A 144,179-nucleotide genomic window follows, 5' to 3' on the forward strand; every position below is an offset into this window, starting at 1 on the left:
ATGCCTTTGGAACTGTGTGAATAAATGTGTTGAGAAGGAGTAGATCATTTCTACGTAATTTTTGCAGACAGAACTGCAATCCAATTCTGGGTCTTCAGTCAAACCATCTGCAGAGATAAACATCAGAAGCAAATTTGTATTTATGGGGAAATTGTCCTTTGCCCTCATCCCAACATCAAATTTTAAAACTTTCCAAGCTGTATTACATGTAGAATTGGGTTTTACTGCTTTGAAGTGTGTGTGTCAGTGAGTAGGAATAGGGCTGATAAATGTAGCTCTTTTCTTTCATCCATTGGTGACCCAATTTTCCACAAAGTCATTTTGCATGTAGAGGAAAAGAATAATGATGGGCAGAATAAAATAGTGTCATGAAAACGTGTTAAAAAAAAAAGGATAACATTTCAGAGAGATTTGAGACTGAGCAATGACTTATCAAAAAGATGTCAAGTACTCTCTCAATTTTAAGTATTGATACTTACGTTATCAGTTTTATAAGATCTCTTGTGTATTGATAGGTCTAGGTGCAAGGCCGAGTGGCCATTTACTCTCGTTTATGGTCCCAGCCCAGCTGGGAACTTCCAAAGAGTGGTGATAAAAAGTGGCATGGAAATCTCTCCATACTCCAGCAACAATGGAGAAGCAGAACTTACCCAACTCTTCCAAACTCCACCCTGCAGTCTTCAGCAAGACATTCCCCACTCTCACTTTCTGCATAGACTTGGTGTCCTTCATGCTGGTGCCAAATTGGACACAAGGGGGCACCGAAGTGCCACAGATTTGGCCCTAGGACCTTTCCACATGTACAACTCCCAACAGCAGCAAAGGCCAGGAAAGCCTGGCCCTCGGGAGGGAGCAGAGCATCTTCTTCCCAAGAAGTTGGCAAACTCATCACCATGGTGGGATGGCTCACTCAGACGTCAGCCACAGCTTGTGTTTACCCAGGCCCCATCATGGTGCCCGTGTCACAGCACTGTACAATGGTGGCTGAAGTACCCTATTCAGTCCCCTCCCCTCCTCCCTTCACAGCCTCTCCTCACTTCTTTCTTCCCTCCTTCCTATTTTCTTTAACCAATTCAAATTGCATCGTACTGTTTTAGAGAAATTGCGACAAAAATCTATTCTAGAAGAGTCTCCCAATATGAAAAAAAATGATAATAGGCTTCCCAACAATGCGTGTCAAGGATTGGCATGCTGACTGCATTCTTAACAAAGAAATTATTATTTTTCAATCCATCTGTTTGCCAAGGAGATAGGCGCTTGTTGATTTCTTCCCTGAGCTTTGTCCCAGTTCCTTACCTGAACAGTAAAGAACTGGCAGGGATCTTGCCACAACCCAAAGAGCCGCGGGGTAATTCGTGGGGGCAACAATAAAGTTATGCGCTAGTTTCTCTCATTGAAAAGGAGATGGAGAATTTGACTATTGATTTCAATTTTTCTCTGTCTGGGCAGGAGAGCTTGAATTTTATTAAATGCAGTCAATTTGCGGTGAAATATTCTTTTTATTTTTCAGGATAGATTGCTGATTTACTTTAGAATGGTGGGAAAATAAGTCTGTACCTGCTGAGTGCTGAAGAGAAGCGCTTATTTGCTTTATCGATTTGGTCCATTTTTGTGAGATGTTTTCTATGTATTTTTTATTTAGCTACAAAACCTGCCTATAAAAGGTCCTGGCTCTTGTGCTGTTCAGACTCCTGTGGAGCCATTCCCCCAAAAGAGAAGTTTAGGGTTTACAAATATATATATATATATATATATATATTTTGGTCAGAGGAGCATTTGTTCACTCTTGCATGAAGAGGCACACGTATAACCCCAGTGCTCTTCTATTACAGTCTGAGAGTACGAATGAAAGAAAGTTGTAGTCTCCCAAGTAGGACCTGCAGCTCACTGTCACATGAGAAATGTGAGTATCATGGGTACTGTGACTTAATGCAAAAGATGTTAGCCTTGAAAAATAATCCTCTGGCCTGGACTGCTTTATTTGGTGTCAGAGAATTAAAAATATCTTCTTTGAAAACAAAATTATGGTAATACTTCCTTGATGGAGAAAAACTTTTATTTATTGAAAGATGTGACTTTAAAGACCATTAAGTCTCAAAGGCCATGCTTGATCCGTGACGCCGAACGGGGATTGTACGTGCTCTCAGTAAAATGCATGTGTGCCTATGTATGGAAACCAGAATATCCTTTAGAATGAAGATGATAAATCATTTTCTCGGAGTTGCGATGATAGCTGACATAACATTTGGATTGTTTATTTTATAGCATGGTTTTTAGAGAAAGGGCATTGGATATTTTGTAACAATGATCTGTTTGGGTACCAGAGACTAATCACTTCACATTATAGGGGATGTTGGAATGAAATCATGTTACTGTTGGATTTTTTTCCAGGTGGTATATCATTCCACTGGAGATAACCATTCCCAATCTATGGGGAACATAAGAGTGGGAGTTTTCGATATAGCCTGGAAAGAAAATGCAAATTTTGTTACACTTTAACTCGTGGATAATATCACTCCAGTTCTGAGAAAACAGACTCAAGATCATAGCACTTTTGACTTCCTAGCGAATCAGGTAGGACTGACAAGTTCGAAAGAGCTCTTCACAGTAGGATAGGGACCCACGTGGGAACCTCGGTGTTTTAGCTGTGTAGCAAACTGGTATTAATGGAATGCCGGTGTGTGTGTGTGTGTGTGTCTGTCTGTCTGTCTGTGTGTGCTGTGTGTGTGTCTGTCTGTGTGTGTGTGTCTGTGTGTATGCGTGTCTATGTGTGTGTGTGTGTGTGTGTGTGTGTGTGTCCTTACACGGCAGGATTACAAAGCACACATACCTCTGCCCCTGTCTCTTTTACAAGAAAGCTGGTATACTGTAAGTTAGTTCATATTCATAGGAGGTCAGTTCATTTTCTTCAGCCTTTAGTCATGCCTAGAAGACAGCTAAAGAGCAGATCTAAACCATTTCTTCTCCAGTGTAGGCCTAAAGGTAGTGATGCTGGCCTTTGAGAATGCATTGGAATATTAGCAGAAGTAGGATTTCTGGGTCAGTGATGGAAGTTAAAGAGGTCCTTTTGTTTTGAGCAGGGGTGTGTGGGGAGGACTTTTCCTTTGAATAAGGATGGAAGCTAAAATATTTTTCTAGGACCCTTTCCAAATTTAATAATCTTGGCACACAAATTTCAGTTTTCACATCTTTCAGCCATCATCTTTTCCACACCCATACCTGGGTACCCCGTTGGCTCATAATTCTGTTTTCTTGGGGCAAGGGCTTTCCACAGGCTTTGGCTGCAGTTGTCCCTGGGATGTCTCCAGGCGGTGAAGATGAAGGCAGCCTGGGGACATTTGCTCATCACTACCAAAAGGCAGCACTTGTAAGTGAGGCTTGCAGCAGGGTAGGAAGCCGTGACAGCAGCACACACGCCGTAAGCCTTCAGGAAAGCTTTGTCAATTTGTCCATTTTTGAATTGTTTTACAAAAGGAAAGAAGGAAGAAATATAAAGCTGTGATAACCCTAAGTTCCCGGAGCAATGCTTTTCCACCTCCATCACTTGTAGTTCATCATGAAGAACAATTTGTCTGTCTCCAGGATGGCTCCTGCTTATATTCACATGCACTTGGGTGCTTCCTTTGAGGGAGCCCCTTCACTATGAACTTAAAAATAATTGAATTTCCCATTTGTGCTGTGTTTTGGAAAATCATATGTTTTAATCAAACTTTAACAGTATTAATTTTTCCTCACTTAATTTTCCCCGATACAGCTTATGGTCAGTTTTATTATCAGGTCATGCTTATTTCTGATTTTATGTTTGTTTGTTTGTTTTTTGTGTGTGTCCCCTTTCTCTTCCAAATACATTTCACGAAGAAGTGAAAAGGTATCAGTGAAATGATTTTTTAAAAGTGATTATATGGCCTTGTAAGTTTTTCTTTCAGCATAAATCATGCTTAGATATGAAAAGTCCCACCCAGAGCTTGTGCTACTCAAAGTACTTGGACTCACTTTTTGTCTTTTATTATAAAAGCTTTTTCATTTATTTTTCAGGAGGATTCTGTTTGATGGAAGAATATTGAACCTCCTTTCCCCAATATGCAAATTTAAGTGGGAGATAAATGAGTTCATGAACTTTCAACTCTCATTCAGATGTCTTGACATTTTGTTGGCTTAGTATGTGTGTGTGTGAGTGTGTGTGTGTGTGTGTGTGTGTGTGAGAGAGAGAGAGTGTATGTGTGTATGTGTGTGTGAGTGTGTGTTTGTGTATACGTCTGCAAGTGTGTTTGCATGTATTTGTGTGTATGTCTGTGAGTGTGTGTGTATGTGTTTGTGGTTATTTGTGTGAGTGTGTGTGTGTGTGTGTGTGTGTGTGTGTGTGTGTGTGTGTTGTGTGTTGTCTCAGCCAGAGAGATCCTCAGTTAACCTCCCAGGCAGAGGCTCACAGCAACAGGGATGAATACAGAGCTGTCACAGGCAATGGCCTGTACTCCAATCCTGGAAGCCCCAGACAAAAGCCTGCATTTTTTCATCTCACAGTAGGCCTCTGACTTTACTCTATGCTCTATGGAAAAGAGGTTCTGCATGAATCATTTCAAGAAACACCTCTCCACATCCCCTTCACAACACGGTTGTGTGGTATTCCTGGGAACGTTCCTGCCCGTGACAGTGGCTGCCATTTGGTGGGGGCGGTATGGGGAAAGCGATCCTTGGCAAAGGAGTTAGTGTAGCAAAAGTGACTTGGGACTGTGGCGTAAAGTTGTTATTAAAATTCATTCCTTATATGGTAAGCCATGTCTAATTTCAGAAATTGATATTTATCAGTCAGACTCAGCAATGTCTTTCTGTCGCTGTCACGCAGGCACCGTCTCCTTTAAAGACATTTCTTTCTTGAAGGTGGGAATAGCACGTGAGTGTGTGAGTGAGTGACACACTCCAAATCCCATCTGCTGGTCTACCTTTCAAACACCCCAGCGTACTCCTTGTTTCCCATTTTTTACTGTTCAGGCCCTCCACAGAACATTATTGCCCCAGCAGACCTTTCATCCAAGGACTGTTGCTCACAGCCCAAGAGCTGTCATCGATTTCCACTCGGTGGCTGCATCATTTGATGTCCATAAAAACACATTAAAACTATTTCCTTGAGCAAAAATAATCAGCTCTCTGCTGTACATATCATTTGTGTACTCAAATTGTAAAATGTAAATTGATATATAAGAAAATGGCCCATTAACTTTTTCATTAATGACAATACTACATTCTGTGTACCAGCAATGGGAGGATCTTGCCTTCACGTTAGCAACCTGAAGGGTAAATGGGTCTCCCCCCCACCCCGTCTTCCTTTTTAATTTCATAAAAATGATGGATGTCAACAAGCAGAGCTTCTCTTCACGATCTTATTTGTCTTAAAATATAGAACCTTTGATTCATTACAAAGATGAAACCACCCTGGTACACAGGACTGCTCCTATTTTTTAAAGAAGGAGGAAAAATAATTATTTACTATTGGAGTATGCCCTGCGGACAAGTCTGCAGTGTGCCTAATATGTAATTGTTTTCAAATGTTTATCATATTCTCAGTAGTTAATTGCATGCTTCCATAGTGTATTGAAAAGATGAACAAAATCAGAAACTATTTTTAAAATGGATATATTGTAGTTGTATCGCTGTCATGACACACAAATTCTCAGTTCTAAAATGCTGGATAGAACTTTGTATTGTGAGGTGTGAACACTTTTACTAAATTTCATTTGCATTTGTTACAGTTGCTTTCCCATGAGAATTTAATGCACACTGCTTATACCAGTGAAGGCGGAATTGCTCACCTGTGCCCATTTAGGTATTACTAGTAGCCCCGTTCTTGCAGGGTACCGGACGTGACTCCTACGGTGCCTACAAGGTTAGCTGTCAGGCTGTGGCATTTGATTAAAACACAGATTAATAATTTGTCAATCACCGATATACCATGCAGTAAGAGATAAAGGACATCTGATATTAACTGAGAAATAAAATCTGCCTTCAGTAAATTGCATAGAAAAATCACACAGTACATTTAAATTACCATTTGCTTAGCAACATGCCCTTGTAGCCATTCCAGTGGGGCTATAAAATGATCGATTTACTTTAATTTTCTACTGAATCCTAAAAAAATAAAAAAATAAAAAAAATAATAGCTATCAGTAACCTATCCCTTTCTCATAGCATGCTGATTCACTCTGTGTATTAAATTTACTGGCAAGAAGCAAGACGTTAACAAAAAGTAACAGATAATGTGAACATTTCATGCATAATCTGTAATATGAGATATGTATTAATAGGGAAATTATGATGCATTCAATTATTCTGAAATGCCTTCCAGAGATGTTTTGATTTGGCTGCGCTCGGATAGTAGCAGCGCAGCAGGGAGCATCTCAAGTGATGAATAACCTAATCTCCTAATCTCAAAATGGGCACTATTCACAGCCAGCCCGGGAGAGGCTAGTGGGAGAGACCACACTCTGCAGGCACAGCAACAACTGAGATGAATCTAGCAAAATAAATAAATAAATAAATAAATAAATAAATAAATAACGATTTTCACAACAACAGCAACAGCCACCACCACCACCACAACCACTACAAAAATAACAACAACCAGCCAGCAGCCCGTCCTGCCGCCTTGCCACCTCGCCTTTTCAGAATTAAGAAACAAAATGCACATTTCTAATGAGCGCTCTCTTTCGTGTTCCCCTGTGGCTCTAGGAGTCTATATTCTGAGTGGCAGCTCTCCACTCTCCACTGCAAAACTTAGGAGACAAAAGGCTATAAAAAACGGTGGCACCCACATGAGTGCGGTTAGGACTTGCCTGTTTATAATACATTATGCATGCACAAGAACCCTTACTAATTTACCGCGTTTCATGCACACCTGGGATGATCTTTCCCACTATTACATTTGTTCCTTTTTCCCCCCCCTCTTAATTTCTGAAGAAAGCCCATCACAAGAAATTGTTCATTTTCTGTCGTAAGCCCCAGGTTCTATAAGGCTTCCTGGGTGTAATTAAGCTGCTGCTACGTTTAGTTCTTGGTGTGGGGGAACGAAGTCTGACTCCTTACAGAGGTCAAGCGGGATTTATTTTATTGTGTCCAGAGTCGGAGCGACAGAGGAGGTGGCATGGCAGTGGCTGGACATTCCATTGCTGTTTCTGTGCCCTGCCCGCCCCGACCCCCCAGTGTCACAGCTAGGTTGTATATTATTTTTTTACTCTCTGATTTACTTCTTTCTTGGGATCATCGCCACAAAACTATTAGGTAATACCCTGCTGCAAGGAAAATAAGTCCTGAGGAAAATATGCTATGCATGTATGCCTTCCCCCACCCTCAAATTACGTGATTGCAGCAGCCTCACTTTTTGATTAATGCAATTTTGCATAAGGTAATATTACACGAGTGTATTACTTTTCAGTAATTATTCAGTGGAGTTAATATGGCAGACTTCTTGAAGAAAAATTAGAACCATGGAGTCTCATTTCTCTAAATCCCCAGCACTGTTCAGTAGGGTAACAATAATAATTATGTATAAATAAATAAATTTCTTTTATCAATGTTCACTTGGGCTGGAAACAACGGGCAGCTTCATGCCCATCCACAGCACTAACGGATGTACTTTTTAATTAGCAATGTTCCGAGGGGCAGGCATGGTTTCGTGTGCAGTTCTGTTATACTGCAGTTTGGGAGACTGACACACACACGGTGCTTTTTACAACAAGGATCTTTGTAGTTTTTTGTGAAATTACGCGTGCACGTTGGCATTGCCTTTCCCCGGTGCCTTCGGGTTTGAGCCTAAGACCAAGGAGCAGAGGTGGTAGACCCCTCTTCCTAACGCAGCTTCTTTCCTTCCTTCAGGTCTGGTTTCATGAGAGCATCATTTCAACCCGGCCAGACGCTGTTCTGTTAAACTAGCCCTTGCCCCGTGGTCCCACGCCTGCTATTACATTCCCTCGCCGTGATCCGCCCTTCACAGTGCATTTTTCTCGCTAATCATGGTTTAGCAAACAAGGAAGGAGAGGCCCCGTTTTATGAAACTTTCCGATGAATGATGTTCAGTTTATTTCCGTCTTTAGTGTACTAGAATGTACAATTGCTCTGAAGATAAATAAAAGATTCAGCCGAGTGCCACTGGAGAGCAGCGCTGCATGTCTCTGGCATGGCTTGAGACTTATCTGATTTGGATTTGTATACCTCACGGGGAATGGCAAAATATTGGAACAGACGGCTTGATATTTCCGAAGAATATAGTGGGCTTTATTAGCGCCAGTTTCACTCCCTGACTGACGGCTTTTTCAGATTTTTTATCTTATTAATCCGTGCTACTGTATGCAAATGTTATTCCTCTCTGCATAAGGGAGGCGACCAGCGATTTGTAATAAATGCTTATGAGTGCCTGAGGCCGCACTTAAACTTTAAAACATCTATTATTAAGTTGCAAAAAAACACTGTAATGGCCAATAGTGACCTCATAGGAATTTTAAACTGTGGTCTGCTCTTCTGCATTAAAAACAAAAAAATTGCCTCAAGTTAGAATTATGAGCAATGCTATTTTAACAGCTGCATTTTGATTATTAAAGTGTGTTTTACAACTGAATTACAGTGCTTTTATGGACTCTAGGTATAAGATTTAAAAAGGTCATTAAACATAGTCGGGTTTTGTCACAGTGGGTGTCATTGTATACAATGGACACTACACAGTCTATTTTATGTCACCACACTTAGGGTTTCAAATAGGACGCAGGAACGTCTGAGTTTGTTTAACCATGTACATGACTACAGACCTCTCAAAGACTGTGACAGTTTGCAGTTGGAGATGACTACTTTCATTATTATTTTATTAATTTGACAGGAAGCCCTACAGATTTTCAGTGTATCACTGATCCATTTGTCCCAGAAATAATTAAAATGCCAGCCTGGAGCAACAGACAGCAGATACACTTCTGGCAAATTAATGTTCAAAAATACATTGCTTGTACTGTAGCCAACTCTTTAGTCCTGTGACACTTCTTAACGTTTTCTCCTTTTGATCACGTGTGGGTTCGTTGACAGTAGATATTGACCTCATGTGTAGATTTTCCAAATGCAGGACCTTTAACCTCTTTGGTCCATGATGTCATGTATTGGCTACTGTATGCAAAAGTTACATCTCTGGATGCAGAAATGCAGGGTGGAGCGGCAGAGATTTCCCAGGACTGCCACAGGCAGCTCAGCAAGGCAGTAAACTTAAACTTCAGTTTGCCAGGGCCCTCCCTGCCTGGTAAGCTGCTTCCCTGTCAATCTTTAATTTTCTTTTCATTAATTTGGCATCGTTGTATGCCTGAGCTGAGCTGCAGTCTATGCTATGGGTGACACTGGTTTGTGGGTGCCTGACTGTTGCTGAGGACATGATAAAGAGTACAGAATCCTCCAAATATTTGACAAAATGTCACAAAGGATTGTATTTGCATGTAGTAGTCTGGGTAGGGACATAATTATCAGTGTGCAGTGCGTTGCAGGCTCTGCGTATCTGGCTCAGACAGTCCAGTGCTTCTGCGTAGCTTTGAATATTGTATATGTACTTTGAACATATTTGTGACGAGCAAAGCTGTCACTCTGTTGAAAAATGTAGCTGCAGAAGTGACAATACCAGTTTATTTTTTTTAAAAGAGGACATCTCCTAAATAATTATTATCATGCTAATAACATTTGTATTCTTTTGTGTATAATTAAGATCTGCCTGTCTAAGCATGAAATAGGGTTGAAATCGTGAATGAATGTGCTGTCCTTAACCTATTTAGTAAATCAGTTTTAATTTGGCTTTCTTTAGGTAGAATCATAACAATAGACTGTTGTATACAAAAATCCACAATTTCTGGCTGTAAGCAGTCTCAGAAATATTTAATATCTAGTAAAGCCTTCCATGAAATTAAAGGAGCCCCTCTTGTGAACACCGTGTTGAATAAAAAAAAATAATTCAACAATTATAGATGTCTCTTATTTCATTAACTCTTTGTCTCTCAGCATGACAGATGCTGCAGCTGTTTCTATTCTGACCTCTTTAGCTTTGGATGTGTTTTTTTTTTCTTTTATGTAATAAAAATTAGTTTGAGATTCATATTCCACCTACTTCCAAGAGAATTTGAGGAAGAAAACAGGCTAAAGCACGGTGGAAAAGCAAGCCATTTCTGGTTAAAGCATAACATGTTATGTAATTTAATGATCACATACTGGTGTGGAATACACCGTGTTGTTTTGTTCCCTTAAAAATAGTAATATCTGTTATTGGTGTTGGTTTTTTTTTTCTTCCTTCTGTAATTTCGTGGTTAATACCTAGGCAGGCAATTATGCTAAAAGAAATTACCCTTGTCATTTGGCAAGAGGGATTCTTTATTTTCAAGGTACTTAGGCTTCTTATACCTAGCCCATCCCCTCCCCACCCTGACTGTAAGCATTTCCATGCTGTGATTTATAAGGTGATTGGAAAACACCTCCGTTTATCAATTATGAGGGAGCACCGGCTGCTCAGGAACCCATCAAGCGGCATCCTTGGCAAAGGATCCTCTGTTTGGGGGAGGGGGGGAAGGTTGGGAGGAGGGAGGAGAAAATTGGCAACAGGAGGGAAATGGGAGGGCAAAGTCTTCCTTGATGTGTCTGCTTTTGTTTTCCCACCGAGGCCCACTTGCCTATTTTCCCACAGCTTTTCCTGGTGTTGTGCACGCAGGCGGGGGCCCCTGCCATTTGATTTTTTTTTTTTTTCCCCATCCATATTTTTGGTGCTCACACTGTTTTTTCTATGAATCTGTATTTGTTTTTCAGGTGTCAGCAAATAGGTTCTGGGTATCTCTGCATTGTGTGCACTGTGCTGGGGGCCTGGCATTGTGCAACCCCCTGGGAGGCAAAGAAAGCAAGCCAACGTAGGGCCCCTTCTCATCTACTGCCACGAGCAAAGCAAATCCACCTGAGTATCAATTAAAAATAAATAGAAAAAAAATATAATAAATGTCAAGTAAATGAAACCATGCTCATGAAATTATGGCCTCTCTGGTGTCTGGCATGCTGTAATCTACTTAATAAATGATGTTCTATAATAATTAATTGTTGTTGATGATAATGATGATGATGATGATGATGATGGCGGTGATGACGATGATGATGCTGATAGTGATGAAGCACAGGTGTCAACCCGGACTTTAGCAGTGCTCGGAGACAGTTTAGTCTGGAATTCGTCCCTGTACCCTGTAGGAAATGCACAGCACTTGAGTAGGTTTCCTGCTGTCTACCTTTGCAGCCACCTGGTAGGGCTTCCTCTAGAGCTGTCAAACTTCCTGTTCTCCTTAACTTAGGTTCTTTCTCTGCTTCGTGTTTAATTCATGGCCTGATTTGCTGTTTACTGTTGCTTTCCTGCTCCCCCCTGGCTGGACTGTCAGCATCACATGGACAGGGCTTTGTGATTTCCTTTCTGATAAGTCCCAGGCTCATCAAGAGCACGGCGCTGAGGTTAACCACTGGTTAATACATATATTTGGCTTGATGGTCCATGGTGCGTCTGAGTTGCCGGCCACGTCTTCATCTCCTATTTCCTGACGTGTATGCCCCATTAGGATAGGGGGATTATGGGAGACAGTTGGTGGTCCGCAGAAGCTTCTGGAGACACGTGGAAAATAGTGTTTGGGCCACTTTTGTCTGCATAATGCAGGTCTCTGAGATACCATCAGCCCTGAGAAGCCCCTCGGGCACCAATCAGTGGCCAGGAGAAGAGGCTTCAGATAGGTCACACGAAGCAGGGTTTGAGCCCCTCACTGGGTTGCACTCCAGGCAGACTTTCTGCCCATCCACATTTCAGTGTGCCGAGGTCTGGAAGTTTCCATATTATACTGGTTGTGAGGAATTTGATGACATGCTGTTTGAACCCTGCACAATGCTGGACAAACAGTAAGTGCTACCCAGTGAATTAGTGCTTCTAACTCCTGTAACTGGTTTATGACTGCTGTTATTTATCTTGAAAATGATGTGTTATGATGTGTAAAACATCTTCAAAATTGGTGATCTGCTAGACACCGAGTTCTTGCCTCTGTCTTCCTTTATCTACCTAGTCATTTCCATAATTTATGTCTCCTTGTTCCCTCTAGCATGTAATTCTTTAAAAATGGTATTTTATCATTGTTGGTGTGTGTGTGTGTGTGTGTGTGTGTGTGTGATGTACAGGTGTCCATACGAAACAGTGAGCATATGGAGTCAGCGTTCTCCTTCTACCTTCATCTGGGTTCTGGGGCTCGAACTCAGGTCCTCAGACTTGCGCAGCTACTACTGTACTCACAAGTTCAATACTCGCTGGTATCCAAAGTATCATTAAAATGTATTTGGAAAAGAGAAAACTTAGATAACCAGTTTAGGAAATATGCAGAGGCTTAAAAACAAAATTTATTTTAAAATTAAAAATATTTTCTACGCTATTCATGACTACCAACAGAAAAGTAAGATAAAAGCTTCTCGTGAGTTGGATGAAGGCTAATAGAAGCAGGGAGAGGAGACGCTGCTCAAAACCATTTGTTCTCCTTCCATTTAAAACTCTATGCACTTGAATAAGTGGCTGGGTGTTTCAAAATATAATCTGATTTCCCTGTCATGTGCAATTCTTTATTTATTTATTTTAAACTATATTTATATCTTCGTACACCTGCATAGATATACAATGAGTATCTCCAAGTTGAGGGTAACTATTCAGGGTAAAAATCCTATCATAGAAGGGTAATATTTTGAGAAGAGTAGGTGATGTGGTAAAGTTATATTTAACATATAAAATTGTAATAAAAATGAAGATGTTATAAAATTAAATAGATAAGGTATAACAGAATTTAAGTATAGGAATTAAGGTTCATATAAATATCTAATTAAAAATATTTAATTTTATGGATAATTAATATAAAAATAGATAATAATACAAAAATTTGTCTCAAATAATTTAATTTAATTATCTACTTTTTACAACACATGAACATTTATGATCAATTAAAAAGTTAAGTTTTTTTAAAAAAATGAGCCTATAAGAGCTTTCTTTATGGACTTTATGTTACCATTTATAGACAATAGTATAGGAAAGGCCATTTTAGTATTAAAAGCAAAGAGGACATCGAGAGAAAAATTAAGTGGATTTGACAGTATGATAATTGAATTTTGGGTTATTCCAAGCGCTTACAGCAAACCCTTACCACAGATGTGCTAAAGGAAAGGGCTCAGAGTCACAATGCTTATTTAACATGAATGAGGTCCTAGGTTCAACTACAGCCCTTCAAAAAGACTGAATTCCAGAGAAATATTTCCAACATTGATCAAAGATAAAATGCTGTTTCTGAACCATGCCTATTTAAAAGAATGGAAGTATTAGGTTCTCCTGTAGGGCCTGCTGCAGGCAGCCACAGAGTCTTTGGCTCAGTTAATGACACCAAGACTTTAAACCAAATCAGAAAATGTTTGGCCACCCCTTAACGTTCATGCCACTATTGCTGCAGAGGTCATCTCTCAACCCCTATCACGGAAGCTGGTGTTTGCAGTAGATTGCGGTTAATACAGAAGCCCACATCAGGCCAACATGATGACAGCGAGAGATTGCAGGGTGCTCAGCTCTTGACGGGTCATCTGCAGAGTGCTCCCTTCCACTGAAGTTCTGAGATCAGAGTCGGAGAGACAGCTGAAAGATCAATAGGCAGCCGGGGGTAGTCGATGTCTGTGGCAAAATATTATCTGCTAGACATGACAATGTAATTCCACACTTGACCTCATGGTAGCTGTGACTGTGTGAACCAAACATACAACAACAAGCTGACAAAATGCTGACACTGATGGAGAAGGCCATCAAACTCCATCTCAGGAGCTATTGGCGACTGACGGCGGCTGGAGTAGGAGAGGCTTTCCTTAAGAAATGTAGCCCTGAGGAGCTCCATGTGGGTGGCCCTAACCCACACACATTCATGCATCACTGAATGGATGAAAGACAGAGAGAGAGAGAGACAGAGACAGAGAAACAGAGACAGACACACAGAGACAGAGACAGACAGAGGCAGAGATAAAGAAAGAAAGACAGAGAGAGGTGGCTGGAAAGAGGGGGGAGCACACACGTGAAGTTGGAAGAGAAAGCAGGTGAGAGATACGGGAGAAATTGAAAAGAATGAATGGGAGGCAGATTTTATCTAAAGGCATGAGATACAGGCATGAGTTGTGAATAAAATATAGAAAGAGATAAAGCACTAACAACAACAACACAGAGTTCTCAAGGAATGTTGAGGAAAACGAATTTCTAGTAGGATCATGTATGTGGCCATTAACAAAATGAGCTTCCTTTTCCTCCTTAGATACCCCTGAAAAAGTACCACAACAAGAGAAAAACGCAAGCGCTACGCCACTTGTCTGGTATAGGCAGAGCACACATTACGGATTGTTTTCAGGGGCTTCCAAAGGAAAGCGACAACTGGATTTCGTGTCACAGGCTCTGTGACTCCTCAACAGGACTCTGCTTCTTGTTTCAGAGACACGTGTGGAGAGTCTAAGTTCCTCATATGCAAATAACAATAAAAAATGATGGTGTGTAGGGAGGTGTCAGAAAGTGGAGAAGCTCAGGGCTTCAGGACAGCCAGGGCCACTGGCAGCGTGTGTGCTTGGAAGCTTCCTGCAGGAAGGAGCTGGTTCTACCTGAGGAGCGCTCCCTGTGCACACTGGCTGCCCAGGGACACACCTGGCTCCTCCTCACTAGACAGCTTTCCAGAAAACCTCAAGTCACACAAATGCAAACAGACAAAACAGACAAGGTGTCTCTACAGAGTCACCATTTTGAAAGGAGGAAAAGACTACCTTTCCCGGCAGACCCTTCACCACATGAAAATGGTAGGACCCATGGAAATTACAAGTAAATACGAGAGATGCCCCTGGCTTGTCTGTCTTTAGTTTTACTTTTTAAAGCCAGCCAAAGTGAAGAAATGTAGGAATTCGGGAAAGGATAGTGTGGCGGAAAGACTGGAAAGTGAGTGGAAAGAACTCCGCGCACTGTGAAAGGAACACAGCAGGACAAGGCAGGCGCACGCTGGGCACACAAGGCATAGGTGTGTACCAGGAGGCCCCTGCCAGCCGCACTGAGGGCACAAGCTCCAGGAGGAGGGGCATATGCTTATATGTATTCCTTATGGAAGAAAACCTGGTAGTAATGCAGTGATTAATTAAGGATACCATTTGATGAAATTTGCTTCAAAGGAAACAAATAAATCTATGCATTGAATACCCACACACACAGACACACACATCCCAGAAACATTGGCCCATTTTAGGTGATACCAAACACATTCTCACAACACTACAGGCCTAAGGCAGAAAGGCAAAAAGTCACTGACATATTTATAATGGATTAAAAATCAGGTTGGTTCCAGACTGTTCCACGGCAATCCTCAGTTCCCAAGGATGACACAAATAAATCTAAAGAACACTTAGGCAAATATGAATGAAGGATCAAGACAATAAGACAGCTAGTTCAAACACCCCAAGCGAAGTGTGTTTCTTTCAATAAGCATTTCTACAGAAAATAACTAGAAAACAAACATTAACAAAATAAGAAACAACTTGGGAATGCCTAGCAAGTGAGCTCCCATGTTCCTACTGGCTCTGTGACTGGAGCTAGTGGAGGGTTTTGGCTGGCTTTAAAAAGTAAAACTAAAGACAGACGAGCCAGCGGCATCTCTCGTATTTACTTGTGATTTCCACGCTTCCTACCATTTTCACACGGTGAAGGGTCTGCCGGGAATGGTAGTCTTTTCCTCCTTTTAAAATGGTGAATCTGGAGAGACACCTTGTCTGTTTGCATTTGTGTGACTTGGGGTTTTCTGGAAAGCTGTCTAGTGAGGAGGAGCCAGGTGTGTCCCTGGGCAGCCAGTGTGCGCAGGGAGCGCTCCTCAGGTAGGACCAGCTCCTTCCTGCAGGAAGCTTCCAAGTACACGCGCTGCCAGTGGCCCTGGTACAGGCTCTCAAACCTCACTGTACACCCAAGTTACACTCTGAAAAATTGGGAATGGGTGAGGGTTGAGAATTTTAGTCTGTCTTGTCCCTTCCTTGCCAAATATGTCATTGTAAAAATAATATACAAATAATTTTGTGATTTTAAAAAAATCAAATAGAAATGAAAAGGAGTATGATGTTTGCGAATTGATTAATATAACCTGGTGATAAATTAATTTTTAAAAGCATAATTACTTGATATTCCAAAAATAAATATAAAAAAACACAGCTGGGAATATAGCAGAGGGAAAGAACGCTTGCTTACCATGTATCATGTTCTGGATTTGACTCTCAGCTAGCATGTGTGTGTGTATGTGTGTGTGTGTGCATGTGCATGCATGTTTGCATGTGCATGCATGTGTGCATGTGTGGTGTGTGTGTGCATGTGCATGCATGTGTGCATGTGCGGTGTGTGTGCATGTGCATGCATGTGTGCATGTGTGGTGTGTGTGTGCATGCTTGTGTGCATGTGCAGTGTGTGTGCATGCATGTGTGCATGTGCGGTGTGTGTGTATGTGTGTGTGCACGCGCACATGCATGTGTTCATGCATGCATACATGCATGTGTGAATGATCAGTATATTCCTGAAGACAGCCTTAGTATCCCACCTCAGCTGTCATCTACTCCTTATTTTTGTAAATAAGGTCTCTCACAGACTTGGGACTCACCAATCAGGGTAGATGACTGACCGGTGAACCCCAAAAGTCTACTTGTCTCTGTGTCCCCAGCATTGGAGATTGCAATCTATTGCTATCACTTCTGACTTTTTATGAGTTTTTTTTTTTTGAGTTCAAATTCGTGCTTTTGTGATTGCAAGGCAAGCACTTTACCAACTGAGCTAAAGCTCCATAAATTTAATGGTGTATTTTTTTATTGCCCAAAATACAAAGTTATCAGATAAATACTCTCAAATTAGAGTCCAGGAGATATTACATAATGGTATAGCTATAGTCATTAAATCTTATTCTTACATGTATAGAACTGGAAATGTATAAAAGATCTTACGGCCCCAAAAACTGAACAATAACTGAAGCAAAATATAAAATAATATGACATAAATAGTAAGTATATTCCCCAAGGCAATGATGTGAACGAAGCTTCTAACCTGCACCCAAGGACCACATGCAACACAGGTAGTTATGTATATCGCCCGGCACATTTGCAGACCACACCAGAATTCTGCACTGGACTCCCTAGGAAGTCATCAGAAATTTAGGATTAAATACTACGTATTCGAATTCTTATCAGGGAGTACACACCACTCTGTGCAGCGGAGTCTGAGCTCACCAGTCCCAGCATTTGGAACTAGAGACTTAGTAGATGTTTGCTGGTCGTGCTGTCCTGTGCGTTAGGAGATGTTTACCAGCAGCCCAGGATTATTCTCTCTGGATGCTAGTAGCAGAGCCTTGCCCTTTTTGCTTAGGACAAACCAAAGTGTTCCTAGACGTTGCCAAATATTACCAGGTGGTAAGTAAGACAAAAGAGCCTGTCGTATAAGGACGTGGCAAGGACGTGGCATCCAAGTGCAAGCCGAGGGCAAGGAAAGCATCTAAGACAAGAAAAACCTTTGTAGCACTGAACGGTGAAATCCACGCTGAAGATATAATTGTTGTAATTTTGTAAGCACTAGTACCAAAGCATCAACGTGTAAAATTATGATATGCAAAGAAAAACAGAAGCAACAATTATTCACCTCTTAGAGTCTATGATTATGTGAGGGGTAAAGTGTAAAACATACAGTTCTAATTCATAAAAATAGAAATATTATTTTCTAATAACCATGAACTCCTAACCTGTTTGCTACTTTAAGCAACCAAAGGAAACACATCCGCACAGACATTAAAAACAGCAAAACGCACATTCTCTTTATCACAAAGCAAGAAAACTAAATTTATGGGAAAGTAGAAAATAACATTTGCTAGCTCCTAGGGGGAAAAACATCTTAACTTGAGAGTTAAAGAGGAAATGTAAACCAAAATTTCAGAGTACATTTGAGAAAGTAGTAGACTTCTTATTAGCCAATGAGGGAAAGCTGAAACAATGTCCAGAACAAACCAGAGCCTTGCCTTCTGATGTGGACAAACTACCTGATGCCAAGAAGGGACAACAAAATAAAATCAATGAGAAAAATAAAAGCCAACTAGTTAGAAAAACTACTCGAGTGAACCAGAAGGGTAGGTTAGCAGCTTCCAAAATGAGAAGAAGAAAAAAATGACAGAGACAGTTTGCTGCCTGAACAGTCACCCAGAACTCTATAACGTTGGAGCATCTTCTTCAGCTTTCTGGCCCAATATATCTGACAGACATATTTCTTAAGTTTCATTCCTTCTCAAATCTGTGATGAGGTTGAAGACCAGATAGTTTAGTCTTACAATTAACTCTAGCTGTTTAGGGTCTAAGATGCTTTTAGGTCTAGATAGATGCTTTAAGTTGACAGAGATAAGATATGATAGATATTGATTCTCACTCAGAATTTTAGACCACCAAGATAGGAAAGATGTTTTCTACAAGGTTGCCAGATACAATTAGCCAAAACACCATGAATGTAGCATTCATATAATGCCTGATTGTTTCATCATTATTCTCGCTGTATGTAATTTTTTATTTATGTGTAATAATATAAATGCATAAGCTAAAATAAAGTAAAAATTTTAGAAGTAAAGAAAAGAAAAGAAAAAAGAAAAAATGTTTAATGAATAAGAAAAACTCTTTAAGAAACAAAAATTTCAGCAGTTAAGCCTCTACCTAAAATTTTCAAGATTTAAAAAAAAATACAGCATAAAAATAAGAATAGTAAAACAAAAAATTGACAAAAGTAAAATATCAAGGTCTTCCAGACTGCTGGATAACGTGCAAAACTGTTTTAAAGAAATACAGGTAAATACTTTATTGTACTTGACTCTAAAAGGATCATAAAATGTCTTTAAGAAGTATCCTGTAGAACAAATCAAAACCAGACCGGTTATCTGCGTGTCCCGCCTTCTACCACAGTAAAACTAGTTCTGGTAGCTCTGTGAGGGATTGCCTCCAAACTTACTGAACCATCAAATATGCCAGGGTTGCTTGAACTAAAACGTAGACTAGGTAAAAAGGAAAATTCCAAATATTTAAACTAAACCGCAATACCGACTGTAAAACAGCAGCAATAGCAAGCGCCAACATGACCTGAGAAGGAAGTAAATGTGTTTGCAGATCTTAGCTTCAGACACGCAGATGCCCAGGCCACAGATTTATAGATTGTTTTATTTTTAATTTTTTAAAGACAAACTCTCATTATATTGCCTAAGGTCACTTCAAACCCATGGCAATCCTCCTGCCTCAGTCCAGCAAGGACAGAGATTTCAGGCATGCGCCATCATCCTATTACCCCAGTGTCTGACATCAGCAGGTATATGTTGCAAGTGAGTTGCCATTTATCTTATTATGGTTTTTTTCCGGTTCCCTATTAGAGATAAAAAGCAGCCCAATTGGGTAATTACTGTTCTACACCAAGATCCCATTGGTTCATTCAAAACTTAAATAGTATCAGGATCTGGCTCCAATATTATATTCAAAGACGATCATGTCAACGAAATGTTTCAACATAATGGTAGGTAATACAAAGAGAAGAAAAATACATAAGTATCTCGTACATACTTAAAATGCATGTTCTGCAATTTAATATGCATTTTAAATTGTATAGTATTCAGTAAAAGCATTCAGTCACTACACACCACAAAACCTAATAGATTTATGACTATCACCTTTTCTATTAGAGGCAAGCGAGGGACGCTCACTCCCGGAGTTTGCTGTGAGTAGGTGAACTAGCCAGTACAACAGAGCAACGGGAAATGATACTGCAGAAACCGGAAGTTTGCAGTACATCTAACATAATAAAACCACGTATTTTAACCAAGAAAATACATAAAGATTATTACAATAGAATTGCAATTTAGGGAATGAAATTAATGCACAGATGCACAAATATTTTACATCAACAAATAACAAGTTAAAAGGAATGTTGGAGTACACACTTGTTTTAGCATAATAAAAGAGAAAATTTATAGATAGTTTACAACAATTATAAAATGTAAAAAAACATTTTATATGCATTTGAAGACCTCAAAAATGATGAACAAATGGAAAGGCTTAGCACAGTTTTGGATAGAAAGACTCAACATCATTAACATGCTAATCCTAGTTTATTTATAAATTCAACATGATCCAGATAAAAATACCACATCTTTACCCATCACCACTAGACAAGTGGGTTGTATAATTCACATGAAAATGAACAAGAATAGCCAGGAAATTTCTAAAAAAGAAGACCAATAAGTATGAGTGAGGTAGATATGATTATAGAAAAATGCATATGGTGTGTCATAATTTGAAAATATGTTAACATATATTGTGTGTCTGTATGTGTTCATGTGTGTTGGTGTGTCCGTGTGTGTGTGTGTGTGTATCTGTGTGTGCGTCCCACCCATGTGTGTGTGTCAGTGTGCCCTGTATATGTGGTTGTTGTCCTCTGCCTGTTTAAATAACTGGAAAAGATGCCAACATATGAGGACTTTTGTAACCCATCTAATCTTTGGTAGAATCAAAGAGGATCTTTCATGAATTATGTTTTTACAGATTTTGAAGTTTGAGTCATGCAATGAAATTAACATATTTCAGGATACATGAACAAACAAAATAAAAGCCTAGTTATAGGAAAGCGTGCAAAGTTTATAGCTTGAAAACTCGGATATCATTAACAAAGTATGAATTAAGGCAGGAACAATTGTTAACCTTACAGAGTCTTAGGATATATATGTAGGCGTGACTAAAAGTCCTTTATAAGCTTTATTTAAGCTTCAAATAGAAAACTGTTGTATTACCACATTATTTAAGAGCCCTTAGTTATTTGTTCCTCTTTAGCTCCAAAAATCCAAAAATTATCACTGCTCTTTCTATTTTCAGGAGTGAGGCAATAAATGATTTAGAAGAAAGTTAGTGTTTATTACCACTTTACACAGTTATATTTTGCCACTTTTATAGATACATCAAAATATTTCCATTAAGCTCCTTCATTTTGTATCATTTTTTTTTTAAAAAAGGTTTAATGTCTTTCTACTGGTTCATTATGTAAGTTGTCCATTTACTGCTGAAGCTTTTAGGAAAGATTATTTGCATGTGACCCATTTTCCTATTTCCAACTCATCAGGGAGCTGTCAATTCACTGGCAACCTCTGTTGCCCTGATAGGTATAGAGCATGGCTGTCAGTAAACATACAGATCTGGATGGCACCTTGGGTAGGTTCAGTGGCATCTACTCACGTACTTACAGCATGTACATTTTAGTGTTGGTGCTATCCAATCAAATCCAAACCCTTGCACGTGGTTCAACTAGCTTCCTACCAGTAAGCTACATCCCGATCTGAATGTGCACATTTTAAGAAACTCATCCGACTTTATAAAAGCAATATCTCAGGAGAAAATGTTGAGAATTGCTTAGCTGAGACTGTTGGAAAATTCAAAGTAAAAGATAGATTAAAAATCTGTGAGATCCTATTGAACAGATATTGAGATGATTTATGTAGAAAGGAGCTATTCTAACCAGTTTATATTTTCATGACTTCAGGGATAAAATTAATTATATCATCAAATTCATAAGGTTGCATAGTAGGTCACTATCAGTCAAATTTAGGGATACTGCCTAGCACTTAGTAAGTGTTCAACACATGGAAGCTGCAGCTCTATAGTAGTAAAATCCTACTTCATTCAGGCACTTTTCGAAACTCCTATGATGCTAGAAATGCACAAGATAGCGATGTAGTGATTTAGAAGGTTAACTATTTCATTAATTAATAATTTTGATGTATATAAAAAGCAGCAGCAGAAGGGTATATGAACAAAAGTGAATAAACAAATGGAAAGATAATGGGCATCTCTGTGGTAGTTATAAATCAGCAGTGAGGGTGCTGATAAAACAAGGATGAGAAGAGGATGTGAACTGCAAAGACTGAAGTTGTCCTGTGGTGCAGGAGAAGCAGAACCCGCTCCATAAAACCAGAGGACACACCAGCATCCTAGTGTGCAGGTCTGTGGAGGCCTGGGAGTAACTCTTTATACCTTTCCCCTTTGACCCTTGAATGTGCACAATACCATCTCGTGATGCCAAGCAGCAATAGTTCTGTGATCGTTTTATATAAAAGCCATCATGTCTAGCTCTATCTCATAATGATTTCCCTCCATTAAAAGGCGAAAGACAAAAGGATTATAACAATTTGTGCAAAGTATAAAAGATAAAGTGAATATCTTCCCCCTGACTTAGAAGGATTAGCTCGGGAACATTTTGATTGGACTCACTTGACTGCACTTGCTACAAATTCCAATTTTAAGACACAGAGGACAGAGGTGAATGATGAGAATGCAATATGACATCTGGAGTGTCTTCAGGAAAGTGAGTACCAGAACCATAGCTGGGGTTAGTGTCTGCCTCCACTACTACATCATACTTGTGTGTGTGTGTGTGTGTGTGTGTGTGTGTGTGTGTGTTTGCATGCTCGTGCACACTACAAGAGAATATATGGAAAATACATTCCTAAATCATATAGAGACAGTGTTACAAGATTACTTGCATATGATCTTTTGTTTTATTATGTCAAACCAGCAGAGTCCTTATTACTTGACATGTATCTTTGGACTCATCCCCTGTGCATCCCCTTTCTGTCTGATGGAGAGGATGGGACACTTTAGGAAGATCATGGAACACAAATATACACACAAAACCAGCAACCTGAGTTAATTCAGTCAGTTTTATAAGTCCGGTAAGTATTCTAAAATACATCATTGGGTATGCTATACTCCGAATCTACCACCAGATCTTCTTTAGTTTGGCATTAATAGAAATGATAAGTCCCAGCAAAATGGAAACTCTGCTTAATCTGGTTACGGCAGCTGACTGTTCCATAATATCCTGAAGGCAGCCTTGTCTACACCTATTTTTTTTAATTAGTTAATTTGTTCAGATTACAACTCAATTGTTTTCCTCTCACTTATATCCTCCCATTCCTCCCTCCCTCCCTCTTTCACCCTATTCCCCTCCCCTAGGTCTGTGACCAAAGGGGACCTCCTCCCCCATCATATGGTCACAGCCTATCAGGTCTCATCTTGGTAGCCTACCTATTCTTTCTCTGAGTCCTACCAGGCCTCCGCAATAAGGGGAAGTGGTCAAATATGGGAAACCAGAACTCATGTCAGAGTCAGTCCCCACTCTCCACACAACTGTGCATAATGTCTTGTCCCTTGGCTAGATCTGAGCAGGGGTTCAATATATACTGCATGCATTGTTCTTGGTTGGTGCAGTAGTTTGAACAGATCCCCCTGGGTCCAGAACATCCTCCTGTCATGATGTTCTTCTTGTAGGTTTCTAGGACCCTCGAGGTCCTTCTGTTTCCCTAATCTCCCATACTTCTCTCACATGAGGTCCTAATAGGAGGTCCCCACATCTATCCCAATCTCCTAGTAAGTGAAGACTTTCAGGGGATATCCCTGTTGGGCTAGTGTCCAATTATAAGTAAGTATACACCATGTGAATTTTTCTGAGTCTAGGTTAACTCACTAAGTATGATCATTTCTAGTTCCATCCATTTGCCCACAAATTTTAGGATTTCCTTGTTTTCAACAGTGGAGTAGTATTCCATAATGTAAATGCACCACAGCTTCTTTATTCATTCTGAGGGACATTTAAGTTTTTTTCCAGGTTCTGGCTATTATGAATAAGGCTGCTATGAACATGGCTGAGCATATGCCCTTGTTGTGTGGTGGAGCACCTTCTGGGTATATTCCAAGGAGTGGAGTAGCTGGGTCTTGAGGTAACCCTATTCCCAGTGTTCCGAAAAAGCACCAGATTGATTTTCAAAATGGTTGTACAAGTTTGCACTCCTACCAGCAATGAAGGAGTGTTCCCCTTTCTCCACATCCTCGCCAGCATGTGCTGTCACTTGAATTTTTGATCTCAGCCATTCTGACAGGCATAAGATGGAATCTCAGAGGTGTTTTGATTTGCATTTCTCTCATGACTAAGGACATTGAGCATTTCTTTAAGTGTTTCTCAGCCATTCGATAGTCCTCTGTTGAGAATTCTCTGTTTAATTCTGAGCCCCATTTCTTAATTGGGTTATTTGGTTTGGTTACATCTATGTTTCTTAATGTGAGCTATTTGGAAGATGGACGTATAGGATACCCAGTCTGGATTGATGACTGCTCCATGTTGTTCCCTCCTCAGCCACAAGTTAGCTAATAAGCTAATGACCTAAGAGTGATCTCTAAGAAGACCTTTTCTGTGTTATACCAGTAAGTTTCTCTGTGATGCCAAATAACTGTGTTTTGATTTTAACATTTACTAAAAAGGAAATTAGTTACCAAGTAGTAAGCCTGCTCTAGGCACTATGCATGATGGTCAATTTTTGTGATAGGAAAACTGTATTGATAACTTTCATTCATATTGTTTCTCAATTGATCATTTACAATTTTGCTTCTTTTATTGTACACATTACATTCCTATCATTATATATGCACAATCTGATATAATAGGACAGCAAGTGAATGTTTATAAATGTGAGGAAATATATCCTGCTTTGAGAATATGTTAATCAGAAAATTTAAAGAGCCCCACTGTGTTAGAGGTAGTTTTTTTTTTTTTTTTTTTTTTTTTTTTTTTTTTTTTTTTTTTTTTTTTTTTTTTTTTAGCAGTGATTGTCAAATTTATTTCAAATGTAAAATTAGCAGGCATTAACAAAAAGGATAGTATAACTGGGACAGAAAATATGCTACAAATCAGGATAGTGGGACAAAGACTATTGAAGTCTCAATATTCCCCTTAGAAAATTGGATGATAGTAGAAATTATTTGGCAGTATTCAGATAAAAAAAGTTTGTGTACTGTCATTTGCCTACAACCACAGATTTCACAGCCACATCATGGGATGGCAGAGGTCATGCACCTTGATTAGAGTGAGGGTAATGAACACTGAGGGCATCGGGTAGAGTAGTCAGGAGAACTTTGTAGCCAAGTCATAGGAGAGCTACGGTTCAGAGGTCAGCATCTGCCTCTATATGGTCCCCACCTATTAGTTTCAGACCTTGCATTACACTTCAGGCCACACTCTAAGCTCAGGAGACATTTAGAGAGGACAGAGACATGAAATTTCTAGGGCATAAGGGAAAGGTCTGGATGTGAGTGGATAAGCCATTCAGTTGCTGTGTATCCACCCCTTACCCTCCTCCATCCCAGACAAACGACTAGATGATGTAGGGGAACAAAGGTACACCTGATGTACAGACAAGAGTGTACACGGATGTGCAGTTGTGTGCTCTTAAAATCCCAAGGATTGTCTAAAGGGCCATTCCAAAGGGTCAGCTTGTGAGAGTATATCTGCTTTATTTTTATTTCGAAGACGATGGAAAAGGAAAAACAGAGAAAAAGGCTGCACATGTTCCTTGAAATATGTGAAGGCTACAACGTCATAAAAACAAATCTTTGTGTTTTGATCAAGACCTCTAGTTTAAGCCGGGCAGTGGTGGCGCACGCCTTTAATCCCAGCACTCGGGAGGCAGAGGCAGGCGGATCGCTGTGAGTTCGAGGCCAGCCTGGTCTACAAAGTGAGACCAGGACAGCCAAGGCTACACAGAGAAACGTTGTCTTGAAAAACAAGAAAAAAAAAAAAAAGACCTCTAGTTCTGAATTTTTGCAATTTGTTAGAGTGAGAAGTAAGAATGCTTCAGTGTAAAAATCAACTTACTTTTGTGAGATAGAGGGAAAGTAGGTTGCTGGTTGTTTTTGCCAAATAATTATCTATTATTAACAAGGAAACTATATGTCAACAAATGGTCTGGAAAAACACCCACAGTACGTAGGCCAAAGTAAGAGATTGTTTATTTCTGATTTTTTTAAAGTTCAGGAACATTTTTTTTTTAAAGCAACAAATGAAAAGATCAGCCCATCTGTAGTATTCCAGTTTCCCTCTGGCTTCCTTTCCAGTTGTCAGGGCCGTAGGGATGGTTGGGACATTGCCCTGGGCTCTGCCTCTTTGATTTGTTGCATGTTTATACATTTGCCTTTTTGGAAGGTCCTGTACTCCCACCAGTGGGTATGAATGTTGGACCAGAGGAAGGAGTTGCTACCCAACAAAGTCAAGATGAACATTTGCCTTTTCAAGCACTCCAGGGGCAAAGAGGAGAAACCCTGGAGACTTCCAGCTTTTACTATGTGTAACTCATTAACTACTGACATTTCATAAATGGTCTCTGGTCAGACACATTCTTTTAGATAGAGAAACACAGGCCTGGAAGGGTTTTGAGCTGCCACACCGTTCTTCTGTCCTCGTTTTGTGCCCAGCACTTCACAGTGTCCTTTCCATGGCAGAGCGTGCTCATTGCTGAACCTCCATAGTGTGCTGGCTTATATATATTTTTTGTCTGCTTTATCATGATAAAGAATCATTAAGTTGGTGAGAAAGAAATCTTTGATGTGGGAACACATATCCCTTGGCACCCACCTACATTTGATGTAATACTGCACAGTTGATGGGTAGGCTTAATTCATGCAGTAACCTGTAGCTTTTCCTCACTGGCTGATAGTGTCCTATAAGCCAGTGTGCCTTTCCCCCTTTCCCCTTATTATTTCTATAGGAGAAGAACACTTCTATTCATACAGCATAGGGAGCTGAGATCCTGCTTATGCCTGTGACTTGTGTAATGTTTTTTCTCTAACCCTTCTTACTTAGCAAGTGAGACTACAGGAAATAAATGGAACATAGAAAAGGAGGCTGTGGGACAAGGACTTTGGGAACATTATTGCGTGTCTAGTCGCTTCATGTGGGCTGAAGGCCATCTGGATGACATTATGGGGAAAGGGCAGCCTGCTGGGATATTTGGAACAGAATTGGGTTTATTAGATAACTCCTACCATGCAATCTAGGCTTTGGAGCACCTGAAAGGAGCACCAAAGGCAGGAAACTAAGGGAATGTATTTGATTGGCATGTGCGGATGCCAGAAATGGATATGATTTTATAGGTAGGAGCAATTGTTTTTACAGAGAGTACAGAATTGTTAATGAGACCTCAGTCCAATACAGTGTTACTCAAAACAAAGGAGATAGAATTCTGGTGCGTGTAGCTGAGTTACAGGAAAGTGATTTGGCCTTCACAATGAAAAAAATAATTCCTTCTCCCTTTTTAGGCAGAATTTACTTTTCCTTTAATATTTCTACTTAATGCTTACCTGCCAAAGTTTACCTCATGCTAAAGATAATTCTGAATCTTGTAGCCTGTTTTGAATTTTACACATTATTCAAAAAATTTATTTTTACTTATGTGTACTGGTATTTGCCTGCTTCACGTATGTCTGCTGTGTGAGGTGGTCAGATCTTGGAGTTATGGACAGTTGTGCGCTGCCACGTGAGTGTTGGGAATTGAACCCAGGTCCTCTCGAAGAGCACTAAAGTGCTCTTATATGCTGAGCCATCATCCCTCCAGCCCCAACACGCTTTTTTTAAGGAGGAAAAAGTCTTTCTTAGAAAATGCCTATTGAAGAACTATTACATTTATATTATAGTTTTGTCATTCAAATAATATAATCATATGAGGTATTACAGCTAATATTTCTCAAGCCAAGGAATGTGATTCCCCAAGCTTAGAATTTAAGATAAATCAACTAAAGAATGAGGAGTGATGCACATTAATTCTAAATGTTAGAGAGTTTTTTCCAGTGAGAAAAATACATGTGAAAGCATATAGGAAAATTCTCATAGGGCAGTTGAAGCTATAAGATAGCCATTCATATTTGCCAACAAAATTGAAAAATATTTGCTGACCTTTTAAGTAATAATGTTTCCGTGGCTTCACTAAACCACAAGCATGACTTCTATGGACTTGGTAACACAGGAAGCATCCAGGCAGTTCAAAGGAAATTTACTTATAAGTCTATCAGTCTAAGTATATACTGCCCTAAATATGTAAATGAAGCTGAAAACATGATTTCTTATTTTTAAAAAAACCCATGTGACAGTGTGCTACTCATGGCCTCTTCTTGTAGAAGCACTGATTAAAACAATTACTTTTCTATGACTATTTAACTGCCACATGTGATTAGCTTTATAGCACAAAAGAGGGGAGAGCAGATACCACCATGCCATGCAGCAGCAGCCCTTGTTTAATGGTCTAAGGCCTCTCCCAGTAGCTAAGCCAGCAGCGACATGTTGACAGAAAACTGACCCAGCACAAGTAAGATGTGGTTTGACTCGGTGGCAGAGTTAAGCAAGACTCCGCATCAGGCCCTCAACTTCTAGAGTGGTGCGCGTTGTTGACACACAACCTTCAGAAAGAAATTTAATTTTCATTTTTCTACAGCAATGGGAAGCAAAGCATATGTGGTCGAGATGGGAGCGATGCAGACAAGAAGGTTAGATTATTGTTAGCTCCTGATTTTTCTTTTTGTGGCTTTAAACTAATTAAAAATAGATCGAGCCTTTTATTTCCTTCCGAATGCTGTAATTCAAACTATTATGAAATTAGGCATTTCCTTTCCATTCTCTAGTCGAAGAAGAAGACCTCATGTTTTACAGTCATTTTAGATGTGAGTTTTGGGAACTGACAAATGAGGGTTGGATGTTGCTCTACGGGATTCTGTGGGATTCGCTGGGGATGCTTTGGGGTATCAAGCCTGAAACATCGCATTTGAAGGAAAATTAGCTTTTCAGTAAAGACATTGCTCACTTTTTGCGGTTCTATTCAGCTTTTCACTTCTCACCAAGCTGCTTCACCCCACTGGACAGCTTCATGCATCACACTGAGAGAACTTGGCCTTTCTTCTACCCACTCAGACATCAGCTATTAGTGTCAGCTTGTCTACTCCGTTAGTTTTCACACAATTTAGCTGCATGCATGCTTTCTACCAAGAGTTTTTTTTCCAAAGTCAACCTTCATGATTAATCAAAAGAAGCAATGAGGGGATCCATTTACTTTCCCAAAATTTCTGTGTTTGTGCTCTAAACTGAATGTTATGAAGAGCTATTTTTATTTGAGTGAAAATTACTCCGCGCTGTCGTTTTCTCTTTTATCATGCTTGCACATCCCAGAGACTGCACAGAAATGGGCGTGGGAAGGACCGAGCAGTCAGGCAAGACAAAGAAGTCAAACTTGTCACTAATAAGGTCCCACCTTTTAGCAGGTCATACGAGGAGCAGAGTGGATGCAGTTATGTATGTATGTATGTATGTGTGCACATGTGTACCTATGTATGCACGCACATATGTATGTATGCACATATGTATGCATACATGTATGTATGTACATATATACATATGTATGTAGTATTTAATTTGTTTATTTATTTGGAGAAGGAACAGTTTGTTTTGGCTCCTGATTGATTTCCTCCATTGATTTGGGCTAGGAAGTACCTCACAGGACAAGAATGTATAGACAGGTAAAGTTGCTCAACTCATGTTAGTTAGCAGCATGGAGTGTGGCAGCCAGGAAGGAGACATAGACACATGGGAAGGGACCACAACAAGACACAGCATCCAGGGGGCATACCGTCAATGACCGAGTATTCCCATCTAGACCCCACCTCCTAAGAGTTCCAAATATTGAATCCAAGAAAAGTGGACGTCCCTTCAGTTACAACCAGAACTTGGACTGCAGTCTCGAGGCCCTGTCCCCTGTGTCCATAGTTGTAAAAATTTGCGTGATCGACCTTACTACTCCACATTGCAAGAGACTGGCTTCCAATAGGAGGTTAATGTCAATTTGTTGACGGAACGAATAGGGAGAACAGCAGACGAGAATGAAACACTTGCTGCGTGAGGCTTCCATCACTCTGCTGCTGATGCAGGTGCTGATGGCAACAGACAACAGGCTGACAGTTTATCTATGTCATGCCTACTTAGAGGAATACCTGTCAAAATCATCTTCTGCCTCCCCCACAATCCTACTAAGAAGGTGTTCTTAATATTACGACCCAATCTATAGAGTGGGAAACAGCCTCATAGAATTGACAAAATTTGGCCAAAGCCATAGGTCTGGCAAGTTAGCAGAACTATAGGTCCATAGAGAACACATCAAACCTGATCTCCATGGATAGAAACTGACTTCCTGTTACTTCTCCGTGTCAACATCCAAGTTTAAGGATGCACCAAATTCTTCTCAAATAAAGCCACACCTTTCTAAGAGCTAATCTAGCTGCAGGGAAGCCCAGGACCACTGGGTGCACTTCGCAAGGGAAGTAGTAATGCACTAAACAAAAATCCCTCTTCAGAAACCTCAGCATCCATAGCCTCTGCTAGCAGAGGCCAGTGCAGAGCTGACTGGCATCCCTGCCATTCTTTAAGTCTCCGTCCTGTTTGAATCAAGCAGTTCTCACTTTTTAATCTAAATATGGTTGCCTAAGGGGACAGTGAGTTTCTCTCTCCTGTCTGCTCTGGGGACTATTTTAAGCAGAGACATCTCGCCAAAGAGCTCTCCAGCTCCTACCAGCAGCCACAGTTTGGAAACTAACTTGTACAAACTAAGACTCTCATTCCCTAAATCAATTATTTAGAAAGAATAGCCAAAAATTTTCCAAGGAGCGTGGCAAGTGTTACAATTCCGAGTCATCACTAGAGCAGTTTTATTTCCCAAAGAAGTGCCAGGGTGACCCACTACCTCACACTACTTTTGTGTTTACGCAATAAGGAGTTTTCTAAAGGTGATTTTAATTCATCATAGGGTCAGCACTGCAGCACAAATAGCCTGGCAGATGCAACACACGTGACAGATCCCAATGCATGCTTGCTTCATCTCTGCCTTCCTGTTTTGCTAATCTATCTTTTTAAAATGTTTCTAAAGGTCTCCTCAAAGTCTAGCCTGGGTTAACACACTAAGCTCTTGATACTCACGGCTCCATTTAGAAAGTATTATCTAAGTCTTGAGGAAGCCACTTAGCCTATTCATTCCAGGACAGTAAAGATTTACTCTCCCGAGCACTCAGAAACCTTAACTTCCCATTTCATTATTCATTCCCATGTTGTCTTAGCACAGCAGAAACCAGAACAACACACTTTCAGTCTCCAGGCAAGTGTGGTTCTTATTTGCAAAGCTGCAGAGGACATCTGATGTTCAGTCAAAAAAAAAGTCTGAGTCATTCTTAAAAATTAAACTGGGAACCTAACTTCATTTTGAAAATTACCAACAGCCACTTTTCTGCCAAAACGAAGTTCAGCACAGCCAAGATGTTTCCAGTCACCTTCCCTGGGTGCAGGTGATATTCTCTCTCTCCCTCCCTTCCCTTCCCCCCTCCCCTTCCGTCTCCGCTTCCCTCCCCCTATTTTTTCCTCCCGCCCTCCCCCTCTCATTTCTGTTCTCACTTTCTTAATTTTTAACACTCCATCTTTTCATCTTCTCCATATTCTGTTTGTCTTCTGGCTGTTTTGCTGCAGCTCTAACCCTGTATACAGCAAGTCCCGCTGCGTAACTATCCCAGATAGTGACAGTGCTCCCCTCCCTGTCAGGGTCCTCTGTTCCTGATGATGGCCACTCTTAGTTCCTTACCATGTGGGGATTTTTTGCCATTTATCCAGCCCCCTTGATGCAACCATTTCTCCTTCTGGAAATAGCTTTTTCTTACCTGCTAATATAAAAGAGCCCCTTTGATATATTTGAGTTCACAATTGTCTTTAGTAGAAGATAATAGAAAGATCTTTTGTTGGCAATACATGACATTTTAGCTTAGAATTCTCTTCTGGTTTCAAGATTAAATACTGATTTTGTTAATATATAAATAATCTCTTGCTAGTATTCACACATGGCATGGACAAGTGTGTGTGTGTGTGTGTGTGTGTGTGTGTGTGTGTGAGAGAGAGAGAGAGAGAGAGAGAGAGAGAGAGAGAGAGAGAGAGAGAGAGAGAGAGTGCTAGTTGGTCCCAACAAGCCTGTTGGGCCTCTTCCCACTGGCCAGGTGCCCTTCCCTCCGTTCCCTGGCTATCATTCTCCTCGTGAACTCCTTGGTCTCCATGCTGGATGATGTGTTGGTGCCTGGAGTCTTTTCTGACTGTTTGTTGTTGTCGTTGTTGTTTTATGTGCTGTATTACTATTCGACCTCTGCATTACATCACACACATCAACAACTCTTCTGCTAGCTAGCTTACAGGTTATCTAATTGATTACTTTTACAACTTATGATAAGTGCTGTTTTCCATCTTTATCAAAATGTAACGAGGTTATTTTCAAATGCATGTCCATTCTTATTTTTATCCGTTCCTTAGAAAGCTGCTCGCTCCTGTTATTTACTTTGAATATTACCTTTGCCATTACCACTTTCATGGCAGTATACATACTTAAGGTCTGCGACAGCCTCGTCCCTTTTCATTTCCTTTGCGTTTGTTGGCTCCTCATGTTTTGCCCTCATCTATTCGGGAAGCAGCGTCCTGTTGTTGCGGCTGTGTAGGTCTGTGCTGTTGTCCTGTCTTTCTATAGAGTCTGTCTCTGTCTACCCAGCTGTCATACTAGCCCTTTGGTTGGCACTTGTGCTTTTGGGTGGCTGAGTCTACTGCTTTTGGCCTCCGATGTATCCAATCCACATGAATAATGGCTCTAGTTAGAGGTCACTGCTGAGAAAATGACCAGGTCAGGGAATGCCACTAGGGAAATCCTCTTGCTCCTTGCCTAGCTTCTACCTGGCTCCCACCCAGGGGAGGAGTGATTGGTTTGTTCAAAGTGGTTTAGAGATAGAGGGAACATATGTGGATTTTGCTGTAGGCCCGTTTGTGAGCCATGATGGGGAACCTCTGGCCTTCCTTCTTACAAGCCTGCCTCTGCATGGCAGCCAGTTGTTTGTGTCACACGTGTCCCTTTCTAGCTACATGGGCAGACATATGTGCCTAGTGCAGAGCACCATGCCCAGGCCTACCTGGCTCTACATGGAAGTGACTGCCACTCTCTCTGCCCCTCACCTTCATTAATTAGTTCTGAACTTGAAGGGCTAAATGAATGCCATATATTGGGCCTCTTGCCATCCAACAACTGTCAGAACCTTTTTCCTGCCAGTCTCTTGCTTCCTAGCCTAGCTCGAACCTGACATTCTCTGGGTCTCTTAGTCGTCCCTTCTTAAGAAAAAGTAAGAATTTTGAGCCACTTCTATGGTGTCCTCAGACATATGGCTTCAGGGTCATGTCTGCTTCAGGGTCACAAATAGATAATTAATTGGCCTGTGTATTTGAGCTCAGCTATGCCTTTTATATTGTCTCTCTTCACATTCTTATTTTCTGCAGCATTTTAACAAGAATGAGGCTAGTATGCAATTAGACTTTTCACGTCTACCTAAGCCTGGCATTCTTTCAATACTCCATTTGAATTTGTCTACATGTGCCTCTGCTCGGCCTAACTATTCCTTGAAAATTCAGTTTTGGTGTTGCTTTTTTTCCCCCAAAAGGATACTGGCCCGGCAAACTTCAGTCACTGCTCTGACAACCAGGAATCAATCCATTAGATGTATTTGTGGATACAATGAATTCCTCCAGAGCCACTGTGGTATCTTTGGCACTGTGGTGACTCCAGCACAGGCCCAGAAGCACCATCAATGCCTGTGGCTGATTGAATAAATGTCGTCATAGTAAAGGTATGGCTGTGTATCTGCACTATGGGATCGGGGCAGATAAGGAGTTCAAGTTTGTTTTTTCATTTATAGCAAATGGTACCACGATTCCCCTCCTTGCTCTTTGAACACTGCCTTACACAGAGCATTCTTCTGAAAAAGAATATGATTTTCTTTGTTGTAAGCATGGACAATAGAGTTGAGTCATTTTGGGGCGGGGTTGTTGTTGTTAACTTTCTTAATGCCTGTATCATGTACTTCTTTTTGTATTTGTAAAACGAGATGAGCAAGGTACACTTTCCCAGGATGATAAAACACTGACTAAATGCAGAATCCACTCTGGACGAATCACATCTCCCACAGTTGCCTGGTTCCCTTGAATTGATCAATGCAATGATCTCCTGACAGAAATGTCATCTGTATGCAGCAGTGTCTCCACTGTCTTGGAATTTCCTCATTAAGTATAGTCATGGTAGTTACTCAGAGGCAACTTAAAGGCAGAACCTGCTCCCCTCAGGCTTTGGGCTAACAAAGGCATTCATCCTATAGAAGCTACCAGGATAGAAGGGCTCCACTTAGAAGGATTCTAGAAGAGCTAGTCTAAGAGTTGGAAGCCTGAACATCCAACATTTGAACAATCTTTCAGGGGAGCTTCAGCCATAGAGGAATACCTGCCATGGCCTCATCCCTGTATGGGCAAGACATACTGTGTCTACACGGAAGTGGGAAGTTGAGTGCACACCCGGACGGCTGGAGGGAACTGTTCAAATCTGGGGGGTTGACATCTGATTCTCAGAAACTCCAAGAAGGTTTTACTCAACTTTGTAATCATTTTTGTATCCCTGTTTGCTGTTTCTGAATAGGAATAAGATGCAACCCATTTTCTGACTTGCCACCAGTGTGTTAGAGGAATGGAGTGGGATGAGGCTTGTTCATCCTCATTGCTTCCTTTTTCTGGGCTGGAGGCCATAAGGCACTTGGCTTCTAGAGCTCAAGCTGTTATGTTCTTCACATATCCCCTGACAATCAATTTATTGAGTGATCCTGATGTTGCTCCAGGGATGAGATGACAATTACAGACCCACCAGGAAGCAAAAAAGGTGGTGAGAACAGCGGTAACTATACAATAGTGAGGATTCAGGGACTTCTCAGAATATAGTGTGAGGTGAGAGTGAGAAAGAGAGGCCAAGTGGGTGCGTGTGCGTGTGTGTGTGTGTGTGTGTGTGTGTTTCATGAGTGATAGCATAATAATTTTCATATTTATAAGTTATTAAAATATGTTTTCACTCAATGCTTAATATAAAGACAACAATAAGAGAAAGGGCTGAAAGGCAAAGGAATTAGAAGGAAGAGAAGAGGAAGAGGGGGAAGGAGGAGAGAGAAGAAAACTAGCTAGCTGCAACAACGGATGGAATGAAGCCCCCTCTGCTTCCTTGGAGGCAGGGATTAATCTGCTTCCTTAGACACCAGTCAGAGCAGTAAACTCTAGAGTGAGTGTGGCTAGAAAGTATTTTGCTTTGAGTATTGAGTTAAAGCCAAACTTCTGTCAAGAGTGGCTAAAGAGTTCCAGTTTAGAACTGCTCTGTCCTTTCCAACATGTAACCCTTTGTTGATGAGGGAGAGTTGGGCAGTAAAGGATAAAGCCACTGCTTTAAAAAGTGATGTGATTCTATTGTATTTTCCTGTCGTCCATGGTTGTATAGACTATGCCTTTAATAACAACGGGTAAAACTTACTCTCCAATGGGCATATTAGCAGACAGTTTCCCACGTGTCCATCAAAAAATTAAAATTCTGACAAAAGATAGAAACAGACATAACAGAAGGATGTTTGGTGTACCTCGTTTAAGCTTGAGGGGTCTATACTTGTGTGTTTGAGCATTTCTTCTGTGTAAGCTGGTCCTCTCATATGGGACTCTAGAAAATGCAGAAGCTGCAACATTTCTATTGTGTTGCTCAGCAAAAATCAGTTCTCCAAATTTTTTAAATTAAAGCTAAAAGAAAATTAGACATATCAGGTCCTACTTTTTTGAATAAAATTCCAATGAGAAGGCTTGAAAGGGAAAATTTTTAATTAACATTAAAGCAACCAGAACAGCAGAGCTCTCTAACTCATAAGTGCAGGTCGGCAGGTATGCTAGTCCAAGGTCCCAGATGATAAGTCACAAAGAATGCGGAGCTAGGAGACAAAGGCCTATTGAGTGTTCCAGGGACCGGCTGGCCATAAAAGATAGGGAGGGTACACAAAGACAAATTCCTGAGAGAAACAGGTACTGGACATGGTCGAGTGAGTAATGAGCCAAGACCCCTCATCTGATCTTATGGTGTTTGCTTAATCCCCTTGAGGCCCGCACACAATGGTCCAGGTTTGAGTTTAACCAGATGTGTCGTTAGCTCAGATAAACATCTACCCTGGGGTTCCGAGGAAAACAGGAACCAAAGACTGTTCCCGTGTGATTAAGTCTGACCTTACCCGAGATCTGCCTACACAATTTGCTGATGTTCAAATGTTTAAAACAACCAATCAATCGTGTGTGGCCGCGCCAAAACTTCCCGCTCCCCCCGACCTTTGTCCATATAAACCCCAAACCCCTGGGCTTCTGGGTCGTGAGATACGTGTTGACCCAGAGCTCCGCCAATAAACTACCTCGTGCGTTTACAGAAAGACGGTCATTTGTGTGTCTTTGGGTGCACGCCATCCCGAGGCTTGAGTGAGGGTCTCCCTTCAGGGGTCTTTCAGTCTGTGTTTTACTTTGTATTTCATCTCCTCTAATTCTGAGTAGAGAAAATGAAGTCACTTACATTCATTAATTTACGGTTGATGAGGAGAACCACAATGTGCATGATACAAGTATACGTGTGTGAGAGAAAGCTACCTGAGGGCATCCTGTGTGTGTGTGTGTGTGTGTGTGTGTGTGTGTGTGTGTGTGTGTGTGTGTGTATGTGTGCATGCACGCGCGCACATGCACACATTTAATGGGTGTGTTTAAAACATGGTAATATATACTGACTGGAGTTTAAGATGTCTGCATATTTTTCTTAATTTCCTTTTTAATAAATAGCATTTTCTAAGAGCTCAAGAAATGCCTAATTGTATGAGAACATTTTGTATAAAATCAGACCTAAATCCCAAACATACTGATAACAAGTGCCACATGTCTTTTTACATAACTCCTGAGAATATTGAGGCATTAAACACCAAATTTCTATGTTAAAGACTTGTCGATAGGATTAAATTCGACCCACAGCAAGGTGGCAACAATATGTCATCCAGTACTTACATAGCAGCTTGGGTACAAATGGACTCTGTCCAGTTCCAAGGTAAACTATAAGAAATTGAAAGTGCATGAGTGACAATGCCTGGAGCTGAGCATAAGGACACTACTGCACAGTGTGACACGAAAATAACAGGCAGTATTCATGTCTGCCGAGTCAAGCACAATCTCTCCTGCCTTTATCATGTAGAAGCTTTTATTTATATATTTATTTTTTAGCAAGCTGGCAGGCACATGAGTGATGCATAATGGGGGTAGTTTTTGGAATAGATTAGTAGGTGACGTCATGGATAAAGGACTATTTATCACCATAATTTAACACAAGATGCAACACAATGGCTTGACGAATGCATTTTATGGTTTTCAGCCAATCATAATAATGGGCTTATTGACTAAAGTTTTATGTGTCCTCTACACATCCTTCATCTTTTAGAAAAAAAGGCAGAGTGATAACTCAGAAGGGACAGCCCTCTGTCCTCTATCTCCTGTGCAGCCAGCAGCCAGCCAATGCTGAATAAGAGGAAGCAATGGAGGTGTGGCAGTGGACTGGGCCCCATTGCTGGGTCGGGTGGCCAAGCATACAGTAAGACGGAGATCAGAGTTACTGTTGATTGTCTCTCCACATGAGACAGAGGATTTTGCAGATCCTTCATGTTCTCTGGCTGGTAGGGTCTGTCTGAGATGAGAAAGGCATGAGACATAAAGTAACAAAGAGATCGTCATAAGTCAGACTTTGTATTTGAAGACGAGGAGGCCAGCTTTTCACTCACTATCTACCTTACTTGTTTGGCATTGGGACTCATTGAATCTGTAGCTCACTGTTTATGCTGGCTGGGAATCTGCCTGTGTCTGCCTCCCCAGTGCTAGGATTACAGGGTCACTCCATGGTGCACAGCTTTTTTGTGTGGGTGCTTCAGACACAAACTCAGGCCATCATACTCTCTCAGAGAACTCTTTATTGACTGTCCTCCTCCTGGCTTTTAAAATGACTCATAGAAAGCTGCTGAATCCTCAGATACTGATGCTCATGTAACAGAAAGAAACACACAGCAGGTGGAGGGAAGGGGTGTGCACTAGTGGACAGCTAATCATGCTCTCGCACAACAATGCAAAAAACTATGAGATGATGAAAGATGACAGACATCCTGACACCAGTAGTTTAACTCACATCCCCATCTCTGGACTACTCCTGCCTCATTTGCAAAGGGAGGAAGCAATATTTGTCAAGGAACACAGTCTAAGAGACGGTTTGTAGGGTGACATCAAGCAAAGCACTCACTTGTGTGAGTTCCTATTGTATTGGAGGCCTTGTCCAAGCATTGCTGCTTCTCTCCCCAACATGTGTGTTACAGGTGGGGACGGAGGGAAGGGTTTAGGTAACATGGCTGCTGGAGACCGGTCCTGGGTTATGGCCATGACAGTAAACCATATAGAAAGGCTTAAACTTTGCAACTCAGCTTCCCCTTCTTTTGAATGTAGTTTGTGTTCGGCCCTGTCTTATCAGATGAAAGGTGTTTCTAGAGTAAGTATTAAGGACACAGGTGTCATCCTGGTGATGAATGCCTCTTTGTATTCTTGGAGGAGGTAGCCTACCTGTAAATAAGGGACTGCTCTAGCTTCACGGTGACCATTTTTAGTAGGGTGACTCATATAGTTGCACATGCTGTTTGCACTTTAGTTGTTTACTGCAGTGTGTTTTTTACCTACCAGTCTAAGCAGTGAGTGAAGTAGAATTTCCATAGACCTCTGAGGAGAAAAAGATAGACTTTGAAACAGAAAACACAGCAATACATTTTCTATCTATCTGTCTGTCTATCTATCAATTTTTCTAAAGGTTTTTGAAATTTCTACCTTATGTAGAGGGCCAGATGGCACAGGAAATTTGAAATCCCCATACTTTGCCTTGGCAAAGTGCTTTTAAATTAAAAACCTACAATCATGTTACCAATATCAGCTGACAACTCATTAGCATTAGCTGTAAGATCTTTGGTTCAATGCATCCCCATAGCACTAATTAACAAAAGCATCCCTTACTTCTGCCCTTTGGGTGACTTGCACAAAGTGGTTACAGTTTGATGCTAAAGAGCACACATTTGCACCATGAGTGTTTTTTATTTTCATTTTTATTTTCATATGAAAAAAAAGTCAACTATGTGTATAGCAAAATGTTTATGTATATGTGTATATTATATATATATATATATATGTGTATATTATATATATATATATATGTACCACACATTATATGTATATATATACATATATATCATACAATAGGTAGTTATTCAATATTTTTATATTCCTAGGCAGGAACTGAGAATGTAATATGTCAGTGATTTACTGATGACTTAGAGTGTGAAAAGTGCAACCAAATTTTGTGTTCTTAACCCTAGGAAGTAAATAAAACCTTGTAAAGACATTTTTGTGGACTGAAAATCATAATACAGGCTCTTGGTGAGAATAGTTATACTTTCTTTTGAAAAGACACATGCATAAAAAAGGGAAACATGGTGCCAAAATAATATTCTAGAAAACAGGTGAAACTGGTACCCTTAAAATGGCCTTTTAAAATTTAAAAAATTAAATGTGATGGACATTGTGGAGTATTTGGAAGGCTGAGGGCCTATATAGTAAGGCCATGTCTCAAACTTTATGATGATGATGATGATGATGATGATGATGATGGTGGTGGTGGTGATGCTGATGGTGGTGGTGATGATGACGGTGGTTGTGGTGATGCTGCTGATGGCGGTGGAGGTGATAATGGTGATGATGATGGTGGTGGTGGTAATGATGATGATGTATTTATTATTAAGTGTTGTGGCTTGAATGTGGAATGTCCCTCTTAGGCTCCTGTGTTTGATACCCAGCTGCTGCTGCTGCTGAAGGGCTATGGACTTTTTAGGAGGTGTATCTTGCTGAGGAAGCATGTCACTAGGGGCATGCTCTGAGGTTTTATAGGCTGGCTCCATTTGTGTTCTCTCTGTCTGCTTTCTGAGCAAAGATGTGATGTGACCAGATAACCATAATCTCTATGAAACAGTGAGCCAAAAGAAACTCTTTCTCTCTCTTGCTTTTGCCAGGATATATTCATCACAGACTCAGAAGAGAATCATGGGTTCTGCATTTCAGTTTGGCTCAGAGGCCAGCTATCTTTAGTGAGGACGGAAATCAGGTACCTGAGTGATGTAGTTCCAGACTTCAGTGAGTGGGAGATGTGATGTATGCACAGCTTATCCTGGACTTCCTAGCCTGGTGCCAAGACATGTCAAGCTGGGTTTTTCTGTTCTGTTCTTAACCAAAGAGAAGACTTTAATCTAGCCAACCAAGCTTTCAGCATCTTATTTTATAAAATCTAGGTTATCTTGATGAACAGAAGTGGTAAGATGTGAATGATAGATACGTACATTAGAAATTATTAATTCCATGACAACATGTGGTACTTATCAAAGCAAAGGTTACTTTCAGAGAACTGACTGTATTTATATTTCTGGCAACAGTTATGTTTCTGACAATTACTTTAAGTGGTGGCTCTGCTAAAAGATAAGAATGACTTACTTTTCTGGTGGAAACTAGTAAAGAAAGGTAGAGAACTCATGCATTTACTACCAGAAGGCTGCAACCATGGGTCAAATATAATGAAGGAGAAGCCAAAATAAACAAAACAAATCAATATAGATTTACATTCTTATGCTTTTATACGTGAAAAACAAGGAAACTGAGTGGTTGGGGCCCATCTATAAACATCCAAGACTACTGAACCTGCAAGCCCAACAAGAGACAACACTTGTGTGACCCATGAACATTTATGTAATGCTTGTCTTTCTGAGGTGGTGGCTGGTCATCTTCAGACCAGCCTGAGGCCACTTGAGGACATTTTAGAAACATTCTTTCAGAAGCTCCAGATGAACTACTGTGGGTAACGGGAGAATGCAGACCTTGGAACAGGCTTTGAAAGTCACTGTTTTGAAGTGAGGCTGGGTAGGTGTTGAGGCTCTATTAATAAAGGCTCTGTATAGAAAGTCTCCACACATATATTAGATGTCTTAAGGGACAAATGTGTCAGCTAGTGTGCTGGACTATAAACCTCTCGAGGTCTTTCAAACCCAAGGGTCTTGAAATCCAACAGAATCTGGATTTAATGTGGAGATGAAATGGGATACTGAAGACATGAAGTCAATGGAGAATAGTTGCTATGCAGAAGGAAGTGGAGCCGGAATATCTGACTCTCCGCCAGGCCCGTCATGGTAGGTTCTGATACATTTCGTTTCAAATCAGTTCAAAAAGAGCCAGTCCCTAGGATGACAATTAGCCTCTGAGCTTTTATTTAAAATGTGGTTCGGTGAGTTCTTCACTGTCAACAGGAGACTTGGAACTGACACAAGAAAATGACCTTCTTTTTCCAAGTTATCAAGTAAGCTTCACAGGCAACCCCCAGTTTCTATCACAGGTAACACGCTGCACCCTGGCTGTTTATCACCCATTGTTTAAGTGACATGAATAAAAGCATTGACCACAAAGACAGTCTGAAAACAGCACATAAATTCTCTGGTTATTTCTCTCAGCCATGAGTGATTCCTTTTTGGAAGCAAAAATCATCTGAATTGACTTAATTTTCATTAAAGTTTTTTTTTTCAAATTTAAACAATGTTGCTTATTTCTTTCTTATTCAAAATAGATACCACTTCAGTTTGTTTTCCAATGTCTAACTTTTGTTTTTTATTTTGATTTCATATTGAATCATGAATGTTTGAAAGACCAATACTCCTTGAATCATGCCATAGTCTGGGCACTGTGGTGGACCACTTCAGATACTCCTATCAGACTAGAGAAAATTAAGGAAAAAATGTTAAATACCAGGTGTAACACTGTTTGGGATCTTATGACATTCAGAGACAACTGGTCAACCTGGATAAACTCTGTCAACTATACAGTGATTGAATTTTACTGTTAACTCCCTGGTCCTGATAATTGAACTTATTAACAATAATTAATACTTGACATATGCTAGGGTATCTGGATAAATGTTGCACATGGATCCTTTGTACTGTTTTTACAAATGTCTGAAAAATAATACAATTAAAAGAAAGGATCTGATAATATCTCTCAGCAGCCTCGATCAAAATAGTTCAGAGCAAGAAGAATTGATATTTTACTAATCACTGCACACTTAGTTGAGAGGAAGAAGTGCTCCCACATCTTGCATAAATCATACGCAGCACATTGTGAGGTACTACTGGCAGCCTTCCCTTGAAATTAGCTATATCAGATCACAGGAAAGTGGTGGCTGAAGAGAAGGCCATTTGTCCACCTGATCTTTGAAACTCTGTCAACCAAGCTGATATGGAGTGAATTCCCTACTTAATTCTATAGAAAGGAGCCTAAAAGATGACTTCAAGCTGACTAGGATTTAATTTTCAATGCTAACCTTCAATTAATTTGTAACTTTTTTGGCACTCCGTTTGCTGGAATGGCTGTAATTATGTTGTTTTCTGAACGGTGAATTCATTCAGGGCGTACTCTCCAGACTGTTTATACAGCTGGAAAATAGCTATGGTAACAGATGAGGGGGAAAGTTAATAAGGAACTCCCTTTAAAAATTCAGTTATCTCTCTCTGTGTGTTTTTAAGCGTCCCCTGAGCCTTTATTGGGTAGCTTAAACTAAATTTTTCATGGTCGCCATCTTAAATGAGCTAGTAATAAACTCACTGGATGTTTTAATATTTTAAATGCTGTCTTGAATTTGAATGCGCACTTGAAATGGCAAAGGAGGCAGCTTAATGCCTTTTTAATCCACTCCTCACCATTTGCTGAAGAAAGGCATGTTGGTTTTCCATTAAGGAAACCAAGCTTGTCATCCACAAATTTCTTGTTTGCCAGAACTGCTCTTAGTGTTTTCTGGAATTCTCTACATGATCAATTTATACTCAGGCAGGGTGTATCGCTTCCATATTGGTTTCAACTGACGCATCATAGAAACTGCCTATGAGGCAAACAAGGAAGCACACAGAGGAGCTTCTGAGGTGAAGAACATGCAATTGTGAGGCTTCCGTTCTGTTTGGACAAAGGAGAAGCGTGTACCATTTGCCATCCTGAAAGCTTGCCTGTAATAAAGTCCTACACGAGTTGGAGGGGGCTGGTTCTCTCACTGAGAAGAAGCAAGAGGCTCTGATCAGCAACTCTCTAGAAGGATCAGAGTGGGGCTGATGTCTTACAGTTTTAGTTAGTTCCCAGACAATACTGATGCCACTGGCACTGGGGACACAGATTGCGACCATCCAAGGCAGAGATCTGAAATATAGCTCTCATCAAGTCTCTCTCTCTCATAGTTGTAAAGGTTTCATGGTTTGCTTATCCCCTCACATCTTGTCCATGACTGCCTCAGGCCACAGAAGGAGGCTTGAGGGCATCAACCTTCCAGATCTATGCCTCCAGCCAACTGTGCACTGAGAATATTTGGGAAAGCATTGATGTGAACAGATGTCCTTTTGTCATTTTTCTCTAAGCAATACAATTACTATTTACACAGCATTCATGCTGCATAATCAATAATTTAGAGATGTTATAAGGAACACAGGGGCTGTGAATGGGGTGTAGGTAGCACCATGCATTTTAGAAAACGGGAGCAAATACTCACAGATTAGTAGCCTGGGGATCTTGAAATTAGTCACTAGTGCCAAAAAATGCCTGCAGTTGGGAAGAATCAGGTCATCTGGGTGGTTTTTCTTTAATTTTAAAAACTTCTTTTTAAAATTAGCCTGAAAAAATGATTGATTACTTTTGTATATGTTATTATCTTTTGTTCCCGTAAATATTTATTAAATGGTGCTTATAGAAGGAAACCAATGCCTGCTCTAAGGTGATACTTTAACTTCGCTATCCAGTATGACGGAGGTGTGGTCATGGTCAGCATTGCACAGCAGAACAGAACCCACATTCCCTACCTGCCTCTCCTCCTGCCCCTTGCAGAAACGGCTCTCGGCTTGCGTTAGTCATTTATCCCTCAGTCATTTGTTTCCTTCTCAGAGAGGATTTGCATCTTAATGATTCTCTCTTATTAGCTTTATCCCCTGGGAAATACACAAGTCATGTCAGAAGCAGAAAGAGGGCCCATTTGCCATGCCCAGCTTCACCCACGCTGGGAGCCGGGAAAGCCTCCTTTCTCTAACTGGATAAGTCCCAGGTCCCTCTGCAGAGGGACTCTGAGAGCAGAAGGGAACATTTCATGGTTCCGAGCAGCAATTTCTCACTGTGGCCTCCTGTTCTGGACCTGCAGCCTAAACCCCAGGGAATAAGTCCCAGTTTTGATGCTTAGTTGGTTGACGCAGTGATTTTTCACACATCTCTAAATGTTGGTTCTCACCCAAACCAGTATAGATCCTGGGAGGAGCTTCTTTCCAAGATTCCAGGACTGCGACGCTCAGTGGCCCTGTCATGTATGCATTCCATTCTATTTTTCTTTTTTACATATACATATTACATATGCATATTACACATATATACAATAAACTACATACAGCAAGAAGAACCACAAAATAGTCAGGAATTATATAGATGTTACATTCATAGTGTTTTAGCTATTTGTATTTGGCAACCTTGAAGAAAACATCTTTCCTATCTTGGTGCATCTATAATTCTGAATTTAAATCAGTATCTATTACAGTTCATCTTTATCAGCTTAAAACATCTATCTAGACCTAAAAATACCTTAACCCCCCAAAAAACTAGTCTTAATTGTAAAACCAAACTATCTGGTCTTCAACCCCATCAGAGACCTGAGAAGGAATAAAATTAATTACCTGGGTAAACAAAGGGTGCATGCCAACAGCTTATGCTAGGAGAAAATGACAGGGACAGTTTGATACCTGAACAGTCATCCAAATCTCTCTATAACGTTGGAGCATCATCTTCATCCTTCTGGCGAAGTATATCTGACAGACATATTTGTGAGGCAGGAACTATTGAGGACTCGCTTACCCTGTGTTGGCAGAGTTTGGCTTTTGAATTGGCCTGCATCCAAGCTTGCCCATTTTTAAGCAGAATTCTGTCTGTGGCCAAAGCAAGGACATTTTGCTCAGTGTCTGGTTTGCTACATTTGAAGCCATCTCCATAAGGAGGTTCTTTGATGCTCATCATCTTCTTTGAGGTAGGCTGGGTGTTGCCAGGAGTTAACCTGCCTTGTTGTCAAAGAATCTTTAAATTAATAAAAACATCTTTAAGTGCCATATTCTGTAGGCCTCTCTATTCTTTTATAGTCACCAGTCTGGGAACTCACTCAGCACTGCTGCACGTATGGGTCTCCACAAGCCCCATCCTTAGCAGCACTCTTCTACTATGTGGCATTGACAGTTATTTGTTGGATTGGTAAACTATTCAGATGACCTTTCAGAATGGTAAAGATTCCCTCATGATACACCTGCATTGGAAATGTTGAATTGATAACAGTTAGCCTCCGCGTGCCCCTCCAACACAGAAACCCAAACCTAGTCTCTTCTTTCCCATCTACCTGTGGTAGAGTGCCTCTCTCATATCAATAGTTCATCAGATTTATAACTGTGATGAAGAAGAAGAAGAAGAAGAAGAAGAAGAAGAAGAAGAAGAAGAAGAAGAAGGTGGTGGTGGTAGTGGTAATGATAGTGATGCTGATGGTGATAATGATGGTGATGATGATGATGATGATGTTTCCATCTGTTAAAGGGATCAAGTTCAATCTGCTCATGGAACCCTCCCTCCCCACATACACACATACACTCAAGAACATCAGAATCACAGGCACCAACTCCATTTGTGGTATTAGTACATCCACTTTCTTTTTTCAATGCTAGGGCATTTCATCTTCTCTTGTTCTAGGTTTATTTTTCTTGAGGATTGACTCTTCAGCCTTGAGCTGGGTAAACAAAGGTTAAACCTCATTCTGCATTCTGTTTTTAGTCTTAAAGAGAAAAGAGGGCAAGGGCATGACTCATGTTTTGTAGTTAGTGCTTTTCAGAATTGCTGGCAAGTGTGTCTGGGGAGAGGGCAGCTCTCAAGGCCCTCTATTTTAAACATCTGCTTTTAAATAGTAGCTTTCTCTTTAGAGATGCCCATGACTTGGACATTTGCAGATTGGGTACAATGGAAGGTCAGTAACCCTGCAGTGTTACAAATAACATCCACTCCTGCTTGGTCTCTCTGGGTAGGAGGAGTCTTTCAGACACCTTGGAAAGCCTGGACCATTGCATCGCCCAGATGGGAAAGGTAAGTTTTAAGGGCAGTGAGCATGGAATTTTCTCACTTCATCCCAATTATGAAAATACCTTCACTAAACAACAAATTGAAAATTACAGAACTTAGATCTGCAGAGAGATGTGGGCATGTGTTCCTCAGTGAGCAATCTCTGCCATAGGAAAAGTTATTATAGACCCTCGTTTAAATTTTGGAGTCACCTGCATTTGTTTGCTCCTTTATGCTTCAGGTCACCTGTATTTGAACTTCATTAGAAATCCTAATATTTTACATAAGAATATTCCCTTTGCAGCATTCCTTCCCTTCTTCATAAGTAAACACATTAGTTCTGATGACCTTCCAAAGGCTGAGGTAAACACTGGTCTTACCTATGGAAGAGGCTGACAGCCTAACAGGGGAAGGAAATGCAACAGCAAAATCTGCTTGTTAATACCAGAAACCCTCACGCAGGCTTGCATCCATGAGATGGTATTTGTATGTTGACTTGAAGAAGGAATTGCTGGGATAGAGAAGAGAACAAAGAGTCTTGGGTGTAGGAGGTCAGGGTTCAGGCCAAAAGCAAGTACAGCTAGTGTGCTGACTCTGGGATCACTTGTTCTTCATGGCTGGGGAAGTGCTGTGGGAAGAAAGTTACAAAGGAAACAGAAATTAGACTTGGAGGGAGCTTGGCTAAGAAAGAGTTTGGGTGCTCTGTAGAGCACAAGGGATGAAATGATGTCAGTGTCCAAACACCTTCACAGTCTGCTGGCACTGGTAAGACCAAAGACTGGTCATCCCTTCCTCTCACTGTTGTAGAGAACAGAGCATATTATCCTGAAGTCAGGATGCTGAGAATGAAGAACTGATACTCTGGTGTTCTTGAACACTACAGCTGGCAAACTTACTCACTAGATATGAAGAGCTCCTCACATGGTTATCCTGTCCCTCCTGGACATGAAGAAATCTTCACAGCCTCTCTTGTCCTTAGTTTGATCCATACTCATTCTGGCTAATAGATTAGGAATGGAAGGGGATTAAATTTAATTTCTGGCCAAATTATTTGGATTGAATGTGAGATTTTTAAAATGATTTTTTGGCTTCCTGAAAACACAAAACTGGTAGACCTATTCTCAAAATGTGGAAACAACTGGATCTCCCAGTGACCATATGGAGGAGAAGTAGCTACTGTTCTGTACAAAACAGGATAATCCATTGTGTCTCTGGGACTTTAGAATAAGTTTATGTGCACCACCAGATGGTATTCCTGGTGTAGGGGGGCCTGAGAAGTGTACAATGCCAGGAGCAGTGCTCTTAAAAAAATAGAATGCACAAATAGCTTACCTGATTCCTAATAATTAAAGATCTAGCCAAACTGTTTATCTATTACAATTAGAATGCATACAGCCCTTTGTTTTCTGTCTCTGATCTGTGGGGCAAGATTGTCCTTCTGAGAAAAACAGAGTTGAATGAACTTTACCCTTTTCTACTTCCTACTAAAAGCACACAGAGAAAATAAAGGTGGCTATTCAGAAAAATGGCTATGGACCAGGAGAAGAGGGGTTACTTAACTCCAAATCATTAGCTTCAAAGAATCTATTAATGAACCTATACATTCATAATGTAATAGAATAACTCATAAAAATAAGTATGTGTGGTGACTAAGAAATGCCATAATTGGAAGTCTGTAGGTGCAAGTGGGATGACACGGATAGAAAATCACTTTTCTTCTAGTCTTTATCAGCTGTCCAAGCATGGTCCCTGTTCCTGGTTCGTGGATTGTGACAGAATCTCTGACTAGAAAGGGGAGGCTCCCTGGCATTTTTACAAGATTTGCATGCATGTCCTTTGAGCTTCTTTTTCATTGTTATTATCAAATATTTTTTCTTAAATTGAAAGTATCTCATAGCAGTCAAGTAGCTTTTGTGAAGCTGAAGCAAGCTTCAGAGCTTGGGTGCACTCAGTTACCAGTTGCTATGTGAGTGGGGTTGATGGCTTAGCATCCACCCATTCCTCCAATCCAACGCAGGTTCTCTAGGAGGGTTCTTCACTCTAGTGTGCGAAGCATAAAGGCTCAACAGTTACAAGTTTTCTGTTGTTAGTGTCAACTCTTTACCTGTTCCTCACCTCTGCCAAGCTGTTTTTTGAAAATAACAGGCACATTTTAAATGAAAGCAAACTTAAATATGTGCAAAACTGTCATCAGCTTTCAAGGTATTATGTAAGTGATTACATTTTATCATGAGGAGACAGCTAGCTAACAGTTCTTGTGGAACACATAAACCTCATAGAACACAAAAATTAAAATTTGTCATACAATAGAGACCTGTTAGAGGAACCGACAGTTTCCTTTTCTCTCTGAAAAAAAAAAAATCCTAAACAATCCTTAGAAAATTAGTTACCGGACTGGAAATCAAGATGAAATATTCTATAGCCATAAAACCAAACCTACTTTCATGAGTTGGGAAAGGGAAAAAAAGTTGGGGACAGAGAGTGACTCTTCAGTGTTGTTGTGGTTTCTCTGCCAATGGCATCAGATACTAGGCCCTGCCTCCATTTTAACAGCTTGAACTCTTTTAGAACAACCTGAATCCAATCCGTAGACCTCCCTGAAAGTCCCCACCCGGGAGAGAAAGCACACACCTCCGAGAGAGCTTTCTGCTGGAGCTTTGCCAATAGAAGTAATTACGTGATGAAACTATTTAACTTTGACTAAAATACTCTCCCCAGGTTCTTGCGAACGGTGTGTCTTATATCTTGTCGAGGCAATTTTATATCATGCCTTTAAAGTACAGTAATGGCCCCTTGCATTGACAGAATCCTCGTAAAAGGAGAAGACCAAGACCTGGCTCATGAAGTGGTATTGATTTTCTGAGTCCCTGCTCGAGTTGCCAAAGATACAACACTGTTGTTAGGGAGAAGCGCTGCTTTGGCCTTCGATATCACAGGAGGGTTCCGCAGTAAGCACAGGCATCAGGAGGCCCTGGCGATAAATAATGTATCGAGGTGATAACTGCCTGTAGTACTTGGTTAGCTTTAAAATGACTCAGCGCTTGTTCAGCCCAAATGCTTCTGTGTGTCACCAACGGCTGAGGCACACTGCTCTCTATGGAAACAGCCCTCAGACTCCTGGCGTTTAAAGTCTTAGGCTTTGTTTTAGGCAGACTTTTTGGGAAATTTTTTTTTTTTTTACATTTTATTAGGACAATGAACAGATTCAACTGTTAGCTGAAGTCTTAGCTATATCTAATACAGGTTAAGTTTGATTTTAGTCATTTCTAGCAGGTCTGTGTGAAGACTGTGAAAAGGATTTATAATCTTAGGCAGAGCACTATAGACGTCAGTACAGATAACAAGCAGAGGGAGCCAGGCATCCCAAACAGATGTGTCAAAACATCCACTTCCACAAGCCTCCAAGTGGCTGTTACATCACCTTTCCATTCATTATTACATTGCTAAACTGCACAGTGCCCCATACTGAATACAAGTAAGATGGATCATGGGTGATTTCAAGGAAAGCTCAAAGATATATCTTTTCAACTGTTGAAAACATGAATAGCGACACTAAAATATAGTATTCACTTTTGGTGGTGGTGGCAAGTATGCTGCAGAAGGACAGGCCCTTGACCAGAACTCTTGCTTTCTGATGACGCTAATGGGGAGAATGGGAGAGCTCCAGTAGACCCAGAGCTCGCTTTCCTGAACACAGTGATTCCTAGGCCAACCCTGGCAGAACCCAAATTCTACCAAAACCAAGATGCACAACCCCATCACACATTGTAGTCTCCACTCAATCAGAACAACCATCTGCAACCTCTCTAGGCCAACTGCAAAGACATTTGTCTAAGAGCTTCTCTTTTCTCCAATTGGTAGGGGGAACTGGCAAACTGGCAGCTATCCTAATGAGTTTGCATTATTAATTTGACAGAGGTTGGGTTCATCTGACTGGTGGTCATGGCAGAGAGAAACTCCTCTGGTTAAGGATATGAAGATATAAGAAATATTTAGACAGTAGTTTGGGTGAGCCCCTTACCCTGCTACTCTGAAGGCTGAGGCAGGAGGATCACCAGAGTCGAGGCTATAGTGCACCAAGCCAATCAGATGTCCCTACAATTGTTCGACATCAATATGGCGACCTCCCAGAACAAGGAAACAGCAGCTTACTTTAGGAGGAGTGAATGAGCCCACTTCAGAAAGGAAGAGGGTCAAACTTGCTGATCGATAGAGATTTTTAAAAGAAATCACTATCACTACTAAAAGGAACTGTAACCTTATGAAACCAGACCAAGACATTAAGATAATGATTTGCCAGGAGGGCAAAAAGAGAGTCTAACATAAAATGGAGTGAGAGATCAGCTACAGAAAAAAAATTAACTGTCTGTGTGTCCCCTTCAGTATGTTGCAGCACCTTGGTAAATGAGGAACATATAGTACATATAGAGGTTATTGCTTTCCTTCCATGTAGTTTGGGAATATTTTCTTCAGGCAAAAATGCATATTGATTTTCTCATAAGGCAAAGAAAAGTTACTCGCCTGAAAATCAGCTTGACTTTATGCACCAGTTCCAATAATGAGGTCTGTTCCTTGTTCTGTGATTGCTGCCTGTCCTCTTCCCAGGGAAGATGTAGCACCTATCCCCCAGCTCCCTATATGTTGTTTGCAGCATAGTGTTTTTAAAATTATGTCTTTAGTTAAATTCAATGGTTGTCTGAATATCCCTCCCCAAAGTCTTACTTAATCTACTATGTTAAGGGCTTCTCATGGAAACAGACTCAAATGGATAGGTTAGGAAATATCCTTAACAGAGGGCTGCAACGAGTCTACTACAGAGCCACAAAGAAAGTCACTGTTTGGTCATCAGTCTCTAAATGTACTGGCCATGGGAATTCAAGTAGGATGGGGCATCTAACCAGTCCCAACCATACCCAACATTTACCAATGTTTGCTGATGAACACTGAATCTGTAGGTCTAATAATGTTCATATTCTAAGTCTTCTGTCATCTTAGATGGACGACTTAAGGATGGTTAAGGGTCCATTAGCCTCAGGCAAATGAGGAGGTCAGCTAAGGACAAATGAAAGAGAACACTAATTCACACAGAGGTAATAAAATAAGGGACCTCATTATCCTAAAAGGTGATTCCAGCAGGAAATATAAATGGATTTTAAAAGGACTTGGACATATTTATGAATGGCAGGTTCCTAAATGGTTCTTGAGAGAAGTAGGGCATGGCCAACCTTTAAGGTGGATGTTGGAGGTCCTTCTCAGACTCTGTCTTCTGGGAAATCTTTTAGCAGTAGGCAGAATTATTGAAGGGGACTCAGGCATGGGTGATGTGCTATCATTCTGCCACAAGTTCTGAGACACATGGGTGAAGAATGGGGTACTGTGTAGAAAACATATTTGAAGCCATACCAATTTTAAGGAAATGGCCCTGGGAAAAGTCAAGCATCTGGAAAAAAAGAATAATTATACATGATATACACAATTTAAGAACTGTGTTCTGAACCTATGGAGTGGTATGCTTTCAAAGTTGTAACTATACTTGCCTGGCCTTTCTTGCTTAACGTAACACTCTGCTTCATCCATGTTATGGTTACAGTGACAAGATTTCATTTGTCTTATGACTCAGCAGTATTCCACAGTGTCTTTGTCCCCCATAGTCCCTAGCTTTTCCCCCGTGGTTCCTTAGCTTGATTCTTTGATTTAATTATTGTGTACAGCTGCAAACATGTGACTTAAATGTGTCTTCCACATATAGACTTAATAACTGGAAGTCAGTAACCAGCAGTGGGGTTGCTGGGTCCTAAAGTAACTCTATTTTTAATTTTTAGAGGTCACTCTACCACATCAATAACTAATTTCACAATGAATAGATACTTCAAAATGTCATATTGTATATGATATAAAGTGAGATGTCTCAGTCAGTAAAGGGCATGTCATGAAAGCAAGAACACCTGAGTTCAAGTCTTTAGCACCCTTGTACAAGGTGTGGAAGCATCCATCTCTATCCATCACTGGGGGTGCAAGACAAACTAATCCCCTGAACTCACTGGCCATCTAGTCTAGCCAATATCTGGCTCTATGTTCCAAGAGAGACACTATATTATAAAATCAGGTGGAGAACAACTGAGGAATATGAGGAGTACCCTCACATAGACTTTGGGTCTCCACATGCATGCACAGTCATACAGGTGAATACAGGAATATGCCCCTCTCTCTCTAGCACACACAGCTACAACTCTCACGATTGTAAGTAAATCCATGGGAATTAAAATGACATTCTTTGTCACTTTCCAAGCATAGTCGCCTGTGCTGGGCAGATGGTTTCATTATATCCCTGGATACTCCATCTGTGGACTTGTGTATTCCAGAAGTCTGTTCTCCATGGAATTCTGGTGACCTGACATGGCTTTGAAGAAACCGTTTCCCCTATCGGGGCAGCCTACTGTGACTGACTGTGTATGCAATCTCAGAGGTTGGCAGAATAAGATACCCACACCCCATGACTGATCTACCATTTATCATGTTGCCTGATTAAAAAAAAAAAAAAAAAGCCAAGGCTTTGTATAGACCAAGAAGCTCTTCAACATGCCCTGTTAAGTAAAAAACACAGTACCCTTAGTGAAAACCTTCACCGGCATCATTGGCTCACCAGGCTGCCTAAAGAATTGGAACCTTTAAAAGTTTAAGACAATTAAAAATCTATTAATTGCTAAGGGTGGTGAGATTTAGAGGCAGATAACCCCCGTGGTTATGAATATACTCCGAGGAGCCTTAACTCGAAAGAATGGCAAAATCCTTTGGACCTATTATTGAAAATAATTAAAAGAAAAGAATAACATCATTCTGCATAATAAAAATGGCCATAAAATTAGACTTTTACGGTGATAGTTAATGAAACTGGGTGCCTACACTGTTGCTTCAGTGTCTAAGGGACAGATGACTGGTGGAGAGCTGCCTGAGATGATGACAGCCAAGAGAATAAAAGTTTAAAAAGATCATGTCTTTCACTTACTTTCTGTGATGGTGTGGTCTCTTCTACTTTATCCAAGGGCTGGAAGGTTAAACTTTTCTGCATGCCGTCACTTCCCATGGATGGTCTTTGGGAGGAAGCAAAAGAGACAGAGAAAAGGAAATGAGTGAAGCGTTCCAGAAAGGAGAGTCTGAGGAAGCCGTGCACAGGAAAAGACGCCGTGGGTGTGGACAGAAAAGTGGGCCTTCCCTTCCCAAATGTATTACTTAGGGATTGAACCACTTTCCCCATTTGTGACATTGGGCTAAGTCATTTCATCAGAAAATTTAAATGGAGATACGTTTTCAGATGATGGTTAAGATTTGGAACACTCAGGGTATTTGGATGTTATCCATCAAAGTCCTTTTAAATAAATTTGAATCTAAGATCCCAGAGAAGTTGGCCTATTACTTTCATTGCTGTTAATTATAGAGACATGAACTAAAGTAATTAACGCTGATCAAATCAACATTTGTTTTTTAATTATCGTACACACTTTCAGAAACTTTATAAAACAATTTTATCGCCAGGATTCACTTAACTTTTCTAATCACCCTCTAGCATAGAGATTTATTGATATTTTCTTTCTTTTCTTTATTTTTTTATTCTTCCCTCCAAATTTAGGTACCAAAAAAATCCAATCCTTCACAAAGTTATATTACATTGTGTGTAGGCAATGCTTTAGATATTTGTTCAAGGTTAAATACTTGACTCACAGAATTAGTTAAGAACCTGACATGGGATGGGATGTTGGTTTTGTTACAGTTTATGAGCTGTGATATTCAACATTAATATAGGAAAGGTAGATGGGACATTTACTGAGCCAAATGCACAGATCTCTGGTATCTTGGACACACAGAACAATATGTAAAGTAATAGCAAAACCAAACAGCTTAGGAAAAGCAGAGCAAGGTATCCCTGTAATTCCTGAAAAGGATTTACAACCTATATAAACATGAGCCATAAACCCATGGGCAAATAGATCCAGCTCTTTCAGGGAGATGTTCCGTTTATATATGGGAACTAAACACTCAAGATAAGAGAGAGGGTCAACAACACACACAAAAAAGACCGACATTACCCCAGAACATGTGATGCTGTCGTAAGTGATCATCTTGGCATTTCAGTTACAGACTTAGGATTTTTAATTTTCTTAGCACCTGCGTTCCCTTTCTAAGAACATTTTTGGGGTGTATATTGTCATGGAGGACATTCTCTATCAAATATCGGGGACATTCCCCTGTTAACTTTCTACTTTAGGCCCACCACAAAGGATCCAGGTTTGTCTGCCAGTCAGAAGCAAAGGCATCTCCTCACACTACAACATACCCACTGAAGTCGTTTGCTCTATCAGTGAGTAGACACATTCACTGAATTCAGGTCACTTGTGAAGCACCACGCGTGTTGCATGCTGTGGTCAGTGTAAAATTGGGATAATACAACACTTGTCTGCAGGCATCTGATCATTTTTTTTTATCTTGAATTCATACCCAAAATAAGGAAGGAAATAGCCAGGCATGATAGCCCACACCTGCCATGCTAGCACTCGGGAGACCCAGGCAGAAGGACTACAGGCTCATGTCTAGCTGGGGCTATAAGGTGACATACTATCAGTAGAACAAAACAAAACAAGACAGAATAAAGATGAGGAAAGGGATCTTAGGACAGTGCTGGGGAGTAAAGAAGCCACACACATATACATCTTTAGTTTGTGGCTATGAACAGACCGCCCTGTTTTCTATATGGATGGCTATACCTATATGGAAATGGGTGTACTCCACAACATCCTTGGCACCTGGGCTCAGTATACACCTTGAGCATTAGTTGACACTGATAACAGTTACTTAGAAACACTTTAAGTTATTCAAAAAATCCTATACTAAACAACTTCTATGGTAAATATCCCTTTCTGGTTTTGTCTTTTCTCTACCAGACAGTTGACAACTTAATAGATCACTTTTCACATAATTACTTATGAACATTTAATTTAATTGTGTAAGGCTTCTGTATTTCTTTGTTTTACAACAGTTAGAATAACTGTGCACATGAATGCATGCATATGTATGAGTGTGTGTGTTCATAACATGTACTTTTAATACTTATCACATGGACATTCTTCAGAGCAACTGGATTTTAGTGATAGTAATTGCATCTTGGTGTGGACATTCCATCATATCTATATTGTCAGGGAGTTATTTCTTTTTTCAAAGATGCTTTAAAACAGTAGGCTAATAAATGTATTGGATTTTTTGTGTGCTTAGATGTACACAACACAGAAATCTAAAGAATGCTTTCTGAGATGAAAGGGTCTTCTGTGTGCATGTTGACAGATTGGTTTCCAAAATGTTTAGTGGTCCACATTTACCAACGCAGTGCAAGGAGACATGCTCTCAACTGAGAGTCCTGGCATGAGCTTTCAAGGGTATGCCTTGTGCTGTCAGGCATGGATTGCCACCTTAGCCTGGGTGCAAGCCCTCCACAATAGGAATTTAGAGTAACATGCATACAGGGCCTCATCCTTCATATCTCTCTGTCCTATGGCGTAGCACTGCTTTACAAACCAAATCTATCTTTTCCTTCACTCAGCCTTTGTGGAGGACCACTCATTCATTCATCTCCATGTTCCGCTTCTATCCTGACACCTCTTTTTTTCCTGCTAAGTTTCTCCTTATTCTTCCTAAGGCCTTCACCTACCTGCTCCTGCTCTTTCCTTTATTCATCACACTTTATTCATTTCTGTCTCTTTCCACTTCTGTGCAATCTCTTGTGTTAGGCGGGGTTCTCTGTGATTGTGCTAGTTCTTCGTAATATCTCCTGATCTTCAGTTAGGATTTTTTCTTGTAGATACATAATTTTTAAATAAGTTTGAATTAAACGGCCAATAGGAATGAAGCGAAGAAAGCATCAAGAGATAATAAGCGTGCTTCCAACTAAAATCACTAGGCACATGTGAACTTCTTTGTCAAAATCAGGAACTAACAGAGAGTGTTGTGAGATGAAGATGCTACAACTGGACAAGTGTCAGTTTGGGCACTACTAGTCATAAGGCTGGCCGTCAGCCTGGTCATGAGGCTGGCCATCAGGCTTATCATGAGGCTGGAATTCAGGCTGGTTATCGGGATGGCCATCGGGTTGGTCATGAGGCTGGCCATCAGCCTGGTCATGAGAATGGCCATTGTGCCGGTCATAAGGCTGGCCGTCAGCCTGGTCATGAGGCTGGCCATCAGGCTTATCATGAGGCTGGAATTCAGGCTGGTTATCGGGATGGCCATCGGGTTGGTCATGAGGCTGGCCATCAGCCTGGTCATGAGAATGGCCATTGTGCCGGTCATAAGGCTGGCCGTCAGCCTGGTCATGAGGCTGGCCATCAGGCTTATCATGAGGCTGGAATTCAGGCTGGTTATCGGGATGACCATCGGGTTGGTCATGAGGCTGGCCATGAGCCTGGTCATGAGAATGGCCATTGTGCCGGTCATAAGGCTGGCCATCGGGCTGGTCATGAGGCTGGCCATCAGGCTAGTCATCAGGTTGGCCACTGGGCTGGCCATTTGAGCTAGTCATGAGGTTGGCCATTAGGATGGACAGATATAGGTTTCTCTCTGCTTCTTTCATATGTTTTTATTTTGAGGCTGGGGATGTAAGAGAAAGGAACATTTTATACATGAGAAGAGTCTCCAAGGAAAATCTGACCCATAAGAGAAATTCTGAAAGCTTTCAGGTTCCTCCCATTCATTACAGAAACCGCAGGTAATTTTTCATGTGAGGCAGGTTGACTGTGGTCACACACGTGGCGTGTGGGTGTGTGTTGGGGGGGTTGTGCCTCTGTGTGTGTGTGTGTAGGGCTAAATTTTTCACTAGTTTTCTTGAGGGTAGGTGACCTTCAATAGTGGGTACACACTTGTATATCTTAGTTTTCAATTTTTATGTGTTCCGTACTTAAATGTTAGCTCATTTATGGCTCATTAACTTGTCTTCCTCCAGGCAAACCTAACTTTTCCTCATGGTCACTTGTATTCACCCCACCTCAAACTTGCTTGCAGTCAGGAACTTCATGGGGATGGTTAGTTATTTAAGGCCCTCCTCAACCCAGGTGGGCTCCGTGCACAGCTATATATTCACACCCAAATTCTTAGCTATCACATCTTTGAATCCCCACAAAACATGGCCAGGCTCATGCCCCTCCTTTTGAGGAAAAGAAAATTTTAATTATTTACAAATACCTATGCCAGATAGCTAGTCTCTTTCCTGACTAGGTCACAATTTAAAATAACCCATTTATACTAATTTACATTCCGGCACATGGCTGGGTATCTGAGCTCATATACAATGAATCCACCTTCTTCACATCTTTCCAGCTTAATCTCATGAGCCTTGCATAGTACCAGATTCTTTTCTGCTTTCAGGATTTTCCACCTCCTATTTCCTGCCTCAGCTATAGGCCATATGTTTTTGAATTGACAGGTACTACATACACACAATGCACAAGATGTTTCTTCTACAGTTCCCCTTTTTAGTCCAATAAAAGCCTTTTTAAAATTTCAATAATAATCTAATATACAATAATAATGCTTCAGAGTTCAAACATTAGTATTAGTTTGTGTGAAGGAAGATAAATGATAAAAAGACTAGGGCGTCGATTATCTGGCGTTTGAGAAGCAAGCCATACAGTGATGAGAGGCCTTAATGGTAGAGAGTCCATTGCTATTCAATTACTGTACTGCAGTCCTTCTCCTAGCAAAGCACAAAGCACCAACTCAAAACCAAGGGAATCCAAAGTCAACTTTAACCTCCCATTTTTGCCTTGCTCTGCTGTCCACTGATGTAGACAATGATGCAACGTTTGTTTTTTTATAAGTTACTTCAAGGATTTAGAGAAAGGTGGCCTCTAGTTTTTAGACATTTGAAGCTTTTCTTAATTCATTCAGTTAAAAAGTTTGAGTTCACGTGAACATTTATTTTCAACATAGTTGATATTTTCCTAGTTGCTGCTTCTTGGTATAGTGCCTTGGGAATTTGAAGACAAAATAACTGCACATTTTTTCCAGTAAAAATTTATGAAACAGTCATGAAATCTAAGATTTACATTCATAATGTCCAGGCCATATGCATTTGTCAACTTAGGAGTAAATATTCTATTATACATCCTATTTGGATCCTTATTTGCATTATCAATTTAAAAGCATCTTCTTAGGCCTAAAACATATTCTTAGATCCTAATCAACTTAAACTTAATTGTAAGACTGTAACTGTTTAGTCTTCAACCCTGTCAGAGAATTGAGGAGGAAATACATGTTACCTAAGAATGTAGGACCCACAGAGCAAGCAGCTTCCAGAACTAAAAAATGATAGACAGCTGGCTGCCTGGACAGTTACCCAAATCTCCTCTCTAATGTGGGAGCATCAATTGTCAGCCTTCTAGCCCAGTATATCTGACAGACATGTTCATGACGTGAGAACTATGAAGGACTTTCTTGCCCTGTCTTGGCAGAGTGTGGCAGTCAACTTCACTTATATCCAAGTTTTGTCCATTTCGGACATCATATAATGGGTAGGGCACCCAATTCCCAGTGGCTAGCTTGCCACATTTGAAGCCATCTCCTAATGAAATTTCTCTGATGCTCATCATCTTGTTTGAGATACAACAGGGTGCTTCCAGGAGTTGACATGTCTCATTGCAAGAAAAGCCTAAAAATAATAAAAACACCTGTAAAATCCATATTCTGTAGGTCTCTGAGGTTTTTAAAGACTGTCTATCTATCTATAGTAAATCTGAATAGGCAAAAATTGTTAGTTTCTATTCACTATCCATTTAACCTAGGCTGCACATTTTTGTGTTAAACTAGACTAGTATCTGACAAGGCTATGAGTTTCACTATTAACTTGTATTATTTAAGTCCCCTAACCAGGTAATAGGGGCTTTTTAGAGGACTGAAAGAATGAATTTTTCACTGGTCCACATTAATGTAAACACTCTTCACCCACAGAGTGCCATTCAGTCTTAGTAGGTAGTTAATCTATTAAAACAGGGCTTAAAAGCTAGCAGTGGAAGAGAATTAGAGGTTCACTGGGCATATCATACAGAAAATGTATCTCAGAAAGGACAGATATATGTGTGCCCTGCTTGCTTCAGTGTTTTCATTTCAGAATGCCAAGGGCAGCCCTAATGGCAGATCAAATGGTGAAGCAAGCCCATTCACCAGCTCAAATCTGATTTGTCCTAATACAGCATCTTACCAAGGAGAGCACCGAGGGGCCTCTGTGTCACTGCTGTTGCTGGTGTTATTTAACCCATCTATTCTTTCTAATAAAACAGCTAAGGAAATTAAAAAAAGAAAACTATTGATCTTTATTTATTGACTTCCATGTGAGTATAGTTAAAGCTGACACAGATCAATCACAATGAAGTTAAATGGATAGCTTAGTATAACACAACCTGGGATTATAAGTGGGGTCTTAATAAGCGCAATATTCACATTTTCCTGTATGCAGATTTGGCAGGAATAGGTTTCTAATGTCTCTGGTAGTAGAGGCGGCAGAATTTTCAGTATCACCACACATTGTTACGCTGTGTTTCCATTTTCCTTTGAAGAACAGGAAAAGGGGAGGCAAAGAAAATGGAACAGCCATTTCTGAGGTTTCTTGGGTACGTCTGTGTCTCCCCTCTGTTCGTCTTTAGAGGTTATAAATGAAGTTAATTTTACAACTGACAAGGTAAAGTTGGGTAGGTGAGCGATGAACAGACATGATGAAGCAGCTTCCTACATAACGCAGAGTGTCAATCACCATCATGGAGGCCTCCACCTTGACTTCTGTCCTGTCTAGCCTAAACAGAGCTGTTGTGTTCCCCTATGCCTCTTACACCCACAGTTTTTCTGTGTCTCTAGGCACAGAGAAAATATGTTCCTAAATGCTACAAGAGGGATTTTTTTTTAAATCTCTTCTTTTGTGGTTGACTTCAATTAAACTTGTCAAGTTACTGACAATGCTTGGCTAGTAACATTTACTTCTCTCCCCTTTGAAAATAAAGATAGTTATAATGCTATCCATTAGCAGGAAAAATAGACACCCTTGTCTTTTTGACAATGGGCTTGTCTTCAGCCTCAGTATCAACAAATTCTCCCATAATTTCTCTATATCAAATTTTGTCCCGAATTAAGCATGTATTTGAGAGCAAATCTCCACTGACCAACTAAGGGTCAGTGTGAGAACTAAACTTCCTTTATTCAGTTTTGTGTCCAGGTGAGGCCCCTGCCAAGCACATTGGCCCTCTCACCACCCTATGTCCCCGGCGCTCCTACAATCCTTAGGCTACTGACCTTGAACAGGTTTTTTGATGCATCAGAATTGAGTATTTACAAATGTCATGGGCAAGTATTATGTTCCCATTGCTGTGGTGCATAAAATATTACTATATATGTTAAAATCTGATTTTATCCACAAAAACCACATGTCAAAGTTAACAACGCTAACAGGATTTGTGAAAATGTATGGTCCTGCCTGTATTGTACTTCTGTGAGGTTTAAAATAGTAACAAAATATTTTGCTGGGGCTAAGAAATATGATCTTGGCACACGTGCGCTTTTCTCTTCCCCATTCCCTCCAAGGAAAGCAGAACTGATAGAAACCACTCATGCCCTTATGTAAAGGTGAAAACAATGGGACCACTTCCCAAGGAATAAATGTTTCTTTGATTTCCTTTTTCCCTTTCCATTGGTCACCATTAATTTTAAACTTTCTTGGCATTTTCTAGGCAATAAGAAGAAGGAAATGAGGGGCCTCTGGAGGGGGACCCCAGCCCTTTTTGTCATGTGCTCAGTACTGGCTGTCCATTTTGAAACCCAGCTTGTCTGCATGCAGAGATCACTTCTATTCTTTGCTCTCAAAGACAATTGACAATTGGCCCAAATGCAGGAAATAAGGGTCACAGCAATTTCCATAAGGGGCATAGCTAATGTGATTCTGGCCATTCCTAATGCCGCATGAAAATGCCAAGTTTTGTACAAAAAAAAATCAGTTGAGTGCATACCTCTATCCCCCAGTAATTGGAATCTCCAGTCTTCTTTAAGAGACCCAGAAACCAAGGATGACTAACTCATTTTTGGAGGGTGGTGTCTCTAAGATTCTCTCTGTCTGCCACTTACAAGGTTTACTGTGATGCTCATAGCACATTTCTCAAGTCAGGATTCAGATTGAGAAGAATCTGTGGAGGAAATTGTTCCTTACAAAATAGCATGTTCTAAATAAATTATTTTGTAAAAACCTATTTAATTTATTTATTTTGATGAACAGAAATGGTTGAAGATTCATGTAGAAATCACAGGGTCTCCTGAAACTCTTATTGGCTTATTATTTTTGTTTAATTACTTTTCTTGATTGGGTATACATGTGGCAGTATTTGATGTGCATTTATCAAATGTTGATGAATAGTGTATTAAGATTAAGTTCAGCTGCTAGTAACAGAAAAATGATGTGACAGTGGTTTAGGGTGAAAAAAATGCATGCTTATTTCTGTGTTGCATGAAAATCTGGATGAACAAAGTCCAGGATTGTCATGACAGTTCTATTCCTAAATCCCTGCATCCTATTACTCGAATACTCCTAGACCACAGCTTATAGCCTCACATGCTTAAAGGAAGAACTCTCTCTCTCTTCTGCCTCTCTTCCTTCCTCTCTCCCTTCCTCCCTTCCCCAACCTGTTCTGCACTGCTAGGAAACTGTTCCATACCATATAATCTCAATTCTATGATGTCCTGTTTAAAGGTTACATTAATATAAAAAAAGAGGAGAGCAGAAATTGGGGTTCTACAAGCATTCTCTTTCATACGCCCCATCCCAGATCAAGATGTAACCACACTAAGAGGCTTAAGGGTACACAACCCCTTCTTTATTCAATAAACATTTTGTTAAGCACTTTAACGTGTCCTCTTTTTCTTGTTATACCTGCTTTAAAATATAGCAATGGTTAACTAGATCAGCACTCTTTTTACCTGACAACTAAGCAAGCAAGGTCCATACCACTGTGGAATTTGTGTCATGTAATATGTAGTCATTATTCTGCCTTTTCTGTTTCAGTGTAGGTCAATGATTTTTGAAAAGTTGTCAAGAGTGAAAGGACAAAGCTGAAGAGCATAGAAACTGCTTGGTTTCACCAGGTTGTTGCTCCATAGCTCAACCTAGATGGTTGTTTATATTAGGACGTGGCTTTGCTTGTGTAGTTTTGGATGTAAACCATTATATTCCCCTTCACAAGGTCCACATTTTACATAACTTCATTAATAGTACCTGTGGTTATTTAAGAATTATATCAACATTTCTTCATTTCTTCTCTGTGGTTGCTCACCCACTCCCCCACCACACCATCATCTTTGCCAATACTTTATGAGCAAGCCCTCTCCACAAATAATTCATATATTTTTGCTTTGTTGTAGGTGACCTGGAGAAGAATTTTCTTTTTTTAAAATTAATTCATATTACATCTCAATTGTTATCCCATCCCTTGTATCCTCCCATTCCTCCCTCCCTCCTGCTTTCACCCTAATCCCCTCCCCTATGACTGTGACTGAGGGGGACCTCCTCCCCATGTATATGATCATAGGGTATCAAGTCTCTTCTTGGTAGCCTGCTATCTTTCCTCTGAGAGCCACCAGGCCTCCCCATCCAGGGGACATGGTGAAATATGGGTCACCAGAGTTCATGTGAATGTCAGTCTCCACTCTCCACGCAACTGTGGAGAATGTCCTGTCCATTGGCTAGATCTGGGTAGGGGTTCAATGTTTACTGCATGTATTGTCCTTGGTTGGTGCCATAGTTTGAGCAGAACCCCTGGGCCCAGATCTGCACATCATAATGTTCTTCTTGATTCCATCTTACACCCGTCAGAATGGCTAAAATAAAAAATTCAAGCCATATTGCGTGCTGGCAAGGATGTGGAGAAGGAGGAACACTCCTTCATTGCTGGTGGCACAACCACTTTGAAAATCTATCTGGTGCTATCTCAAAAAACTGAGAATAAGGCTTTCTCAAGACCCAGCTATTCCATTCCTTGGAATATACTTAGAAGATGCTCCAGCACACAACAAGGATATATGCTCAATCATGTTCATAGCAGCCTTATTCATAATAGCCAGAACACGGAAACAGCCTAAGTGTCCCTCCGTAGAAGAATGGATTTAAAAAAAAAAAAACAACTGTGGTACATTTAAACTATGGAATACTACTCAGCTATTAAAAACAAAGAATTCCTGAAAATTGTGGACAAATGGATTGAACTAGTAATGATCACAATGAGTGATTTAACCCAGAAGCAGAAAGACTCAAATGGTATATACTCACTTATAACTGGACACTAGGCCAAGGAACATGTCCCATGAAAGTCTTCACTTACCAGGAAAGGGGGACAGAGGGGAGGACATGCTATTGGGACTATAGGTGAGATAAATACAGGATAATGGGGAAATAGAAGGATCCAGGGGGTCCTAGAAACCTACAAGAAAGTTTTTCTTTTTATGGCAACTCTTGCTCAAGAGAATCAGTCTGGCAACAGCTGCCAGAGGGGCAGCACCATGGACAGCAACACCTGTCTGCCACAAACCCATTGAAGCTTTGTGTGAAGCTCTGCTATGTCAGCCCTGATGTTGCAGAGATTCAGGTGATAACATTTCAAAGGGGGAAACGCCTGAGAAAAATTACAGGAGAGAACTATATGACACCTCACGGACTCCTTGCATCCTTCACTTCCCCTTGACCCCAGCCAAAGACAGAAACTTCACTCCTCAACAATTTTACAACTTTTAATTAATTTTCAACTTCTACCTTGTTACCATACCACAGGAAGTATGATCTACTCAAGATAATTTCTTCTAATTTGTTCAGATTAAATTTCTTCAATATTTGGCATCTTTGTTTTTTTTTTTTAATTCAAGTCAATGAACAAGGCATAATTCAAATGATTTGATATATTGCCAGGATTAATTAAGAGGGATGCTTAGACTCCTGAGTCATGGGTCCTGTTTGTTGTTGCCCAACTCAAACACAACTTGTTCTAATAGTTCTGATTCATTCCTTCCTCTTCACACTTATTTTTCTGCAGTGACACTAGAGTTTAAGTCTTTATTTTGTAGATAATTAATTGAAATCCAAGAAAAAATGTATAATGAGCTTAGTCAAGTGGAGGGTTGGGAATGCAGAAGGTTACAGACTTGGACATGAATTCCTTACTTTTTGACCACAGACTCACCCCCTATTCTGATCTATTCTAACATAACATTTCTCTGAGATCTAAACATTAGTAAAATTCAAGATGACTAAAAATATATATAGTTATAGTCAGGCTGGAAAACATCTAATTCAACTGCTTCTCTGACAGATTTCTGTAACACATCAATGCTTTTCACTCTGTTATATACTAATCTTCATTTTTAGTCATTTGTCTTTGAAAGCAGAAATTTTGTGAGCATTGTGAACTATCTATTCTAAATGAGCAACTGGTTCTATCTGCTTGGACTTAGCAGCCTTTACTATTGAATAAAAAACTCACAGAACTATGAGCTCTTACTCAGGTGTCCTGAGTCATAGTTCATAGTGTGTGTGTGTGTGTGTGTGTGTGTGTGTGTGTGTGTGTACATGTGTGTGTGTGTATGTGTATGCATATGTACCTAAGCATGTGGAGGCCACAGGTTGGTTTCCAGTGTCATCCTCAATTTTGTTTTTTGAAACAGAGCCTCTCACTGAACTTGAAGCTCACTGGTTTCCCTCAACTGGCTAGCCAGCAAGTCCTTGGCATCTGTCTATCGCTGTGTCCCCAGAGGTGGAACTACTGGTATGCACGGACACACCCAGATTTTTACATAGGTCCTGGAGAGTTCTTTATCCTTGAGCCAAGTGTGTTGGCACATGTCTTCAATCCCAGCACTTGAGAGGAAAACTAAATGAAACAGGCATTTATGTGAGTTCCATGTTCAGCTCTGTGAAGGCTACAAAGTGAGATCATGTCTCAACAAGCAACTACAACAAAATCAGACAATAAGATCTTTGTGTGCCAAACATGTTACTGGGATAGGCCATCTCTTCTAGCCTGATAACCCAGTTCTTAAGGGTCCTTTTTTCTACACTCTCTTCAGATGCCTGTGACTGTGTATGCTTATCTCTGCTCTACACTGATCTGATCTAAAAAGAGATTTATACATTTTCAATATTGGAAAAGTTCCAAATGAAAGACTCATAAGAATCTGGGATAGGTCTGATTTCAAACATAGTATTCAAAAGCATTGAAACAGCTCAGACACACTCCTCTATCTCTTTTCTTATTTTTCACATTTAATTCAGTATTCCGGGTGCAGAGTTTGTGTTCTTATTTTCTAAAAAAATACTATGAATTTATTTTTAGATAATGTGCATATCTCTTTCTTCCTCTCCTGTGTGTGGAGGGTTGTGGGGGTGGGGCAAGAGCGAGGTGTGCCCATGAATTCAGACACACACAGATGCCAGAAAAATTGGATTTCTGTGAAGCTAAAGATGAAAGCAGTTGACCCTGCCCAACGTGAGTGCTGGGAACCAAACTCACGTACCCTGCCAGAGAAGCAAGTGTCTTTAACACAGAGCCATCCATCTAGCTATAGTTTTATTGTTTGACCGTCATTGTTGTTTTCATGAAGGGTCATGACGATCCATATTCCCTGAGGCTTCTGGAGAATGCTGAGTTGTCTTGTGAGAGTTTTACCTCACACAAGAGAGAAATTAGTTGATAAGATCCACCTTCTTCAAATTTATTGCTTTAGCATATTTCATGCTAAAAATATTTTTTCTACCATCTGCCAAGATTAGCACTACAGTAGTATAATAAATTTACTCACCCTGTTTCTTTGATGTAGTTTGGAACCAACTTTATGCTTTATTCAGCCTAATTGAAAAGAAGATAAGATAAGTGATGTAGTTTGTATTTCCCCTCAGATGTACCATTGTTCATTACCTCAACAGAAAATGAACACATCTGACTATAATCCTGGTGTTTCCGTAAAATAAAAGTTCCCATGGCAAAAATTCAGCATTAGCTGTTGTCACCATTCAACAGCCTTTTGTAAAAAATAGTTAACAGTGTTGTGACCCCAAATAAAATACTGTTCTCCATTAAAATGCAAAGCTGGTGATTGGTCTTCCAAAAGATACTATGGAAATATGTATTTTTGAAGTGATAATATAGGAATTATTATTCATTTATCTCTGAGGCTTAAACCAAAGGCCAGACTAAGATTTTGGTACATTTTTTTGTTCCCTGTAAAATTTTGATTTCCATCTCTTCTTTCCTCTTCTACCTACTTTAAGTTGGTTCTCTTTTTTCACCATGTTTAAAGAAAATCTATTATGAGTAAGGCTGCTGTACATTGGCCCTGTAACTTCCCTCATCTTTCATAATGGACTGGACCTTGGGACTTGTTTTGCCAGAGAATTCAGCACTAACTGTGACACAAGCAGGGGCTTTTGAAGTCTTTTTGCAAATCAACACTAGGCACAAAGCCAAGATCTTGTATTAAGAAACATGGGCTACAAACATGAACTGAGCAAGAAGGAGACCAACGAACATGCCAAACTGCACAGGAAAGACCCCAGGAGCACTCAAGTCTTCACAAAGAGCTACATCCCAGCAAAGCTGGGAGCAAGAGAGGTGACCCAGCCCAGGGGGAAAAAAGCACATCAATTTGTTGCAGTACCAAAAGGCCATCTTTAAAAATATACATAGAAATAACATTGTATGTGCACAGGTTGTATTTACAAATATATGTAAATACAAATACATATATGTGTATAAATGTATACATTTATGCAAATGAATGCAATAAAAATTCCTGAAAAAAAAGAGGTCAGCATTTGAAGGAGAGGTATATAGAAGGGCTTGGAGGGAGGAAAGAGAAAAGGTGAGATGTTGTAATTAAAAGACAATTAAAAAATAAACAAACACAGAGCATGGTCTTGCCTGCTGATGACAAGTGACTGAGTTGACAATAACTGCTCTTCAGGTGAAAGAGGTCATCACTGACCACAAAAGTCTCCTTGAAATACCAGGTGACCCTAACTGACTGAAGAACCATGGTAACCCTAGGTTAATTCACTAGTTAACTTCAGTTGCCATGGCTTTCCTGTAGAATAGTACATACATAAGGAAAGCTAGCCACTTAAGGACTTAGAAATTAAAATATAAAATTTTAAATATGCATAAGATAGTTTCAAATTTCTGACAGCTTATCATATAATAATAAGCAACTGATAAAGTAGAAATAAATAAAAACAAGAAAGCCAGGGACATTGGCAATACTTACAAGTATTGTTTGCCTCAAATTTCTTAACCTTAAAATCAGGATGAGTGTATGTAGTTGTGAGAACTAAAGAAATCCACAGAGAGCACTCAAGACAGGGATTGGCACACAGAAAAGGTGTAACAATTTAAGCTGTTTTCATCTTGTGCACACTCGGTATCAGCATCAACATATGCTTATCCAAGCTTAAGAACACTGTGTTTTCAGCCATGTTATTTACCCCAAATGTTAAGGCACAATGCGCGTGAACAGACTATATTTCTAGATTAGTCCACCGGGCAAGAACATGTCATGCCCTGCTGTAGTGAGCTCATTACAAATCAGATACTGGGCCTTTCCAAATCTCTGTAGGAAGGTTAGCTTTGAGTCTAACTAACAATTCTGTTAGAACACTGCTTTTAGCAGAAATGTGTTAGAGCCCAAATTTACAATTGGAACTCCATATTGTTGGGCATGAAGAAGGAAAACACCTATTGTTATAAGCAATACACATATCTGGGGATATTCCCCCATGCCTATTTTTTCCAATGCAAAAAACAAACAAACAAACAAAAAACAAAAACAAAAACAAAAACAAAAACAAAACAAAAAAAAAAAACTATTGGGAAATGTTGGGCCAAATTGTTGAAAATAAATAAAACCTAGTGGTTAAACTATGTTGTACTGTTGACATCCTGGTGATGGTGGAAGAGTAGGCTAGATGAAATGGCGGTGTCCCGTATGTGTATCAAGAAACAATGCCATTAATCACCAGAATGTGTAACGTGAATGTTCCAGTGTGTGTTGAAGTCATGGCTATGCAGCTCATGTTTACGGGAGGAAAATGGTGCATTGATTGTTGAGCTCTACTGAGATGCCACACCTGTGCTGAGTGCTGCATCCTTCATTATCTCCGTCTTCTCTTTCCCCTTCGTCCTGTTTTTTGTGTGATTTGGAGGGAGTCACAGCTGGAGGAAGCGGTAGATTTGTATCTGCTAGAATTCTATCTTTTGGCACAGGGCTACTGATTTTCTTATGTGTTTGAAGAGAAAGCAGCTTCATTAGCCTTTCTTTGCCTTGATGTCAATTTCAGAAACCTTTTTAGTAGGGAGATGGGAAATCAAACGCTGTCATTTGTAAAGCCAGCACTTCCTGGTGGCCTTGGCTTCTGTAAAGGCTTGGTTCCAGTCCACACAGTACTCGCTACAAGTATGACATTGTGTGAGTTAGTTTCTTTGAGGCTCAGACTTATATAAGTTAGATAAAATTAATAATTCCCACACCAAAGAGTAGTTTAAATGATTCACTGACCTCATATGGGCAATGGGGGTTCTGTATAAACACTTCCAGAAAACCATGAAATAATCACTCATTTACCAATGAATGCTGGGCTACCTCATATAATTTTAGGCAACTCCCCACCCTTCCCACTTTTGGGCAACTGGCATAAAACAACTTGGTGATAGGAGATCAAGAAAAGACTTATAGGCAGTATTACACGTCAACACAGGTCTCGGCGGATGCTAAACTCCAACCCTGTGAGCACAGGTACAATCCCTCTAACATTCTGATCCCACTAATCAATGGGCTGCACCTATTCTTTCAATATGTAACTGATTGAAAATGAAAAGACCAGAAATGACCCTTGAATTCTTTGTGGCAAGCTATAGTTAGAGAAGACAGTAGCAGCGATTCATCCAACCTGTTCACTTTTCCTTATTTCTTTCTTTCTTTCTTTCTTTCTTTCTTTCTTTCTTTCTTTCTTTCTTTTCTTTTTTGGCTGGGGGGTTTTAATTTTTTAATTAATCTATTCAGATTACATCTCAATTGTTATCCCATTACTTGTATCCTCCTGTTCCTCCCTCCCTCCTGCTTTCACCCTATTCCCCTCCCCTAGGCTTAAGACTGAGGGAGACTTCCTCCCCCACTATATGGTCATAGGCTATCAAGTCTTGTCTTGGTACCCTGCTTATTCTTTCTCTGAGTACCATTACGCCTCCCCACCAAGGGGACATGGTCAAATATGGGGCACTAGAGTTCATGTCAGAGTCAGTCCCCACTCTCCACACAACTGTGGAGAATGTCCTGTTCATTGACTAGATCTGAGTAAGGGTTCAATGTTTACTGCTTGTATAGTCCTTGCTTGGTGCAGTAGTTTGAGCAGACCCCTTGGGTCCAGATCCACCAGTCATGATGTGCTTCTTGTAGGTTTCTAGGACCCTCTGGATCCTTCTATTTCCCCATCTCCTATATTTCTTTTACCTACAGTCCCAATAGGAGGTCCTCACATTTATCTCAATCTCTTGGTCAGTTAAGACTTTCATGGCACATGCCTTTTGGGCTAGTGTCCAATTATAAGTGAATATATACCATGTGAGTCTTTCTGTTGCTGGGTTAATTCACTCAGTATGATCATTTTGAATTCCATCCATTTATCCACAAATTTCAGGGTTTCCTTGTTCTTAATAGCTGAGTAGTATGTGTGCAGTTCAGTAAGGTAACGCCCTACCACATGTGACTTTCTCTGCGCTTGGAAGGTAGCTAAGATGAATTGGACCATGCCCCCAAGTGTAACATATACCCCTGTTTGGGAAGTCTTAGAATGGAAAATAAGTATAAAATGTTACATTATTGCTTTTTTATTGATTGTCTGTAGAAATGATACCATTTGGGATTTATTAAGTGAAATGAGATATTAAACGTCCTTTTATCAAAGTGCAGGCAAAAGCATAGCAAGGACAGCCCTGCTCCCCTTTCTAGGTGACCGCTGTGGAGACTGAGCTGCCTATCTGCTACATCTGAGAAGGGGGCCTAGGTCCTCTCCATGCATGGACTTTGGTCAGCACATCAGTCTCTATAGGCCCCTTGGGCCCAGATTTGTTGGCTCTGTTGGTTTTCTTGTGAAGCTCCTGTCCCCACCAGGTTATTCTATCCTCCTGCTCTTCTAGAAGACTCCCTGTCCTCTACCCAAAGTTTGTCTGTGAGACTCAGCTTCTGCTTTGTTCTGATGCCTGCTCTTTGATCACATTCCCCTGGTGGGGTGCCTTACCAGGCCACAGAGGAAGAGGATGCAGGCAGTCCTTAAGAGACTTGGTAGGCTGGGGTCAGTTGATAGGGAAGAAGGGCTCCCCATCTCAGATGACTAGGGAAGGGGCAGAGGGGGGAAGAGGGAGGGAGGGTAGGACTGGGAGGAGATGAGAGAGGGCGCCTAGGTTGGGATGTAAAGTGAATAATTTAAAGAATAATAAATTTAAATTTCTAAAAAGTCATTTTATATTTAAGGTTTTTTTTCAATGTGATCCAAAAAAATTTGCAATTTACCCACGTGTTCACATATGTAGCTCAAACTATGCTTTCAGTAAGCAGCATTACTGCAAACCAAGCACAGTAGGCTTAGGGACAGTTACAAAGTTCATTGCTCAAGGTAACTCAGCTCTATCAAAATGCAGACATTATTCAAGAGTCCCTGGCCTGGAGTGACCTCATCCCATGATTCTTTTGTTTGGGACTTTTGACTATGGAGGAGGAATTGGATCCCCAAAACCAAACCCTGGCAATAGGTCTCTTTAGAATGTGCTGCCAGTTTCTTTTCTGGCCAGCCACGTAGGGTTTCTCCTTACCACACTGCCCTGGATCCTGCACTGTAGCTATCTGTTCTGTGTTGGTTACAGGAATTGGTATTGTATCTAAAACAATTGCTGTTATTAACAGGTTAAGCTGCCGGGATGTTAAAATAAAGGCTGCCCGGCTTTAGTGCGTTTTGTTGTAATCATCTCCCAGATGCCTTGTCGGAAATCAATTCAAGTTCAAAACTGGCTGGAATTGGGAGGTCAAGGCTTTGGCAGACTAAATATTTTATCTTCTGCTCATGTCTGGAGCTTTTAAAGATGTGGACTGGGGGCTTTTTCTCATACCCCATCTGGACAAAGATGATTGGCTTTGCCATCTTGCCCAGGTTAGGACAAGGTTAAAATCAATTATAATCAATTATTAAGAGTCTTCTGTGGCCACATTGCTTAAAAGGGGATTTTAAAAGTTTCTCAGTTCTGAAACATGCATATCTTAGTTGCTGCCGGACATGTTGTTATTCCAGAATGCCAAATATGGATGTTATCGGCTTCAGAAGTAAATGCACAGAATCTCTCCCTCCTCTTTCCTTGATGCTTAGGTTTCAGGACAATGGGGGAAAAGGCCCCCCTTCCCCCAAACCTAAGATAATAATCATGACTGCACCGAGCCGAACAATCTTGTTACCTTCTCATATGTGTGAGGAGACTGGAGCTATTTATAATTTAGTCACATTGTCAAGTGATTTCCCAGGCATTTGTTGAGATGCTCTCTACTGTTCTTAGGCTCTTGCTCTCAGTGTGCTGCGCGTGCGTGCCTGTGCTCGGTCCTGTAAGCTGAAAGAGTCACTGAATTTGAATTCCACAGTAATGTTAGGGCAGGCTGGCTTCAGCCCTACACTTTATGATATGAAACAGAGACTTGAGAAGTTAAAGGACCTTTCCAAATTCTCACCCATCTACTGGGAGAATTGAGTCAGCTGCTTCCTAAAACCACAAGGCCTCTAAACATTCCAATGAATTTTTGTCTTTTGTACAACTTTCTCATTCATAATGATCAGAAAAGAAACCTAGTGGACAGGCACTCAACAACCAGAGTATAATTACAAAGTGCTCTCACAAGGTCACTTAGCTTTATCCACCATTGAGGAGGCCAAGAACGGAAACATCTAGCGTTTTCAGGCTTCATCCAGACCCAATATGTTCAAATGTCAAATGCTGTGGAGAAGGAGAACTCTAGGAAATTTGGTTGGACTTTCTCTGTGGGATGTGCAGTGGCGGAGAGTGCAGAGTGACTGCTGCCTGAGAAGAAGCCGTCGCTAACAAACAACACAGCGCATTCTTATGCTCTCCTTGTAAACCCTGAGAAACAACGTCAGTTGTCTTACTCTGAGGAAAGGGAACCCATTGACTCTAAGGGCCATGCCATTGAATTGTAGACCATGATCATCTTTCCTCAGCAATATGAAAGCCCTTCCTCCTGATTCTTTGCTGTGTGCCAGCTCATGTCGATTATGAGTCTCAGGTGTGGGATATGTAAAGAACTTTATCAAGTGAAATCACAGGATTGCAACAGCAAAGGTCTTGTGAACTCCCATACAGCTTATATATGTGGTATCATTTTGTCGCTACAATGACAGCAGCTAAAGCTCTCAAGCTTTACTTACCTTCTTGGGCTTCCTATCACAATAAGCTTAAAACTAACTCTTGGAGTACTTTAACTGAGAAGATAGCTATATAACTCTAGCTGCCATCTTGATGTATAGCAAGCTCTCCATCCATCTACCTGTCACAGTGATGACAGTCATAATTACAATAGCAACAGTAGTAACCAGTATGGTAGCATGTGTCTTCCTGTTTCTAACATTGCATAATTTTCTTAAGGCTCTGTCTTAACACACATGAGATAAAAAATGGTTTCAAATGCTTCAAATTCTTTTCAAGTCAAAAAGTTCCAGATGGACTTTTCACTGGCTAATTTCCTGGCCACACAATGGAGATGACTTTTCTATGTTGAAAGGTCACACACATTACTTAGGTAGCTCTTGGTTTGGCTGAAAGAAAAGTTCTTTAGCGCACATTTGCAGAAGACCTGATTCTAATATTCCAAGTCAATTGATAAGACTTATTTCTCTTTTTTTCTATATTCAATTTTTCTGTTTAAAGCTATGTGACAATAAGCTTTCGAGGACCTTTGATTTTTAGAACGCCACATCATGATGTACTTAATGCATCTCTCAGTATGGAGCAAGGTAGACTGAGTTTGGCTATTTACTGGCCTAACTTCAGGCAAATCACCTTTTAACAGAACTTCTGATTCTTTATCTGTAAGACATAGAGACTAATACACATTTCTTAATATTATTTGGGGTATTAAAAATAACATGGTACAAGTAAAAGTTTACACCATGCCTATTACAGGTCAATGCTTTCTAAAAGGCAACTACTACTTTAATTAATTTTTTCTTATTCACCCACTCCTAAACCATGGTATTTATTTAAGATAGTTAATAAGTATTTAAATTATATTCATATTGTCAGTCCACAGGCATTTGGTGGATTTGTTACTTTACGTGCCAAAAACTATGCTACATAGGAGTGGTATATTGAGCAGACAGACATCCTTAAAGAATAGATTGGTAGAGCAATTGGAGGGGAAGTTACAGAGCACGGGAAAACAGGTAAACTCCATTAAAGTCTGTGACAGCCTCGTGGCTTGTCGATTCCTCTTGGGCTTGGTGGCTTTAGCTGCTGTCATTGTAGCAACGAGATGACTCGTCATGTACAAGGTATATGGGAGTTCACAAGACCTTTGCTGGTGGTTAAATAACCATTCCGTTCAGCCACTTCAGGCACCTCAGGCTGATTGAAGGACCTACTGTGTAACTCTCCAGCTAAGGAAAGAACCTGGAGACGTTGACCTGCTTGAGTGTTGACATAGTGACAGGAAAAGGCACTCCAGAAAACCAGTCTCCATCCTCACGGGGACCCTGGTATGGCCTGTCCTCTATTATTTCTTTTTGCCTGGGCATAGTTTTTTGTTAAGTGGTTCTACATCTAATAGAAGGAACACTGAGCGTTTGCAGTATGCTTATTGTCCGTTGCCAAATCCTAGCTTGTGATCAGCCGCCGGGCCTGCCATCCTTGCACGCAGCAACATGTACCCTATTCAGTTTGGATCTACTGGCTTGGTACCAGGCCTGGAGAGACAAAGGAGGAAAGAAGAGTGGATAATTTGCTTACATTTCTTGGAGCAGAAAGTGTTTTGGAAGAGTGAGTGCCACAGCAATGCACATTTCCTTTACCTCTGTGGAAGGAACGCCCTATGCTTTAAATAACAAGTCATGTAGCATGCGCCATATTCAAAGAGTAAACACAGAGATGAAAATTCTATATTCTCTGTACAGTGAAAACAGAAATCTGGAAACAGCATCTGCTTCTCCTTTAAATGTATTTTTTTCTAATTATATAGATGTCTAGAGGCATCAAGCCAGGTTTTAATCATCAACAAAGGTCTTGAGCTATCTAAACAAAACCTCTTTTCTAAAGCCCCTGGTCCTAACAGTTGCAATGGCTTAAAGACCTCAACATGACTTTTAATGCAAACTTGTTGTAAAGCCTAGGTCATGAAAAAAGAAAGCTGTTTTTGGCTTTTTAAAACAAGTTTAAAAGTACAGGAAAATATTGCTGGAAATATATTTCAGGAGACCTAGAAGCACTAAGTAATTAACTTCGGTTCTGTCCCTTTCCTTTCCGGAAATTAAAGCCTGGAATTGGGACTTCTGCCTCTGTTTTTAAGAGAGTATCATGAAGATGCTGGTCCTTCAGATGACTTGATGGTGTAGACTTCTTATTAGGAGCACTGCGAGAAGCAATGTTTCAAATATCAAGCCTTATAATGCAGCTCCCTCAATTTTGCAACTCACAAAACCATAGACTATAGTAAAGAAGACCAGTTCCTCAAATTAGAAAGCATACAAAAATAAAAACAGAAAAGGTACACATTAATGCAACAGAGAAGATAATTAGACATTTTTACCACCAAAGTCTGGGAGTGCTGGCTAATCTTCTCTGGAGATCTTACGGCACCAGCCTGTGCTGTAGATCCCTGCCTTCCCTACTCTCTGCTCAGAATGCCCCTCTGGCAACAGGAAGACAGAGGAGGAGGAAGGGCAGTGCCGAGAACTGGACTACAAGGAAAGAGAACAGGAGTGAAGACCAGAGAGCATCGATCGTGTTGGTTTCGGTAGGCCATGTTGAAAATGAAGCTGCCTCTACTTCCGCTGACCTGTCTGGGCATCTGATATCCTGTTCTTTGGCTTAATCCCTTTATACCACTCTTAGATGCTATACTGCCGAGTCCTAAAATCAGATAAATTCATCTCTTGTCTCGAGTTCTGGCTGACTAAGTCAGAAAACTTAATACTTGGAAAAAATGAATTGTGTGTTATTTGAAATTCAAGTGTATTTTACAGATATAAACTTAATACTTTTAAATATTCATTCATTAATACTTTTCAGAAAAATTAATACTTTTTTTTCCAACTCTTTTTTCTTTTTTATTAATTTATTCATATTACATCTCGATTGTTAGCCCTTCCCCTGTTTCCTCCCATTCTTCCCTCCCTCCCATTTCTCCCCTTCTCCCCTCCCCTATGTCCGTGACCTAGGGAGACCTCCTCCCCCTATACATGCTCTCAGAATATCAAGTCTCTTCTTGGTAACTAGCTATCCTTCCTCTGAGTGCCACCAGATCTCCCCATCCGGGGGACATGGTCAGAAAAGGAGCACCAGAGTTCGTGTGAGAGTCAGATCTCACTCTCCACTCAACGGTGGAGAATATCATGTTCGTCGGCTAGGTCTTGGTAGGAGGTTCGAAGCTTACTGCCTATATTCTCCTTGGCTGGTGCCTTAGTTTGAGGAGGACCCCAGGATCCAGATCTGCCTGTCATAAAGTTCTTCTTGTAGGTTTCCAGGACCCTGTGGGTCCTACAATTTCCTCTTTCTTCCATGCTACTCTTGCCTAAAGTCTCAATCGGATATCCTCTCCTCTGACCCACTTTCTTGGTAAGTAAAGATTTTCATGGTACGTATCCCTTGGACTAGTGTTTTGATATAAGTGAGTATATACCGTTTGTCTCTTTTTGCTTCTGGGTGTACTCACTCATTATGATAATTTCTAGATCAATCCATTTGTCCACAAATTTCGGGAATTCCTCGTTTTAATAGCTGAGTAGTATTCCATCGTGTAAATATACCACAGTTTCTTAGTCCATTCTTCTACTGAGGGACACTTAGGCTGTTTCCATGTTCTGGCTATTATGTATAGAGCAGCTATGAACATGGTTGAGCATATGTCTCTGTTGTGTGGTAGGGCATTTTCTGGGTATATTCCAAGGAGTGGGATAGCTGGGTCTTGAGGAAGCCCTATTCCCATTTTTCTGAGAAAGCGCCAGATAGCTTTCCAAAGTGGTTGTACTAGTTTGCATTCCCACCAGGAATGAAGGAGTGTTCCTCTCTCTCCACATCCTCGCCAACATGTGTGTCATTTGAGTTTTTGATCTTAGCCATTCTGATGGGTGTAGATGGAATCTCAGTGTCGTTTTGATTTGCATTTCTCTGATGACTAACGAGGACGAGCATTTCTTTAAGTGTTTCTCGGCCATTTGATATTCCTCTGTTGAGAATTCTCTGTTAAGTTCCAAGCCCCATTTTGCAACTGGGTTGTTTGGTTTTGTGGTGTTTAATTTCTTGAGTTCTTTATATATTTTGGATATTAAACCTTTGTCAGATGAAAGGTTGGTGAAGATCTTTTCCCATTCTGTAGGCTGTTGCTTTGTTCTCTTGACAGTGTCTCCTGCCTTACAGAAGCTTCTCAGCCTCATGAGGTCCCATTTATTAATTGTCGACATTAAGGCCTGGGCTGTTGGTGTACTGTTCAGGAAGTTGTTTCCTGTGCCTATGTGTCCCAGGCTCTTCCCCACTTTTTCCTCTAACTGAATTAATGTCTCTGGTTTTAAGTTGAGGTCTTTAATCCACTTGGACTTGAGTTTTGTGCATGGTGACAAATAAGGGTCTAATTGCATTTTTCTACATGTAGACATCCAGTTAGACCAGCACCATTTGTTGAAGATGCTATCCTTTTTCCATTGAATAGATTTGGCTTCTTTGTCAAAAATCAAGTGAGCAAATGTGTGTAGATTCATCTCTGGGTCTTTGATTCGATTCCATTGATCCACCAGTCTATTGCTTTGCCAGTACCATGCTGTTTTAATTACTGTTGCTCTGTAGTACAGCTTGAGATCAGGTATGGAGATTCCTCCAGAGGATCTTTTGTTGTATAGGATTGTTTTTGCTATTCTGGGTTTTTTATTTCTCCATATGAATTTTAGAATTGATCTTTCAATATCTTCAAAGTATTTTGAAGATATTTTGATAGGGATTGCATTGAATCTGTAAATTGCTTTTGGTAAGATGGCCAGAAAAATTAATACTTTTAAGAACATGAAACAACAATGTTCTTCCATTGCTTCTGGTCTCTCCCCTACCCAGTCTCCTCCTTAGCTCTGTTTCATTCTTACTTTACCAGCCTTCTAACTTATTCCACACATGGCCCTCCCTGATATATGATAACCAAATTAAGAGCAAGAATTTATACTTTAATTTTAAATGATTCATAATCTGTCTAATTTTAGAAAAAATATTTGAACAGGAAGACTAAATGGCAGTGGGCAGAGTTAGCTCTGTATTTGGTGCATATTCTTTTAGGCTGCACATATTTTCATAGCTCTGAACAAGATCATCCTGGGATGAAGTTTTGTCCGGGGCAGAGTTCGCAGCATTGCAGGAGGTAGAGAATGAAGTGATCATTATTTACAATATCATCAATGACACAACTGAATGCATCCAGTATTACTGCGAGTGAGGGTCATGCGTCTACTAATTATGTTGCTGTGTCCTTCTTTAAACGTTGGGGTATTTGTGTTTGTTTGTTTGTCTATTTGTTTTAGTTTTAGTTTTTCTGGTCTGGGTGGATAAGAGCTGCGAATTTGAGAGAAAATGGATTCTGGACTAGTGTGTGAGTTTGTGCAAATCACTGGTCACTCTGCACTCTGGATTATGTCTGGAAAGGCCTAAGAATCAATTATGGGCTCCTATGAGAGCCAATGAGGTGATGTACATGGCAGAGCTTAGGAAATAGAAGTCACAGTGGATTGTGCAGTCGGTGTGGGGGAATGCTTACTTTATTTACACCAGTCTTGGCTTCATGCAAGAAGAGACTGGGCCTGGCTCTCTGGGATGCCCCAGGAAGAGACTGGTCCTGGCTCTCGAGGATGCTCCAGGAAGAGACTGATCCTAGCTCTCGGGGATGCTCCAGGAGAAGTGCTCCATTGTGCTTGCACTTTATTTATTGAACACATTTGAATGAGTGATCATTCTAAAAGCAGAGAGTTATTGAATTTGATTTCACAATGGGGTGATGGGTGAGGCTGGAAACTACATCCTCAAACACACTATCGAGAATACAGGAAACAAAACCACTTTTCAAATGTGACTCATCTTTAAAATATCATAGCAGTTTTGAAATACTTCATTCATTCATTTTCATAGCAAACTCCTAATTGAGAATTGTCATAAACCACTTTGCAGAGAGAGGCAATCATGACCTGTGAAATTAAGTGGAGTTAATTTACAAATAGACTTCTGTCTGGCAGGAGGTTTAGCATGTTCCGGATTTGCCAGTGGGTTATGTTGGCAAAGCATGCTCCCTTTTCTCTACCCTATTTCACACACACACACACACACACACACACACACACACACACACACACACACACACACACATACGTGTGTGTGTATATATATGTGTGTGTATATATATACCCAAATATAGTTTTTCTGCACCAAATATATATATTTGGATGTCCAACACACATTAAAAATAAAATCCAGATTCTCATATTTTTTTTTCTGGGTCCACATTACAAAATATTTTTAACCTTTGTCCTCTCAAAAGCACACACTGCCTGCTTCATGCTTCACTTCTCATCTCATGTCGGCCGTCTGTCCACCTTCCCTTCCTCATGGAAAGGATGGAGTGAGTGGGCACCTGAGCCCCCTCCAGCCTTCTCCAAGACACTAACCTTTATCCACATCGACACTCAGCTTTTGCTTTTCATTTTATGATGATCACAGCCTTCACACTTTAGTACATTAAAGCATCACATATTTTCCTTTTGAAAAATGTCTCAGTCATTTAACCCAAACTCGAGGCTAACACACACACACACACACACACACACACACACACACACACACACACACACACTGCTACCTGAATAAAATTGTATGAAGCCAAGCAACACCCTCCATTCTGCCCTTTGCTAGCTAAAGAAGCCAAATGTGTTAACGAGTGTTTCACGGGGCTCTTGAAGGTGGCAAGGCAGCAGTCTCATACTATGGCTCTCAGAGAACAGTGTCCTGGAACCCTTCATCACTGACATTTGTCAGCATCCGTGACAGGGATTTTACCATCTGACATCCTTCCGTAACTCCCAGCCTGTGAACTGGGTAGTGAATCTCATCTCAAACGAGGAGGATGGAAAAGGCTGAGCCAAACCCTGTTAGCAAAACAGTCCCCTGAAGGGCTATAATATTGCTCAGTGGTAATATCATCCCTATGCATTTTATCTTGTACATGAAATCTGGGCTAATTATCATTTTTCTCCTACAGTACATTTTAGACCATTGTGTTTCTGTGCCCCTGCCTAGTTCATTAAGCAGGGTTTTACAGCTCCTCCAGTAACAGGATTGCTATTGACACTTTCATTAGACCCATAATTCAAATGCTTGTCTGCCTTCCAAATGGAAGCCTCTGAGTCCAGAACCACAATCTGGCCACCGACCGTATGTTGGCTTTTAGAACTGTTGTAAACTCATCATCACATTCAAGTTCTTGAAGGGTCAAAATCTGCTTCCTCAGTGAACCGTCTTCATCCAACAAATAGTCAGTGTGCTCTCCAGGAATAGCCAGCGAAATTTGCTCCAGTGCTCTCTGAAAACTCTTCTAGACAGTGTCATTATAGTGTGACGGTAGCACAAATAACCATTGTCTGATTTAAATATAAATGGCCTGCTTCATTCGTTCATTTAATCATTTCACTACTCAAGACCAATATACCAAATATTATGATGTTTTAGCAATTTAAAGTTGAATAAGATGGTCTCTGCCTTGTAATATCCTATAGTGCAATAGGTATATATAGAAATAATGATGTAATCAGTGGAATGTGAAATATTCACTACTAGAGTTCCAGAAATGGGAACAGCTATGATATGGATGTCTGTGCTTTAGCTAATAGCTGCTCTCAATTTCTATTTTCTTACACTGGCTTGAATAGAATTTGCTTCAACTCCCTATGTAGAACTATACAAATATGTATATGAAATATATGCAACGTGAAAGGTAGTCTCAGAAGAAGAGAGTGGCCTCCCTGTAGAGTGGCCCCAGTGGCCAACAGAAGGAAGTGGTGTTGCATCAGAGAATGGTGACAGTGATCATGAGAAGCAGTCTTTGTGCGGCAGCCTTTGCTTTTTCTCTCTGACAAGGTTTAAGAAGGTCAGTGCTAATATCTCATTTAATTGGGGGAAAAACCCCTCTCTTTAGGCATGCCTGGTACACATGGACATGTCTGCTTTTCGTGTCTGTAGAACAAAATATGCGGGCCTCAGCAAAGAGGCAGCTAATAATAAGAGACCGTGCCGCATTAGTGTGCACCTGAGGCTTTCACTCTTTAGAGAAGGCATTTCATGACTACATACATTGTGAACCATACATTTCATGTAGTTAGCTGTGTTCGTTGTAAGAGGCTGTGGATAACGTGCATTGCTTTTGCTCTCTAAGACACTTGTGTTACGTAGGAAACTATTTGGTTTGGGGTATCTCGCTTCCTGGTGTCTGTGCTTTAAGAAAAAATAGATAAGAAATAGAAAGGAAGAAAATTATGGTCTCGTGTTATTGATTCAAATCCTTTATGGTCTTGGCCACACATTACACTGCCCATCTCATTTGCTCTCTTCCCATGTAGCCAGTAGCCAGATTCCTGTATTAGCAAGGCCCTCTGCTGCATCATTCCACCCCAGGCACCGCACGTAAGGAGGGCTGGAGGCCGCACTGCATTCCGCAGTCCACAGGGGCCCACGCCTTCATTGTACAGGACCACTGCCGTGCCGTTGGGAAGAGACGTCCACGTCCTTCCCAGTACATCTCATTCTGTCGCTTATGCCTTCATAAACATGCTCAATTGTGTGATGGAGGTCAACGACAGTGTAGGGTTTAGAAATTGTTGCTTGGAAATCACACTCACTAATACCTGAATCTGTCCATCAGATGTGGCATTGCTTAGCCCGAGCCGGTGCCGGAGAGTGATTTGCAATCTCTTTCCTTTTCATTTCAAGTAGCATCACTCACTTTAAGCCAGATATTCAGGCCTCTTCAGAAGCCTCCAGGGTGAAGGACAAGAAAAAGGCTTGTGGACTCTTCCAGAACTGTGGACTGCTGCTGCTTCTGCATCCAACAAATCAGCACCTCTGTCTTTGGTATTTCATTTGAAAAATCACACATTCTTCTTTCCATGCAACCAGTAAAGGGGATTTTGTCACATATTTTCCAATCCAGATGGCTCTTTTGTGCATCTATACATTTAATTGCTCTCTGTCCAGGAGGAAAGCCAGGCAAGAGTGTCTGGGGAAGGGGGAGAGGATGTAATGTGCGGACCTTCCCACTCAATTATCTTCTCTCATCTTCTGTAACCCCTGGTTGGATAACGACATTCTACTCTGTTTTTCCCCTTTTTCACTCACAAGGACCTACCAGTTTGGGCTTCTTCCAGGAGCAGAGAACCAATTATAAATAGGAAACAGATTTCACTACTGGACCCAAACTTTACATCCCCAAAATACCAAGCACCTCAACCAAGAGTATCCACGATGCAAGCAGCAGGATCAAGGACAGAAGAGGTAAGTCTGAATGAGGGCATGCTTTCCCATGGCACATGCATGGAGCCTGCTCTTTCAGCCGGAAGGTAGCACTCTGTCTCAAGTACAGGTTACAAGATGGAAGGTTTCTTAAATCAGGGGGGAAAAAACCCAAATGATCTATCCTCCATTGTCTGTTGGTCTGTCCATATAGCTATTAACTACAGAGTTATTTTCTGGGTTCTGTTTTAAAATATTATTTTGTGAAGGGATGTTTGGCACAGTAAATGAAGCATCTACCACAAGGACAACATGAGAGAGAGAGAGAGAGAGAGAGAAGAAGAAGAAAAAGAAGAAGAAGAAGGAGGAGGAGGAGGAGGAGGAGGAGGAGGAGGAGGAGGAGGAGGAGGAGGAAGGGAGTATTTCTCAGGCTGCCTTTTCAAAACACATGCCAGTAAAGATTTAATACCTTTTATCTTGATATTTAAGCTGGTAGGCAGGCAGGCAGGGAGAGAGGGATGGAGGGAGGGATGGAGGAGGGACAGAGGGATGGAGGGGGGGATGGAGGGGGGACAGAAGGAAGGAAGGAAGGAAGGAAGGAAGGAAGGAAGGAAGGAAGGGGAGAAAAAGAAGGCAGGTGATGTAGACTTTTTGAAAGAGACTTAGACTTAGGAAGAGGGGCCTGATAAATAGCAACCATCTCACCTTTACCAATGTGAAAGGATCACAGAGAGAGAGAGAGAGAGAGAGAGAGAGAGAGAGAGAGAGAGAGAGAGAGAGAATAACAGAGACAAAGAGATAGACATAGAGAGAAACAAACGTTTATCCTCTCTTTTGACCTATTGAATAGGCTGTGTCTATTTCATCCTGCCGGGGAGGGTCTATGAGTTGCCAGATTCATTCCTCCGGCTTTTGTAAAACAAAGTCTGAAGACTGGGGAATGGAGAGAAAGAACAAAAGCTAAGATGACCTATTCTCAGGAGGAAAGCAGTGATCTCAGAATATAACAACAAAAGATTTCCAGTCTCCCTGAGAGAGAGGGCAGAAACAGTGGAGTGAAGGGGAGTTGGTGCCCTAGTGGAGAGACTCTAGTGAGAGGGGAAATGGATAAGGATTTCAGGAGCCATAGGGGTGATTTTGAGAGAGATGGTAGACACTGAGCAGAGAGTATGAAAGCTCACAGTATGAGCTATTCAGAGGGGCGTTATTAGGGAACGGGGGAGGTGGGAGGTGTTAATGCTAATTGGCATGAACTGTATTCTTGGCTTTCTTTTATTTCTTCAGTGAATGAGTGACATACAGGCTTCCCTAGTTATAAAATGAGATGCCGCTCCAGGTCGGAAGCACGGGTGCACCCAACACGAAGGCTTCACCCACAAAGCGAACATCCCACTAAGTACACTGGCAACCAGACAAGATACTTTAAAACAGGCTTGACAATACCTTCTTAAGTGCAAGCTGTCTGTTTTGCTTTGTTGTTTGTTTGGTTTTGTTTCACTCTCCTCTTCACATGGCTTCAGTTGTAAAGTTGATATCTATGAAATAGATGCCCTGAGCATTAACACTGGAGGGACCACTAGGCACTTTAGGAGCTCAACTTGTGTGAGGAAATAATTCACCCGCTCTCCAAACACAGAGCAATGAGGTGGTCGGTGCTGCATGAATTACTTAACATTTAAGCATTGGTTGTGTGTCTGTGACATGAAGACTTTAGCAGAGTCTCCCTTGAAGGGGTTTTAACTAGATAAGCTTTAGAAAATGTCCTAATGGTGAACAGCCCTCGTTACAGTTGCTGCTATTGCTCTTGGCGGCTGTGGCACTGTTACTTCCGGCACCCTTTGTCTTTATCTTTGAAATGAAAATATAAAATGTTCCTCCGTGCTTCCTTCTATGCCTAGAAATTAATTTCTGAAACTCCCGGGTTGAAGAAGCCCTTCCACAGCAAACAGGCACTGGCCCATGAAGAGACTAGCTATCAAGTCATGTGCCTTACAGAGTCTCTGGTTATTTTAAGAAGCCACTCAGGAGAAGGCTTAGAACTCTCTTAGCATGGGCTTTGCCTCAGCTTGGACACTAAATAAGGAATGAGGTTGGAGCTCTTCTCTTTCTGTCCATCAGCTAAAGCCACGTGAGCCACTTAGGGCTCAGCTGCAGCTGTGGAGTCTCTGGTCAGTAGTTGTGCCCCTTGGTGAAAATCAAGCCTCAAGAGCATGCATAGTCTCCTTGATCTTTCCATGTCCCTCATGTTCATGCTGCTTGTAAAGATGCAAAAGCCCAAATCTGCCACTGGAAACAGGCTGACTCCCCTTGAGAGCTGCAGAACCGCACTCATTCCCTGATTTAGCCTGTAGCATCCTGGCCACAGGATTGCAACACTGATGGACTTGTTGACTGGTCCTATGACATATCATAGTCTTTAAATACATGAAATTAAAAAAAGAAAGAAATCAACATTGTTCTGAAAGGAAGGTAGTTAGCATTCAGAAAGAGGGATTCTTTAATTAACTTAATAAAATTACTAATGGAAGCATTTTAACTGCTAAATTTAATTTACTTGTCAAGATATCAGGCTACAAAGAGGAGGGAAGAGTCGGGAGTCTGCTTCCCATTATGATGTACTCTACTATAGAATAAATTTGCTTAAAATGAAATATATCACCAAAAGCCATCAATGACATCCTAATTTGGAACAGCCAGTTGAAAAGTAATCAGACTATGAAGCAATCAGTTCTAGTAAATCAGTGTTTCCCCTTACATAAACATACATTTTTTTTTCTATTTATACCCAAGAAAGACTAGACTTGCAGGTAGAAGGCAGGCAGAGAGACCAGCTCTTTTGACTGTTAGTGTTTCTACTTACATTACCACGCTGTCAAAACAAAATGTTTTATGATGGGATTAAAAAATGTAAAAGCATCTGATTTGATTTAGTGTTTATATTTATATGTTGAACCGAAGAGACTTTGCTTATGATTGGATTTTTAAAGATTTACATTTGTCTCCCCCTTCCTCCCAAAATGCTTTCCAGATCCACCAGCAACACCTTACTTCAACAAGTCAAATTCAGTTTCTCCCACTCTTCTAAACGAAAGTGGTGAATGTGGCTGCTGACGAGACCTGGTAGGGAGGAGGTGGGAGTGGCTAAAGCGATCCTTATGTTTAATGCCTGATGATTGGCCGTGAGCTACTTCTCGTACTGTGTCTAACCTAGATGTATAACAGTCAGTTTATTAGTATGAAAAGCATTCCAGTAAGAGAGGTGGGCCAGACAGAATATAATGGATATGTGGTTTGGGTACGAAACGTTATCAAAGAGGACCCAAACCACCCAGGTACCAAAGGATAGGGGAACATTCTTGAGCGGGTCTTCACCGATCACCCTGAACCTCAGGAAGGCGTCTTCTCATCCACATTACAGACACAGATATGGAGGCTCAGGAGGTTAAGTGCTTCGTGACAACAGCCAGGGTAGTTAATGGGAGAGCTGGGCTAGAAAGAGCACTCCTGGGCTTCTGGTACTTTCTGCACAACATCTGGTTGTGATGATGAAATCCCATCTGTTATCTGTTGAGGAGAAGAGGTGTGAGAAAAATAACTAGAGGATAGATCAATCATCCAGAAAAATATTTATAAAGGACTTCATTCAGATATTATGGGAGGCAACGTTGCTGCAAGCCCTGCAAGCTTAGAGGCGATGATGAATTACACCGTAGAGGACATTAGTTCACAAAGCAGCAACTACCTGGCAACAACTGTTTGTGTGACTGGGTCTTCCGTTCCCATGGAAGAGGATGCCTAGAGAGAGGAAAGGGCAGTTCCAAAAGTACAGAATAAGATGCCATTAAGAAACATGTTTCTGGGATCTGCCAGCATGCAAATCACTCAGCAGTATGCAAATATTTTTACCTTAATAGAGTAAATCATTTCCATTTTTCCCATCACCTATTTAGTAATATGATCATTGATAACTATACTACAATGCTCTGTTTCTCATTGTGAAACACATTAGAGGAAAATCTAAGACAGACAATGCAATGGGAATGCTTATCAAGACTCAATATTGTTGATTGATGAGAAATAGTCTAAGAATTTAATTAAAGCACAAACACTTCAATTTGTTGTGTGGAAGTAGGAGAAGCAGATCGAACATAAGGTACAGGGCCTCTCTTCCTCCAAGAGTCTTATAACACTACGTTATCCTGTCCCCAATGGCTGCTCAAGATCCTCGCCTCACAGGACAGTTGTCTTCATCCCAAAGAAAGCAAGAGCTCTATAAAAATAGATGTAACAAGTTAAAGTCGGTGGGGGTGGGGGGTGGGGGAATGGCAAGATAAGAAGCACAAATATGGGAAATGAGATATGGCTAGCAAAGGAGGTTAAATGGAGTAAGGAAGTCTTTTATAAATGTATCAAGGGGGAAAAAAAGTGACCCTCGAGAGAAGAAAAGACCAGGGAAGAAATGAGAAGAGGAGGGCGTGAAATTAATGATGGCCGAGATGTTGACCTCCTGCTTCAAGTCAGTTTTTAAGAGAAAAATGAGAGGAAAATTTGGACAGCTGGAAGGCAATAATGACTTTTAAAAATAGTTATCGACAAAGAGGATGAAGGGGGAATTTAGAAAAAAAAATTAAGCATAGTGGCATATACTGATTGTAACTTTCAGATAATGTGCTTCCCATGGAGTTCGGTTCCTTACCTATTAACTATGCACAGACACTGGAGGAGAACAATACAGGCCCGCGAGATGTCAGAAATCTCACAAACCAAATTTGTTTTATGAAATAATAAAAATGGCTGGGGAGAGCTGGGAAGGCAGACACACATCAGGGCCTCTAAGGAGTATATGATGTAGGCCATATCTTGTTTTGCTTTTTAACTACTTCAATGTTTAAAAATTAAGAGTATATGTTTCTCTTTTGTTCGCTGAGAAAAGGAGGGAAAATGTGCATTGTGGATGCTTTGGATGTAGAAGGCTGTCATGATTTCATTGGGAAAGTTGGGAAAGATGATACAGTCCCTAAGTCTGATATAAGTGTAAAGTAATCAGTAGACTGCAGACATAGATTAGAAAATTCAGAGCATTATGGGGAAAATCGTGTGACAGGGATTTTTAAGTTTCTAATAGAGTTTCCAGGTGAAATCCTCACCTTTCCAATTCAGTCTGCAAAGCCACTAGACACCCGGATAGGTAATCCTCCAGGAGACTGCAGTTGCTACCAGGCAATGAGTTTGTGTGGAATAAAAATACAGGTGCTAGTTCTGGGATCGTATAGCAGGCATCACTACTAGAAGTGACACCCTAGGGCAGGTGCTATCTAGAAATACTTGTCTTGACATCTCTTCCTCCTCATGGGCTCAGGAGACAGATTGCATCAGTATGCATCCCTTGCTGTTTCTCACTTTCTCTCATTCAGATGTCTCTGTTCTCCTTACTCATTCCTCTTTTGTAACTAAAATAATCTGAGACTGGTGGTAGAACCCTCAATTAGCCCCTGTATGTCCAGGAGGCAGTGACTCATGGGGCACCTGGCCTCCAGAGACTTTTGTTCTGTCCTGCCACTGGCTCACTGTCAATGGGGCACTGCAGGCACCTACCAGTGCCTGAGCTCAGGCGAGAACATGGGAAGCCAAAGCTCTGTGGAGACAGAGATTTCCTCTCTGAATCAAACTGGGAAGTTCACAAAAGTCAGTTCAGACATTTGAGGCCAGGTTATGCCCTTTCACAGAGGTCAGAGAGAAGAGCCCAGTCTGAGAAGGCATCATGGGGCAGGGCGACCAGTGTGAGAGGCCTGCCTGTAGGCACCGTGGGAAACATGCTTTACCTGTCTAATGCTTGTAGCATCTGTTCATTAAATTGGATTCACCCCTCTTCAGTGAAGACCTGCAAGGCGCTAGCAAGTGGTACAGGTGTGCAGGTTCAGTAGCCTTGGGTTCAGCTCTTCTGCCTCTCTTCCACAGATATCCTATACCAGATGTTGCTTGTGACTGCCATGGTATCTGGTTCTCTGTCAAGCAACAGCTAATTGATTTTCTTTTGTTAACTTTTTTATATTCCTTGAAAGCTTTTAGACAACAATTAGGTTTTTTTAGCTAACATCCAATGTTTTATGACAACCTTTGTCAAATACGGAATGGATAGAAGGTGGGCCGTGTCCCTCTTGGATTGGGACTAGCCTCCTAGATAGGGTCTTTATGATGAGAGGGGAAAGAGTCCATTCCAGTAGACAAAGGACAGGAAATGTTTTGGACTAGGATAATGACAGGTTGATAATGAGTGGTGTTTGGATGCAGCTAGTTTTATTTCATGAATCCCTCCAGCGTCTATTCACTGAGCGGGGAGGATAGCAATTGGAATTGTTGTAGGGGGGAAAGAAGGATGTGAAAAAGAAGAAAAGAGTGACAAAAGGACAGGGAAGGATAGCCCAATAAGGAAACAATGTTAGAGAAAACACCTCAGGACTCACATTTTGACTATCTTAATTTGAAACAATATTTACAGTGTTAACCCAAAAACTGGCCAGAAGGAAGAGAAACAACTAACTCTTATTTCCTTTTCTATTACTAATTTTCTCAGCTTCTGTACTTAAAATAATCTCTCTCTTTTTTAACTGAAAAGATACTGTTCTCTTTCCTTTTTTCCCCTGTGACAAATAAACACTGGAACCAAGAACGACTCCAGGGAAGAAAGGGTCTCATTTCATCATTGTGGGGAGTCATCGGGCCGGGAAGTCAGCAAGAATCTGCAGCAGGAATTATGAAGGACACCTCTTGCTGGCTCCTCACTCATGCACTCAACGATGGCTAGCTAGCTTTCTCATGTAGCCCAGTCCCATCGGCCTGCTGATGTTGCTTCTCACAGTAGGCCAGGCCATTCTGCATCAGCTAGCAATTAAGACAACCCCCACAGACACGCACACAGGCTAACGTAATCTACACAATTCCTTCAGCTAGTCTTTCCTCAACGTAGGCTCTGTAAAGTTGACAGGCAAAAGCAATTCAGATAAATGCATGAACAAATTCGGGGTGTTTTGATTGGGACTTTTATGAAAAGGTATAGTTAGCGTACTTTCTTCAGTCTTTAACGTCTTAGTTTCCTTGCTCTACAAATTGCGTCCAAGGTCTGGAAATTCCTGGTAAACATTTGCCAGTGTGCTATAGGCAGAACTGGAAGTTCCTCGAGAGTTACATGTACATGTGAATAAGAGTGCATCCTCCTGTAAACTATGGCTCAAAGGGCATGAAGGCTATAGTGTTCACAATAAACAAAATATATAGCAACAACAAATATGAGCATAGTACATTGAAGACCTATGAAGATCATCCAATGCTAGATGTAGAAGTGAAAGAATAACCAATAGCTGTAAATATTTCATTTCCTTGAGGAATTTAAGAAAGAATATCTACAATTGAACTGAAATTGAAACCAGAAACTAAACAACAGAACCACGAAGAAAGAATTAATGGAAGTAAAAGAAAGAGATAAAGAATATTAAACCTAAAAATAGCAAGAGCAATGAATAAATTAGGAAAATATTTTTATTTTAAATTTAATTTTAATACATTTGTACATGGAAAAACCATAGATGTATATTACATGTTTGAAGTATGCTATTATAATAAATTGGTTTCCCATTTATTTCATTAAATAATAAAATCTCATCATTTGTAATACAATAGAGACTAAAAGCCTAGGGCTGGGAGGAAAGGTTTGAGAATAAAAGAGTTAGAGAATTTCGCATTTATGATTCTATGAATTTGAAAACTCATCAAAGTGAAAAAAATTCCCATAAAGTATAAATTAACAAAGTTGAGATAATTCTAAGTAAATAATAAAAACAGCAACCAACAAGAAAATCAAGTAGCAAGATAAATGTTGTTTTTGTGAAGTGATTAAGATGGTAAAAGGGATACTTCTAAAAGAAAACAAACCCTAGGATCTTCAAGAGCCCTGATTTAAAACTGCTCATTAGTGTAGAAAGCATTAAGATAACACTGTCTGATTTATTCTATGAGGTTAGCATTAGTCTGGTGGCAAACATGGAAAAAATACAGATGCAGTTTTAAAAAGAACCTATGGAATTTGCATGTAAATGTACATACAAGACTCTGGAGTAAAGTAGGCCAGCCTTTCTTAGTCTGAGCAGTCTTCTTGTCAGGCCAGCTAGGCTTAGGCTGTGTTAGGAAGAAGTGAGGAGGCCACTGAATTTTCTTCTTTATCTGAAGGAGGCTCACTGCTGCAAGAGTGACAGGCAGGTGGAATAGCTTCCTCGACTCTGACAGAAGAGAAGATCGCAGCAATGATTAGACAGTGTGTTTCCAGGAAGAAATTTAATTTTGGATTTTTTTTTTTTTTTTTTTTTTTGCTTAAAAATAGAGACTGCAGTTAAAGACAAGATATTGATTGCATTTAATTTTTTCCTGCTTGCATGATCTTCCAAGATAGCATTACTTTACAGAATAATTATAAACCGTCATTATATGCAATGTTCCTAATATAGGCAAGTATGTGCAATAAGGAACTACACAGGCCTCAAAGTGGAGAAATTAACTGGTGGATGCTGAAAAACTCATGCAGAGGAAGCAGGTGCCTTTATTGTATCCATTAATGTTTCTATCTCTCTCTTCCTTTCTCTCTCCCATTCCTTTCTTCCCACCCCTAGCCCCACCGTGATTCTCTGCATTGCCTTGGGAGTTTGCTATGCAGGGCCTTTGTCCAGAGAGACCTGCGTGGCACCCTCCTAGAGAGGAAAAAAACTGCTTTTAAACGCCATTCTTAATTTATGGGTAAGAGCTGCTACTGTACCTGTGTCGGGGTCCCATGAGAGTTTACTAAATGTGTCTCTGCCAATACCAATGACCGAAAGAGACCTTCCATTAACTTCTGAATTAGCCAAATGGGACAGAGCTTAATCTAATATGCGTTATTTCATTTTCTAGGTTACTTGTTTTAAAGGAAATCAAGTATACTCATGGCTGTCGAAAGCTGTCCTGGGAGATGTGCATGGAAAGACTCCCTCTAAACAGAACAGGCTTCTGAGAAAGCTGGGTGCATGCCCGAGGGCCCAATTTAGCTCAGTTGCCTTTTCTCACAGTAGGCAAAGCAACCCTCACTCCAAAGAGCCAGGAGAGAAATTGCACATTAATGAAAATAATGGGTGTCGGCTCTGGAGCGTTAGGATGCTGGGACAAGGCAGGCTTTTCCTCGGCCGCCATCTCAGCTTCCTTGCCATCTGCTGGGTGGGAGATTCATTCCTCACAGCCACGAGTCTTTTCTTGGGCCTGGTGTGACCAGGGCAAGGAACAATGTGGCCGTAGTCAGAGGCAGATTGGAAATTGATGTGCCATAGCTGAATGCTTCTGAGCAGGTGACACGGCACGAAGGGAAGGAAGCTCAGCTCAGCCCTGAGAACTGAGTTGTATTCTCAGCACAGCCATTAATTAGCCCAGTGGGGATGTAACTTCTTCTATGCATCTTCACTGCTCTTCTGGGAATAATAATACTATTCACACTGCATATTTCCCAGGATTCTTATATCAATAAAACGAGATAATATAAAAGTTTTGAAAACTACAACGTGCCTTATAATTTACGTTCTTTACTGTGTACTCAGTAGAGAGAATGGCTCCAGGAAGTTAGCAGGATCTAGTAGGTATCATGGCAATTTCTTTTTGACTCTCTAGGATTTTCATGAAAGCACAATTTGCTCAATAGAGCTAGATACAAGCCGCTCTCCCTCTTTTTATAGCCATCCTTCCCAACTGCCAACCCTATTCATGGGACTCAGGGATGTGCCAAGGTTAGACGACGCAGACACGGGTGTGAGCCATAACTTCTAAATCAGTTTTGGACGGATGCCAGAGCATCAGTTTAGAAAAGTGATTGGAGTGCCTTTCTGAGGACAAAGAATTACTTAGAGAGTACATCTTTCAAGAACATGTTATTGAAACTTGGAGAGAAAGAGTTTTAAAATACGAGAACACTAGTCTTAAAGCCACTCTAAACCAATTACAGTGTATTTGCCTGGATCTCAATGGGGGGACACCCTCGTCATTATTCACAAGCCTCAAGAACATTAGACACACTTCACTGAAGACAATATAATATCCAAATAGGAAGTAGGCTGCTGTTTGTCCATTTCATCCACTTTCTTGCTTTTACCATCTTCACAGAGGCAGAAGAGCACTTCTGTGTTTTCAGAATGAGGAATAGGCAATGTACTTTTGGATAGCCAACACCCTTTTTTTCCTCAGAGAAAACATTGTTGTATCCACCCCTCCCAAAGGCGCCCCAGAGGTGTTCTGTCTGTTTAGGAGCTATGGAAGAGACAGTCCAGACACACTGGAGGCATAAACACTGCCAGGGCTCATTCTACATGCCCCAGAGAAAACTCTCTTATGGCCATGGATGAAAGACAGGGGTTTAAAATGCAGAAGTGGAGAGGCAACATGTTCAGAGGTGTCCAGGATCTTAAAGCTCTTCTGTCTCTGAGGATCTGCCTTCTTGTCTCTAATAAAGACTTTCAGACTTTCTGTGCCCCTTAGTCAGAACCAGGTAGCTAGACATAGCAGGAATTGTTATTCCTCCCTGGGAGCTTAGTTGTGGGTGTGAAATGAAGAGAAGAGCCTGGAGCACCTTGGTGTGTGTCTATACTGACATAAAACCCACATCTGGTCCTTTCCCCCCATGCCAGCTACAAGGGTCCAATCTGTAAGAGCTTCTTCTTTAAGCCCCACTTTTCTTTTACTTCTCTGTTGGGGGAAGACTCTCCCACATGGAAAAGCCCTAGCAACATGTCAGCCCCACATAATAAGCCATAATGTTTCCCTGTTGCATGGCAGCTTCTGATCTCACATGTCGTGGTACTACCCAGAAATCCCTCAGTTCAGATGCACTTGCTACCCAGACATCCTTCAGTGAAGATGCACATTTCCTCCTCAGCACTTGGCTTAGCATCCACACTATGTCTCCTGATCCCTCCTTCTAGACTGGTTCCTGGAGATGGAGTGGGATTCTACAAGGTCTTCCCAGGACTTCAAGATTCTGGGTTTCCTCCCTGTCGCTGAGTACCCTTCTCCACAATCTCAGAACAAGAATTTTCCCCCAAAGCCAATGGGGATTTTATTTCTACTGTGAATACTTTTGTGACTTTCAGCCAGGTGCTTTCACAATTTGCAGCAAGACATCTTCCTCCTTCTTAGTCAGAAATGTAACTACCACATGCACAGACTTCCCTGGCCAAGATGATTTAGACACAGTTAGATTGAGTACAAATTTGAATTGTTATCAGAAAGAACATAAGGGAAAAGCCTGGGGTTCTGGAGAGTGACAGAGGTTTTCTTACGTGCACCAAGCTTAATTCAGGGTGCTAAGACTCCTAGATAATCAGCAACTTCCAAGCCATCCTCATCCAGTAGCTTCCAGCCTCATCATCTTGTGAACCTGAACAATGAATTTCACAGACAACCAGAAGGCAAATATTGGAAAGAAGTTTATTAGAGTCTTATAGGTGAGAACTTAAGAAAGAAGAAGCAAGTCTAGCTAGTGGACAGCAAGAGCAGAACCCACGAGAAATGGTCACCACTGAACATCCCGCCAAGAGTTTAATGATGCCACTGAATGTCCCTTCTAGGATTTAATGATGCTTTCTTTTGGCAAGAGAAAGTCAAGAGGGGGTGGTGGAGCTGGTCAGTCCATGTGACCTACCCATGAAGTGCTCAGCTCAGATGTCTATGACACCCTCAAATATAGCTTCCAGGAAGCTGTGAGAAAGGAGAAAAGGCTTAATAGATGAGAAACTAGAGACCCCAAAACTTGTGGCATTTCTAGCCTCCTACCAGGACAGAACCAAAGACAAAGACAGATGAGAACAAAGGTTCCACATCCCTGAAACTTCTTGACCAGTTTCTATGTCTTCTCAGCAGTGACAGTTCAGTAGGTGTGTAGTACTCAGTCAGGCCACTCAAGGGCCTCAGGCAACAGAAGCTCTGCCTTTGGAAACACTTGGTTACTAAGTTCATGGCCCTCAGGCCTCCGGACAATGGAAGGAGATAGCCTCCTGGGTCAGGTGAAGTCTTCTTTAAAACCAGTCAGTCAGAGAAGAAATAATCTCTTTATTTTGTGACCTGTTGACAAACCCAGGGGCGGGGGCGGTCAAAGCATGAGGGACATCATTCCCCTCCAGGCTGCAAAGCACGAAAGATAAAGTGCTATCCATCTGCCTCTGCCATAGGACAGGCAGACGTATTTGGGCTGTATGAAATGGCTTCAGTGCGAAGTGTGAGGTGATGCTGAGTTATCTTCTGCAGCTTACTAGTTTTGTAGTGATCTGTAATTTAAAAGTCTTGGCTTCAGGTTCTTCACCTTTAAGTGGAGATAATTTCTAGACTTACTCTGTGGGCTTCGTGTGAGAGCTGAATAAAATGAACACGTACCTGGCATGGAGCCTGACACCTGCATCTCCTCAGCAGATGTTAGTGCTCTTCTGTTCTCAGTCAGCACACTCTGAGCTTCTGTTAAGACTCTAGAATAAGGCTCATGACAGAAGAGGATAGCTATTCCCTTTGCGATAGCTTTTAAGACAGGGTGCTTCTGGCCTTAATGGTGGCTTTAATAATCACAACGACTGACTCTTGTGGTCATACACAATCTGAATTGTGTCGACGATTCGAGGAGCGAGACACAGAGGAACAGGCTGGGGAGAATGCATACTCCTCACTGGCCTCGGTGGACCTCTCCTGGCACCCTTCAGCTCTGATGGAGACCCTTCTTCCTGCCGTTTCCTTTCCCTTCTCCTTCACAAGGCTGAGAGGTCTCTGCCTTCTACAGCTCTGTTCTTCCATTGGCCATAGCAATTTGTCCTACTAAACCTCTCCCTAATCCCATCCTCTCAGAGGACCCAAAGCAACATACAAATTAAGTATTTCTCATTTATGGGCAGAAAAGAAAATGAACCCCTCCCTCATCAAGTTGCTTGACCCACAAGTAACTCTCTGCCCAATCTTGTGTAACTGCTTAAAGCTGAGGCAGCCATTTCATCCAGGTGGACAGTGAGTGGCCAGGTTCCTACAACTAGCTACACTAACCACCATCTTCTTCAGAGTAGAGCCTATAAAATATGTCCAAAGGGGAATGCCTGCCACATGGATGGACTTGATGCTATGAAACATAAGCCCATCGAGTCAGCTCAGACAGCATCTCAGTCAAGGCAGCAAAGGAATTTTGGGTAATCTGTGTTGCTATGTTCTGAAAGATAGCGCCTTGCCTGACTTCATGACTGGCACCAGAGCTACATGCACAAGGTCCATTTCCCACTATCCGGGTGCTCATAGGCTGGCCAAGGGTGGACAATTAAATACTGGACAGATGCTAGGACAGGAGTAAAACCCGAGAAAGTATTGTAAAAGCACATGGAGGGTCCTCCAGTGAGAGAGTAGAGATGGCCAGCTAGGAATGACAAATGGAGCTGTTTCAGAGGTGAAGGCAGATCACTCAGAGGGGGGGAAGGAGGGAAACAATACGAGTAGTTGTTTCTGGGTTTGAGAGGCCCATGAGCAGTACTCTCCCATGAGCTGGTGGGGCCAGGTAGAAGGGTTGGCTGCCCAGCTTTTTGTGCTCCAACAGTGAAACTACAAACACCACTGTAAGATAATATAATTGACACCAGCGAGAGAGCTGGGCTCACAGATCTTTCTCCTCACTACAGAAGTACGTTGGTGTGTTGTAAATATCTGCAGTCTCTGAATATGATTACCCAAGTGCATGCTCATCAGTGATGGACTAGTAAAAATTATATAAATGGAGAGATATTAAAAATGTTTTTCCAACTGTCAATTAGCACCTCTTGGCAACATAGTTTGCCTTCTTGTTTGTTCTCAAAATAGATCCAGCCTGACACATCCATTAAGCTTCAAGGGATGAAGTGCAGACAGCAGCATCGTAGATTTTTGTTAATGATTTTTTACTTGCTGGAGCATTTTAAAGACAATAATTTTAAAAAATAAAACATATGCCCAGTTCTGAGTCCTTGTGTTTCTACCCTTTGTTGTGATTAGATGTGCCCCACCAAATATCCATGGGCTAAAAGCCAAATCTCCACATTTGTACTTCTGTGATATTTGGGGGTAGGACGTTGGGTAGGTAATTAGGATTAAATGAGATCATGAGAGGAGAGGGCCCATAAAGAAATTACTAGCAAAAGACCCTCACCAAATGCCCAAAGGTCAGCTCCGCACTCTTAGACTTCGGGGCCTATAAGCTAAAATAAATCTCCATTCTTTGTCAATTACTCTATTTCTGTTATTTTGTTACAATGACAGAAAATGTGCGTGCTCACCATGATATATTGATGAGTGCTACTTATTTACCCAATCTTTCCTCCCGTCATCTGTCTTTTGTTCTGCCTCATTTGCCATGGTCCCAACATGTTAGCCTGACTCTGAACCTAGCAACCTCTGATTAGATGGTTTCCAACTTTGGTGCTCCTTGGTGAGTGTAGTGGGCTCCACTTTGCTCGCTTCCCTTGAACACCACCTTCTGCACTCTTGGCCTTCAAGGCAGCACTGGCAAAGTGGGAGCATGCTTGGCTAACATTCCCACTCTGCAGTGTGGCTCTGCTCCCCGCCCACCTGAGGTAAGGGAGCGGCACCTTAGTACCATAAGTCTTTCTGTAAGAAGTGTTTCTACGCAGCATCTAAGCACTTGAGGCTCAGTGACTTTTTGACTCCTTCTTAGCGCTTGCTTGGGTAAGATGAGCCAGATTGATTTTCAAAGTTCTCCTGTAGGACATACTTACTGTAACAGGGTACCCTACAAGTTAAATCAACCTTGCTAGGCACACTCAGACATGTGATAAGCTCTGACCGCTGTCGAAAACTGGGTTGGCTTGTTCCTGCCATGTGTTTAAAATAGCAGGTGCCTTATGGGTAAAAAAATAATAATTGTTTCACTTGCACTTGGGCTTTCTGTGAACATATGTGTTCTGTAATCACGGCACACCTGTACTGTTTTAATGGGCCCCTTCCTTTTACATCTTTATTCTGCCACAGTTGAAAATAAATGTGGTGAAGCTTTGCCACATCCAGGGGATAATTTACTTCTTGCTAATTGGACACACATAATTTTAACTTGGCTTGTGATCCAAGTAAACTATTATTTTAAGCGCTGTCTGTCTGTCTTAGTGGCCCCGCCACTTTTTTTTCCTCAGCCATTGAGGACATACTTCGACTCACCCTTTTAGATTCTGCAAGCACAGAGATTCTTAAAAAAAAAAAAAAAACAAAAAAAACAGGTAGGCTTCTCCCATCTGTGTGGCTCTGCTTTGTCTTCCTGGTGCTGTTGCAGGGCAAAGGGCACCTGAAAGCATTGGTCTTCACATAATGCTACCACCTTGCTCTTAGCTTCCTCCATCACCACATGAAAGTTGCAGTTAAAAAACACACATCAAAGAGAGAGCCCCATTGAAAAGGCGATGACTGCCTGCTGAGCTGGCATTGAGAGCCTGGGCTTTTGTTTCAGTGGCCACTCTGACTCTCATCACTGCTTTTCCAGTTAGCTATGGGGTGGATCTGACTTGCTCCCAATGATACTGGACCCCATGTTTGTGGGGATCACTTTTAATCAGTTCATTGGAGTTGCTGAAGCAAGAACTTCGTTTTCTACGGGGTAGAAAGTTTTCAGTGGAACTTTATGTTTGGTTAGATTTGTGCTTAACCCCGGGGCTCCAAATCTTCCAAGCACCTTGGAAAGGCGAGCTTCATGGAACATCTGATAATTATGTGTATAGGCAATGGCGAGCCTTCCATCAAGATGAGTGATATAAGGATGGCGGCCAGAGACACCTTTTTGTTTTTCTTTTGTATGAGCTCAGTTCCCCTAGACTCCCTGACCTGGCTTTTGCTTCCAGGCTGGAGTGTGAGGGATTGACTCTGCACTAACCAAGCGAGAGGGCACCCCTGCAAGTTCAGCAGATTCACATAGGTTTACAGTTACTTTTAAAAAATGGGGTTGCCTGGTTGGCCACAACTGGCTAATATGATGTTCATTTGCTGTATTCTTGTTGATGGAACATGATTTACGGAGAATCCACAGTTCCAAAGCACCTTGCATAGTGGCAGCTGAAAGAAAAATTAGGTTCAATTGTGAATAAGATGGCCATGTCTTCCTCAACTTGCCCTGTCCCCCTTCACTTCCTCCTATTTTCACAAGTGAGAAAAAAATACGTTAAGGATGGTACTGAGGTGTCTTCACTTCCTGAGTGTGTTTAGCTGAAAACAAAACAAAAACAAACAAACAAACAAACAAACAAAAACCTGCATGCTCATACACACACACACACACACACACACACACACACACACACACACCTGCCTTGACTTTATTTCCTTGCTCCTCAAAGCAAGTCATAACACTTTCCTTCTCTGCCCTACCTCCCCAAAAGTACTCCAAGAACCCTTACTGGTGTTACATTAGTACTTTCCTGTTGCTGTAACAATACCATGGCCTGGAAGGCAGCTTGTAGAAGGCAGAGCTTATCTAGAATTTTCTAGAGGGATAAATGTCTCCCATGGGAAGGAGGCACAACAGGTACAGCAAGCATGGCAGCAGGCACAGGAAACTGAGAGCTTGTATGTTCAAGGCATGCAGGAGGCTAAGGGGACAAACTGGAAACAGTGTGAGGTTTTCAGGTCCCCAAGCCCACCCCAAGTGACATGCTTCCTTCAGCAAGGCCATTGTCCTAAGCCTTCTCAAATGGCACCACGCCCTGGGGACCAAGTGTTCAAATGTCAGAGCCTCGAGAGAATGTCTCTCATGTAAACCAACTCAAGTGTCCTCCCTTATGCCAACAGGAAAGGAGTGGCAAGATGGAAAGAATAGCAAGCAAGCCGGCCTTACTGGTCCTCCCCACCCCCACCCTGTGCACAGCCACTGAGTCAGAGCCATCCTTGTCCATTATGTTTCTAACATAACTATCCTTCCCTTACTCATTAAGTCTTGAATAAAAATATACTCCTCACCGTCAGAGTCATTGGATCTCCATTGTGAAAGCACCTATAACATATAAAACTTTGTTGAATACATTTCTTTGCTTGTCTCTAATTTTTTTTCCTTTGTGTAAGAATGCTGTTCATGGCCTCCTGACAAGTGAGACATTATCACTTTTCCATCCTGTGGTTGAGGTCCTTGGCCTGGTTAATTTGGTGGTGAAGCCAAAATTAGAGCCAAAGTCTCATCCTCTGTGTATCTTATTTTATATTGCTCAGAACAGAACATGAGAAAACCTGGGGCAATCACATTGGGAAATTGTAACATTTAAATTAGTATTTAATGAGAGATTTCTTTTTTAAAAATATATTTTATTAATTTATTCATATTACATCTCAGTTGTTATCCCATCCCTTGTATCCTCCCATTCCTCCCTCCCTCCCGCTTTCCCCCTACTCCTCTCCCCTATGACTGTGACTGAGGGGGACCTCCTCCCCCTGTATATGCTCATAGGATATCAAGTCTCTTCTTGGTAGCCTGCTATCCTTCCTCTAAGTGCCACCAGGCCTCCCCATCCAGGGGACATGGTCAAATATAGGGCAAGAACTGTGGTACATTTACACTATGGAATACTACTCAGCTATTAAAAACAAGGAATTCCCGAAAATTGTGGAAAAATGGATTGAACTACAAATGATCATAATGACTGAGTTAACCCAGAAGCAGAGAGAGATTTCATTGAAAGCCTCAAGCAAGCTCCTGCTGTAAGCTGTCAGATGGATTGTCTGTGCACACGTGTGTCTGAGGGCAGCTTCAGAGCTCTCCTGGAGAGTGAAGGATTAGCCAGCCTCTTACTCTGCCCATGAGTAGGCCTATTCCTATGACAGCAATAACAGGAGACTGAAGTCCTTTTTTTGTCTGCAGATGAACTATGGCCTGTGGTCATCATAATGCCTCATGAGATCATTGGGAGATGAGAGTTCTTAGCGAGTGAGGTGAGTGGGGAAGATTTCTCCAGAAAGACACACACAGGACCGACTGTATCAGCTCTCATGGTGCTAATGTGAAACCTCAGAGCGGCTCTTACGGGAAGTGCCATCTAAGTCTCATTTGATTACTCCAGCCCTTGCTTCTGCCCCAACCTTCATTCCCTTAATGCTACATTCACAAATCAGCTCCTTTACCTTCTTGGATAACAGCACTAACAAGACTGGTTGATTTATACCCATGGGAAGAAAATGATTGTTACAATGTAATTTGGATTTGTACCCTACCACGTGTTGCTATCGAGAAATGTGAGCTCTCCTTAAGATTTTGTTGCCATTAATACAGTAGAATGTACGTGTAACAATCCTGCTGCTTGTGAACATAAGGCTTAATTAACGTATAAAGTGTGTGAAGTGTACTCGGTTTGGGGGTTCTCAGTGCCGTACTACCAGGGAGCTGAAGTGGGTGGAGCCAAATGCAGAGGACCAGAGAGATGAAGCCACTTTTCAGAAAAGGAGCTTGTCTTTCTGACTTCCCAGAGACAACCCCACTGTGCCTAGAAGCAGAAGTGCTTGGTGAGTCGAGAAGCTACACTTAATGATGGACATGATCCCTCTGGCATCCATTACACCATCTCTGAGTTACTTCTAATACCCAGCACCATATAAACATCATGACAACAGTTGCTATACTGTCTTTTTTTAGAGAATAAAAGAAGGAAAAGTCCAGGTGTTCAGTAGAGATCCATTTTACTCTCATACTTTTGAATGAACTGATTGAATAAGTTGAAGTCAATTGAATAAGCATGTACAGAGGGCAGACTTGCTAGAACTTCCTGAAAGATATATTTATTGTACTACTGTCAGTGACCAGAAGGAGGCAATGGTTGGCTTTTCTTTATATATATATATTCCCATCAGTTATGAGCCATTTCTCTCCACTGCCTTCCCTGTTTCTCTGAACTCCCACATTATTAACTATTGATTTTGGAGAAGTATGTACCCAGAGAATAATGCTGACATGTATATTTTGTCTGGCACCCTATTTGTATCCTCACTCCTGAGTTTAAAGGATTTACTCAGCTCTGACTGTTCCCCTCTGGAGACCAAGTGATGACTGCACTAACCACTGTCTCTGCCCTCATGGAGCTTGCAGTCTTGAAAATGCCTCAGTTAATTCATTATTGGCGGGCTTTGCTTCTAAATGGCAGACTCTGGAGTTAGTAAACTCCCTCATGCTGGGGATTTATCATTGTTTACTGGATGAGGAGAAAGCTTAACAGCCTTGGCCAAGTTCAGAAGCAGGCAAGAGCCAAAGAAAGCTTGGCATGGAAAAGCAGACCAAGGGGGACTGCTACAGGGGCATTCCAGGTAGTGTCCCATTCCTTCCTGGTTGATACTTTGTTTTCCTGAATCTTCTTACGGACTCTGCATCTTTACTTTATGGCCTTAAGACACATCATAATGTTAAGTTCTCTGAGCCTACAGTTTTACCACCATCTCGTAGGAAGAGCTAAGTGGACCCTTGGCTCTCTATAATAGGAGGCAAGTTTATGTTTCTAACATTAGATTCTGAAGCCATGTTTTCTTTTATAGCTGTGAAGGCCATATCACCATGATAAGGTTTAAAAATACATCAAGTGTAACAGGAACCACCTCAAGTACTCTAACTAAACTGCAACACGAAGCAGATTAGTTTACATGCTCAAAAGAAAGTCAGTGGCATTAATAGAAGGCCAAGAATCAAAATCCTAAGTGGCCAGGCATTCCACATAAGGCTTTAAACTTCTAATTATTTATATTTCAGTTATAATTTTAAGTTAACATAATATATCTAGATTTTATGTAAAATATTGTCAAATCCTGTAACAATTGTGAGTTCTTGACCGCTTCTTTTATTTCTCATTAACATAAAGTCCAGTGTAAATGTTACTAGTTAACAGCTGGTCTTTAGTATGGACCGTCAAAGCTCTGAGCTCTTTGTACATGGTAGGTGTGTCATCGCTCTGGACCATATGTTCTTCTGCTGAAACTTCATTATTTGGCCAGAGGTCAAAGTCAGGTAGGAGTCAGCATAAATGGTCATGTGATGTATTCTTATGGTCATAACAAAACATGCTTTTTATCACTTCTTTTTACACCCTATTGGCTAGAATTCAGATACATGACCATCCAACTGCAAAAGGACTCTGTGTGGAAGCAGAAGGACTAGTTTTCCATGAACAAAAAGAACCTGCCACATGAACATGACTTGTTTCTCAGGCCCTTCCAATTCTCCAAAGTCAAGCACCTCCAACTCTTTTTGAGACCCCACGAAAACAAGCATGGCCCTACAATTAGCTCTATGCAGCATACCCTTAAAGTAAAAGCAATTACTAAGTTGCAGATGGTTAAATTTCAAAGCCCCAAATTCAGAATTCAATGAGCTGTGCTGCGGTCATTTATATAGAGGGGAGGACATCCTATTGGGACTCTAGATGAGAGAAGCATGGGAGAATAGCAAAGTAGAAGGATCCAGAGGGTCCTAGAAACCTATAAGTAGAACATTATGATAGGCAGATTTGGGCCCAGGGGTCCCGCTCAAACTAAGGCACCAGCCGAGGACAATACAGGCAGTAAACTTTAAGCCCCTACCCAGATCTAGTCAATGGTCAGAACATTCTCCACAGTTGAGTGGAGAGTGGGATATGACTTTCTCACGTACGCTGGTGCCTCACATTTGACCATGTCCCCTGGAGGGGGAGACCTGGTGGCACTCAGAGGAAGGACAGCAGGTTGCCAAGAAGAGATTTGATACCCTATGATCATATACAGGGGGAGGTAATTGCCCTCAGGAACAGTCATAGGGGAGGGGAATAATGGGAAAATGGGGGGGGGGGAGAATGGGAGGATACAAGGGATGGGAAAAACATTGAGATGTAACAAGAATAAATTAATAAAAAAATAAAAATTATTAAAAAAAAGAAGTACCAGGGTATCCCCCATCACTCCAGCTAGGTATTCTCTGCTGTCAGCAGCACTCCCAGGTGCTCTGAGGTGTTTGCCAGCACCCTTAACTTATCAGATGTCAGTATCTTTGTTCTCCTTGGTGTGACAACAGAGAGTCCCTGGATATTGCATACGTACCCTAGTTAGGGGACTCACCTTAGTTAAAAACAAACAAATGCCAAACACCAAAACCCAAAAATACCTTAGTGACTAGAAAGATATCTCTGTTGGTAAAGTGCTTGCCATATAAGCGAGGGCCTGAGTTAGGTCCTCATGTAAAGAGCCAGCTCAGCTGTCATGGCGTGCACTTGCAATCTGAGCCCTAGGGAAGGAGAAATAGAAAGATCTCTGACCATCACTGGGTTGGCAGCCTATCAAAATCAGTAAACCAGTAAGAGAATCTGTGTAAAACAACAACAACAAAACACCCAAGGCGCTGGCTCCTGAGGAATGACAATAAGGTTGACTTCTTACCTCCAAACGCACGTGTCTATGTGCACATGTGCACTTGGACAGATGTGACCATTCCTGCATGCACACACACAAAAGTGAGAGGAAGGAGACACAGTCAGACAGATAGAGAGGTTGGCTCTCGGAGGCCGGAAGAATGGCAGGCAGACCCTATTATGATGAGCCTCAGATGAGGGCACCAGTGGGCTTTAAGTGGGAACTCCCCTTAGCGTGAGGTTGTGGATAAGATGAATGTGAAAGAAATAATAGATTGATACTTTGAAATCAAGAAAACATGTTTGGTACTTCATACCACCATTCCATTTTGAGGTCGGAGAATAGCTTGCCCATGACTCCATCTGACAGTAGTCTCAGGCCGGTTTGCTCTACTGGTCAGGAACAGGCAAGCATTTGAACAGAAACTGGGAGTGTGAGGACAAAGAGACCTGGATATGGAATAGATTTCCCAATTATAGCCAAGACGACCCTCCTTCCCTCCCTCCCTTCCTCCCTTCCTCCCTTCCTTCTTTCTTTTCTTCCTTTCCTTTTCCCCTGAAGTTCAGCCCCCTGGTGGATAAAGATTTACTCTACATCTATGATTCAGCCTCCCCTGTGGAGACAGAGACATTAAAGAAGAATTAAGAATGAAGACAAGTATATTGATCTCCCTCACCAATCTCCTTCAACCAATACCTCTTAATCACAGAAGAAATTGGAGCCCAGTAAAACTACTTTAATGAGCATCCGTTCTATTTCCCTGCTCTCTGATTGGGGGCAAAGCTATCTTCCTGCCTCCCCGCTTCCCCTTTATTTGTGTTTGTGAGCCGCTCTCTCATACCATATCTATATTTTATTTTATGTATATATGCATATATTTTCACATTTTTATCTGTGTTTTGCTGTTGCACTGGAGGTTTATTACTGTACATCATTGTGAGGCACCTGAATATTTTGCAAGACAATGAGCCGCCGGAATCTTGGTATCCGAGGAACTAATTTTGTGCAGCAAGAGAAAGCAAGAAAAAAAGGAAACAAAAAGAAAACAGTCGCTATACATCTGGTTTCTAGACAGTATTAGGAGGGCATAACTTGTTCCTGTCTGAGTGGATTCAGTGGATGCGTATTATACAGTGGCTGCTTAAAATGTGTAACCAAATCAGAGCTGTTCCTTAAATTAAAAACAAACCCCATGGCTTTCACAGCACTGTGTGCCTCACATTTGCAACTCTGCTCAGGTGAAACAAACTCTTCCCCCAAGAGGCTGGGCAGACAGGAGAGCTCTTACTGCAGAGGCATAAATTTCTTCTGCCTTCCAAATGATATTTTATAAAATTGTAAAGGAAATTGACACCCTAAAGTGCCTGGGTAATGCTGTGTCATAAACTTCATAGTGTAAATTGGAGAACTAGGGAGGATACCTTCTAAGCAGCAATCTGTGTACTCAAAAGTGGGGTCCACGCTCCCAGGTCTGCTCCTGGCTTTGTGTCACCCAGGGGAAATCAGTACTTTGGTCAGGGCCTGCATCACCCATCTCCAGGGTGTGGGTGGAACTGTTTGCACCTCCCTTTCTCTGTCATGAGCTGTGCCTCGGGTTATTGGGATTCAGAAAGAAGAAGAGGTGGATGTTTATGAAATACTTTGAAACCTTGAGCAAAATATTTGTGTGCAAGCCTAAGTCATTATCAACTGCATTGTTATCCTCATCTTTACTATGTACAGGCAGTTGAATATTTGCAAATTATAGACAGCAATTATCTGAGTACATACAGTAATTCAAGTACCATCACCAGTGCTTGACATTAGTATTTCATGGCAACGTGCAGGGCAATAAATAGTACAGAGATGCTTTCCTTTGACAGTTGTTGATTATTTACTGGGGGCTCCAGATCATGAGATGCTATAATTAAGGGAATTTTGAACTATATCTGGAAGGACCTTCTTCATCTCTGATTCGCTCCAGCTGGCAATCATCCTGTATCACCGGAAGTTCCAAGAATAACAGAGATTCAGAAAAATCTCTCTGTCCATACCCTTCTGTTAAAGAGGTGAGGAGCCCAAGGCTTAGAGGGATTCACTGACTCTCCGAAAGCCGTGGAATTTGTCAATGTGGTTATTTATCTTCACAATATTGCATCATCTCTGTCATGGATTAATACTGTGCCTATAACACCTAATATAACTCAATCCAGTTTGCTCTGACTTTCCTCATTATTGCTATGTCCATCAGCTTTAGTGACTTAGCAATGACAGACAGTGCAGAATTCCTCAGTGGTGGAGCCCTGGGGTTAAGAAGTCTTCCAATGGTCCTCAAAAGCAGGAGTTGAGTTCGACAAATAAAATTGAAAGAGTCTAGCCCATGGGTGGCCAACAGAGATGCTAGAATAGGATGGGATGAGACTCCTCAGAAATCCCTCAGTTCTCTGGCGAGGGAAGGTATGTGGGGTACATGTCCTACCCTTACAGCTGAGATATAAGCAAAGGTTGTCAATTCCCATCACTTAACTGATGCTGCCTGTAGAAGGCACACACACACACATTGATTGTTGACAGTAGATGAGTTTAGCAGCCCATCACTGCAGTGGCCCCTCCGTGCTGGATAACTGTATATTCTCAGGGTGGTCTTTGGGCTGTTCTTTAACTGCAGCGATGCTGCGGAATCATCTGTGGCATGGGTTAATAATGTGCCTATGTCCTATAATACAACACAGTCCACTATGATTTCCATCAGTGACACGTGTTACCTTCTTGCTTTATTGTCTTGAAGATGATTCTTTTCTTCTAGGGAACCATTCTTACCCTAGCAGCTGGGGACACGGGGGTGGGGACTGAATTCTGGCAGGAAGACACAAGTTACTTCTAGAAATACAGAAGAGTTATTATGTAGCACGGTGCTGAAATACGTTAGAGTATTAAGAACACTGAAGCCAGAGGACCAGATTGCTCATCTGACTCACCTACCAAGCAGTTGTGCAAATGTAACAACTCACTTAACATTTCAGGGCCTCACCTTTCTCTTCTGTAAAATGACAGAATTTGATTAAATCAATTCTAAAGCCCCCTCTGGTCATAAAAATTATAGGAATCTAAGTGGGTTGAAAATTGATGGTACAATTTAGGAGGAAGCTTCCTGAGTTATGGAACTTCTCGAAGACATGATTTTAATTCTTCTGTAACACATACATTACAGCAAATGACCCAGGGGCTGGAGCAGGGACGTGCCAACGCTTCCAAAGTCTTAGGAGAGAATTGCTGTTTTCCTGCTCTACCGTGGCCACAGTTTTCTGAAAAATAAAACGTGATTATCTCAATCTTAGGCACTGGGAAATTACACGGCTAAACATTAGCCTAACATTATAGACTAAATTGATGTTCCTCGCATTGCACATGATAAAATAATGCTTTTTGGTATACAGTATAGTGCACATGACGCAAGGACATGACGCTGATATGGATATGTTACAGCACATACGTTGCACAAATGCAGCAGTGCTGATGTCGTCCCCATAGTACACATTACACAGATAAAACTCGTGTGCATGCACAGCACACTGTAGACATCGCACATAGATAATAATGCCGATGTGACTTGCACGTGCAGCACAAGTATACAATCATGTTGAGGTGGTCGTAGGTGGGGTTCCACCTCAGCCTGTCTGAATCTCCTTCTATATACTCAAAGAAGCAGCCCAGTGGCCACACCTCAGTCTGCCATAAATGTAGCAATTCAGAGGCTTTACAAACCCTTATTAGCCGTAGCCACATAGTATAATCTTTATTGAAGCCCAGATTCTTACAAGAGAAACGCTTCCTTATTTCGCTCTCTGCAGCCACCATGGAATTCAGCCTATGCCTCCAGCCCTGTGATTTGAGGAATTAAAGCAATTTTGGAAGGAGATGTCAGGACCTTTCTTGTTTCTGCAAAGCCATCTTAATCATCCTGCCTCTTTTCTTCAGGTTGATTTACATAACAGCATGACATTTCATCATTAAGGAAGCAGGTCCCAATCTTCCATGTCTTTTTCTTGGCTTGTCTGGCAAGCAATTCTCTTTTGCAAGCTATGAAATCCTTAAGGAGGACTTCCTGGCAAAGGAAAAATCCTCAGTCATCCAACAGTCTCTCACTTTTCTATTTTAAATCTTGGCCATGCACATATGGTTGGGCATGTGTGTCTAAAAATTTCCTTCACATTGACTAACTTGAGCTATTTAATAGATTGTGCTGGCCGTGGGCTCCGTAGCAAACCCTGGGATGCACATCTCCCTCCCTTGGGAAGCAGGAGAAGGCTGCGAGCATTTGCCTTTGTGCTTCCCTCTTAATTTCCCTTGCCTGCCCCATTAGAGCATGAAAGTTGGAGCCCTGGTTCTTTGCCTATTTTCTTGCAATTAACATTGTCACTGCTCTCCTCCATCCTGCTGAAAAGAGAGATCCCCAAATACCTTGCTTAATGTCCCAGCGCCTCTACCTTCCCTTGGGCTTTGCTGGGGTATTCTAACACATTTTTAAGAACAGGAGAGCAGGCTGCTATTTCTACTCCTTTGCTCTGTAAGGTTTGATGGTGTGTGTGTGTGTATGTATGTGTGTGTGTGAGAGAGTGCGCGAGTGCGTGCGCCTGTGTGACTCAACTCAACCTCAACTTGTTTCTGAAACTTGGAACATCTTATTTCCAACAGTTTAAAGCACAGGCCTGGGTCCTATTAGGTCCTCAGAAGTGGTAGTTAAAATGAATGTGAAGACAACGCTGCCTTCTGGCAAATCTGCTCCCTCTTCCAGGTTGTGGTGAATTGGGCCCGAAGGATGTGGGGAGACGGGGAAGTGTGCACCCTTAGCTGGTCTCCAGCTGTGTTTCTTCCAGGCATGAAGCCCAAACCCCACAGTTTTCCCAGCGATTGAACAACTCAGAGAAACTGGCTAAATCATACCCTGTGATCCAAAAAAATGATTACCCAGCCAGAAGGTGAGCCGTACCCAACTTCCCAGAGGAAGTGACTCCCTAAAGGGCACAGAACAGCAATAACAGCAAAATAGTAATCACGGTATCATGGAGATGATTGTCACAAAGTACTGTAAAAGTTTGCAGAGGCTCCCTTGTCCAGAAACGGCTCGAGTGGGTTATACTCTGAGACTGGCAGTATCTTAACATTCTGGCTGCTGTCGCAGCAGTGACATTATCTTCCTGCTGGAGTGGGCCCAGAAACTTTATATTTTGTGAAACATTAAGTATGTCCCTTTAAGTTTATTATAGTCAACATGAAGGAATAAAACGCCACATGGCTTGTATTCAGTGGATCTTCCTCCCCACCAAGATGACAAGCCCTTAAGTAAAAGAGCCGGAAGGGTGTGAGGTAGGTGGGGACACCGGTTTGCCTTCTTGGAGGGCTGCCATAGCAGCACACACACTTCAAATGTTATATAAAAATAATGCTGCTGCAATAATTTGGAAGAATGTGTGGATTTTGGACTCTAGTCATAAACAGGAGTAAACATTCGTTAAAAGGGAATCTCTTTAAAACTTACCTTTCTCTTCCTAGAAATCACATCAACATGAGCTAACACATATGTCTGAGTACCTTTCAAACATATGGCAACCTTTCCAAAGTCATGTGTGCCCCCCTCCTTTAGTGGGGTGTCTATATGTCTAAAGGTACCAGCAATATCCTGACTCTGAGAGCTTTAGTTTCTTGAAAATTGTGCTGTCTGACATGACTGGGTAGTTAGCTGTTCCTCCCACCCTGTGCTCTCTGAGATTTTTCCTCACTGCTGTGATCCTTGATGTCCCTTGGTCTTCAGTTCCTCATCTCTAGGCAATCTTTTTGTTCCTTGGGCATTCCATTCTGTTTTGTGTTTATTGCTCAAGGGTGTCTGCACCAAGAGCCTTGACAACACTGGGCACCACAAAAAAGGTGTGCATGGCCAACTTGCTTTAAGAAAGGCTAGGTCTCTGCTTTCTTCTGATCCCCTCAAAGGAGGAGAGAGTTTGCCTGTGAGAAAGAGCTGGAGGTTAGGAGTGGTCCAGAGCATGCCCAGGCTAACAGTCAGTCCTCCTATCATCCTCAGGGGCATTGATTTCTCTTCCCATCTTCCACCTTGACAGTACCAGGAGGCCTTAGCTGTTATGCTTGCACTTTACTCCCCAGGAAACCAAGGCAGAGCATGGCTGTGTGACTTGGCCAGGTTGCAGAGCAAAGGAGCACTGTCTAGTATAAGAACCCAGAGCATCTTGGCTTGTCTGTTGCCTCCATTCACAGGTGGCTACACTGGAACAAAGACACTTAGAGTTTATATGGTGTAGGTTAATAGACACTACAGTTGGGCAACAGGGCTTCCAAGTGCATGAGGCAGAGGTTTAATTCTTATGTTGACACTCACTATGCTGGGCTAACTTGGTGTCAGTCACTCTCTTTCTTTTGGTCCTTACTGAGAACACAGACTCTGTCTGTAGGCACAGAAAGTTTGCATTGGGCTTGATGGTCCTATCTCCTTGGTACTCCTTCCTTTTACCTAATGAGACCAGACAGCTCATGTGAGTAATAATGACTCTAAATTTAGATACATCAGAAGAAGCAGAGATTGGGAATATCATCAGATAGTTGAGAATGTGACTCCTATTCATTTGCCTAAGGAATGTCTGCCGGCCCTGACTCTACACATACATAGAAGCAGTCTAGATGTGCAGACATGCAGGGGTTAGCCTGGAGAGGAATGGCAGTCTGGAGAGGTGACAGAGACAGGACAACCACTAGAGAAAAAATTGTAAAACACAAGAAAGTAAACACAATGAGTTATGACTTCGGAGCAGTTTAGGACGTTCTCTTGGGTTAGGAAGGAGAAATGGATGGATAGCTATCATTTGTTAGGAAAGAAAGCTCCTCGATCCCAGGCCTGTAGTGTATTTGTCATGTCATAGTAATCTTACAGTGACTTTGCAATACAGGTGTGCAAACACCTGTCAGAGTGGCAAGCAAGGAGACCCCCAAAATACCATCATGATGATAGGTGAACTGTTCTGTCATCTCACCAAATATCACCAGGGCTCATTGAAACGGGGTTAGATTTGGATTTTTGAAGCAAGACTATAGACTAGGTGAAGAAAAAGCCATTCTCAGCAAGAACCCTTGTGGCTAAAATGAAGGAGGAAAGATACATATTATCTCAAGCAACACTTAAATGAGGAGAGTGCAAGTATGTAGGTGAAGACTTGGAGATATTAGAAGGTATAACACTGTATTACCTATTTAAAATGTTACATAATTAATATGTTAATTAAGGGAACCGCAGCAGGCACAAAACGCACATTCACACACTCTCCCCAAATCTTTCCATTATATTACTTCATTCTACATTAAATACGAGAAAACATGTTTAAACTTTACATTGACTTTGTTCGCATTATTTTTTATAACAAGAGTCATAATTTACATTAAGAAATGACATCTTCTTTCGGTATTCAGCAACTGTTTATTGAGTCATTGGCATGTCAGGCCATTAGCACCTTGGTCATTACTGGCTTGAAAGAAATGGAAAAAGGAAAAAAGAAAAGAAAAAAACCCACTACCGTGGATGTGCAGGCAGGGACCGCACTCTGCTGGGCTTCTAGAGGGCTGGGAAATGGAGTAGTAACTGCAGTTGTCTACATAGGACATTGATAACTCCCTAATCCCTCTGCCTGAGTTTAAAACATCACATCCTAAAATATTCAGGTTGCGGTTGCTGCTCTCTCCATAAAATATTAAAGATGGTGAAAGTATTATCATGTTTATTTTAAAGCAACTATTTTCTACATTTTAATTAAAAGTTGTAATTCACATCTTTGGACCAATTTATCTTAAGTCTTCATCTTCTGGGTAACGGGTTCTGGGCTAGAATCAGAGAGAAATATAAGTGTTACTTAATACAAACAGGATATGGCTCTGCACATTGCTTGTGCCCCTCCAACTTTACCTTCTTAATTAGAAATATCCTCCTGCTTATGCAAGAATCCTGGGAATAGGCCATTGTTTTCCTCTTTATGTATTCCATGAGAATCACAAGTAGACAATCCCAGCCACAATGCAGTGAGTGCTTCATTATTAAAGCACTTTAATTAGTTACTCCTTTAGCACAGGGAGTCCCTTACATTTGGCTATCTTTTTCAGGAGAGGAGCTACATACATATAGACCCATAGCGCTCCCCTGGCTGGGCCGGAGGCCATTTTTCACATGCATCTTGCAGATGCTCATAGCTAGGACCAGTCTTCTTGTGTTTTGGTCCTCTATCCTACCTTAGGGAGTAATGGCCTAGAAAGTATTGGATTTTCCGTTTTGTCCTATGCTGTGTAAGAGAATGGTCCAAGGCGATGATACATGGAGGAAACATTCTTTATACAAAGATGCATCATGCGTAGGGCAGCTGTAATCCCTGGGCTACGGCATCCCCTCTCTATCCAACCAAAACCGCATTTGTCAAGATTTCAGTTTGTAATTGTTGTCCCTAAAACAAACATCTTACGGTACGGAAAGTATGTTCAAGAGCGTAAAGGGAAGGAGTGAGGCAGGTGGGAAGAGAGAGAAAGGAAGAAAGAAAAGAAGGAAGGAAAGAAAAGGAAGGAAGGAGAAAAAAGAATTCTTAAGAGGGACTCACCCAATTGAGGCAGAGCAGACTTATCTCTATGCATTACTTTGATTTCAAATTATTTTTAGCACGGCTTTTATTGTACTCATTGTTACATACATAAATCTTTAAAGTAATACGTTTTGTAAGAAACGGTCATAAAAATTTACAGCCAGTAACTTTTCCCCTGTCCCTTACAATGATATTCTACTAAAACCATTAAATGGTTCTCATTAATGCCCTTTAAATGATTGTGTAATGACCCACAATCGCTTGTAAGTGAACAACCATTAAAGAATTACCAGTTCTTAGCATGCTTTTAAGTACAGCTTAAATACATGGGAGGTAACATATAATATATTAGAAAAGGTATTAAATTTGAAAGAGTAAAACACAACCATCACAAAAGCGTGAGTAGGTGTGCAACTTTACCCGGCTATGACCATGGTTCCCTCTGAACACATTATTACAGCCGATTTTTATGACATTTATTCTTTGTCTGTATTGAATCTGTTCCTTTTTACTGAGATTAATAATAATAATAATAAAACCCTGTCACAACAGGAGTGAAAGTGCATATAAAAGCAAATGGGGAAAATAATTAAGCCCGTGTATAAGCGACAGCAGCCTATCTCAACAGAAGTGAACAGCCTGCCCTCAGGTATTCTGTGCATGAGAGCGGGTTTTCCCTGGGACATGGATCCTGGACATGAGACAGTCTAAGCACTTGGATCACTGCAGTTTTTAATACCAAATATTCTGCATTATCTGAATATGGCTAATAGTGGTAATTAGCAGTTACCCTTGCTGAAGGTATGGGACCAGGTCGGCTCTTGGCTTGTCCAAGCACTTGTGGCAAGGTTATCCAAGTGTGTTAGAGTGAATTTATTTTACCATGACCTACAAATGCCAAGAGAGCAGTGATATTCATTTTTGAGGTCTATTCACATTGTTTTACTCAATTACCATTTATGGGGCCAGGAAAGCTCAAGCCACATAAGCCTGGAGCAAATGGCGCTGAGCACAGGGTCAATTGTGAAGGCATATTTCACCAAGGAGAGGATGCTTGTTTAGATCTGCTGACTTTGCATCGACCTAGGGATGAAGGAGAAGCAAGGGCCACACTGAGTATTGGCTTTGGGGCTAGAGGTCTACACTAGAAGTTTTACCTTAAAACAGAACAACACCTCCCTCAATTGACCTCCTGGGTTGATAACACACTACAGTTTATAGTCTCTATAAGCTCTGTTTCTCTCTTGCCTGTTTCATCTCTTTTTACATAAGGAATGAGCAAGGGTGTGGAGGGCAACATTAAGTTTAAAGGTTAGGATATTAGACTAACAAAGGTAGTCAGATTTGTCCCTCTGTATCCAAAGAGCCTCAGATTGCCTTGATTGTCTTCTGAGGTCCCTCCTCTAACTCCATGCATTGTTTCCATAATGCTTATCAAAAAGGGGCCACAGCAGCACAAGCAGTCCTTTTTCCAACCTGATCCCTGTCTCACTATGATCCAACATTCCAGGATTATCATTGGTCAACTAAAGCTGGATAACTTTACATAGATGGCTATTCATAAATAAAACTAAGTTAGAGATTTAGGACATTTACCGTAGAAGGTAGGAATCAGGCCCTTTCCGGCAAGGGTCCCAGCCACCTCCTAGCCTTTCATTGCACTAGCACCATTTGGCCAACAATCTGGTGAGGCTCTTTGCACCAACCTTATTCTTGTTTCTTGAAAACCATCTCTCCTTTAGTGGGGGGGGGGGGTCCCACTTCTACCAGAAACTGAGCTGCAAATGTTACCTCAACTCTACTCTGGTCTTTGGATGTCTGCAATTTTAACTTTATGCTCCCATTTCTTTGACTGTAGTTCCAAACGTTGGCAAGCTTGTGGGGGTGCTCTTTTAGGTACCCTGAACCTCGATCAAGTGTTGGGAGAGTGAAAACAGGGACTCATTCAGCTTGAAGACTGCCTTGAAAAAGGAGCTCTTCTCTTAGCTGATGTGTAAAATCAATCAGGCTTGAAACATAGATGAAGGGGACACAAGCACAAAAATCAAGCTGTCTCCAAATAGTTTTTCTGCACATTTCACTGGGAATTCTCGTATGAAGCCAGGGACCTTTCTATCTCTGATTATGAGAGAACAGCTGACTTGCTTCTCTTCTCTGAGTGTCTGACAATGGCTACCACACTGTGTTGTGAAGGCATCCACACTCCATTCCATGTTTTATAGAAGGGCACATATGGCCTTGGCTGTTAAAAATACTCATAAGTCATGTTGCCTACTACTGAAGCATATCTCCCTTTTAAAAAAATGTTCTGAAGCTTAGATTGAGTTACAACATAGAAGGAAGAGCAGGTGAAGTCCCTGGAAGTAGTCAGAGGGACAGAACGTGGCTGCTTATGCTAGAGCTTGGTTGGAACGCTGGCCCGGATGTTCCTTCTGGAAAGTGCTAAGGCATGTGAGAAGGGTATCACAGCAAAGCATCTCGCACATTGCAGACTCTCAGCCTCATCGACTGCTTCTGTAGGAAGAGTCTGAGGGGGTTTAGAAACAATGATCATGCTATTCATGGACTCCACAGCAGAATTCCCCCCTTTCTCCATGATGAGGAAGAACACACCGCTGTTGCTCCAGAAAGCTACACACTTGAATCTCTGTGCCTCTCCGGAGAGTCTTTCAAAAACATTGCAATGATTTAAAGAGTAAATAAATACATATTACACACACACACACACACACACACACACACACACACACACACACACACACACACACACACAAGGACTGTGGTATAGGAGGAATCTTCTGAAAAATTTCAGATTGTGGATCCTGGTGGTGTTGTCTTGTTGGTTATTTTTAGTTTAACATTTCTGAAATTTATATAGAAGTGTGTTTGGCTTCCTGGGAACATTTAAGGTGATTTCTTCCAAACCCAGGATGAAAGCAGCACAGTTAAAACATCCAGGGGACAACAAGGCTTGGCTGGCAGGTAGTCTAAGAGCAGGCACATAGGCTGACTGTAATAGCTGCATGATTTAGAATTCAGTGTGCTATTTGCCCTTTGATCCCTCTTCCTATTGTAAATTAATCATTAGAGGACTCTATCTGAAGCAACTTTTCTCCCCTCACTGTGTATATCCTATTTCAACCTGCCCATGCGGGCAACTGCACCTGACTGTAATTTGGGGAACACAAATTGCAGTGGTTCAGCACTTTGTGGCTCTCTAATAGGTGGATGTCACTTCTCTCTTCAGGTACAATTCACTTCCAGAGGGTTGCAGTGTGTCATTAACTTATTAAAAATTTTTGTGTTTTTAGGCTGAATACCTGGAATTACTTAGGAGTGAGAGATGATCCAAAACAGACTTTTCCGCGGTGCTCGCGAGCCCCGAGGAAGCAATTCTTGTTTAAGCATCTGCACTATCAGAGCAGGGCAAGCACTTCAAAGGCCTGCACAGGATGCTCGAAATAGGCACCTTGCCAAACTGAAATTGAAACACATATACTAGACTATTTACCTTGCAGAAATTAATTTTCAGCCAGCAGCACCTAGGATTATTTAATATTTATCTTTAGCTCCAGGAAGATGAATCTATTATTTTATTAGTTGATTTTGCTATTTTTTTCCCCAAGTGTTTCAGTCCATCTTTCCAGTTGAGGGTACTTACGGCCTCCCTCATGCCTGGCTCTTGTCTGCCACCTTGGTTGTTTTTGTTTTGTTTTGTTTTAATTTGTATTCATGGCCATATTTTATTTTGTATCACTTGATTTCCCCAGTTGGTTGGCTGGGAGGAAATAATCAGGTTAGTTCACAGATCCAAGCAAGTCTGAAGGTTGAGCATTGGGCTCTCATGGAACAGAATCAGTGGATGAGGACGTGTTCAAGATTGCCAGTGGGCACCCTGTGTCCCCAAACCTCTCTCGTGCCTTTGCATGCCTTTCAGTTTACCAGCTCATCATCCATCCCTAAGAGGCTCAGAGTCAATAGCCTCTGTAGCCTTTCTCCCAGCGATTTATGTCGTTCTGAAATGCCACCAACTCCTCCTTCTGTTGCTAAGATTCCAAAGGATTGTGGGCTCTGTTGACTGTTTGTGCCTGAGAAATTAAAGTACCAGGAAAGAAATATGTCACTATGTCCAATAATAAAATGATGGATAGAGTGTCAGGGGGACTAGAGTGTATAAAAAGCCACGATATTGCAAAGCACCTTGTAGATGGGAAGCGTTAAATATCAAGTGAGCATCACTGTCTGCAGCGTCAGCACACTTGCCTGTGACCACAGTGAGAGAGATGCTAAAATGTCATTTCATGGACCACATTATGTGCTGCTTACGATGAATATTCTGGCCATGCTTTATTACATTTTTGATAAATTGTAACTTCTTGGGCCCAAATTTGGTTAGCTTATCTCTAGTGCCATTTAAATATCTTAAAAGACTGAATTTGCCCCAAAGATTTAATCATCATTCAGCAGCGGTCGGTAACCATGTGGTACTAATTTAAATTACTGTAGCAATGGACAAGTCTCTATCCAGAAATTAATAAATGCAATTTATAAGGAATGTTAAGTAACAACTAACAATTTAATGCTTTGTGAGTTTCAGCCAAACTGATTAAATAATTAAAACAGATTTCTAGGGATAGAGGAAGAGGTTTTACCATAAAAGAGATAAACAGTTTGGGAATTGTATGCATTCTTTGAGTCATTTAAGATAATTAAATCCAAAACCTATGTTAAAATAACACTAAAGGTCTGGTTTAAATCAGTAGTGGGAATTGCTAAGTTAAGAGTTGAACCCCATCCTCAGCGTCTGCTCCATTGTTTCAAATAAGCCGTTTAGGGACTCTCAGATCTCTGGGTCAATTTGTAGAGTGTGCTATTGGTAGACTAATATTGATCTCAAGTACAAATAAATGTCTTCGGTGGAACTTCTTCTTCCTGGGCTGTTTCTAGCTTTTTCTGTGAAGCTTCGCTCGATGTCCAGGCTTGTCTTGGAGCAGCTTTTCAGATGCCGCATTGCCTGGTGCATTGTGTTAAGAGTCTTACTTGTATTTTGTGAAAGGGAATTTAGCCAGCATAACTGCCTTTGACTTAGTAGGTGATAAGTGTTGTATCACTCCTCGTTGTTTCACTATAACTCAGTTTTTGCACGTATTAGTGATCAGTAGATAGGTAAAGCATGCATATGGCTTCCTGGTACAAACAGTAATAAGGCATTAGGTAGCATTTTGTTTTCTGATGAATTATAATTTTTTCTGAAGGCAGTAAAAACAGTAACCTCTTTGATGGAAATGTTCATAAATTAAAGTAATACGTGTTACTTTAAGAGTGATTCTGAGCAAGTCAGTGGCTCCAGAAATGCCCATCAATCATCCTTTACATTGAATCTGCAGCAACTGAGCCCAAGTGGAGAAAGACCAGTCAACCACCTGTGCTAGGACTTTCCAAATCAGGTACATGGAAATCCCATGGTGATATATCTGTAAAGCAGACCTTAGGAGTGCAGAAACTTGCTTCCGAATCTGCCTTCTGAAAGTGACACAGTCACTTCTAGCTGGTTGAATTCTCACTGAACTGGCCATCTGTTTGAGGACAAGTCAATACCGATAGAATTTTTCTACTGTACAATGGGCTTAAGATGTGTTACCTTTGAATTTTACCTTATCATCATCCTTCCCTCACAGTTCATTTTCCCACTATTGTCCTGGTTTGCTGAGAACTGAGGGACACCCCAGGGTGCAGATCCCTGTGTGCTAAGTTGAGAAAGCCCCACACAGGCCCTTCAGAGTCAACCTCTCGGTGTTTTAACGAAGCTTGTCTTCTCCTTATGCTCACACTCACTCACTCCTGAATATTCTATCTTCGACCACGTCCCATCAAAATTTACTCTCCCTCTTCACCTGTCTCTTTGCTATTGCTTTGTCTTAAGAAATACTGTGGATTTCCATGAAGCACTGAAACAGCATCTCAACTGAACACCCACACTAGAATCTACTTCCTCAGATATTAAAAAATATTAATTTGTTTAAGCCTCCAGTTTTACATATTGCATAAAAGCTTAATTTCTATATTCAGAAAAGACCCTCCATTATTCAGTGCCTGCCAGGATCTCCAGACATATTCCTTTCCTCACTGTTGAATTCTTATCTCCAGACATCCATATCAACTTGGAATTTCATAAGGAAAGGATACTATTCCACATTTCTATGCCTTTGTCTACAGTGTTTCTTCTTTGAGGAGTGATATTCCAAGCTTCTGAAACATCTGTTGATCAAATGATCACTTCTCAGGACCCAACCCAAATACTGCATTCTGTTATGAAAGTCTTTCTTCCTCCAAATGATATTGACCATAATCAATTTGAGGCCATACTTTTCTTCATACACGCATGCACATATTACAGTTATTAGTTTAGTTATTAGTCTTCTCTTCTAGAGTATATCCATTTACTGATAAGATATTGATATATTAGCATTTATTTCCAGATTTTAGTACCAGGTCTAAGCTAAGACAGACAGCACAATGCCAACACGGTAGCCAAGAGAAACAACTCTCTCCCAGCATTATGGCCACTCTCCTGAGACAGCACATGAATAATCCTCACGGCATGTGTCCAAAGTTTAGTAGCTCTCTTCTCATGTATGCTGGACTAATTTTCAACCATTATGAGCCTGTTCACGATTTGCTGTTTGGTCATCCATTCACTCATGAAATAGTTCCCCAAAGCAGATTTTATGTTTACATAGTAAATGGGTGCATTCAACATTTTTGTTTTTCTTGCTAAGCCTAGTAGAGCACGCCTTTCATCCCAGCACTCAGGAGGCAGAGGCAGATGGAATTCTGTGAGTTCAAAGTCAGCCTTATCTGCAGAGTACTCGGGGCTACACAAAGAAACCTTTTCTCCAAAACAAAAACAAAAAACCCAGGTTTTTCTTCTTTAAAATATTTATTTATTTATTTACTCACTTTCCATCCTGGTTGTATTCTCTCATATTCCCCTTTCACTATTCCTCAGAAAAGGGGATCCTCCCTTCCCATCCACGCCAGCTCATCAATTTGCATCAGGACTGAGCTTGTTCTCTTCCCCTGTGGCCTGGCAGGCAAGGCAGTCCCACCATGGGGAAGTGATCAAAAACCTGGCAACAGAGTCCATGTCAGAGGCAGCTCCTGCTCCCCTTACTAGAGGCCACACGTGAAGCCTGAGCTGCCCATCTTCTACCACTATGTAGGGAGCCTAGGTCCAGTCCATACAGGGTCCTTAGAAATGGTTTTTCTTATGTTGTGTACTTGGCTCGAGCCTCCCAGACACTGTCAAAATTCATTTCTAAGAAACTCAAATCCATTTTCCTGGCTCGCCCTATACCATGGGATGGGGTCACCTGTCTTCTGAAGGTCATGTGCTTCTAAAAAGTTTCTCTTCTTGAGGACTGGCTTCTGTTTATTCTAAGGCAAGCATGGTGGCCCCATTCCTAGTGCCACTTAAAAATGATATGAGAAAGAGATCTGGGGAAATTGCAACCAAAGATTATGCAACAGGCAAGCTTTTGGGGATCTTTGGAAAGTTACACTCCTAAAATAAAGGTACAGGCAAAGACATACTCTTAGGATCCCTGGCTTTTTCTTCTGTGTGGCCTCTGAAAGTGTGGCAGCCACTGTGTGTCACTGAAGGAGGTTACATTGGAATATAGTAAACAGAGACCAGTTGGGTAGAAAGACAGAAGCTCTCCATGCTTGGTGTCACTGTGGCATCTCTGACACCACTCCAGCTGGAGCCCTCTGTCTTCATCTTGACTTGTATGATGTTCCATGGGGCTGAGCATCTCGTAATTGGTACATGCAAATTTGCCTTTGAAATCCAGGAGGACCTGAGACACTTTCTGAGTATGTGCCACATGGATAGAAACGCTTCAAGACTTCTCAAAATAAAAGCAGGAGCCAAAATGTCCACCAGTTTCATCAATTTCTCAATAGGTGGCCCGGAGGGCTGGATCGGTGAACGCCGAGCATGTTCAGGGAGTTGGAGGGAGTTCATACAGGGAACTCAAGCTCTAGGCATTCAAAGTCCTTCATTATATGAGTTAATGGTCTGATTGTTGAGCTGGGGTCATGATCTAAATTGCTTTGCAATAAAGAAGAAACTAATGGCTATCACAGTACTGAAAATAACATATCTGTCTGGCAGTTACTATACACACAACACCGTACTGATCCCTTCCCAAGGACAGTTTTGCATCAGATATGTTTTCACTCCTAGATATTTTCCTTCCAGACTGCTTCACAACATCAAACATTTATACTTATATAATTATAGGTATATATTTATATAATTTTATAGCTTATATAATTATTATATACTTAGATTTTCTTCTTATTTTTGTGGGGTTGATGAGAGTCATATTTTCTGCTTTCAGCTCAAGATATCTCTTTATTTCTCGGTTCTGCACAGTCTATGGTCTGGGCAATCCTTATTATATCACAAAGAAGAGTTTGTTTCTTGTTTGTTTGGGTGTTTTTGTTCTTTATACTTTACCTTGTCAACTGCTCGTCTTCATCAAGTTTTTTTTTTTAAAACTAATAAATAAACATCTACTTCTTTGGTAAGTCTTTATTTACTTGTGTCACACTCATGTTTTGATCTTTTATGATTACTTTTATTCCCTTCAGGTTTCTAAAACGTTTTGGGGGGGAAAAAGGTTGTTATTGACCATGAGGTTAACAATTCTGAGACTTTGCTCCTGGTTATTAGATTTCTGTCCCCCTTAACACCAGCACCAGGTAACTCTCCCAAGCGGAAGTTCAGGCCCATATTTGACTCTCCTCTCCTTTTCTGGTGACCTCATTTGTTAATTCTAGGGGTTTCTGATGCATAGATTTCTCCTAAGGGAATCCCAGCCCTTCCTGATTTCTCTTATGCTCCGGAATCCCAGCCCTTCCTGATTTCTCTTATGCTCCCGCTGCCTCATCTATGTGTTGCTGCGTCAAACTCCCGACGTCACTTCATACTGCCCATTCCCTATGGTGAGGTCACAGTGCCTTTCAGTGGCATCCTTTTTTTCTCCTGGTACTCCATGTTTGGGGTACTATAACAGTATGTATTCTTGTACAATAACATCTAAACTCCTCAGATGGTTCGTGAGTGCCAGCATATTTTTTAAAATGTTGTTGCCTTCCCAGGGTACCTCTAGCCCTTCTCCTCTTGTGACTTCCTTTGTCTAAACTGAAAATGTCCGCATCTTGAGCTACTGGGCTTTCAGAAACCGGGGGCTTTGCCTAGCCAGTTCTTCCGTGTTTATTGCCCTCCCTCTCCTATTCAGGTAATGAACTTCTACTGCCCTTGAGGCACACTGCAAATGCTCCCTGCCTCCCCATCAATCTTTTCGAGACACTTTTAACATGCCTTCTTCATGGAAGCTAGTGTGTTTTTCTTGTGAGCAAAAATGTGAGGTTTTACAGACAGGAGTCTGCTTATGCATACCAGGGTCTCCTGTGTATCTCTGAGTTGCTTAGTCTACAGAACTTCAGCTCCTATTGAATGGAGCCCACGGTCATGTGGAAACACTATGGTGGAAGGTCTGGGTGGGGGGAGAGCAGTTCACAGGGGAATTGTGTTAACTTACTTATCCAAGCATGCAACAAATACAAGGACTATGTTTGCAAAGATATATATGTTCCTAACTGAAGAGGGTGCACTCTCTCAGCCACTGGCTCCTGAGATGACGTCATTCCCATCAAGTGTGCAAGACAAAGCCAGCCACCTGCTGGAATGAATGCCCCACACTGGTGAGACCTGATGTTCTGGCTTAGTGGAAGGAGAGAGTCTGGCAAAGAACAAGTATCACAGGTGAGTGAAAAGATTGGGATATAAGAGATAGAGATGGGGTCATCTATGACCCTCCCAAGGACATTTGGACTTTTCTCTAAGGTATTGTCAAAGCTTCTTTGTTTCAAGACTTGCTTAAGAAGCAGGGAATAATGAAAGGGGGCAGAATTTCCTTGGTCTGACTCCAGTCAGCCCAATGATGACAGCTCCTCTCTTTAACTTGACCACCTTTATTCTGTGATGGCAGCTTTTCAGAATTTTCTCTCGGGTCTCACACACACACACAAAACCACACACACACACACACACACACACACACACACACACACACAAACCTGAGACTTTTTCTCCCTTAAGCAAAAACAACCTGCTTCAAAGATTTTTATGATGAGGTTCTGAAGAAATTGTAGCCTCCAAGTGATAAGTGACGTACTCTGTTTGTGTTATACTGTTCCTGGAGGAACCGAGGCTCCTGAGTCATAAGATGGCAGACATTCTTTCCCGAGGAGACAGCATTTCCATCGTCTGCAAAGGCAAGAATTAGCTGCCTGCTTGAATCCTCCGTATGTGTGTCGGTTAGGAGTTGTGAGGAAATGTACCCCTGACAAGAGCCAAGTTGCCCCAGCCAGCCTCTCTTTATCTAATGGGCCAGTGCCAATCCTCATTGTTCTCAGGAGGTGACAGCAGGGGTTGTTCCTTGTGAGGAGATGGTGGCATTCTGGCAGGGTCACCATGGTGTTAAGATGCATAGCATTTGTCAGGTTTGCCTAGGACTTCTGGAGGTTTTAGTTATGAAACTTGTTAATTGAGCTATAAATATAGCTGCAGCCTTTGCCTTCCAGTGAGGCAGTGTGTTAATTTGGGTTTGGCAGGGGGATGATGCAAGCTGCCAATGTTATGTTAGGATTAGTAACGTGCGGCACATTTTAACTCCACTTCCCCATGTGCCACGCTTTCCTCTCTGTTTGTTATCTTTGTGAGAGAAGAGAGCAGAAGAAAAAGCAAGCTCATCATCGTGGGCATCTTACGCTCAGGGTATTTATTTGTGAGTCGACTTTCACCCTGTAGCTCTCCAAGTCGAAAGTGTTAGGAACATAAATGAAGAAATATCTATGTAGGAATCACAGTAGAGGGCTCAGCCACAGCCTTCCACCCGGGATCAGAGGAACCACATTTCCCTCGTTTTGCTCCTTCTCTGTCCAAAGAACCCCTCCCTGCACCCAGGGTAACTTTCTGTACATTAAAGTGGGAGCATGAAAATATTGTTTTTTTCCCACATATGAATTACATGTGGAGTTGATTTGCATTCACTTGCTTATTTGATGCTCTTTCCTCATTAAAGGATAAATGAGGCAGTGGCTTCTCTCAGTGAGAAAATATATGAGCATTTTAAACTTCACATGAGGGCAAATTTGGCGATGTATGTGGTGCTCCTAAAAGGATGGAAGAGAAGCAGCAGCGATAGATACGAACATGCTTTTTCAGATTCGCTTCATACGTATTGAACAAGTGAACCGATGATCCCAAACTGTTTTGGAAGGACCAGTTTTGGCTGGTCAATGGAGATAGCAGCTTGCTTTCCTTTCCTAAAATACATCGGATACCAGGAAGTCATGTGGCAAAAATATGACTCCTGTTTGCTGGCAATGGAAGAGGGTGAAGAACCAACTTCAAACTGAACAGCACAGCATTTTTCCTATTTGTCCCAGGAAACCTAGTTTGAGTAGGGTCTGAAGGAATGAAGGGCAACGCCATCTTCTGCAGTGCCCTGGAGTCTGGGCTGACAGCAATCCCCCCATTATAAAATGTTGAGGAGGAGTTGGTTCGAATGAAGTCTTTGGGTTTTGTTTGTTTGTCTTAAGGCAAACATGCTTCTCACCTCTGATAAATGGAATTGCCCACTCCTTTTCTGTGTGGTTTTGTTTAATTAGAACCCTGTGTCTTTTGTTCCTTCTGAGTTTCCTCTACAAAGGAAGATGCTCTCATGACCATGTAGCTGATGTGACTGAGGCTTGTATGGTTGTTGTTATTATTATTTGCGCTAAAGCTAGAACCCACCCCCACGATAGCAGCTGGTAGCGGCATCTTCTTTGGTCCTTTTTGATACTCGTTTGAAATGCGTGCTAGAGCCCATCCAGTAACCTTGCTGCAAACCAGCAATTACGGCCTGACATCTGAATAGAAGGAATGTGGGACAAGCCGCACTTGTACATGGAAACTTTTAAAACAATGTCTCCTTTAATACATTCTTTACTTAAAAAAAACATCGCTGGGAAATGGTTATAATCTCACTAAGTTCTGACATGCTGAAAAAAGTGGCTGTTTGTTCTTTGAAATTTTGTACTAACTTGCTGATTTTTAAATTGAGAGGACAACAATAATAATAATAATAATAATAATAATAATAATAATAATAATAATAATAATAATATAATGAAGCATCAGGCTACACAGGCCGCAGGTCTTTGCCCTGCTCTACACCCCAACCCGAGACTTGATACAGCCTGACAATATTAAGTCCAACAATTTGAGGTGGACAATGAGGCGTCGCCCCACAGTGTGATGACTTTGGCGGCTGGAGAGTCTGGAATCAAATTGGTGGTATTATTAGTGTCTGAAGCATGGCTGCTATGGGCAGTTGTGGGTTTTTGTACTTAGGCACCCGGCCGAGTAGGCAAGTGTGGGCTGGACTCTAGCCTTGCTGCTGCTTGCCAAGCTGTGTGCCCCAGGCTGGAGCTGCATTGGCTGGAGAAAGGAGGCTTTCTGACACTCGTCTGCCAGAGTGGAATGCTGTTTTGTTACTTTCATAAAGATGCACTGTGGTTTAGAAGTGGCCTTGGCTGAAAATAACTATTGGGTTGACCGTGTCTTCTCCCATCACTACCATGGGGGCACTCCTGGGCCCCAGGAACCCATTTGTTCCCCTCCCACTATGGGAAGAGGGATGGATTTTCTGATGTTGGGTATTTATTAGAAACTAAGCGAAGGCAGCTGCTTTCTGCTGTCTCTCTTTAGGAAGCCAGGTGTATACAGGGAGAGCCTCTTTGGGTTGATATGAAAAGTACGGGGGCAGCAGAGAGGCCTAACATAGTCTAGCAATTTAGAAATGAGTCTAATTCTAGAGACATCTATTGTTTACCTTTCCCAATCTAGCTTTCTTCAGTAAGAAAGGTAGCATTTGCCTCTACTGTGTTCACTCCTTTGTTTTAAGCAGGTTCCAAATTCAGGGAAAAGGTGCTATTTATTGCCACCTTAGAGCTTATATGATCTTAGAGACCGTATAGGTCTCCACTTCTTCCATAGCCACATGCATAGAATTTTTTTTCTAGCAGAAGCCACAAACTGTTAGGCTATCAGTTAGATCCAGTTTATACCGTACTTGTTTGACGTATATGTTATCTTTTGAAAATAACTGTGCAGATAATTTTAAATGAGAAGTTGTGTGTGGCCACCAAGAACTTGATCTTTCTTTTAAAAAAAAAAGCATGTCACAGTGGCCCTGTCTTCTCCCAGGTGGCAAGTGTCTGAGGCCATGGTCATTTTCCATGATCTTTTCTTCTAAGACAGTGCTGCCCAACATCTGTCATTAGTCTTGCTGTTTTTTTTTTTTAAAGTAAATAAATGCCCTTTTCAAAAGTTGATTAGGAAGGCTCCATTTATTGAAGAAAACAAACAAACCATAAAGACAAAAGAGAGTGAATAACTCCATGAGATGACAGATTCAATGCATTTTTATTTACTTATTATTTTAAAGTGTATTTTTATCTTTATTAATTCTTTTAGGATTTGATACAATAGAGTTGATCATATTCCTCCCTAGCATCTATTCTTAACTTATCCAAGACCTGTCTCCACTCTTTAATCTCCCAAACCTTAATTAATCATGCACTGACTGTAATTTGTAATGTCCACATACTTCTGGGTGTGGGACCATTCACTGGAGTGTGGTCCATCGACCAAGAGCCAAAGCCCTGGAGAAAGCTCGCTCTCTCTTCCCTGGAATCCCTCACCTCTCCCTAGCTCCTCAGTTAGGAGTGGGAGCTCACCCACGCCCTGCCTATCCTAAAACCGGAATTGACTTGCAGGTGTGAAGGCAGCCATATCTGCTGTGAGGTCATAAGTACAGCAGTCTTAACGTGTCTAGAAAAGGGTTTTATTTCAGTCCTCCCAGACCAAATAAGGCCTCTGACCGAATAAGGAAAGACACATATGATGGGTAGATTTGGGGGCAGAGTTCTAGAAGTTTCAGTCTGTGGTTGCTTTTTTCATCACTTTGGACATCACGTTTACACGTACAAACCACTATTTGATACACATCCACACACATTAATTTAAGACATGGGAAAAAAAAAAAAAAAAAAAAAAAAAAATAAACCAGCCATGGGTAGGGGAAATTGTGGATATTTTTCAAATGACCAAGCCCTCTACTGAGTTTCTGCCATGCTTGAAATTATCCAGTGTCCTTGCTGGTGGACTTAACCCCTTTCTTTTAGCTTCACATTACTTGGTAGAGTGACCTAAAGGCTTAATGATTAGTACGCAAAAAAAAAAAAAAAAAAAAAAAAAAGTGATTTCGTCGTCTTGAACTACATATCTTTGATTACACGAGTCGCGGGTCATCCATTGCCCTTCTCCTTTTGATTTAATGTTGATATATGAATATAGAGGAGTGCATAACGTATCAAAATGGAAATAATAGGCAATGTACTGTTTATACAATAAAAATTCATCTGTTAGTCCATCCATTGGTCTTTGTGAGTGTCACTGTCTCCATCTCTGTCCAAATGTACGTTTGAGTGGAATTGAGGCATGCTGAATGAGAACAAGTTCCTCTTCCTCCCCATTTCAGGCCAATGGAAAGGGGAACCCTAGATGGTCATTAAGGTCACCCCAAGACCTGAACCTATCATATTTTCAAACAATTTAGGTGTGTCTGCCAGCTAGAACTCAGGAAAAGGAACAGAAGGAAGCACTCAGGATCCTTCACTGGGAAGATTCTAGCTCCAGGTATGGTAATCCATGTGGATTAACGAAATGCTTTTCTCCTATGTAAGAGTTTTACTCTACCAATCTCACAGCGGTCATCTGAGAACTGAGTCCTGCAGGAGACCATTCCATCCAGGCAGAATGTCTTCATGCCTGTCCCTTCTGGCTACGTGGCTAAAGGGAGCACAAATTTTAGCAGGAGACGACCTCCTCCAAACCTGAACTGAGGCCTGGCTAGCCCTTTGTTTCTGCCACCACTGTCTCCAAACTGTTGGTCAGGATGAAGCCCAAGGAGTCACGATGAGACGTTCGCTCCATAGCTTCTACCTCTTTCCCCATTTTACACTGAAGTCAGTCAGGAGTTCAGTATTCATGCTCTCCTCCATATTCTCCATGCTCCTCCGAAGTCCTGGAGACCATACCCCTAGAAAAGCTAATGTTTGAGAATATTACTAGTTTCTTTTTAAGCACCAGTGACCCTAGATCTCAGCAGCAGGTGGCACTTTCTGATGTAACAGGTATACAAACCCGCAGTGAGGTCACCCTAAGCCCTACAGGGACAAATACTATAGCTTTAGGGATTCAGGTACATGAAAGTCTTGGTCCTTTGACAGTTGACTGGTACTTCTCCAGTGAGCAGGGCCTACCATTTCTCATCTTCAGCTCTCCACAAGCCATATGATCATTGTCATGTCTAGATAGCTTGCTTTTATCCTTAGAAAGGTGATATGGCAAGAGTGTTTCTGTCAACCACAGAGGTCCTTCTAGGATGGCTAGATTTGCCCCAGTTATAGTCTGTCTCCTGAGCCACCAGAGAAAGTTCCATGTCCTGGGTTAAAATGTCTGTAGAGTAAACAGGGTCATCTAGAATTCACTGAAGGTTGAGATTGAAAAAAAAAAATCTGCTACTAACTACTTGAAACGATTGTGCCTGGGACCAGAAGGGGACTGGAGTTGTGTTTGAGCTGTAAGTAGCTGTAGTTACAATAGAGCTCCATCAGGGTATCTGTGAGGTGGTTGAACCACTGTTGCTATGAGAGTCTTCCCGCTGACTACTTGGCTTGTGGTCCTTTATTAGAGGCATATGATACGCAATATCTTGACTTATTTAAGGAAAAATAGCATTAAACTGCGTGGTCATGATAAAGGTATATCACTGATATTAACACTCCTTCAAAAGTACACAAGAATTTTCTACAATGCCCAACTCTTTCCTAGCTCCCTAGAGAGGCAGGTCCTTCTCGTCTGTCTCAAGATAGTAGAGAAGGTAAATTTGGTTGTGTTCAAAGATAGGATATTTTGAACGAGAGGGGTCCTCATACCTTAGTGATGCCAAGGCAAGGAGGTACGTTCCCAACAGTCTGCCGGGATTTTGGGGAACAGAAAGGTTTGATTTTCAGAGCTGGCAACAGGATGCATTTTCTAACTGTCTGCAGCAGATGCATCTCTTGGTTTCATCTCCCTCTTCTCTCCTTAGAGACGAGTGCTGTTTGTGGTGGTGGGTGTGTTTGCATGGTTTTTCATTTGTAAGTCATACAAGCATGATTTAAGGCTGTAAGTACAGTCTCCATACCTGAGCATTTAATAATAATAGTTTATTTTAACGAGAATTAGTCAGTTTCCTGTTTGTTTTCAGAATGCTGAGATGTTCGCAGTGCGCTACTTTCATGGCCATGTATAAATCCCCTCTCCAGTCATGCTTTAGTTTATGAGCTATGGATTCTGACAGACCTTTACTGCCATTTTATTTCCCATTGTTTTTAAATGGGCGTACTGTGGAAGCCAGAGCAGTCATGCTGTGGGCTAAACTGGACAGAAATTTTCATGGATGAAGAGTGAGTTTATTTGAATATCTATCCAATCCTTTAGAAAGCAGATTATAAGTGAAAGTATGGATAAAATTGAATGCATATATACTGCTGTTCTGTGTTTCTGTCACAGGCACATGCATATATACTGCTGTTCTGTGTTTCTGTCACAGGCACATGCATATATACTGCTGTTCTGTATTTCTGTCACAGGCATATACAGTATCATAAACTGGAGGGAAAGATTTTGAGATCCTGTCAGGTTGATGTCCTTGCATTGCTAACCTTGCTTTGTCCTGTATCAGCCTTCATCCTTCCAAAATGAATAAACTGAGTTCTCGGCTTCTTTTTTTCTTAATTAGCTATCAAATTTTGAGGTGCCACTCAGCGTCACCCAGACATCAAAGGCCGCTCTGAACGTGTTTGAAGAGCATGGGCTTCTCCTGTCCTTTGCCAGCTCCCTTGCTCTATTAGTGCTCTCCAAAATACTTGCAGCCACATAAGCATTTTCTTCCTGGCTCCCACCACCACGTTGTTGAGATGGTGGCGCTCCTGCCCTCTGTTTGTATATAGAGCTGTCTGAAATGCATTCGGGATCTCTTGAGGTGAAAAGAGTTATATAAACAGAGAATGTTATTATGGATTCTTACTACAGATGGAAATGACTGGGTAGTCTCAAAATAAATAACATTTCACATTTTTATAGATATGTAACATAATATGCATGTGTGTGTGTGTGTGTGTATTTATGTGCTTTCCATCTTGAATACACAGCCTCTTCTTCCCCAGCACTTGGATAAGCCATTCATTTTGCCTCCTGCTTTCCTGAGTCTCTTCTTAAGAATTCATTTAATTGTTGCCAGCGTTTTGAGGGTTCGCACGAAGCGGTTGCAGGCGTCCTACTAGCTCCTGCCAGAGAAGCAGCTAGAGCAACGAGGAGAGCTGAGCGCTTGAAAACACTTCAGTTCTGTTTTTCCACTTCCCTCTAAAGAGAGATCAATCGACTTGCAGCTCAGCATAATTACAAGTGGAAGATCCTAGGAGAGGTACCGAGGGCCCCCTGGATCTGGAAGTTGCCTGGGTGTGGATATGGTGGGTGGCCCTGCAACCTCGTTAAATATGTTTGTTTCCTTCGAGTTGTGGAGGGCATAACATGCCACGTCACATTACATTGATCTAGTCACAGGAAAAATGAACAAGTGAACGTAGGTTGAGGGAATGATAGGGTTACCCTTTTCAGAACAGTGCCATTCCCACAAGGAAAATCGCAAGTATGGGATCCCGTGCCTGGGATTTGCAGAAAAGAGCAAAGCAGCCAAAGATTTACTCTGAGCCAGAGAGGAGAGAGATTGGCATCTACAAGTCTAGGCAACACGAGGCAGACAACAGCTGGCCTTGCCAGCCCCACCTGGCTCCAGTACAGGACAGGCTAGCATCCTTGGCAGTGGCTGATGGGAGAGAAAAGCAGAAGCCAACTGCCCGGAGGCTGGCCGGTCTTGGTGGACGAAGGTAGGAGGGGAGAGAGGTAACTGGGTGATAAGGCCCCAGGCCCTCAGTATGGCGCAGAGCAAATGACTGACTTTGGGGAATTCTGTCCAATTAGAGTGCTTCTTTCACACCCAGCCATCTGGAGATGTCTGTAAGGAGACTGAACCATAATTGGGAAGCAAACCTAAGTGACAAATTTCAATTTTTAAAGGGATTTGCTAAGATTCATAGAGTGCCTGGTGTAATGTATAAACAGGTCCTTCGCTGGGTGCTGAGGTCTGAGCACCAGGGGACTAATTGCGCTAACTAACAATGTGATGGGCCTGTGGTGGTTGACTTGCCAGAATCTGTCACATGTGTCAGCCCGTTCTAGCCTTGTAAATCTCCACTAACTGAGCCATCATTCTCATTTCCAGTGTAAAATAAGGAAATCAAGTTTAGGAAGTTCAAGGTCACGGAAGCAGACAACTTAGAGGGGATTTGAACACAGGCAGTTCTAGTCTTAGTTTCAATTCTAGGCACGGATGCCCAGTGAAGGGCTTTGCATTTAAAGAGTCAGTAGTCTAGTACGCCAGGGCGGTGTGAGGAAATTACATGATGATCCTCAAACAATTAATAGTCATGATTACACTGACACACTGGAGGGCCATAGTATGACATTCCTCAAAAAAAAAAAAAAAAAAAAAAAGTGTGATACACCATGCCCGAGTGCTGGCTTTCATTCCTTGATTCCAACTCTCTTATATTGAGAATTAACAACAAATTAACTTATACTTTAAGGATGGTTATTTTATATTCCATAATAAAGTCATCATTTTTAATCCTTAAAATTATCCACAAAACGATACCTCATGAAGCTCTGATGAGCATCCGTGCTCTTCACAAATGTCAGAGTTAGTAACATGGAGAAGCTGGGATTGGACTAGACACAGAGCTGCTCTCCGTGGAATATTTTCTCCAGTGTGCCGTCCATATCGCTGCTCACTGATGACGTGGTCTATATGAAAAGACTATTGTGTAGTTGTACAAAGAAAGAACATGTGTAATTTTTTTCTCGACAAGTTTGTGTCAGAGAGAGGGGGAAACACCATTTTTTGGTGCTTCAGTCACACCGCTGAGCACTCAGCATGCATAGTTTTTTTTTTTTTTTTTTTTTTTTGTATTTAATTTTGAGAAAGTCAAGTGTTTTGCATTGTGAGAAACCACACCAAGACACTCAGGAAGAAGTAACTGTTCCAAGAAAAGGGAACGGCAATCTGAAAAGTACAAAAGCATCAAACATGGAAGGTCTGGGGGACCCAGGATGATTCTGTTATTAATTAAGCACAACAAATGCAGGCAGGGGCTTGCAGGAATGGAAGATGATGGCGACTAGAGATAGGCTGTGAAGGTGAAGCTGCCTTGGCATCTGGGAAGGCCTTGAGCCAAAGAGCACAGGGAATATCATGACATCTATTTGTACTCCAGGCATCGTTTGGGTGACAAAGTAAAGAAATAAATTCTGGTAGAAAATGAACTTCTTCAAGAAAAATTGAAAAGCCAATCTATTATCCCATTTTATTTAAATGAATAATTTAGCTGATAGAAAGAAAGACAAAAGAGGGTGGAGCTGAGTATATATGAGGCCCTGAATTTGATACGCAAAATGAAACAACACAAAACACCCACATATGCGGATGATAGAACTCAGCCAACAGCCATGCAGTTCAGAAGTGTCAGCACTGAGCTTGGCACATTACTGTCTAGATCAAATCTCTTATTCCCTGTTTTTCTTTCTTTTTCATTCTCATTTTTTTTCTCAATCCCAGAATGTACTGCTACAAGTAACATAATTGCAGAGATTGAATAAAACTGAGTAGAAAGTAGTCGGACAGAAAGCAGTCTGCAGCTTTAGACGCTTTCATGCAAGATCATCCTATTGACAAAATAAATGAGTACGTATCTTCCCAGCGGCTCTTATTAAACTTACCAACGTTATTGTTGCCACAGTGAAACTCAGAAATCTCTTTACAGAAGGATGATACTGTAGGACAGAGAAATGAAAAGTTCAGTGGATGGCGGGCTCCTGTCACTTCTCCCACCAGCCATCCAGCCATGGAAAGGCCCCAGTGTTCTAAGCCATGCAGAGGTGCTGCATGGAACCACGCAAGCCATCCATAGGAAAGAAACACCATTCAATTGTCAGCTCCCATCAAAGGTTTGACCTAGACTCTGAGTTTTATATTGAAGAACATCATAGAAGCTATTGTGTGGGAAATATCCACCATGAGAACATTTAACTTCCAATTAGTGATACTTTCAACTTCTTCATCAAATAGAAATAGATAGTGACCTTCCCATGCATATGGAATTCTTTGCTGACAGTAGAGATTATTTTGTTTTTCCTAATACATGTAGAAAAGACAGTGATACAGACACTGAAGACACACTCTCACTCAGCTCTCGGGTGACTCAGCCATGTCGGCTACTTCCCCAGAATCCTGCTTTTCTGGTCTTTGCATTGAACACACACTAATCCCTCCTTCCTAAGGACATAGATGGGGAAGTTCTTGGCTTGGAGTAGGTGCTCAAAAGTAACTGTGATTCTGAGCTTTGGATGGTGACTCAAGGATACACGGGTTCAACTTCATCCAGACTGGAACTTCATCCCTCAAAAGCACAAAAGCAACAAGTTGACTCCTGCCACAAATGCTGGCCTATGTATCCAAATGAGGGCATGGAGAGGCAGATGCAAAGCCCAGTCTTAAAGGCATCCCAACCACACATGGTCTCCAGCCCATGTTCCCTTCAGTCTCTCTTTGAACCTTTTTACTGTAAATTTAATTCAAAAATCTGCCTTATTAAATTGTTACATGTGAAATATACAGAGTTACATATTAATATTACGTACAATACACATTTAGATTATTGTATTTTCAGTAATTGAATCATCTACGTCATGTCTTGAACAGTGCCGTCACAGTACGGCCTGTCTAGTGGGACCACTGACATAAAACGAAGCCTCTCCTGCAGAATTATTTTTCTCCATTCTCGTTTCATCTTTCTCTTTAGAGGCTCATGTTCTGATATACGTACATATATACTTGCTATTTTTCCTGGGGTTTTGTTTGTTTGTTTGTTTTTGTCCTTCCCAGACCAGGATACATGCCTCACTAGGGTCAGAATGCTTACCGTTTGTCTTTTCGTTTTATTTTCAGAGATTTGGTCTCACAGTGCTCACTGCTGTAGCCCAGGTTGGTTGAAGTGCGGGGCTGCAGGCCTGTACCACCTGCCCTAAGGAGCTGATTACTTCTATTTACATCTCCCTTCCCAAGCCCCACACCCTTACACACATGGGGCTTAGAACAGTGTGTGGAACTCAGTGGAGGTGGAGAGTTGGTGTTTCTTTCTTCTTTACAGGACTTGATATACTAGTTACATTCCATAAAGGGGCTAATTTTGTTTGGGGTTTGTGGTCGTTTTTAAATGTGTGGTTGTTAAGATAAAATCCCAAGGATTGAAGAGAAGAGATGGCCCATTCGTTAAGAGTGCTTACTATTGCAGAGAACACAGTGTTTGGCTCTGAGAACCCATATGGAGGCTCCCAACTACCTGGGACTCCATTTCTATGCAGATCTGACACCATCTTTTGATTTCTGAAGGCTCCTGCACACAGGAGGTGAACATACATACACTCCAGAACACACACACACACACACACACACACACACACACACACACATGAATAAGAAGCAACTATACTTTAAGAAGATGCAATTCCAGACATAGAGGCCCTAGTTAACACACTCAAGACTCTTGTGTGACCCTTTATTTATGAGAAACAAGGTCATGTCTCTATTGAGTGACAGATCTGCCTAGGGTGAGAAGCCTGGTTCTGCCGTTGTCTGCTTCATGGGAAGAAATAAAAATCTACTTCATTTATGATTTTCCTCTCATTGTATTATCATTAAAGACTTCTAAGATTGTAATGTCAGTCAGAGATACTGCGTAATAGATAGTAATTAAAGGCCTAAATCTTGACTCAAATACTCTAATGATATTGCTCTGAAAAGAGAAAAATAAATTAAAATATTTTTCAAATCACTGTATGGAAATACTTATTTGTAAATATCAACTTGTGTGTGTGTGTTGCCTTTAAAAGAATGGTTATTTTGGAGCCAGTGAATAGTTTTAATGTCATCATCTATGCATACGACTCATATCGAAATAATGAGAATCCTTAGTGATTAATTGAGCCACTGAATTGTGAGATACTAGTTAAATAGCTCAGGCAGAATGAAATGAAAAAGCCGTCTTTTACCCTTTTTTTCCAAAGTGTTATAATGAAAACAGAAATAAATTATAATATGTTTATATTTTTAAAAGGAGACATCATATAGATCTCTGTAGCTTGAGAGGGTGGAGGACTAGGGATTTTCCTGGGAAATATGAAATAGTATATAGTTCAAAATCATGGACATCTTAACTCATAACTAGAGATAATTCATTTTATTTTTTAACCCTTTGTTTGTATACGCTATCCTGGAACTTTATTTTAATTAATGATATTGTCTGTGTGTCTGCCTGCCTGCCTGCCTGCCTGCCTGCCTGCCTGTCTGTCTGTCTGTCTGTCTGTCTCTCTCTCTCTCTCTCTCTCTCTCTCTCTCTCTCTCTCTCTCTCTCTCTCTCTCTCATTTCTTCTTTCTCCTTGGTAACCTATTTTCCTTCCTAAGTTTGGGGAACGGGAAATGAGAATAGATGAAACAAAACATAAAATGAGAAGAGGCTAAGCCATCCCTGCCTGCTGGTGACAACCAGAGGCCCTTATTTTTATGGGATTCAGATAATATACAGCTGTAGTTCCCACAGCAAGGAAGCCATGGCTAGTCCTCCACTGTCAGGGCCATTCCAAGCCCAGCACAGCACACTTCCTACAGGGCTGCCCTCAGCTGATGCAAGCTGAGCTTGGCTTATAAGCAGTGCATAGTCTTATATAAAATTTACTGCAAACAGTAGAGATAGGGACAGAGAATGTACACAGTAGCTTACTCCATGCTAGCAGGTCTTTTCTGGCCTCCTAAATGTTAACTGGATAGTAATGTAAGTTATTACACTCATTAAATTAGGCCACAAACAAGTCAACAGTGATTCAGCAAAATGGCTTTGTTTGTACAGTGCAAGGAAGTCTGATAGATATCCAGTCACACATTTATGGCTAAATGGATGAAGATTTTAACATTACAGCCTAATAAAAACCCCATACTGTGTGATTAAATAAGAGGGAAAGCAGTAAAAAAGAGAACGTGTAATGACGGTAACATGTAGGTCAGTTACAATTTAATTGTCACTGCACTTCATTGCTAACATATCAATTCTCTGCTGCTTAGCTGAGCAGAAAACAACAACTTAACGTGTACACTGGGCCCACTGACGAGTCGTCAGGCCCCCACTTCCATCACCTGCCTGTGACTACTTCCTTCGCAGCCACGTGAAGTCTTCCTGCTTTAATAGGATAATCTTGCTGAAAGCCCCTGCTGCTTGTCTCTTCCTATGCTCAATGCATCAGTGATCAGTAAATTTACTTCACACTCTACATAGATGCTAAAATTAGATTGTTTGCATTACAACTTTCAATACTTCTGCAACAAGAAACACCTGCCTGCAGATTTATATTGTTTTGTTTAATGGTTTAAAATAAAGATAGCCTCACAGTGGCGGTACCTTGATGTACTATATCGGAGGCACACAATGGCTGATCATTTTTCTTACTTATCCAATTTGTACTGTATTTCTTGCCATATAAGGTATGGCTTCATTATCATTAATTGCAGCTTTAGAAAAACCGAGGAAGTATTTATTCTTGCCAACTTCGCTGCAATTTTACTTATTCAGTGCAACTAAGAAAAGGAGGGGGTAAAAAAAAAATCACTGTATATTTAACTTTTTCTCCTGGATCTGGATAATTCACACAGATCTCAAAGGGGCTTTGGCACCTTTTAAAAATGTTAGCTCTAAAGAATTGTCTGTCTAGCACACTTATGCTGATCTATAGTAAAGACTTAACAGAGTACATAACCGAACTATTAATTCAGGAGCCTAAGGTGACATTTTTTTTATCCAGCTCAGCGGAGTCTATTCCACATAGAATAGAGTGCAGCTCCTGATTTAAAACGACCCAGAGAAGCTAGCTAACTTTATTAGAGTGCTCAGAAATTCCAACTTTGAAAAACACTATCTCAAATTTCACATTAATTCTTATTTCTGAGAGTCAGGTTTATAGAGTTCAGTTGTTCTCCGTCTGTTTGTTCCACAGCTTGACCTCATTGAACACATGCAGACAGACTCCCGTGTCCCCTCACACTGTGAGCAAGGAGTTCAAGATCACTGACACTCGAAACCAAAGCCCTCGGAAGAGTCTGTGTCTAGATTGGTATGCGGAAGAGGCTCTAGGCAAGGAGAGTCTTTGGGTGTGCCTTGGAGATGTGAAAAGGGCCTCTTCACCACATCCAAGGCCGGCCACTCATGATTCAGGAATGCTAAGTTATGAATGAGTAACTAATAATCTGATACTGCAATCATTAAGAACACACACGCACCCCCTTTCTGGCTTTCCATCCCTTTGCTTTATTCTCTATAGACCAGTTTCTCTCTCTCTCTCTCTCTCTCTCTCTCTCTCTCTCTCTCTCTCTCTCTCTCTCTCTCTCTCTCTCTCTCTCTCTCTCTCTCTCTCTCTTGAGTTCAACCAGGGAGAAGACTAAAGTAGTGCAGTGCTTTTGGTTTCCATGGTGCTACTTATAAAGATTATGCAAAGTGCTTAATGAATAAGTAACTCCTCTCAACACTTTGCAGATGATACACTTAAGAGATTTGGACAAAAATAACAATATGAGAAAGAAGTTAGCAGTAGTGTTCCAAATGCCCGATTTTCTACATACTTCTCTCCCCTTGGAGCAGCCAAATGGCTGCCTTCTCTCTGTGTTCTCCAGGACCCTTCCTAATGTCTGGTCAGGTCGAATTTTGCCTCTGTCATGCGTGAACCCCTTTCTGCCCTGGCCGATAATGTCCAGCAGAATCAGCCACACTCATCCCTACTCGGAAACGGATGTTTCTGGCATGCAAAGGACGAGGATGATCAAGCTAGCTAGAATGTGCTGTAGCGATCCCAGCCGTGGGGGAGGGGCACTGAAGAAGTCCTATGCTTCCGCCCTATCTTGTTAGACTTTTTTTTTTTAAACTAGTGATCCTTTTGCCTTTTAACTCTAATTCATTTGTTGAATGATCATTTACATTTTACTCTGACACTGTTAGAAGTAAATTGTAAGTAAAATACTCATTTTTACGAGAAACATATATTATCTAGGGGGGACAAATGCATTGATTTTTCGATAAAAAATGAGCTTTGTCGATTTGCAAGTGACCGGCCAGCTAAATACAGAAATGTGTTAATTTCAAATTCATAACAATGGCTTTTGCCACATTATTGTCCAACAAGCTTTTTAACTATATGTTAACTTCCATGGAAACAGTTTGAAGAAACGTTAGAAGAAACTGAGATTTCAACTGTTTCTAGAAGAATGCTTTGAATCATATTATGATTTAACCAGTGCCTCAACCTTCTTCAAATAATGTCGTCTCCATTTTATCTTTAAATTAAGAAGAACTTGATCAATTCCTACTATCAAATTTCATTTAATGACTTGGAGAACAGACTCGCCCCCCACTGCCAGAATACTGATGCTCTTAGTTCTTTCTTGGCTTGGTGGTGGCATAGTGAGGGTAGTCACCATTCGCTGTCGCTTATCTCTCTGAAAGCTGTGAATAGACCAGTATGTACGGATGGACTAGGGGGGGGGCGGCACAGTGTGTGTCTCTCTGTGTGCGTGTGTTTGCATGCCTGTGTGCATGCGAGTGTGCGTGTGTGTATGTCTCTCTCTCTCTCTCTCTCTCTGTGTGTGTCTGTCTGTCTGTCTGTCTGCCTGTCGGTCGGTCTGCCTCCCTCATGACTGCTTGTTTTTTTTTCTATTTTTTTAATTGAAAAATAAAATCATTCATATCACATCTCAAATGCTATCCCATCCCGTGCATCCTCCCATTCCTCCCTCCCTCCCGCTTTCACCCCATTCCCCTTCCCTATGACTGTGACTGATGGGGACCTCCTCCCCCTTGAATATGATGTTAGGGTATCAAATTTCTTCTTGGTAGTCTGCTATGCCTGCTTCATTTAACAGGGTGGACACCTACCCTCTCCAGCATATGCCTTTTGTAAGCTTATCTGAAACCTTGACACAATTTTTGGAAGCTTATTAGACTTAAAAGTGACTGCAAATGAAAGAGGGTGCTTAGTTACTTGCTGACATTCATGCCTTTTAAATTTCATGCTGTGTTGTTACAGATCTTGGTTTCACACTCAGATGCTTAACCCCACATGAATGTGTCCTCTTCCTCGGGATGAATCCACTTGCTTTCCCTACCTGGTATTAACATTCCCTGCCAAGAAAGTAGATTCCAGCAAAATTTGAGGAGGAAAAAAAAAGCAACCAAGACATCTCAAAACTTTATCCCATGCATTCTCCCATTTACTCTTCAATCCTTGCACATTTGTGGATGCCTACGAGTAGTGGCTCTGTAGCTGGCACCATGCTTCTAGGTAGTTAGTTCCTCAAATAAAATGGCAGATATTTTCATTTCCCTAGGGTCACACCAGACATCTATTTCTTTTTATCTTTCCTTATTAAATTATGTTTACCTGAATACATCAGGTTCATTTCACCTAGGCAGGATGTCCCATTAAGCATGACAAGTAGAAGGTTGCAAGATTAATGCCCTTCCCGAGCTTGAATTAGTGTGTCAGCATCTTTCCGGACCCTGGGCCAGAGTATATAGGAGGAATTCCATAATGGCTCTTAGCCTCTTACTGAACTGATCTAATATTATTCTTATAACAAGACTACTTTTAAAGAGCCTCATTATTGGCTTCATTAGATATGTTACTTGCATCAGTGGCCATAGTAACATGTATAATATAGGGGAGGTTAACACAGCATATTTTTTATGCATTATATGGCATACAGCTTGAAGTAGCCAAAAGGTTTATGGCGATGTAATTGGTAGTTAGTGTGAAATTTGTAAGACAAATAGACAATATCTAGGGTAGCCCCTCTAATCCTCTTCTTTCCATTTTTTTACAGCCACCAAAGGGCCTCATTAAAACAGCAGTCAGCACCTTAGTGAAAAGATACAGTGCTCAGAGTGCCCAAATGTGACAGAAAATCTGCATTTTGTAAATCTGACACCTTTGATAGATTATACAGTGTGAAGCCATTTCTTCTAAGCATTATGATAACGCTAAAGGTTCTCTTCTGAATCCAACTCTGCTATATTCACTAGCTATAACAATGTGAAAAGGAGCCAATTGAATAAAACGAAGCTTAGAAGGTGGAGAGGAACCCTTTCTTGGATACAAAGCTCTTTGCGTGCAGAAGGGCTGGAACACAGCCCTGGGCTTTTCCAAGGACCACTTAATCTTGGGGCAACACTGCTTTGCATATGGGGATGTTGCTAACACACATACCAGTGCTCGCGAGAAACAATATTTAGGCTCACATACTGAAGAGCCTAGCTTCATATCCTACATGACAACCGTCAGTAGCTTTTCCTCTTCTTAGAAAACAGACTAATATGTTACAAGTTCCCCGGACTAAGGGAGTCAATGAAAATCTTACTCTTTATTTCACAAAAGATACCCATGAAATCTCAGACTTTGGAAGGAGGCAGTGTGATGCAAATGCAGCAAGCATGGGTGCATCTTCCCAATGAGCTGGGGGTGGCTGCGATGGCACAACAGGGCAAGTTTAAAAGACACCAGGAACTGCAGAAGTGCTGCTATGGGAAGACCCCACCCTGCCAGCCCACCATCCTTCCTCCTGAGCCGGCAGAGGAGTTTGGCATTGCCTCTTTCTCCAGTGCTCCCTCCAGGAATATTTTTGTGGACAATAAACAGACAACAAAGACAGAAGTTGAAGAATGAGCCATAGAAGAAATCCCTTGAATAATTCTATTACATGTAAACTGATATCTTCGCTGCCACCATAGGGGAGGGTGGTGGCATTTTATAACAGGACTTCCCACCACTGTCTCCCCTTGGCCTCTGAGGTTAGTGTTTACTGTGCTTGGATGTCTTTTCAAGTCCTTTGGATCATCTCATAAGTGAGCACTGTCCGGTACCATTATTCCCAGCAAGTCCAGAAAAGGGAAGCAACTCTACATCCCACTCTCCCAAGTCTTATCTTTTCTGGCTAAAGGATACTGCACTTTACTAGAAATGTCTTTTTTTTTTTTTTTTCAGAAAAAAATACTATAAATAGATGTCTAAATCATTTGATCGACTTATGCATTTCATCAGCTCACAGACCATTAACACAATGGTGTAGTGTATTTGCTCAACAGTTAAAAGACAAAAAAGATGAGGAAACCCCAGTCTGATTTCTGGTTTGAATGCACAGCATGGCACCAGAGTGCTTTGTATAACAGCTGTAATTCAAACGGAGACACATCTGCCCACTGTTTATATTCTAGTATTGAAAGTGTCTGAAGGCAAACTGATAACCAGATTTAGATGAGGTATTCACCTATCCTTCTGATCTGCATGGATGCGTATTCTCAGGGCTTGATATAAATTGACTTTGGGTCTATTTACTAAAAAGGTTGGATTTTTCCCTCATTGTGATAAAATAAACCAGTCTGTATTTAAATGATTCCATTTAAGTCTTTGTAGTTATTTGTGGCGCTTATAAAGGAAACATTTTAGTAACAGGAAGCTTGAGAGCAATCCTTGGTGATCTAGAATGAATATGGCTTTTTTTTTTCACTTTGAACAATACTCTCGGACCTGCCCTTACTTTTGCTGAATTCATGTATTTTGTTTGTTTGTGTTTCTGTTGTTGTTGCTGCTGCTGCTGCTGCTGCTGCTGCTGCTGCTAGTTTTGGAGGGTAAGAGCTCTTTAAGTTTAGTCAGTTGTTGGAGGGAGTGGTAACCTTCTTGGCTGAGACACCTACTTCAAATTATTCTTTGGGAGAAAAGAGAGAGAACGGCCTCATCAGACCTATCTTTCAACCAAGCAATCCTGCTCATCTCACTGTTCTTAACTGTTGGCCTCTCCCACATGGGCCATGCAATGTGGTAGCAACTCTCCCTTGGAATAAAGATCCATGGGACGTCATCAGAACGTGCTTGCTAACCATGACAATAGCTCACAACCAACACTTGGCCATGTGAAACACAATATCCTCTTTTAGAATGTGGAGGCTTCAGGCCTAAATTAATACCTTGATATGTGTGCCATTATAGTATCTGAAAATCACTTCATATGAAAGGGGAAATACCTGCGTGACGCTTTTGTTCTTCAAAGAGTTTGCAGTACTAAATGTATTGGATTTGGGAGAGGAAGTTATTGTGTGCTATCTACTGCTAATTGCTGGACATCATCCTTTAGCCTTTAAAATGCTGTCTTTACTCACAGCGTTTCAGAATCTGAAAAGCACGTTTGAGAAAGTTGTATTTTTCTCATCAAATAAATATTTGAAACAAATGTTACATTATATTAGTGGGCCCGGGCTTTAAAAAAAAATCACCTTTTAGAGGGAATTCTCTTAGCATACATGGCTGGCCTTGCCCTGCAAACTGAACTTAAATGGGACATCATGAATAGAATGTGTGGGTTTAAAATTCAATGGATTATTCACATCTGTTAGGTGCGAATTAAAGAGCACAGAAACAATGCATTCTTGTGTCTTAGAGCCCGTCACTGCCAAAGGCTCCTGACAAGTCTGTATCAGCATCTGTGCCAGCTCCTGGGTGGCTGTCCTGAGATGGTATGGCTGAGCATTTTGTTTACACCTGGAATTTTTAAGAGTAGTCTTAAGCCTATGCTCTGTGCACAATTTCACTGAAAGTTATCATTAACAAGAATTAGTTAGGGATTATATGTACAATTAGCCTTAAAGAACATTAACCAAATGTTATGATTCACATTATTGAAAGGACGTCAGCCCCTCGAAACACTAAATAATGGAATAAAAATAATAAAGGTACCTATATTTTGACAGTGATATTCCACCTCTGGTTTCCCCACGCACAAGCATAATCTCCCTCTCTCTCTCTCTCTCTCTCTCCTCCTCCCCCAACTCTACCTCCCCTCCCCACGCACAAGCATAATCTCCCTCTCTCTCTCTCTCTCTCTCTCTCTCTCTCTCTCTCACACACACACACACACACACACACACACAGAATCATTCAAATGCCTTTTCTTTCTCTGACAAAAATATTCATTAAAAACATTTCACTGTGCTGCCTTTTAATATAGCACGGGCATTCAACCTGCGCGGGAAGCTTCCTGGAACCGCACAAATACTGTGTAATTATCTGGTGGCTTCCTGCTGGCTGCTGCATATTCCAAGCACAAAGTGAGCGGTGCATTTCCAGGGCCGACTCCTGTCTTCTTTGTCCCTGCTTGGAATATGAAGCCTCACTTCATTATAGTCGACCTGATCAAACTTGATAGATTTAGCCATTATTCTTGACTGTGTCAACTTTCCGCAGCTTTTCCCCTCCTTGGGCTCTTTTGTTTTGCCACCCAGGGAATGCAGAATATTGTGAGCTTAGGGTTTTCTCTTTCTAGCCTCTTCTTTCTTCCCTCCCTCCCTCTCTGGGCTCCCTCAAACCCCCTCCTTCTCCCTCCACCCCATTTCTTTCACTATCTCGCCTGCCTGCTCTCTCTCTCTCCCCCCTCCCAGCCACAGAAGCCAAGGATTCAACAAATAATGTTCCTTCCACATCATGTGATTCAAGGAAAATAAGGCTTGCAATTTTTCTCTCAATTGTCCTCTTTGGTTTTGATTTTTCCCCCCAGTTACTATAAAAGAATTCTGCAGTAATGTTGACACACAAGGCAGAAATTCTTTGAAAATCCTTTTCTATTTCCTGTTACTGGCTCAGCAACTTTTGCCCTGGGATGTTGTGGTGTTAGTCAGATTTTTTTTGAAAGGGGTGTCTGTTTCATGACAACTTTTGGTGGGGGGGTGTTGAGAGTTCACATTTTCAAGGGTCATCCTTATCAGATTTCTATACATCTTACTGCATTTTCTTTGCAAAAGACACTATATCCTTCTATAGGTAAATCCAGATGTTGTTACCACTGGTTTAACGGAACAGATTACTTTGTAGTTTTTGGGAATTGCTGTTCTAGCTCTAAGTAAAATTTTAATAATGCAAGCCACATGAACATAACCAGGGCTACAGTACACTCCGAACATCATAGACCACATTACCTAAGAGACCGAGAATTTCTACTGAGCTTAAAATACATACAAGTTCAATTTCTCTTTGGCTCTTAGAAATGAAGATTTTTTTTGTGAATATATTTTAAAATAGTAACAAGTTTATAAAATTTTTGCTTATGGTTTTTGTATCGTTCTGGTGAAGTTCAGGTGCTGGATGTAGAAAATGACGTTTATAAAGTCCAAATGATTAATAAGCTGAAAAACGTATAACGGTCTGAAAGTGTCTTCTCAAGTTCAGAGTCTCCCCCATAACACAGACCAATCCCAAAGCCCTTGCTTCTTATTCTTATTTTTTGAAAGCCAAAGTTAGGCATCGGATATAATGCTTCTCAACAAGTTTGTCCCTCGGATTCTGATCGGCACTTCTTGTTTTGTTCCACAGACTATAAGGTAAGTAACCACTGTAGCTTAAACTTTATATTATCCCGCTTCAATTAAAAATAAAACGATTATTTTTTAAGAGTGGCAATTCAGTTCGCCCGAAAACTTCATTGCATCTTAAAATGTAAATTGCCATGAAGCTGCACAAAGGAGAAAGGGAAGATTTTTGAAGGCAACTGCACTGATCACTTAATTCACTCGTTGCATATCCACTTGGCGTACGGTAATTAGAGTGCCACATTGCTGTAAAGACAGAAAGCTTAGGGTCCCATTCTGACTCACCCAGACGATAATACATGATTAGAAGTCAGTGACAGATCACAACTGCTGAATGACCCACCAAGGTCTTATCAAGGGCAAATCGCATAATTAGCATGCACTTCGCTGGCAAAGGAGTACAGCGCTATTGTTCCCGCACAATCAAATTAGCCCTGCCAATGA

The sequence above is a fragment of the Acomys russatus genome, chromosome 22 (assembly GCF_903995435.1).
Source record: "Acomys russatus chromosome 22, mAcoRus1.1, whole genome shotgun sequence".
NCBI classification, from domain to species: domain Eukaryota; kingdom Metazoa; phylum Chordata; class Mammalia; order Rodentia; family Muridae; genus Acomys; species Acomys russatus.